The sequence below is a fragment of the Giraffa tippelskirchi genome, chromosome 12, assembly GCF_054371585.1.
Source record: "Giraffa tippelskirchi isolate mGirTip1 chromosome 12, T2T-mGirTip1v1.2.pri, whole genome shotgun sequence".
NCBI classification, from domain to species: Eukaryota; Metazoa; Chordata; class Mammalia; order Artiodactyla; family Giraffidae; genus Giraffa; species Giraffa tippelskirchi.
In genome coordinates this window covers 67,546,796-67,683,020 of record NC_137286.1, presented here as the reverse complement: position 1 = coordinate 67,683,020, position 136,225 = coordinate 67,546,796, and the positions used below count along the sequence as shown (strand labels likewise).

Genomic DNA, 136,225 nt, shown 5'->3' with positions numbered 1-136,225 from the left:
CCCACACCCTTGCATTTCCAGGGACTCCCCTTAGCCAGCTGGGCAGAAAACCCAGCATGGTTCAAACAAGCTGACAGACAAGCGGGAGAGGACTCACGGGCAGACGGCCTCCCTCAGGTCTCGGGTGGAGCTCTGGGACCACAGCAGCAGCGGGCCATCTCAGCCCCTGGGCTCAGCAGCGCCCTCATTCTCAGGCCGGCGGCTCTGCCCTGAGGGGAGCAGGAAGGTCACCAACTGCCGCAGGCGGACCTCAAGCCCCTCCCACTGCTGGAGCCTGACCTCCCCCGGCCCCACCCCTTCCCCTACCCCAGCAGGACGAGAGCTCGTCTTCCCCTGGCTTCCAACGTGAGGCCCGGCCCTGGGCCCCGATTGGGCACTGCCCCAGTCCGGAGCCAATCACAGTGGCCAGGGAGGTGGAACGCACCGATTGGCCAGGGCCAGGTCATGTGACCATACTCCCCAGGAAACTCAAATATTACCAAGATTCCCTAACAAACCAATGAACAAAATTATCCAGTAAAGGCAAACCGTACTTTTTAATGAGGCCAATGTCACAGAAAAAAAAAAAAAATCCTTCACAATGAACTGCTCAAGGAAGCTACTAAATAAGCTTTCAGAAAAGTTAAGACTTTTTTTTTTTTTTTAATAGGGTGACGGAGAGCTATACCTTTCCCATCTATGTGAATTTAGGTTTAAACTAGATTTCCCTCGGCTATTATATAAGACAAAAAACCCCACATCACCCCCTTTCACTCCCCCCACCCCCAAAAAGTGTTTTAGTCTATTGAATTTTTGTGTCCTCAGTTGTGTCTGATTCACGGCAACTCACGAACTCTACACAGCCAGGCTCTTCCGTCCATGGAATTCAGGGCAATTTTTTTCTGTCACAGCAAATGCCCACCCTGGGTGATCCAAAGGCAAGGGCTCAGAGGCTCCTGAGAGACTAACTCCTTTCAGCTGAGCACAGAGCTGGCTCCTCACTGGGATGCCTGTGGCCTGGGGCTCCCAGAGGGGAGAGCAGCACTCGCCCCACCGTGTGGTCACTGCTGGAAGTGCAGGCTGCTCCTCACTCCCCCTTGACAGTGTCCCTGAGGGCAGAACAGTGGGAATCTACTCAAGGTGGAAACGCAAACTCCGATGCAACCAAACTTCCCACAAGGTCTCCAAAACCACTCAGGAACAGGGAATTGGAAACTGCAGGGCATGACATGAATGGAGATGGAGACTTGACACCTTACACCGAGTTCACTTCCAGTTATCCCTAGACAAAGTTTCCATGAAAACTTGTCACAAATCTAGAAGAACAATGAGCAGAAACCGGACACGTGCTTTGAGTCTTCACACACAAAACAAAAAGGCAGCCCACAAAACAACCCAGAGAATACAGTGGACTTTGCAAAATCAAAGATATCTACTGTGGGAAAGACCTCATTACAAAAGCAAAAGACAGGTCATACATCGCGAGACGAATGAGTGGAAACACAAAGCTTCTCAAGGATGTGTCTCCAAACAGACAAAGAACACCAACACGACAAGCCTGTGAAAACTAGGGAAAGGTCTGAAGGGACAGCAGACTGAGGAAGACACACACAGAGTATCCCGGATGATGTCCAGCACTGAGGGCCTGAAGAAACAACAGTCTAGTTGCACTCCCTCAGGCCTGTGTGACCCTGGATGAGGCCTCTGTTTCCCGGTGGCTCTGAGAGATGGACAGGGAGGAAGGGGAAGAGAAATCACTTGCATTTCTAATACTCACAGCAAAGTCTTCCAATGAGAAGGGAATTATCACCCCCACTGACAATGCCATTCACTGAAGTGATACCCACGAGTCCATCTAACCCAGAAGGGAAGGAAGGACCTGTTCTCACAAAACGGCGAGAGATGGAAGAAGGAAGATCAAGCCCACACCAACCACTGGAAAGAGAAGCTGTGCTCAGGGCTTGAAAGAATTCCTATTGGGAAAATGATGTCACAGCCCCACAAGGCAATCCACAGCTTCGATGCTATTCCTCCCAAAATGCCAATGCATTTTCGCACCGAACAAAGAATTGCAAAAGGGGTACGGAAACAGAAAAGAGCCTAAATTGTCAATACAATCCGACCAATTGTCAATACAAGCCCCGATACGGACATCCAAGGTTGTGTGAAAGGAAATTAGACGACCAAACTAGGATCCTCAGGAGAGTATCGGAGAAGGCGATGGCGACCCACTCCAGTACTCTTGCCTGGAAAACGCCCTGGACGGAGGAGCCTGGTAGGCTGCAGGCCATGGGGTCGCGCAGAGTCAGACACGACTGAAGTGACTTAGGCGCAGCGGCAGCAGCAGGACAGTATGCTATTGGGAATACAACAACACACACAGATCCAGATCGATGGAATAAAGTTGAGGGTCCAGAAACAAACCCCGGCATCCATGGTCAACTCATCTCTGACACAAAAGGGGAGAATATCCAAATGGGAACAAGAAAGCCTCTTCAATAAATGTCCATGGGAAAACCAGACAGCTACATCTGAAGAACGCTATTGGTTTTGATCTCACACCACCTCAATATTGGGGAAAAACCTCACCCTAAAGACTGATGTCATGAGATAGCTAGAAAGAAGCGTAGGTCAAAGGCTCCTTAACATCAGAGTCTCCTTGCCATTTGCTGGGCGGAGGTAGAAATGGGTCTCTTCAAGTAAGGGAAAGAGGAAAACGAAGTACGCCAATGGGTTTCCATCCAATGGAACCTCTTCACAACAGAGAAGCTAAGCATTCAGAAATGCAAAAGATAGGAAACGGAACATGAGAGACTCCTTGCAAGTGGTGTATCTGAGAAGGGGTTCATATGGAAAGAGACGAAGAATGCACAGCACTCAGATTCCAAGAAACACCACCACCACCCTTGACCCTTCCCCCATGACCAACTCCGACCTAAAGCCTTTCTCTCCCTCTAACCTATCCCTAAAACATAACCCTCATCTAATCATATACATGTGCATTCCTAGCATCCATCCATCCACACACGAGAGAGAAAGAGGAAGACACAGACTGAATCGAGAAGGGAAAAGAGAGGGACACAGACAGAGAGAGACACGGAACCAAAGAGAGGAAAGGAGTCGATGGTCCAGACTTTTCATCAATCTGTCTCGAAGGTAGAAGCAATGACAGCGCCCATCCACCCCAGAAGGGGGAAAAGGACGGAAGGTTTGGAGAGGAAAAGACAAGAACGCAGGGAGCCATTAGAAGCTCAGCCACCCGCAGAAGCCGAGCTGGGACACTTGAACAGAATCTCAATGGAAACAGAGGACCAGAAAGTTGGCTACTCTTTTCTATAAGAGAGGGAGACCTTCGAGTCTTCCTTTCGCGCCTCCAACTTGGATGCGGGGTCTCAAAACACTCAGGAGGGGGAGTGCCTTTTCCTGGGTACCACGGCGCATCCAGGCCTCGTTCTGCCCCATTCTGTCCTGTGTCAGCCCTGGATGGAGTCTTTCTTTCTGAAGTCTCAGCGCACAAGCTCCACGTGATATCGGCCCCAGGTGGAAAGGCATGGAGCTGCTCGTAGGCCGACAGACCTAGGAAGCAGATGGGAGAATGACCCCCACTCTGCAGATGGAGAGACTGGGGAAACCCTGAGGGGCATACGCTTGTCCAGGGCCACACCACTTATGAGAAGAAGGAGCCTGGTCTGAGAGCAGCGGGGTCCTCGGAGCTCAGGCCCTGGCTGCACCCAGGCCTCCCCAGGGCTGTGGGCTGGGCTGTGTGGCTGTCACTGTGCCTGCACATGGCCTAAGGGGGGTGGTCGAGCAGTCAGAAACCCAGAGATTCCCTTGGGAAGTTTTGGGGAAGGGACCTCAGCACGAACCCCAGGAAATGATGTCACCTGCCGGCAACAGAACCCAACAGAACCCGCAACCCGGGTATCCAGGCCTCCAGAGCGGAGAGGAGCCCCCAGCCAGATCACTTGCTGCCAGGATGTTCTGCTGTTTGCCCCTGCCCAGAGGCCGGGGCCTCAGGAGAGCTCACAGGCAGTGTGCGTGGGCACCCTGTCGACGTTGGCTCAGGGCACCCCCGAGAGGCCTGTGGCCCTTTGCCCGGAGAAACAGAAAGGTAACACGGGGAGCCCCAGGCCGGGCCAGCCCACCTCTCCCATGCCACCCGGAAACACCGGGTCCTTTGCCTGTGTGTGTGGATGCGGGTTTCTCGGGGTGTGTCTCCCTCAAGGAAGCCCAGGCGGATGTGGGGTCAGAAGCCTGTGGGCAAGTTGTGTCCACACCCCAGGGGAGAGCAGGCTGGCTGGGATGGGGAGAGTGCGGGCAGCGCCGGCCGCCCAGGCTGGCCTCACACCCTCAGGTGGGTCTCTTTCCTCCCGGGTGGGGATCTGAGCAGACACACGTCTCTGACCCTTCTGGGAAGAGAAGTTCGAGCAGGCAGAAGCAGCGGCTCCACTGGCCAGGCCCAGCTCGGAAAAGTCCCAGCATGGCTGGCTGACGGTCACTGTCGTTGCAGAGCTTCCCACGTGATGAGGCCGAGGACGGGGATACCCCGTCCACCTCCCGGAGGGAGGGGTCGGAGCACCACCCCCCCGCCCCTGAGGCCCAGTGCAGGCTCCAGGTGAGCGTGCCCACGGAGGCATCAGCCCCACCGGGGGCGAAGCGGAGGCGGGGAAGGCCTGCTGCCGAGACACCACACAGGATACACCCGGCGGCCCAGTCTGAGGCTGCCACGGAGCTCAGCACACCCGGCTCCGACCCAGAGTCCCGAGAACCCCAGCCTCTGAGGCAGCAGGAGGACCTGGAGCCCAGCACGCCAGAGCACAGAGGTGAGGACGCTGGGGCTGGTGCACGGGAGTGTGTGGGGAGGGGGTGCTGAGCTACACAGGGACGAGTCCCCGAAAGATGCTGCTGGGCCTGCAGCAAGCGCTGGCCTCACACCCCCACCCCCATCTTGCACACTTCAGTCCCAAAAGACATCCGACCCTGGGTATTCTTTGGGAATCTCTTGGAAGCTTTCTGTCCCGGGATACGCACATGCCAAGGCTGGCCTGTGGGCAAACTTTGCTTCTCCCCCAGCTCTAGCACTGGCCTCCAACTGGAACCAGGCTCCACTTCCCAGACCTGTCCCTACAGAGGTGGTGGCTCCAGGTGCAGGACCCAGGGATCCACCGAGGGCAGATGGAGAACCGAGACTTGCCCTCGCAGAGACACCAGGCCAGCTGGGTTCTGGCCAGCACACCGGGCAGATCGGATCTCCGTGCCTGCAGGACCCCCAGCCCCAGGCACTGATGTCCCACCCCCTCAGCCAGAACCTCCACCTCCACGTGCACCTGTACCTGCTCGGGCTTTGGCAGGAGAACCCGAGGCAGAGGAGGAGTCACCGCCTCGGCAGGGAGAGCCTGCCCTGGCTCCCGCGCAACACCCAGACGCCGACGATGACTCACCCACCCCTGCAGGAAGAACGAGCCCCCGCTCTGGACAGAGACCCAGAGCCCTTGCCGGAAACACCACGTCCAGGGGAGCGGTCGGCTCTGCCGCCTCCATCCCTGTCGGCTCACCGTGGACGCTGTCAACTCGGTCTGCCCCCAGGGGACATGGAGTTCCTTTCCCCTGAACTGCTTTGCATTTGGTTTGTTTCCACCTTTCTGGTGATGTTTTATTTTTTGTATGGTTTCCTGTATTTTTGTTGGTTAAGTTGGGATTAGTAAACTTTTTCATCATTGTTGCAATTTGGGAACACTGTTGTGTAACTGGTGATACTGTGTTACCATCACCACTTTGTGGTTTCAGACCCGTTTGATCTTTATGCCCCACCCCCCAACAAAGCCTGGATTCAAGGCAAGCACGCCCTGTTCATCCCTCCCCCCGATCCTGAACACAATTTCATCTTTTCTTTCTGCATTCCTTCCTATATTCTTGGTGTCCCCAGTCAATGACTCTCAGTGAAATGACTGAAGGAGTTTCTTTCGGACTCTCCACCTACTGTAAGACTCCATTGGAGAGTTCTCATTTTTATGTCATTTGAACTAGCCTTTGATAGCTGACAGGACGGTGTACGTCCTTTCAAGATATCATGTGCCAAACGAAGCCCTTTTGGCAAATGCCATCATTATCTCCAGGCAGGCATTGCTGTTTGAAGGGTGACATCTCAGCCAGAAGGCAGAGGCTGAGCTCCTCTTGTTGCACCAGCTCCCAAAAGAAGCCAAGAAAGGGAGCTGGAACAACAAACCACCCCAACGCCCAGGAAAGCGTTCTTCACGACAGAAGGCTAGAAAATGACCCAACAACCTTGTGGCCCAGAACCCCTCTAGAAAAATCACTGTTCCATAAAAAAGAGAAACACGTGGGAAGTTCCAAGGAGAGGCAATGCCCATGGCCAGTGTACTTTAGAGACGGCCTGACCGCTCCGGGGAAGACACGCACCGACGGAACCCCTTGGGAAACAGCAGTGAGAGTCCTCACCGTCGTAAGGGTTTCCTCTGGGGACAACCTGCCCTGGGCACCACATGAGGGAGCAGACCGGCTTCTCTTCCTCTGCCCCCACAGCATTCACTCATGAAGGCAGCTCAGGTGTTCTCATGCCCTGCCTGCCTGCCTGCCTGCCTGGCTCATCCGTGAGCTGTGACCACCTCCAGGGCAGGACTCCACCTTCTCCTCTCTGTGTACCGTGAATCTGCACACAGTGGGCTTTCAGAACCTTAGGAGACTTGAGCCATTCCCACTCGAGCCAGAACCCTCCCCAGGAAGGAAAACGGCTGTGGGGTCATTTTGGCCCCAGCACTGGTTCCGAAAGCCTGGCGGCTCCTACAGCCTCTACGGTGTGAAGAGGGAGGTCCCTTTTGACAGAGCTTTCCGGCTGTCAGATCTAAGCTGTTGTTTCACTGTCAGCTGTGTCTCTTCCGTTGCAGCCAGGTGGGCCACGCTGCTCCAAAGGGGCTCACAAGCTGAGTGGCAAGGGAGGTATTGAGAGGACAGGGATGGCTACAACGTGCTGCAAACTGAGTGAGGGTCCCCACAATCCTCAGCAAAGGTCTGTGGTGTGCAAGTGGGGAGTAGAGGGCCCCCAAGTTCCAAAGGAAGGGAGGTACTCGGGAGCTAAAGCCCTTGGCTGCTGTGGTAGCAGCTGCAGATGGCAGCTCGTCCACAGTGCACTTCGAATGAGGTCATATGAGCGGGACTCTGGAAATGGCTCCGAAATCAAGAGAAAGGGGTCAGGGTATGTGGGAATCCGGCGGGGGTGGGGGGTGGATGAAGGAAGGTGTCCTTCCTCTCTCCAGTGCAATTTGGTTTGGTGAGTCTCAAAGCTACCAGATGGCACTTCCCAAGTCAGGCCCCCGCAGGAATCAGGGTGGGCTGCGTGCCTCGGCCCCTGCCACAGGGACAAGCCACACCAGTGGCCTCCCTGAGCTCCAATGGCCGATCTGGGGGTTCTGTCTGGGTGCACACCTCCTTGCTCTGGCCAAGTTCCCCCCTTCTCTGAGCACCAGCTTCATCCTCTCGAATGAGGACATCGATTGCTACCTTGGCACGTTACTCTCTTCATCCTGTGAAGACTCATTAGGCTTATCCTACAATTACTAGCTGGCCCGAAGAGATATCTCCTGAATCCAGATTAAGCTGGAGTCTCCCAGGCTCATCTGGCATGTCTTCCCTGAAGTCTGCCAAAACCCACACCCTTGCATTTCCAGGGACTCCCCTTAGCCAGCTGGGCAGAAAACCCAGCATGGTTCAAACAAGCTGACAGACAAGCGGGAGAGGACTCACGGGCAGACGGCCTCCCTCAGGTCTCGGGTGGAGCTCTGGGACCACAGCAGCAGCGGGCCATCTCAGCCCCTGGGCTCAGCAGCGCCCTCATTCTCAGGCCGGCGGCTCTGCCCTGAGGGGAGCAGGAAGGTCACCAACTGCCGCAGGCGGACCTCAAGCCCCTCCCACTGCTGGAGCCTGACCTCCCCCGGCCCCACCCCTTCCCCTACCCCAGCAGGACGAGAGCTCGTCTTCCCCTGGCTTCCAACGTGAGGCCCGGCCCTGGGCCCCGATTGGGCACTGCCCCAGTCCGGAGCCAATCACAGTGGCCAGGGAGGTGGAACGCACCGATTGGCCAGGGCCAGGTCATGTGACCATACTCCCCAGGAAACTCAAATATTACCAAGATTCCCTAACAAACCAATGAACAAAATTATCCAGTAAAGGCAAACCGTACTTTTTAATGAGGCCAATGTCACAGAAAAAAAAAAAAAATCCTTCACAATGAACTGCTCAAGGAAGCTACTAAATAAGCTTTCAGAAAAGTTAAGACTTTTTTTTTTTTTTTAATAGGGTGACGGAGAGCTATACCTTTCCCATCTATGTGAATTTAGGTTTAAACTAGATTTCCCTCGGCTATTATATAAGACAAAAAACCCCACATCACCCCCTTTCACTCCCCCCACCCCCAAAAAGTGTTTTAGTCTATTGAATTTTTGTGTCCTCAGTTGTGTCTGATTCACGGCAACTCACGAACTCTACACAGCCAGGCTCTTCCGTCCATGGAATTCAGGGCAATTTTTTTCTGTCACAGCAAATGCCCACCCTGGGTGATCCAAAGGCAAGGGCTCAGAGGCTCCTGAGAGACTAACTCCTTTCAGCTGAGCACAGAGCTGGCTCCTCACTGGGATGCCTGTGGCCTGGGGCTCCCAGAGGGGAGAGCAGCACTCGCCCCACCGTGTGGTCACTGCTGGAAGTGCAGGCTGCTCCTCACTCCCCCTTGACAGTGTCCCTGAGGGCAGAACAGTGGGAATCTACTCAAGGTGGAAACGCAAACTCCGATGCAACCAAACTTCCCACAAGGTCTCCAAAACCACTCAGGAACAGGGAATTGGAAACTGCAGGGCATGACATGAATGGAGATGGAGACTTGACACCTTACACCGAGTTCACTTCCAGTTATCCCTAGACAAAGTTTCCATGAAAACTTGTCACAAATCTAGAAGAACAATGAGCAGAAACCGGACACGTGCTTTGAGTCTTCACACACAAAACAAAAAGGCAGCCCACAAAACAACCCAGAGAATACAGTGGACTTTGCAAAATCAAAGATATCTACTGTGGGAAAGACCTCATTACAAAAGCAAAAGACAGGTCATACATCGCGAGACGAATGAGTGGAAACACAAAGCTTCTCAAGGATGTGTCTCCAAACAGACAAAGAACACCAACACGACAAGCCTGTGAAAACTAGGGAAAGGTCTGAAGGGACAGCAGACTGAGGAAGACACACACAGAGTATCCCGGATGATGTCCAGCACTGAGGGCCTGAAGAAACAACAGTCTAGTTGCACTCCCTCAGGCCTGTGTGACCCTGGATGAGGCCTCTGTTTCCCGGTGGCTCTGAGAGATGGACAGGGAGGAAGGGGAAGAGAAATCACTTGCATTTCTAATACTCACAGCAAAGTCTTCCAATGAGAAGGGAATTATCACCCCCACTGACAATGCCATTCACTGAAGTGATACCCACGAGTCCATCTAACCCAGAAGGGAAGGAAGGACCTGTTCTCACAAAACGGCGAGAGATGGAAGAAGGAAGATCAAGCCCACACCAACCACTGGAAAGAGAAGCTGTGCTCAGGGCTTGAAAGAATTCCTATTGGGAAAATGATGTCACAGCCCCACAAGGCAATCCACAGCTTCGATGCTATTCCTCCCAAAATGCCAATGCATTTTCGCACCGAACAAAGAATTGCAAAAGGGGTACGGAAACAGAAAAGAGCCTAAATTGTCAATACAATCCGACCAATTGTCAATACAAGCCCCGATACGGACATCCAAGGTTGTGTGAAAGGAAATTAGACGACCAAACTAGGATCCTCAGGAGAGTATCGGAGAAGGCGATGGCGACCCACTCCAGTACTCTTGCCTGGAAAACGCCCTGGACGGAGGAGCCTGGTAGGCTGCAGGCCATGGGGTCGCGCAGAGTCAGACACGACTGAAGTGACTTAGGCGCAGCGGCAGCAGCAGGACAGTATGCTATTGGGAATACAACAACACACACAGATCCAGATCGATGGAATAAAGTTGAGGGTCCAGAAACAAACCCCGGCATCCATGGTCAACTCATCTCTGACACAAAAGGGGAGAATATCCAAATGGGAACAAGAAAGCCTCTTCAATAAATGTCCATGGGAAAACCAGACAGCTACATCTGAAGAACGCTATTGGTTTTGATCTCACACCACCTCAATATTGGGGAAAAACCTCACCCTAAAGACTGATGTCATGAGATAGCTAGAAAGAAGCGTAGGTCAAAGGCTCCTTAACATCAGAGTCTCCTTGCCATTTGCTGGGCGGAGGTAGAAATGGGTCTCTTCAAGTAAGGGAAAGAGGAAAACGAAGTACGCCAATGGGTTTCCATCCAATGGAACCTCTTCACAACAGAGAAGCTAAGCATTCAGAAATGCAAAAGATAGGAAACGGAACATGAGAGACTCCTTGCAAGTGGTGTATCTGAGAAGGGGTTCATATGGAAAGAGACGAAGAATGCACAGCACTCAGATTCCAAGAAACACCACCACCACCCTTGACCCTTCCCCCATGACCAACTCCGACCTAAAGCCTTTCTCTCCCTCTAACCTATCCCTAAAACATAACCCTCATCTAATCATATACATGTGCATTCCTAGCATCCATCCATCCACACACGAGAGAGAAAGAGGAAGACACAGACTGAATCGAGAAGGGAAAAGAGAGGGACACAGACAGAGAGAGACACGGAACCAAAGAGAGGAAAGGAGTCGATGGTCCAGACTTTTCATCAATCTGTCTCGAAGGTAGAAGCAATGACAGCGCCCATCCACCCCAGAAGGGGGAAAAGGACGGAAGGTTTGGAGAGGAAAAGACAAGAACGCAGGGAGCCATTAGAAGCTCAGCCACCCGCAGAAGCCGAGCTGGGACACTTGAACAGAATCTCAATGGAAACAGAGGACCAGAAAGTTGGCTACTCTTTTCTATAAGAGAGGGAGACCTTCGAGTCTTCCTTTCGCGCCTCCAACTTGGATGCGGGGTCTCAAAACACTCAGGAGGGGGAGTGCCTTTTCCTGGGTACCACGGCGCATCCAGGCCTCGTTCTGCCCCATTCTGTCCTGTGTCAGCCCTGGATGGAGTCTTTCTTTCTGAAGTCTCAGCGCACAAGCTCCACGTGATATCGGCCCCAGGTGGAAAGGCATGGAGCTGCTCGTAGGCCGACAGACCTAGGAAGCAGATGGGAGAATGACCCCCACTCTGCAGATGGAGAGACTGGGGAAACCCTGAGGGGCATACGCTTGTCCAGGGCCACACCACTTATGAGAAGAAGGAGCCTGGTCTGAGAGCAGCGGGGTCCTCGGAGCTCAGGCCCTGGCTGCACCCAGGCCTCCCCAGGGCTGTGGGCTGGGCTGTGTGGCTGTCACTGTGCCTGCACATGGCCTAAGGGGGGTGGTCGAGCAGTCAGAAACCCAGAGATTCCCTTGGGAAGTTTTTGGGAACGGACCTCAGCACGAACCCCAGGAAATGATGTCACCTGCCGGCAACAGAACCCAACAGAACCCGCAACCCGGGTATCCAGGCCTCCAGAGCGGAGAGGAGCCCCCAGCCAGATCACTTGCTGCCAGGATGTTCTGCTGTTTGCCCCTGCCCAGAGGCCGGGGCCTCAGGAGAGCTCACAGGCAGTGTGCGTGGGCACCCTGTCGACGTTGGCTCAGGGCACCCCCGAGAGGCCTGTGGCCCTTTGCCCGGAGAAACAGAAAGGTAACACGGGGAGCCCCAGGCCGGGCCAGCCCACCTCTCCCATGCCACCCGGAAACACCGGGTCCTTTGCCTGTGTGTGTGGATGCGGGTTTCTCGGGGTGTGTCTCCCTCAAGGAAGCCCAGGCGGATGTGGGGTCAGAAGCCTGCGGGCAAGTTGTGTCCACACCCCAGGGGAGAGCAGGCTGGCTGGGATGGGGAGAGTGCGGGCAGCGCCGGCCGCCCAGGCTGGCCTCACACCCTCAGGTGGGTCTCTTTCCTCCCGGGTGGGGATCTGAGCAGACACACGTCTCTGACCCTTCTGGGAAGAGAAGTTCGAGCAGGCAGAAGCAGCGGCTCCACTGGCCAGGCCCAGCTCGGAAAAGTCCCAGCATGGCTGGCTGACGGTCACTGTCGTTGCAGAGCTTCCCACGTGATGAGGCCGAGGACGGGGATACCCCGTCCACCTCCCGGAGGGAGGGGTCGGAGCACCACCCCCCCGCCCCTGAGGCCCAGTGCAGGCTCCAGGTGAGCGTGCCCACGGAGGCATCAGCCCCACCGGGGGCGAAGCGGAGGCGGGGAAGGCCTGCTGCCGAGACACCACACAGGATACACCCGGCGGCCCAGTCTGAGGCTGCCACGGAGCTCAGCACACCCGGCTCCGACCCAGAGTCCCGAGAACCCCAGCCTCTGAGGCAGCAGGAGGACCTGGAGCCCAGCACGCCAGAGCACAGAGGTGAGGACGCTGGGGCTGGTGCACGGGAGTGTGTGGGGAGGGGGTGCTGAGCTACACAGGGACGAGTCCCCGAAAGATGCTGCTGGGCCTGCAGCAAGCGCTGGCCTCACACCCCCACCCCCATCTTGCACACTTCAGTCCCAAAAGACATCCGACCCTGGGTATTCTTTGGGAATCTCTTGGAAGCTTTCTGTCCCGGGATACGCACATGCCAAGGCTGGCCTGTGGGCAAACTTTGCTTCTCCCCCAGCTCTAGCACTGGCCTCCAACTGGAACCAGGCTCCACTTCCCAGACCTGTCCCTACAGAGGTGGTGGCTCCAGGTGCAGGACCCAGGGATCCACCGAGGGCAGATGGAGAACCGAGACTTGCCCTCGCAGAGACACCAGGCCAGCTGGGTTCTGGCCAGCACACCGGGCAGATCGGATCTCCGTGCCTGCAGGACCCCCAGCCCCAGGCACTGATGTCCCACCCCCTCAGCCAGAACCTCCACCTCCACGTGCACCTGTACCTGCTCGGGCTTTGGCAGGAGAACCCGAGGCAGAGGAGGAGTCACCGCCTCGGCAGGGAGAGCCTGCCCTGGCTCCCGCGCAACACCCAGACGCCGACGATGACTCACCCACCCCTGCAGGAAGAACGAGCCCCCGCTCTGGACAGAGACCCAGAGCCCTTGCCGGAAACACCACGTCCAGGGGAGCGGTCGGCTCTGCCGCCTCCATCCCTGTCGGCTCACCGTGGACGCTGTCAACTCGGTCTGCCCCCAGGGGACATGGAGTTCCTTTCCCCTGAACTGCTTTGCATTTGGTTTGTTTCCACCTTTCTGGTGATGTTTTATTTTTTGTATGGTTTCCTGTATTTTTGTTGGTTAAGTTGGGATTAGTAAACTTTTTCATCATTGTTGCAATTTGGGAACACTGTTGTGTAACTGGTGATACTGTGTTACCATCACCACTTTGTGGTTTCAGACCCGTTTGATCTTTATGCCCCACCCCCCAACAAAGCCTGGATTCAAGGCAAGCACGCCCTGTTCATCCCTCCCCCCGATCCTGAACACAATTTCATCTTTTCTTTCTGCATTCCTTCCTATATTCTTGGTGTCCCCAGTCAATGACTCTCAGTGAAATGACTGAAGGAGTTTCTTTCGGACTCTCCACCTACTGTAAGACTCCATTGGAGAGTTCTCATTTTTATGTCATTTGAACTAGCCTTTGATAGCTGACAGGACGGTGTACGTCCTTTCAAGATATCATGTGCCAAACGAAGCCCTTTTGGCAAATGCCATCATTATCTCCAGGCAGGCATTGCTGTTTGAAGGGTGACATCTCAGCCAGAAGGCAGAGGCTGAGCTCCTCTTGTTGCACCAGCTCCCAAAAGAAGCCAAGAAAGGGAGCTGGAACAACAAACCACCCCAACGCCCAGGAAAGCGTTCTTCACGACAGAAGGCTAGAAAATGACCCAACAACCTTGTGGCCCAGAACCCCTCTAGAAAAATCACTGTTCCATAAAAAAGAGAAACACGTGGGAAGTTCCAAGGAGAGGCAATGCCCATGGCCAGTGTACTTTAGAGACGGCCTGACCGCTCCGGGGAAGACACGCACCGACGGAACCCCTTGGGAAACAGCAGTGAGAGTCCTCACCGTCGTAAGGGTTTCCTCTGGGGACAACCTGCCCTGGGCACCACATGAGGGAGCAGACCGGCTTCTCTTCCTCTGCCCCCACAGCATTCACTCATGAAGGCAGCTCAGGTGTTCTCATGCCCTGCCTGCCTGCCTGCCTGCCTGGCTCATCCGTGAGCTGTGACCACCTCCAGGGCAGGACTCCACCTTCTCCTCTCTGTGTACCGTGAATCTGCACACAGTGGGCTTTCAGAACCTTAGGAGACTTGAGCCATTCCCACTCGAGCCAGAACCCTCCCCAGGAAGGAAAACGGCTGTGGGGTCATTTTGGCCCCAGCACTGGTTCCGAAAGCCTGGCGGCTCCTACAGCCTCTACGGTGTGAAGAGGGAGGTCCCTTTTGACAGAGCTTTCCGGCTGTCAGATCTAAGCTGTTGTTTCACTGTCAGCTGTGTCTCTTCCGTTGCAGCCAGGTGGGCCACGCTGCTCCAAAGGGGCTCACAAGCTGAGTGGCAAGGGAGGTATTGAGAGGACAGGGATGGCTACAACGTGCTGCAAACTGAGTGAGGGTCCCCACAATCCTCAGCAAAGGTCTGTGGTGTGCAAGTGGGGAGTAGAGGGCCCCCAAGTTCCAAAGGAAGGGAGGTACTCGGGAGCTAAAGCCCTTGGCTGCTGTGGTAGCAGCTGCAGATGGCAGCTCGTCCACAGTGCACTTCGAATGAGGTCATATGAGCGGGACTCTGGAAATGGCTCCGAAATCAAGAGAAAGGGGTCAGGGTATGTGGGAATCCGGCGGGGGTGGGGGGTGGATGAAGGAAGGTGTCCTTCCTCTCTCCAGTGCAATTTGGTTTGGTGAGTCTCAAAGCTACCAGATGGCACTTCCCAAGTCAGGCCCCCGCAGGAATCAGGGTGGGCTGCGTGCCTCGGCCCCTGCCACAGGGACAAGCCACACCAGTGGCCTCCCTGAGCTCCAATGGCCGGATCTGGGGGTTCTGTCTGGGTGCACACCTCCTTGCTCTGGCCAAGTTCCCCCCTTCTCTGAGCACCAGCTTCATCCTCTCGAATGAGGACATCGATTGCTACCTTGGCACGTTACTCTCTTCATCCTGTGAAGACTCATTAGGCTTATCCTACAATTACTAGCTGGCCCGAAGAGATATCTCCTGAATCCAGATTAAGCTGGAGTCTCCCAGGCTCATCTGGCATGTCTTCCCTGAAGTCTGCCAAAACCCACACCCTTGCATTTCCAGGGACTCCCCTTAGCCAGCTGGGCAGAAAACCCAGCATGGTTCAAACAAGCTGACAGACAAGCGGGAGAGGACTCACGGGCAGACGGCCTCCCTCAGGTCTCGGGTGGAGCTCTGGGACCACAGCAGCAGCGGGCCATCTCAGCCCCTGGGCTCAGCAGCGCCCTCATTCTCAGGCCGGCGGCTCTGCCCTGAGGGGAGCAGGAAGGTCACCAACTGCCGCAGGCGGACCTCAAGCCCCTCCCACTGCTGGAGCCTGACCTCCCCCGGCCCCACCCCTTCCCCTACCCCAGCAGGACGAGAGCTCGTCTTCCCCTGGCTTCCAACGTGAGGCCCGGCCCTGGGCCCCGATTGGGCACTGCCCCAGTCCGGAGCCAATCACAGTGGCCAGGGAGGTGGAACGCACCGATTGGCCAGGGCCAGGTCATGTGACCATACTCCCCAGGAAACTCAAATATTACCAAGATTCCCTAACAAACCAATGAACAAAATTATCCAGTAAAGGCAAACCGTACTTTTTAATGAGGCCAATGTCACAGAAAAAAAAAAAAAATCCTTCACAATGAACTGCTCAAGGAAGCTACTAAATAAGCTTTCAGAAAAGTTAAGACTTTTTTTTTTTTTTTAATAGGGTGACGGAGAGCTATACCTTTCCCATCTATGTGAATTTAGGTTTAAACTAGATTTCCCTCGGCTATTATATAAGACAAAAAACCCCACATCACCCCCTTTCACTCCCCCCACCCCCAAAAAGTGTTTTAGTCTATTGAATTTTTGTGTCCTCAGTTGTGTCTGATTCACGGCAACTCACGAACTCTACACAGCCAGGCTCTTCCGTCCATGGAATTCAGGGCAATTTTTTTCTGTCACAGCAAATGCCCACCCTGGGTGATCCAAAGGCAAGGGCTCAGAGGCTCCTGAGAGACTAACTCCTTTCAGCTGAGCACAGAGCTGGCTCCTCACTGGGATGCCTGTGGCCTGGGGCTCCCAGAGGGGAGAGCAGCACTCGCCCCACCGTGTGGTCACTGCTGGAAGTGCAGGCTGCTCCTCACTCCCCCTTGACAGTGTCCCTGAGGGCAGAACAGTGGGAATCTACTCAAGGTGGAAACGCAAACTCCGATGCAACCAAACTTCCCACAAGGTCTCCAAAACCACTCAGGAACAGGGAATTGGAAACTGCAGGGCATGACATGAATGGAGATGGAGACTTGACACCTTACACCGAGTTCACTTCCAGTTATCCCTAGACAAAGTTTCCATGAAAACTTGTCACAAATCTAGAAGAACAATGAGCAGAAACCGGACACGTGCTTTGAGTCTTCACACACAAAACAAAAAGGCAGCCCACAAAACAACCCAGAGAATACAGTGGACTTTGCAAAATCAAAGATATCTACTGTGGGAAAGACCTCATTACAAAAGCAAAAGACAGGTCATACATCGCGAGACGAATGAGTGGAAACACAAAGCTTCTCAAGGATGTGTCTCCAAACAGACAAAGAACACCAACACGACAAGCCTGTGAAAACTAGGGAAAGGTCTGAAGGGACAGCAGACTGAGGAAGACACACACAGAGTATCCCGGATGATGTCCAGCACTGAGGGCCTGAAGAAACAACAGTCTAGTTGCACTCCCTCAGGCCTGTGTGACCCTGGATGAGGCCTCTGTTTCCCGGTGGCTCTGAGAGATGGACAGGGAGGAAGGGGAAGAGAAATCACTTGCATTTCTAATACTCACAGCAAAGTCTTCCAATGAGAAGGGAATTATCACCCCCACTGACAATGCCATTCACTGAAGTGATACCCACGAGTCCATCTAACCCAGAAGGGAAGGAAGGACCTGTTCTCACAAAACGGCGAGAGATGGAAGAAGGAAGATCAAGCCCACACCAACCACTGGAAAGAGAAGCTGTGCTCAGGGCTTGAAAGAATTCCTATTGGGAAAATGATGTCACAGCCCCACAAGGCAATCCACAGCTTCGATGCTATTCCTCCCAAAATGCCAATGCATTTTCGCACCGAACAAAGAATTGCAAAAGGGGTACGGAAACAGAAAAGAGCCTAAATTGTCAATACAATCCGACCAATTGTCAATACAAGCCCCGATACGGACATCCAAGGTTGTGTGAAAGGAAATTAGACGACCAAACTAGGATCCTCAGGAGAGTATCGGAGAAGGCGATGGCGACCCACTCCAGTACTCTTGCCTGGAAAACGCCCTGGACGGAGGAGCCTGGTAGGCTGCAGGCCATGGGGTCGCGCAGAGTCAGACACGACTGAAGTGACTTAGGCGCAGCGGCAGCAGCAGGACAGTATGCTATTGGGAATACAACAACACACACAGATCCAGATCGATGGAATAAAGTTGAGGGTCCAGAAACAAACCCCGGCATCCATGGTCAACTCATCTCTGACACAAAAGGGGAGAATATCCAAATGGGAACAAGAAAGCCTCTTCAATAAATGTCCATGGGAAAACCAGACAGCTACATCTGAAGAACGCTATTGGTTTTGATCTCACACCACCTCAATATTGGGGAAAAACCTCACCCTAAAGACTGATGTCATGAGATAGCTAGAAAGAAGCGTAGGTCAAAGGCTCCTTAACATCAGAGTCTCCTTGCCATTTGCTGGGCGGAGGTAGAAATGGGTCTCTTCAAGTAAGGGAAAGAGGAAAACGAAGTACGCCAATGGGTTTCCATCCAATGGAACCTCTTCACAACAGAGAAGCTAAGCATTCAGAAATGCAAAAGATAGGAAACGGAACATGAGAGACTCCTTGCAAGTGGTGTATCTGAGAAGGGGTTCATATGGAAAGAGACGAAGAATGCACAGCACTCAGATTCCAAGAAACACCACCACCACCCTTGACCCTTCCCCCATGACCAACTCCGACCTAAAGCCTTTCTCTCCCTCTAACCTATCCCTAAAACATAACCCTCATCTAATCATATACATGTGCATTCCTAGCATCCATCCATCCACACACGAGAGAGAAAGAGGAAGACACAGACTGAATCGAGAAGGGAAAAGAGAGGGACACAGACAGAGAGAGACACGGAACCAAAGAGAGGAAAGGAGTCGATGGTCCAGACTTTTCATCAATCTGTCTCGAAGGTAGAAGCAATGACAGCGCCCATCCACCCCAGAAGGGGGAAAAGGACGGAAGGTTTGGAGAGGAAAAGACAAGAACGCAGGGAGCCATTAGAAGCTCAGCCACCCGCAGAAGCCGAGCTGGGACACTTGAACAGAATCTCAATGGAAACAGAGGACCAGAAAGTTGGCTACTCTTTTCTATAAGAGAGGGAGACCTTCGAGTCTTCCTTTCGCGCCTCCAACTTGGATGCGGGGTCTCAAAACACTCAGGAGGGGGAGTGCCTTTTCCTGGGTACCACGGCGCATCCAGGCCTCGTTCTGCCCCATTCTGTCCTGTGTCAGCCCTGGATGGAGTCTTTCTTTCTGAAGTCTCAGCGCACAAGCTCCACGTGATATCGGCCCCAGGTGGAAAGGCATGGAGCTGCTCGTAGGCCGACAGACCTAGGAAGCAGATGGGAGAATGACCCCCACTCTGCAGATGGAGAGACTGGGGAAACCCTGAGGGGCATACGCTTGTCCAGGGCCACACCACTTATGAGAAGAAGGAGCCTGGTCTGAGAGCAGCGGGGTCCTCGGAGCTCAGGCCCTGGCTGCACCCAGGCCTCCCCAGGGCTGTGGGCTGGGCTGTGTGGCTGTCACTGTGCCTGCACATGGCCTAAGGGGGGTGGTCGAGCAGTCAGAAACCCAGAGATTCCCTTGGGAAGTTTTGGGGAAGGGACCTCAGCACGAACCCCAGGAAATGATGTCACCTGCCGGCAACAGAACCCAACAGAACCCGCAACCCGGGTATCCAGGCCTCCAGAGCGGAGAGGAGCCCCCAGCCAGATCACTTGCTGCCAGGATGTTCTGCTGTTTGCCCCTGCCCAGAGGCCGGGGCCTCAGGAGAGCTCACAGGCAGTGTGCGTGGGCACCCTGTCGACGTTGGCTCAGGGCACCCCCGAGAGGCCTGTGGCCCTTTGCCCGGAGAAACAGAAAGGTAACACGGGGAGCCCCAGGCCGGGCCAGCCCACCTCTCCCATGCCACCCGGAAACACCGGGTCCTTTGCCTGTGTGTGTGGATGCGGGTTTCTCGGGGTGTGTCTCCCTCAAGGAAGCCCAGGCGGATGTGGGGTCAGAAGCCTGCGGGCAAGTTGTGTCCACACCCCAGGGGAGAGCAGGCTGGCTGGGATGGGGAGAGTGCGGGCAGCGCCGGCCGCCCAGGCTGGCCTCACACCCTCAGGTGGGTCTCTTTCCTCCCGGGTGGGGATCTGAGCAGACACACGTCTCTGACCCTTCTGGGAAGAGAAGTTCGAGCAGGCAGAAGCAGCGGCTCCACTGGCCAGGCCCAGCTCGGAAAAGTCCCAGCATGGCTGGCTGACGGTCACTGTCGTTGCAGAGCTTCCCACGTGATGAGGCCGAGGACGGGGATACCCCGTCCACCTCCCGGAGGGAGGGGTCGGAGCACCACCCCCCCGCCCCTGAGGCCCAGTGCAGGCTCCAGGTGAGCGTGCCCACGGAGGCATCAGCCCCACCGGGGGCGAAGCGGAGGCGGGGAAGGCCTGCTGCCGAGACACCACACAGGATACACCCGGCGGCCCAGTCTGAGGCTGCCACGGAGCTCAGCACACCCGGCTCCGACCCAGAGTCCCGAGAACCCCAGCCTCTGAGGCAGCAGGAGGACCTGGAGCCCAGCACGCCAGAGCACAGAGGTGAGGACGCTGGGGCTGGTGCACGGGAGTGTGTGGGGAGGGGGTGCTGAGCTACACAGGGACGAGTCCCCGAAAGATGCTGCTGGGCCTGCAGCAAGCGCTGGCCTCACACCCCCACCCCCATCTTGCACACTTCAGTCCCAAAAGACATCCGACCCTGGGTATTCTTTGGGAATCTCTTGGAAGCTTTCTGTCCCGGGATACGCACATGCCAAGGCTGGCCTGTGGGCAAACTTTGCTTCTCCCCCAGCTCTAGCACTGGCCTCCAACTGGAACCAGGCTCCACTTCCCAGACCTGTCCCTACAGAGGTGGTGGCTCCAGGTGCAGGACCCAGGGATCCACCGAGGGCAGATGGAGAACCGAGACTTGCCCTCGCAGAGACACCAGGCCAGCTGGGTTCTGGCCAGCACACCGGGCAGATCGGATCTCCGTGCCTGCAGGACCCCCAGCCCCAGGCACTGATGTCCCACCCCCTCAGCCAGAACCTCCACCTCCACGTGCACCTGTACCTGCTCGGGCTTTGGCAGGAGAACCCGAGGCAGAGGAGGAGTCACCGCCTCGGCAGGGAGAGCCTGCCCTGGCTCCCGCGCAACACCCAGACGCCGACGATGACTCACCCACCCCTGCAGGAAGAACGAGCCCCCGCTCTGGACAGAGACCCAGAGCCCTTGCCGGAAACACCACGTCCAGGGGAGCGGTCGGCTCTGCCGCCTCCATCCCTGTCGGCTCACCGTGGACGCTGTCAACTCGGTCTGCCCCCAGGGGACATGGAGTTCCTTTCCCCTGAACTGCTTTGCATTTGGTTTGTTTCCACCTTTCTGGTGATGTTTTATTTTTTGTATGGTTTCCTGTATTTTTGTTGGTTAAGTTGGGATTAGTAAACTTTTTCATCATTGTTGCAATTTGGGAACACTGTTGTGTAACTGGTGATACTGTGTTACCATCACCACTTTGTGGTTTCAGACCCGTTTGATCTTTATGCCCCACCCCCCAACAAAGCCTGGATTCAAGGCAAGCACGCCCTGTTCATCCCTCCCCCCGATCCTGAACACAATTTCATCTTTTCTTTCTGCATTCCTTCCTATATTCTTGGTGTCCCCAGTCAATGACTCTCAGTGAAATGACTGAAGGAGTTTCTTTCGGACTCTCCACCTACTGTAAGACTCCATTGGAGAGTTCTCATTTTTATGTCATTTGAACTAGCCTTTGATAGCTGACAGGACGGTGTACGTCCTTTCAAGATATCATGTGCCAAACGAAGCCCTTTTGGCAAATGCCATCATTATCTCCAGGCAGGCATTGCTGTTTGAAGGGTGACATCTCAGCCAGAAGGCAGAGGCTGAGCTCCTCTTGTTGCACCAGCTCCCAAAAGAAGCCAAGAAAGGGAGCTGGAACAACAAACCACCCCAACGCCCAGGAAAGCGTTCTTCACGACAGAAGGCTAGAAAATGACCCAACAACCTTGTGGCCCAGAACCCCTCTAGAAAAATCACTGTTCCATAAAAAAGAGAAACACGTGGGAAGTTCCAAGGAGAGGCAATGCCCATGGCCAGTGTACTTTAGAGACGGCCTGACCGCTCCGGGGAAGACACGCACCGACGGAACCCCTTGGGAAACAGCAGTGAGAGTCCTCACCGTCGTAAGGGTTTCCTCTGGGGACAACCTGCCCTGGGCACCACATGAGGGAGCAGACCGGCTTCTCTTCCTCTGCCCCCACAGCATTCACTCATGAAGGCAGCTCAGGTGTTCTCATGCCCTGCCTGCCTGCCTGCCTGCCTGGCTCATCCGTGAGCTGTGACCACCTCCAGGGCAGGACTCCACCTTCTCCTCTCTGTGTACCGTGAATCTGCACACAGTGGGCTTTCAGAACCTTAGGAGACTTGAGCCATTCCCACTCGAGCCAGAACCCTCCCCAGGAAGGAAAACGGCTGTGGGGTCATTTTGGCCCCAGCACTGGTTCCGAAAGCCTGGCGGCTCCTACAGCCTCTACGGTGTGAAGAGGGAGGTCCCTTTTGACAGAGCTTTCCGGCTGTCAGATCTAAGCTGTTGTTTCACTGTCAGCTGTGTCTCTTCCGTTGCAGCCAGGTGGGCCACGCTGCTCCAAAGGGGCTCACAAGCTGAGTGGCAAGGGAGGTATTGAGAGGACAGGGATGGCTACAACGTGCTGCAAACTGAGTGAGGGTCCCCACAATCCTCAGCAAAGGTCTGTGGTGTGCAAGTGGGGAGTAGAGGGCCCCCAAGTTCCAAAGGAAGGGAGGTACTCGGGAGCTAAAGCCCTTGGCTGCTGTGGTAGCAGCTGCAGATGGCAGCTCGTCCACAGTGCACTTCGAATGAGGTCATATGAGCGGGACTCTGGAAATGGCTCCGAAATCAAGAGAAAGGGGTCAGGGTATGTGGGAATCCGGCGGGGGTGGGGGGTGGATGAAGGAAGGTGTCCTTCCTCTCTCCAGTGCAATTTGGTTTGGTGAGTCTCAAAGCTACCAGATGGCACTTCCCAAGTCAGGCCCCCGCAGGAATCAGGGTGGGCTGCGTGCCTCGGCCCCTGCCACAGGGACAAGCCACACCAGTGGCCTCCCTGAGCTCCAATGGCCGGATCTGGGGGTTCTGTCTGGGTGCACACCTCCTTGCTCTGGCCAAGTTCCCCCCTTCTCTGAGCACCAGCTTCATCCTCTCGAATGAGGACATCGATTGCTACCTTGGCACGTTACTCTCTTCATCCTGTGAAGACTCATTAGGCTTATCCTACAATTACTAGCTGGCCCGAAGAGATATCTCCTGAATCCAGATTAAGCTGGAGTCTCCCAGGCTCATCTGGCATGTCTTCCCTGAAGTCTGCCAAAACCCACACCCTTGCATTTCCAGGGACTCCCCTTAGCCAGCTGGGCAGAAAACCCAGCATGGTTCAAACAAGCTGACAGACAAGCGGGAGAGGACTCACGGGCAGACGGCCTCCCTCAGGTCTCGGGTGGAGCTCTGGGACCACAGCAGCAGCGGGCCATCTCAGCCCCTGGGCTCAGCAGCGCCCTCATTCTCAGGCCGGCGGCTCTGCCCTGAGGGGAGCAGGAAGGTCACCAACTGCCGCAGGCGGACCTCAAGCCCCTCCCACTGCTGGAGCCTGACCTCCCCCGGCCCCACCCCTTCCCCTACCCCAGCAGGACGAGAGCTCGTCTTCCCCTGGCTTCCAACGTGAGGCACGGCCCTGGGCCCCGATTGGGCACTGCCCCAGTCCGGAGCCAATCACAGTGGCCAGGGAGGTGGAACACACCGATTGGCCAGGGCCAGGTCATGTGACCATACTCCCCAGGAAACTCAAATATTACCAAGATTCCCTAACAAACCAATGAACAAAATTATCCAGTAAAGGCAAACCGTACTTTTTAATGAGGCCAATGTCACAGAAAAAAAAAAAATCCTTCACAATGAACTGCTCAAGGAAGCTACTAAATAAGCTTTCAGAAAAGTTAAGACGTTTTTTTTTTTTTTTAATAGGGTGACGGAGAGCTATACCTTTCCCATCTATGTGAATTTAGGTTTAAACTAGATTTCCCTCGGCTATTATATAAGACAAAAAACCCCACATCACCCCCTTTCACTCCCCCCACCCCCAAAAAGTGTTTTAGTCTATTGAATTTTTGTGTCCTCAGTTGTGTCTGATTCACGGCAACTCACGAACTCTACACAGCCAGGCTCTTCCGTCCATGGAATTCAGGGCAATTTTTTCTGTCACAGCAAATGCCCACCCTGGGTGATCCAAAGGCAAGGGCTCAGAGGCTCCTGAGAGACTAACTCCTTTCAGCTGAGCACAGAGCTGGCTCCTCACTGGGATGCCTGTGGCCTGGGGCTCCCAGAGGGGAGAGCAGCACTCGCCCCACCGTGTGGTCACTGCTGGAAGTGCAGGCTGCTCCTCACTCCCCCTTGACAGTGTCCCTGAGGGCAGAACAGTGGGAATCTACTCAAGGTGGAAACGCAAACTCCGATGCAACCAAACTTCCCACAAGGTCTCCAAAACCTCTCAGGAACAGGGAATTGGAAACTGCAGGGCATGACATGAATGGAGATGGAGACTTGACACCTTACACCGAGTTCACTTCCAGTTATCCCTAGACAAAGTTTCCATGAAAACTTGTCACAAATCTAGAAGAACAATGAGCAGAAACCGGACACGTGCTTTGAGTCTTCACACACAAAACAAAAAGGCAGCCCACAAAACAACCCAGAGAATACAGTGGACTTTGCAAAATCAAAGATATCTACTGTGGGAAAGACCTCATTACAAAAGCAAAAGACAGGTCATACATCGCGAGACGAATGAGTGGAAACACAAAGCTTCTCAAGGATGTGTCTCCAAACAGACAAAGAACACCAACACGACAAGCCTGTGAAAACTAGGGAAAGGTCTGAAGGGACAGCAGACTGAGGAAGACACACACAGAGTATCCCGGATGATGTCCAGCACTGAGGGCCTGAAGAAACAACAGTCTAGTTGCACTCCCTCAGGCCTGTGTGACCCTGGATGAGGCCTCTGTTTCCCGGTGGCTCTGAGAGATGGACAGGGAGGAAGGGGAAGAGAAATCACTTGCATTTCTAATACTCACAGCAAAGTCTTCCAATGAGAAGGGAATTATCACCCCCACTGACAATGCCATTCACTGAAGTGATACCCACGAGTCCATCTAACCCAGAAGGGAAGGAAGGACCTGTTCTCACAAAACGGCGAGAGATGGAAGAAGGAAGATCAAGCCCACACCAACCACTGGAAAGAGAAGCTGTGCTCAGGGCTTGAAAGAATTCCTATTGGGAAAATGATGTCACAGCCCCACAAGGCAATCCACAGCTTCGATGCTATTCCTCCCAAAATGCCAATGCATTTTCGCACCGAACAAAGAATTGCAAAAGGGGTACGGAAACAGAAAAGAGCCTAAATTGTCAATACAATCCGACCAATTGTCAATACAAGCCCCGATACGGACATCCAAGGTTGTGTGAAAGGAAATTAGACGACCAAACTAGGATCCTCAGGAGAGTATCGGAGAAGGCGATGGCGACCCACTCCAGTACTCTTGCCTGGAAAACGCCCTGGACGGAGGAGCCTGGTAGGCTGCAGGCCATGGGGTCGCGCAGAGTCAGACACGACTGAAGTGACTTAGGCGCAGCGGCAGCAGCAGGACAGTATGCTATTGGGAATACAACAACACACACAGATCCAGATCGATGGAATAAAGTTGAGGGTCCAGAAACAAACCCCGGCATCCATGGTCAACTCATCTCTGACACAAAAGGGGAGAATATCCAAATGGGAACAAGAAAGCCTCTTCAATAAATGTCCATGGGAAAACCAGACAGCTACATCTGAAGAACGCTATTGGTTTTGATCTCACACCACCTCAATATTGGGGAAAAACCTCACCCTAAAGACTGATGTCATGAGATAGCTAGAAAGAAGCGTAGGTCAAAGGCTCCTTAACATCAGAGTCTCCTTGCCATTTGCTGGGCGGAGGTAGAAATGGGTCTCTTCAAGTAAGGGAAAGAGGAAAACGAAGTACGCCAATGGGTTTCCATCCAATGGAACCTCTTCACAACAGAGAAGCTAAGCATTCAGAAATGCAAAAGATAGGAAACGGAACATGAGAGACTCCTTGCAAGTGGTGTATCTGAGAAGGGGTTCATATGGAAAGAGACGAAGAATGCACAGCACTCAGATTCCAAGAAACACCACCACCACCCTTGACCCTTCCCCCATGACCAACTCCGACCTAAAGCCTTTCTCTCCCTCTAACCTATCCCTAAAACATAACCCTCATCTAATCATATACATATGCATTCCTAGCATCCATCCATCCACACACGAGAGAGAAAGAGGAAGACACAGACTGAATCGAGAAGGGAAAAGAGAGGGACACAGACAGAGAGAGACACGGAACCAAAGAGAGGAAAGGAGTCGATGGTCCAGACTTTTCATCAATCTGTCTCGAAGGTAGAAGCAATGACAGCGCCCATCCACCCCAGAAGGGGGAAAAGGACGGAAGGTTTGGAGAGGAAAAGACAAGAACGCAGGGAGCCATTAGAAGCTCAGCCACCCGCAGAAGCCGAGCTGGGACACTTGAACAGAATCTCAATGGAAACAGAGGACCAGAAAGTTGGCTACTCTTTTCTATAAGAGAGGGAGACCTTCGAGTCTTCCTTTCGCGCCTCCAACTTGGATGCGGGGTCTCAAAACACTCAGGAGGGGGAGTGCCTTTTCCTGGGTACCACGGCGCATCCAGGCCTCGTTCTGCCCCATTCTGTCCTGTGTCAGCCCTGGATGGAGTCTTTCTTTCTGAAGTCTCAGCGCACAAGCTCCACGTGATATCGGCCCCAGGTGGAAAGGCATGGAGCTGCTCGTAGGCCGACAGACCTAGGAAGCAGATGGGAGAATGACCCCCACTCTGCAGATGGAGAGACTGGGGAAACCCTGAGGGGCATACGCTTGTCCAGGGCCACACCACTTATGAGAAGAAGGAGCCTGGTCTGAGAGCAGCGGGGTCCTCGGAGCTCAGGCCCTGGCTGCACCCAGGCCTCCCCAGGGCTGTGGGCTGGGCTGTGTGGCTGTCACTGTGCCTGCACATGGCCTAAGGGGGGTGGTCGAGCAGTCAGAAACCCAGAGATTCCCTTGGGAAGTTTTGGGGAAGGGACCTCAGCACGAACCCCAGGAAATGATGTCACCTGCCGGCAACAGAACCCAACAGAACCCGCAACCCGGGTATCCAGGCCTCCAGAGCGGAGAGGAGCCCCCAGCCAGATCACTTGCTGCCAGGATGTTCTGCTGTTTGCCCCTGCCCAGAGGCCGGGGCCTCAGGAGAGCTCACAGGCAGTGTGCGTGGGCACCCTGTCGACGTTGGCTCAGGGCACCCCCGAGAGGCCTGTGGCCCTTTGCCCGGAGAAACAGAAAGGTAACACGGGGAGCCCCAGGCCGGGCCAGCCCACCTCTCCCATGCCACCCGGAAACACCGGGTCCTTTGCCTGTGTGTGTGGATGCGGGTTTCTCGGGGTGTGTCTCCCTCAAGGAAGCCCAGGCGGATGTGGGGTCAGAAGCCTGCGGGCAAGTTGTGTCCACACCCCAGGGGAGAGCAGGCTGGCTGGGATGGGGAGAGTGCGGGCAGCGCCGGCCGCCCAGGCTGGCCTCACACCCTCAGGTGGGTCTCTTTCGTCCCGGGTGGGGATCTGAGCAGACACACGTCTCTGACCCTTCTGGGAAGAGAAGTTCGAGCAGGCAGAAGCAGCGGCTCCACTGGCCAGGCCCAGCTCGGAAAAGTCCCAGCATGGCTGGCTGACGGTCACTGTCGTTGCAGAGCTTCCCACGTGATGAGGCCGAGGACGGGGACACCCCGTCCACCTCCCGGAGGGAGGGGTCGGAGCACCACCACCCCGCCCCTGAGGCCCAGTGCAGGCTCCAGGTGAGCGTGCCCACGGAGGCATCAGCCCCACCGGGGGCGAAGCGGAGGCGGGGAAGGCCTGCTGCCGAGACACCACACAGGATACACCCGGCGGCCCAGTCTGAGGCTGCCACGGAGCTCAGCACACCCGGCTCCGACCCAGAGTCCCGAGAACCCCAGCCTCTGAGGCAGCAGGAGGACCTGGAGCCCAGCACGCCAGAGCACAGAGGTGAGGACGCTGGGGCTGGTGCACGGGAGTGTGTGGGGAGGGGGTGCTGAGCTACACAGGGACGAGTCCCCGAAAGATGCTGCTGGGCCTGCAGCAAGCGCTGGCCTCACACCCCCACCCCCATCTTGCACACTTCAGTCCCAAAAGACATCCGACCCTGGGTATTCTTTGGGAATCTCTTGGAAGCTTTCTGTCCCGGGATACGCACATGCCAAGGCTGGCCTGTGGGCAAACTTTGCTTCTCCCCCAGCTCTAGCACTGGCCTCCAACTGGAACCAGGCTCCACTTCCCAGACCTGTCCCTACAGAGGTGGTGGCTCCAGGTGCAGGACCCAGGGATCCACCGAGGGCAGATGGAGAACCGAGACTTGCCCTCGCAGAGACACCAGGCCAGCTGGGTTCTGGCCAGCACACCGGGCAGATCGGATCTCCGTGCCTGCAGGACCCCCAGCCCCAGGCACTGATGTCCCACCCCCTCAGCCAGAACCTCCACCTCCACGTGCACCTGTACCTGCTCGGGCTTTGGCAGGAGAACCCGAGGCAGAGGAGGAGTCACCGCCTCGGCAGGGAGAGCCTGCCCTGGCTCCCGCGCAACACCCAGACGCCGACGATGACTCACCCACCCCTGCAGGAAGAACGAGCCCCCGCTCTGGACAGAGACCCAGAGCCCTTGCCGGAAACACCACGTCCAGGGGAGCGGTCGGCTCTGCCGCCTCCATCCCTGTCGGCTCACCGTGGACGCTGTCAACTCGGTCTGCCCCCAGGGGACATGGAGTTCCTTTCCCCTGAACTGCTTTGCATTTGGTTTGTTTCCACCTTTCTGGTGATGTTTTATTTTTTGTATGGTTTCCTGTATTTTTGTTGGTTAAGTTGGGATTAGTAAACTTTTTCATCATTGTTGCAATTTGGGAACACTGTTGTGTAACTGGTGATACTGTGTTACCATCACCACTTTGTGGTTTCAGACCCGTTTGATCTTTATGCCCCACCCCCCAACAAAGCCTGGATTCAAGGCAAGCACGCCCTGTTCATCCCTCCCCCCGATCCTGAACACAATTTCATCTTTTCTTTCTGCATTCCTTCCTATATTCTTGGTGTCCCCAGTCAATGACTCTCAGTGAAATGACTGAAGGAGTTTCTTTCGGACTCTCCACCTACTGTAAGACTCCATTGGAGAGTTCTCATTTTTATGTCATTTGAACTAGCCTTTGATAGCTGACAGGACGGTGTACGTCCTTTCAAGATATCATGTGCCAAACGAAGCCCTTTTGGCAAATGCCATCATTATCTCCAGGCAGGCATTGCTGTTTGAAGGGTGACATCTCAGCCAGAAGGCAGAGGCTGAGCTCCTCTTGTTGCACCAGCTCCCAAAAGAAGCCAAGAAAGGGAGCTGGAACAACAAACCACCCCAACGCCCAGGAAAGCGTTCTTCACGACAGAAGGCTAGAAAATGACCCAACAACCTTGTGGCCCAGAACCCCTCTAGAAAAATCACTGTTCCATAAAAAAGAGAAACACGTGGGAAGTTCCAAGGAGAGGCAATGCCCATGGCCAGTGTACTTTAGAGACGGCCTGACCGCTCCGGGGAAGACACGCACCGACGGAACCCCTTGGGAAACAGCAGTGAGAGTCCTCACCGTCGTAAGGGTTTCCTCTGGGGACAACCTGCCCTGGGCACCACATGAGGGAGCAGACCGGCTTCTCTTCCTCTGCCCCCACAGCATTCACTCATGAAGGCAGCTCAGGTGTTCTCATGCCCTGCCTGCCTGCCTGCCTGCCTGGCTCATCCGTGAGCTGTGACCACCTCCAGGGCAGGACTCCACCTTCTCCTCTCTGTGTACCGTGAATCTGCACACAGTGGGCTTTCAGAACCTTAGGAGACTTGAGCCATTCCCACTCGAGCCAGAACCCTCCCCAGGAAGGAAAACGGCTGTGGGGTCATTTTGGCCCCAGCACTGGTTCCGAAAGCCTGGCGGCTCCTACAGCCTCTACGGTGTGAAGAGGGAGGTCCCTTTTGACAGAGCTTTCCGGCTGTCAGATCTAAGCTGTTGTTTCACTGTCAGCTGTGTCTCTTCCGTTGCAGCCAGGTGGGCCACGCTGCTCCAAAGGGGCTCACAAGCTGAGTGGCAAGGGAGGTATTGAGAGGACAGGGATGGCTACAACGTGCTGCAAACTGAGTGAGGGTCCCCACAATCCTCAGCAAAGGTCTGTGGTGTGCAAGTGGGGAGTAGAGGGCCCCCAAGTTCCAAAGGAAGGGAGGTACTCGGGAGCTAAAGCCCTTGGCTGCTGTGGTAGCAGCTGCAGATGGCAGCTCGTCCACAGTGCACTTCGAATGAGGTCATATGAGCGGGACTCTGGAAATGGCTCCGAAATCAAGAGAAAGGGGTCAGGGTATGTGGGAATCCGGCGGGGGTGGGGGGTGGATGAAGGAAGGTGTCCTTCCTCTCTCCAGTGCAATTTGGTTTGGTGAGTCTCAAAGCTACCAGATGGCACTTCCCAAGTCAGGCCCCCGCAGGAATCAGGGTGGGCTGCGTGCCTCGGCCCCTGCCACAGGGACAAGCCACACCAGTGGCCTCCCTGAGCTCCAATGGCCGGATCTGGGGGTTCTGTCTGGGTGCACACCTCCTTGCTCTGGCCAAGTTCCCCCCTTCTCTGAGCACCAGCTTCATCCTCTCGAATGAGGACATCGATTGCTACCTTGGCACGTTACTCTCTTCATCCTGTGAAGACTCATTAGGCTTATCCTACAATTACTAGCTGGCCCGAAGAGATATCTCCTGAATCCAGATTAAGCTGGAGTCTCCCAGGCTCATCTGGCATGTCTTCCCTGAAGTCTGCCAAAACCCACACCCTTGCATTTCCAGGGACTCCCCTTAGCCAGCTGGGCAGAAAACCCAGCATGGTTCAAACAAGCTGACAGACAAGCGGGAGAGGACTCACGGGCAGACGGCCTCCCTCAGGTCTCGGGTGGAGCTCTGGGACCACAGCAGCAGCGGGCCATCTCAGCCCCTGGGCTCAGCAGCGCCCTCATTCTCAGGCCGGCGGCTCTGCCCTGAGGGGAGCAGGAAGGTCACCAACTGCCGCAGGCGGACCTCAAGCCCCTCCCACTGCTGGAGCCTGACCTCCCCCGGCCCCACCCCTTCCCCTACCCCAGCAGGACGAGAGCTCGTCTTCCCCTGGCTTCCAACGTGAGGCACGGCCCTGGGCCCCGATTGGGCACTGCCCCAGTCCGGAGCCAATCACAGTGGCCAGGGAGGTGGAACACACCGATTGGCCAGGGCCAGGTCATGTGACCATACTCCCCAGGAAACTCAAATATTACCAAGATTCCCTAACAAACCAATGAACAAAATTATCCAGTAAAGGCAAACCGTACTTTTTAATGAGGCCAATGTCACAGAAAAAAAAAAAAATCCTTCACAATGAACTGCTCAAGGAAGCTACTAAATAAGCTTTCAGAAAAGTTAAGACGTTTTTTTTTTTTTTTAATAGGGTGACGGAGAGCTATACCTTTCCCATCTATGTGAATTTAGGTTTAAACTAGATTTCCCTCGGCTATTATATAAGACAAAAAACCCCACATCACCCCCTTTCACTCCCCCCACCCCCAAAAAGTGTTTTAGTCTATTGAATTTTTGTGTCCTCAGTTGTGTCTGATTCACGGCAACTCACGAACTCTACACAGCCAGGCTCTTCCGTCCATGGAATTCAGGGCAATTTTTTCTGTCACAGCAAATGCCCACCCTGGGTGATCCAAAGGCAAGGGCTCAGAGGCTCCTGAGAGACTAACTCCTTTCAGCTGAGCACAGAGCTGGCTCCTCACTGGGATGCCTGTGGCCTGGGGCTCCCAGAGGGGAGAGCAGCACTCGCCCCACCGTGTGGTCACTGCTGGAAGTGCAGGCTGCTCCTCACTCCCCCTTGACAGTGTCCCTGAGGGCAGAACAGTGGGAATCTACTCAAGGTGGAAACGCAAACTCCGATGCAACCAAACTTCCCACAAGGTCTCCAAAACCTCTCAGGAACAGGGAATTGGAAACTGCAGGGCATGACATGAATGGAGATGGAGACTTGACACCTTACACCGAGTTCACTTCCAGTTATCCCTAGACAAAGTTTCCATGAAAACTTGTCACAAATCTAGAAGAACAATGAGCAGAAACCGGACACGTGCTTTGAGTCTTCACACACAAAACAAAAAGGCAGCCCACAAAACAACCCAGAGAATACAGTGGACTTTGCAAAATCAAAGATATCTACTGTGGGAAAGACCTCATTACAAAAGCAAAAGACAGGTCATACATCGCGAGACGAATGAGTGGAAACACAAAGCTTCTCAAGGATGTGTCTCCAAACAGACAAAGAACACCAACACGACAAGCCTGTGAAAACTAGGGAAAGGTCTGAAGGGACAGCAGACTGAGGAAGACACACACAGAGTATCCCGGATGATGTCCAGCACTGAGGGCCTGAAGAAACAACAGTCTAGTTGCACTCCCTCAGGCCTGTGTGACCCTGGATGAGGCCTCTGTTTCCCGGTGGCTCTGAGAGATGGACAGGGAGGAAGGGGAAGAGAAATCACTTGCATTTCTAATACTCACAGCAAAGTCTTCCAATGAGAAGGGAATTATCACCCCCACTGACAATGCCATTCACTGAAGTGATACCCACGAGTCCATCTAACCCAGAAGGGAAGGAAGGACCTGTTCTCACAAAACGGCGAGAGATGGAAGAAGGAAGATCAAGCCCACACCAACCACTGGAAAGAGAAGCTGTGCTCAGGGCTTGAAAGAATTCCTATTGGGAAAATGATGTCACAGCCCCACAAGGCAATCCACAGCTTCGATGCTATTCCTCCCAAAATGCCAATGCATTTTCGCACCGAACAAAGAATTGCAAAAGGGGTACGGAAACAGAAAAGAGCCTAAATTGTCAATACAATCCGACCAATTGTCAATACAAGCCCCGATACGGACATCCAAGGTTGTGTGAAAGGAAATTAGACGACCAAACTAGGATCCTCAGGAGAGTATCGGAGAAGGCGATGGCGACCCACTCCAGTACTCTTGCCTGGAAAACGCCCTGGACGGAGGAGCCTGGTAGGCTGCAGGCCATGGGGTCGCGCAGAGTCAGACACGACTGAAGTGACTTAGGCGCAGCGGCAGCAGCAGGACAGTATGCTATTGGGAATACAACAACACACACAGATCCAGATCGATGGAATAAAGTTGAGGGTCCAGAAACAAACCCCGGCATCCATGGTCAACTCATCTCTGACACAAAAGGGGAGAATATCCAAATGGGAACAAGAAAGCCTCTTCAATAAATGTCCATGGGAAAACCAGACAGCTACATCTGAAGAACGCTATTGGTTTTGATCTCACACCACCTCAATATTGGGGAAAAACCTCACCCTAAAGACTGATGTCATGAGATAGCTAGAAAGAAGCGTAGGTCAAAGGCTCCTTAACATCAGAGTCTCCTTGCCATTTGCTGGGCGGAGGTAGAAATGGGTCTCTTCAAGTAAGGGAAAGAGGAAAACGAAGTACGCCAATGGGTTTCCATCCAATGGAACCTCTTCACAACAGAGAAGCTAAGCATTCAGAAATGCAAAAGATAGGAAACGGAACATGAGAGACTCCTTGCAAGTGGTGTATCTGAGAAGGGGTTCATATGGAAAGAGACGAAGAATGCACAGCACTCAGATTCCAAGAAACACCACCACCACCCTTGACCCTTCCCCCATGACCAACTCCGACCTAAAGCCTTTCTCTCCCTCTAACCTATCCCTAAAACATAACCCTCATCTAATCATATACATGTGCATTCCTAGCATCCATCCATCCACACACGAGAGAGAAAGAGGAAGACACAGACTGAATCGAGAAGGGAAAAGAGAGGGACACAGACAGAGAGAGACACGGAACCAAAGAGAGGAAAGGAGTCGATGGTCCAGACTTTTCATCAATCTGTCTCGAAGGTAGAAGCAATGACAGCGCCCATCCACCCCAGAAGGGGGAAAAGGACGGAAGGTTTGGAGAGGAAAAGACAAGAACGCAGGGAGCCATTAGAAGCTCAGCCACCCGCAGAAGCCGAGCTGGGACACTTGAACAGAATCTCAATGGAAACAGAGGACCAGAAAGTTGGCTACTCTTTTCTATAAGAGAGGGAGACCTTCGAGTCTTCCTTTCGCGCCTCCAACTTGGATGCGGGGTCTCAAAACACTCAGGAGGGGGAGTGCCTTTTCCTGGGTACCACGGCGCATCCAGGCCTCGTTCTGCCCCATTCTGTCCTGTGTCAGCCCTGGATGGAGTCTTTCTTTCTGAAGTCTCAGCGCACAAGCTCCACGTGATATCGGCCCCAGGTGGAAAGGCATGGAGCTGCTCGTAGGCCGACAGACCTAGGAAGCAGATGGGAGAATGACCCCCACTCTGCAGATGGAGAGACTGGGGAAACCCTGAGGGGCATACGCTTGTCCAGGGCCACACCACTTATGAGAAGAAGGAGCCTGGTCTGAGAGCAGCGGGGTCCTCGGAGCTCAGGCCCTGGCTGCACCCAGGCCTCCCCAGGGCTGTGGGCTGGGCTGTGTGGCTGTCACTGTGCCTGCACATGGCCTAAGGGGGGTGGTCGAGCAGTCAGAAACCCAGAGATTCCCTTGGGAAGTTTTGGGGAAGGGACCTCAGCACGAACCCCAGGAAATGATGTCACCTGCCGGCAACAGAACCCAACAGAACCCGCAACCCGGGTATCCAGGCCTCCAGAGCGGAGAGGAGCCCCCAGCCAGATCACTTGCTGCCAGGATGTTCTGCTGTTTGCCCCTGCCCAGAGGCCGGGGCCTCAGGAGAGCTCACAGGCAGTGTGCGTGGGCACCCTGTCGACGTTGGCTCAGGGCACCCCCGAGAGGCCTGTGGCCCTTTGCCCGGAGAAACAGAAAGGTAACACGGGGAGCCCCAGGCCGGGCCAGCCCACCTCTCCCATGCCACCCGGAAACACCGGGTCCTTTGCCTGTGTGTGTGGATGCGGGTTTCTCGGGGTGTGTCTCCCTCAAGGAAGCCCAGGCGGATGTGGGGTCAGAAGCCTGCGGGCAAGTTGTGTCCACACCCCAGGGGAGAGCAGGCTGGCTGGGATGGGGAGAGTGCGGGCAGCGCCGGCCGCCCAGGCTGGCCTCACACCCTCAGGTGGGTCTCTTTCCTCCCGGGTGGGGATCTGAGCAGACACACGTCTCTGACCCTTCTGGGAAGAGAAGTTCGAGCAGGCAGAAGCAGCGGCTCCACTGGCCAGGCCCAGCTCGGAAAAGTCCCAGCATGGCTGGCTGACGGTCACTGTCGTTGCAGAGCTTCCCACGTGATGAGGCCGAGGACGGGGATACCCCGTCCACCTCCCGGAGGGAGGGGTCGGAGCACCACCCCCCCGCCCCTGAGGCCCAGTGCAGGCTCCAGGTGAGCGTGCCCACGGAGGCATCAGCCCCACCGGGGGCGAAGCGGAGGCGGGGAAGGCCTGCTGCCGAGACACCACACAGGATACACCCGGCGGCCCAGTCTGAGGCTGCCACGGAGCTCAGCACACCCGGCTCCGACCCAGAGTCCCGAGAACCCCAGCCTCTGAGGCAGCAGGAGGACCTGGAGCCCAGCACGCCAGAGCACAGAGGTGAGGACGCTGGGGCTGGTGCACGGGAGTGTGTGGGGAGGGGGTGCTGAGCTACACAGGGACGAGTCCCCGAAAGATGCTGCTGGGCCTGCAGCAAGCGCTGGCCTCACACCCCCACCCCCATCTTGCACACTTCAGTCCCAAAAGACATCCGACCCTGGGTATTCTTTGGGAATCTCTTGGAAGCTTTCTGTCCCGGGATACGCACATGCCAAGGCTGGCCTGTGGGCAAACTTTGCTTCTCCCCCAGCTCTAGCACTGGCCTCCAACTGGAACCAGGCTCCACTTCCCAGACCTGTCCCTACAGAGGTGGTGGCTCCAGGTGCAGGACCCAGGGATCCACCGAGGGCAGATGGAGAACCGAGACTTGCCCTCGCAGAGACACCAGGCCAGCTGGGTTCTGGCCAGCACACCGGGCAGATCGGATCTCCGTGCCTGCAGGACCCCCAGCCCCAGGCACTGATGTCCCACCCCCTCAGCCAGAACCTCCACCTCCACGTGCACCTGTACCTGCTCGGGCTTTGGCAGGAGAACCCGAGGCAGAGGAGGAGTCACCGCCTCGGCAGGGAGAGCCTGCCCTGGCTCCCGCGCAACACCCAGACGCCGACGATGACTCACCCACCCCTGCAGGAAGAACGAGCCCCCGCTCTGGACAGAGACCCAGAGCCCTTGCCGGAAACACCACGTCCAGGGGAGCGGTCGGCTCTGCCGCCTCCATCCCTGTCGGCTCACCGTGGACGCTGTCAACTCGGTCTGCCCCCAGGGGACATGGAGTTCCTTTCCCCTGAACTGCTTTGCATTTGGTTTGTTTCCACCTTTCTGGTGATGTTTTATTTTTTGTATGGTTTCCTGTATTTTTGTTGGTTAAGTTGGGATTAGTAAACTTTTTCATCATTGTTGCAATTTGGGAACACTGTTGTGTAACTGGTGATACTGTGTTACCATCACCACTTTGTGGTTTCAGACCCGTTTGATCTTTATGCCCCACCCCCCAACAAAGCCTGGATTCAAGGCAAGCACGCCCTGTTCATCCCTCCCCCCGATCCTGAACACAATTTCATCTTTTCTTTCTGCATTCCTTCCTATATTCTTGGTGTCCCCAGTCAATGACTCTCAGTGAAATGACTGAAGGAGTTTCTTTCGGACTCTCCACCTACTGTAAGACTCCATTGGAGAGTTCTCATTTTTATGTCATTTGAACTAGCCTTTGATAGCTGACAGGACGGTGTACGTCCTTTCAAGATATCATGTGCCAAACGAAGCCCTTTTGGCAAATGCCATCATTATCTCCAGGCAGGCATTGCTGTTTGAAGGGTGACATCTCAGCCAGAAGGCAGAGGCTGAGCTCCTCTTGTTGCACCAGCTCCCAAAAGAAGCCAAGAAAGGGAGCTGGAACAACAAACCACCCCAACGCCCAGGAAAGCGTTCTTCACGACAGAAGGCTAGAAAATGACCCAACAACCTTGTGGCCCAGAACCCCTCTAGAAAAATCACTGTTCCATAAAAAAGAGAAACACGTGGGAAGTTCCAAGGAGAGGCAATGCCCATGGCCAGTGTACTTTAGAGACGGCCTGACCGCTCCGGGGAAGACACGCACCGACGGAACCCCTTGGGAAACAGCAGTGAGAGTCCTCACCGTCGTAAGGGTTTCCTCTGGGGACAACCTGCCCTGGGCACCACATGAGGGAGCAGACCGGCTTCTCTTCCTCTGCCCCCACAGCATTCACTCATGAAGGCAGCTCAGGTGTTCTCATGCCCTGCCTGCCTGCCTGCCTGCCTGGCTCATCCGTGAGCTGTGACCACCTCCAGGGCAGGACTCCACCTTCTCCTCTCTGTGTACCGTGAATCTGCACACAGTGGGCTTTCAGAACCTTAGGAGACTTGAGCCATTCCCACTCGAGCCAGAACCCTCCCCAGGAAGGAAAACGGCTGTGGGGTCATTTTGGCCCCAGCACTGGTTCCGAAAGCCTGGCGGCTCCTACAGCCTCTACGGTGTGAAGAGGGAGGTCCCTTTTGACAGAGCTTTCCGGCTGTCAGATCTAAGCTGTTGTTTCACTGTCAGCTGTGTCTCTTCCGTTGCAGCCAGGTGGGCCACGCTGCTCCAAAGGGGCTCACAAGCTGAGTGGCAAGGGAGGTATTGAGAGGACAGGGATGGCTACAACGTGCTGCAAACTGAGTGAGGGTCCCCACAATCCTCAGCAAAGGTCTGTGGTGTGCAAGTGGGGAGTAGAGGGCCCCCAAGTTCCAAAGGAAGGGAGGTACTCGGGAGCTAAAGCCCTTGGCTGCTGTGGTAGCAGCTGCAGATGGCAGCTCGTCCACAGTGCACTTCGAATGAGGTCATATGAGCGGGACTCTGGAAATGGCTCCGAAATCAAGAGAAAGGGGTCAGGGTATGTGGGAATCCGGCGGGGGTGGGGGGTGGATGAAGGAAGGTGTCCTTCCTCTCTCCAGTGCAATTTGGTTTGGTGAGTCTCAAAGCTACCAGATGGCACTTCCCAAGTCAGGCCCCCGCAGGAATCAGGGTGGGCTGCGTGCCTCGGCCCCTGCCACAGGGACAAGCCACACCAGTGGCCTCCCTGAGCTCCAATGGCCGGATCTGGGGGTTCTGTCTGGGTGCACACCTCCTTGCTCTGGCCAAGTTCCCCCCTTCTCTGAGCACCAGCTTCATCCTCTCGAATGAGGACATCGATTGCTACCTTGGCACGTTACTCTCTTCATCCTGTGAAGACTCATTAGGCTTATCCTACAATTACTAGCTGGCCCGAAGAGATATCTCCTGAATCCAGATTAAGCTGGAGTCTCCCAGGCTCATCTGGCATGTCTTCCCTGAAGTCTGCCAAAACCCACACCCTTGCATTTCCAGGGACTCCCCTTAGCCAGCTGGGCAGAAAACCCAGCATGGTTCAAACAAGCTGACAGACAAGCGGGAGAGGACTCACGGGCAGACGGCCTCCCTCAGGTCTCGGGTGGAGCTCTGGGACCACAGCAGCAGCGGGCCATCTCAGCCCCTGGGCTCAGCAGCGCCCTCATTCTCAGGCCGGCGGCTCTGCCCTGAGGGGAGCAGGAAGGTCACCAACTGCCGCAGGCGGACCTCAAGCCCCTCCCACTGCTGGAGCCTGACCTCCCCCGGCCCCACCCCTTCCCCTACCCCAGCAGGACGAGAGCTCGTCTTCCCCTGGCTTCCAACGTGAGGCACGGCCCTGGGCCCCGATTGGGCACTGCCCCAGTCCGGAGCCAATCACAGTGGCCAGGGAGGTGGAACACACCGATTGGCCAGGGCCAGGTCATGTGACCATACTCCCCAGGAAACTCAAATATTACCAAGATTCCCTAACAAACCAATGAACAAAATTATCCAGTAAAGGCAAACCGTACTTTTTAATGAGGCCAATGTCACAGAAAAAAAAAAAAATCCTTCACAATGAACTGCTCAAGGAAGCTACTAAATAAGCTTTCAGAAAAGTTAAGACGTTTTTTTTTTTTTTTAATAGGGTGACGGAGAGCTATACCTTTCCCATCTATGTGAATTTAGGTTTAAACTAGATTTCCCTCGGCTATTATATAAGACAAAAAACCCCACATCACCCCCTTTCACTCCCCCCACCCCCAAAAAGTGTTTTAGTCTATTGAATTTTTGTGTCCTCAGTTGTGTCTGATTCACGGCAACTCACGAACTCTACACAGCCAGGCTCTTCCGTCCATGGAATTCAGGGCAATTTTTTCTGTCACAGCAAATGCCCACCCTGGGTGATCCAAAGGCAAGGGCTCAGAGGCTCCTGAGAGACTAACTCCTTTCAGCTGAGCACAGAGCTGGCTCCTCACTGGGATGCCTGTGGCCTGGGGCTCCCAGAGGGGAGAGCAGCACTCGCCCCACCGTGTGGTCACTGCTGGAAGTGCAGGCTGCTCCTCACTCCCCCTTGACAGTGTCCCTGAGGGCAGAACAGTGGGAATCTACTCAAGGTGGAAACGCAAACTCCGATGCAACCAAACTTCCCACAAGGTCTCCAAAACCTCTCAGGAACAGGGAATTGGAAACTGCAGGGCATGACATGAATGGAGATGGAGACTTGACACCTTACACCGAGTTCACTTCCAGTTATCCCTAGACAAAGTTTCCATGAAAACTTGTCACAAATCTAGAAGAACAATGAGCAGAAACCGGACACGTGCTTTGAGTCTTCACACACAAAACAAAAAGGCAGCCCACAAAACAACCCAGAGAATACAGTGGACTTTGCAAAATCAAAGATATCTACTGTGGGAAAGACCTCATTACAAAAGCAAAAGACAGGTCATACATCGCGAGACGAATGAGTGGAAACACAAAGCTTCTCAAGGATGTGTCTCCAAACAGACAAAGAACACCAACACGACAAGCCTGTGAAAACTAGGGAAAGGTCTGAAGGGACAGCAGACTGAGGAAGACACACACAGAGTATCCCGGATGATGTCCAGCACTGAGGGCCTGAAGAAACAACAGTCTAGTTGCACTCCCTCAGGCCTGTGTGACCCTGGATGAGGCCTCTGTTTCCCGGTGGCTCTGAGAGATGGACAGGGAGGAAGGGGAAGAGAAATCACTTGCATTTCTAATACTCACAGCAAAGTCTTCCAATGAGAAGGGAATTATCACCCCCACTGACAATGCCATTCACTGAAGTGATACCCACGAGTCCATCTAACCCAGAAGGGAAGGAAGGACCTGTTCTCACAAAACGGCGAGAGATGGAAGAAGGAAGATCAAGCCCACACCAACCACTGGAAAGAGAAGCTGTGCTCAGGGCTTGAAAGAATTCCTATTGGGAAAATGATGTCACAGCCCCACAAGGCAATCCACAGCTTCGATGCTATTCCTCCCAAAATGCCAATGCATTTTCGCACCGAACAAAGAATTGCAAAAGGGGTACGGAAACAGAAAAGAGCCTAAATTGTCAATACAATCCGACCAATTGTCAATACAAGCCCCGATACGGACATCCAAGGTTGTGTGAAAGGAAATTAGACGACCAAACTAGGATCCTCAGGAGAGTATCGGAGAAGGCGATGGCGACCCACTCCAGTACTCTTGCCTGGAAAACGCCCTGGACGGAGGAGCCTGGTAGGCTGCAGGCCATGGGGTCGCGCAGAGTCAGACACGACTGAAGTGACTTAGGCGCAGCGGCAGCAGCAGGACAGTATGCTATTGGGAATACAACAACACACACAGATCCAGATCGATGGAATAAAGTTGAGGGTCCAGAAACAAACCCCGGCATCCATGGTCAACTCATCTCTGACACAAAAGGGGAGAATATCCAAATGGGAACAAGAAAGCCTCTTCAATAAATGTCCATGGGAAAACCAGACAGCTACATCTGAAGAACGCTATTGGTTTTGATCTCACACCACCTCAATATTGGGGAAAAACCTCACCCTAAAGACTGATGTCATGAGATAGCTAGAAAGAAGCGTAGGTCAAAGGCTCCTTAACATCAGAGTCTCCTTGCCATTTGCTGGGCGGAGGTAGAAATGGGTCTCTTCAAGTAAGGGAAAGAGGAAAACGAAGTACGCCAATGGGTTTCCATCCAATGGAACCTCTTCACAACAGAGAAGCTAAGCATTCAGAAATGCAAAAGATAGGAAACGGAACATGAGAGACTCCTTGCAAGTGGTGTATCTGAGAAGGGGTTCATATGGAAAGAGACGAAGAATGCACAGCACTCAGATTCCAAGAAACACCACCACCACCCTTGACCCTTCCCCCATGACCAACTCCGACCTAAAGCCTTTCTCTCCCTCTAACCTATCCCTAAAACATAACCCTCATCTAATCATATACATATGCATTCCTAGCATCCATCCATCCACACACGAGAGAGAAAGAGGAAGACACAGACTGAATCGAGAAGGGAAAAGAGAGGGACACAGACAGAGAGAGACACGGAACCAAAGAGAGGAAAGGAGTCGATGGTCCAGACTTTTCATCAATCTGTCTCGAAGGTAGAAGCAATGACAGCGCCCATCCACCCCAGAAGGGGGAAAAGGACGGAAGGTTTGGAGAGGAAAAGACAAGAACGCAGGGAGCCATTAGAAGCTCAGCCACCCGCAGAAGCCGAGCTGGGACACTTGAACAGAATCTCAATGGAAACAGAGGACCAGAAAGTTGGCTACTCTTTTCTATAAGAGAGGGAGACCTTCGAGTCTTCCTTTCGCGCCTCCAACTTGGATGCGGGGTCTCAAAACACTCAGGAGGGGGAGTGCCTTTTCCTGGGTACCACGGCGCATCCAGGCCTCGTTCTGCCCCATTCTGTCCTGTGTCAGCCCTGGATGGAGTCTTTCTTTCTGAAGTCTCAGCGCACAAGCTCCACGTGATATCGGCCCCAGGTGGAAAGGCATGGAGCTGCTCGTAGGCCGACAGACCTAGGAAGCAGATGGGAGAATGACCCCCACTCTGCAGATGGAGAGACTGGGGAAACCCTGAGGGGCATACGCTTGTCCAGGGCCACACCACTTATGAGAAGAAGGAGCCTGGTCTGAGAGCAGCGGGGTCCTCGGAGCTCAGGCCCTGGCTGCACCCAGGCCTCCCCAGGGCTGTGGGCTGGGCTGTGTGGCTGTCACTGTGCCTGCACATGGCCTAAGGGGGGTGGTCGAGCAGTCAGAAACCCAGAGATTCCCTTGGGAAGTTTTGGGGAAGGGACCTCAGCACGAACCCCAGGAAATGATGTCACCTGCCGGCAACAGAACCCAACAGAACCCGCAACCCGGGTATCCAGGCCTCCAGAGCGGAGAGGAGCCCCCAGCCAGATCACTTGCTGCCAGGATGTTCTGCTGTTTGCCCCTGCCCAGAGGCCGGGGCCTCAGGAGAGCTCACAGGCAGTGTGCGTGGGCACCCTGTCGACGTTGGCTCAGGGCACCCCCGAGAGGCCTGTGGCCCTTTGCCCGGAGAAACAGAAAGGTAACACGGGGAGCCCCAGGCCGGGCCAGCCCACCTCTCCCATGCCACCCGGAAACACCGGGTCCTTTGCCTGTGTGTGTGGATGCGGGTTTCTCGGGGTGTGTCTCCCTCAAGGAAGCCCAGGCGGATGTGGGGTCAGAAGCCTGCGGGCAAGTTGTGTCCACACCCCAGGGGAGAGCAGGCTGGCTGGGATGGGGAGAGTGCGGGCAGCGCCGGCCGCCCAGGCTGGCCTCACACCCTCAGGTGGGTCTCTTTCCTCCCGGGTGGGGATCTGAGCAGACACACGTCTCTGACCCTTCTGGGAAGAGAAGTTCGAGCAGGCAGAAGCAGCGGCTCCACTGGCCAGGCCCAGCTCGGAAAAGTCCCAGCATGGCTGGCTGACGGTCACTGTCGTTGCAGAGCTTCCCACGTGATGAGGCCGAGGACGGGGACACCCCGTCCACCTCCCGGAGGGAGGGGTCGGAGCACCACCACCCCGCCCCTGAGGCCCAGTGCAGGCTCCAGGTGAGCGTGCCCACGGAGGCATCAGCCCCACCGGGGGCGAAGCGGAGGCGGGGAAGGCCTGCTGCCGAGACACCACACAGGATACACCCGGCGGCCCAGTCTGAGGCTGCCACGGAGCTCAGCACACCCGGCTCCGACCCAGAGTCCCGAGAACCCCAGCCTCTGAGGCAGCAGGAGGACCTGGAGCCCAGCACGCCAGAGCACAGAGGTGAGGACGCTGGGGCTGGTGCACGGGAGTGTGTGGGGAGGGGGTGCTGAGCTACACAGGGACGAGTCCCCGAAAGATGCTGCTGGGCCTGCAGCAAGCGCTGGCCTCACACCCCCACCCCCATCTTGCACACTTCAGTCCCAAAAGACATCCGACCCTGGGTATTCTTTGGGAATCTCTTGGAAGCTTTCTGTCCCGGGATACGCACATGCCAAGGCTGGCCTGTGGGCAAACTTTGCTTCTCCCCCAGCTCTAGCACTGGCCTCCAACTGGAACCAGGCTCCACTTCCCAGACCTGTCCCTACAGAGGTGGTGGCTCCAGGTGCAGGACCCAGGGATCCACCGAGGGCAGATGGAGAACCGAGACTTGCCCTCGCAGAGACACCAGGCCAGCTGGGTTCTGGCCAGCACACCGGGCAGATCGGATCTCCGTGCCTGCAGGACCCCCAGCCCCAGGCACTGATGTCCCACCCCCTCAGCCAGAACCTCCACCTCCACGTGCACCTGTACCTGCTCGGGCTTTGGCAGGAGAACCCGAGGCAGAGGAGGAGTCACCGCCTCGGCAGGGAGAGCCTGCCCTGGCTCCCGCGCAACACCCAGACGCCGACGATGACTCACCCACCCCTGCAGGAAGAACGAGCCCCCGCTCTGGACAGAGACCCAGAGCCCTTGCCGGAAACACCACGTCCAGGGGAGCGGTCGGCTCTGCCGCCTCCATCCCTGTCGGCTCACCGTGGACGCTGTCAACTCGGTCTGCCCCCAGGGGACATGGAGTTCCTTTCCCCTGAACTGCTTTGCATTTGGTTTGTTTCCACCTTTCTGGTGATGTTTTATTTTTTGTATGGTTTCCTGTATTTTTGTTGGTTAAGTTGGGATTAGTAAACTTTTTCATCATTGTTGCAATTTGGGAACACTGTTGTGTAACTGGTGATACTGTGTTACCATCACCACTTTGTGGTTTCAGACCCGTTTGATCTTTATGCCCCACCCCCCAACAAAGCCTGGATTCAAGGCAAGCACGCCCTGTTCATCCCTCCCCCCGATCCTGAACACAATTTCATCTTTTCTTTCTGCATTCCTTCCTATATTCTTGGTGTCCCCAGTCAATGACTCTCAGTGAAATGACTGAAGGAGTTTCTTTCGGACTCTCCACCTACTGTAAGACTCCATTGGAGAGTTCTCATTTTTATGTCATTTGAACTAGCCTTTGATAGCTGACAGGACGGTGTACGTCCTTTCAAGATATCATGTGCCAAACGAAGCCCTTTTGGCAAATGCCATCATTATCTCCAGGCAGGCATTGCTGTTTGAAGGGTGACATCTCAGCCAGAAGGCAGAGGCTGAGCTCCTCTTGTTGCACCAGCTCCCAAAAGAAGCCAAGAAAGGGAGCTGGAACAACAAACCACCCCAACGCCCAGGAAAGCGTTCTTCACGACAGAAGGCTAGAAAATGACCCAACAACCTTGTGGCCCAGAACCCCTCTAGAAAAATCACTGTTCCATAAAAAAGAGAAACACGTGGGAAGTTCCAAGGAGAGGCGATGCCCATGGCCAGTGTACTTTAGAGACGGCCTGACCGCTCCGGGGAAGACACGCACCGACGGAACCCCTTGGGAAACAGCAGTGAGAGTCCTCACCGTCGTAAGGGTTTCCTCTGGGGACAACCTGCCCTGGGCACCACATGAGGGAGCAGACCGGCTTCTCTTCCTCTGCCCCCACAGCATTCACTCATGAAGGCAGCTCAGGTGTTCTCATGCCCTGCCTGCCTGCCTGCCTGCCTGGCTCATCCGTGAGCTGTGACCACCTCCAGGGCAGGACTCCACCTTCTCCTCTCTGTGTACCGTGAATCTGCACACAGTGGGCTTTCAGAACCTTAGGAGACTTGAGCCATTCCCACTCGAGCCAGAACCCTCCCCAGGAAGGAAAACGGCTGTGGGGTCATTTTGGCCCCAGCACTGGTTCCGAAAGCCTGGCGGCTCCTACAGCCTCTACGGTGTGAAGAGGGAGGTCCCTTTTGACAGAGCTTTCCGGCTGTCAGATCTAAGCTGTTGTTTCACTGTCAGCTGTGTCTCTTCCGTTGCAGCCAGGTGGGCCACGCTGCTCCAAAGGGGCTCACAAGCTGAGTGGCAAGGGAGGTATTGAGAGGACAGGGATGGCTACAACGTGCTGCAAACTGAGTGAGGGTCCCCACAATCCTCAGCAAAGGTCTGTGGTGTGCAAGTGGGGAGTAGAGGGCCCCCAAGTTCCAAAGGAAGGGAGGTACTCGGGAGCTAAAGCCCTTGGCTGCTGTGGTAGCAGCTGCAGATGGCAGCTCGTCCACAGTGCACTTCGAATGAGGTCATATGAGCGGGACTCTGGAAATGGCTCCGAAATCAAGAGAAAGGGGTCAGGGTATGTGGGAATCCGGCGGGGGTGGGGGGTGGATGAAGGAAGGTGTCCTTCCTCTCTCCAGTGCAATTTGGTTTGGTGAGTCTCAAAGCTACCAGATGGCACTTCCCAAGTCAGGCCCCCGCAGGAATCAGGGTGGGCTGCGTGCCTCGGCCCCTGCCACAGGGACAAGCCACACCAGTGGCCTCCCTGAGCTCCAATGGCCGGATCTGGGGGTTCTGTCTGGGTGCACACCTCCTTGCTCTGGCCAAGTTCCCCCCTTCTCTGAGCACCAGCTTCATCCTCTCGAATGAGGACATCGATTGCTACCTTGGCACGTTACTCTCTTCATCCTGTGAAGACTCATTAGGCTTATCCTACAATTACTAGCTGGCCCGAAGAGATATCTCCTGAATCCAGATTAAGCTGGAGTCTCCCAGGCTCATCTGGCATGTCTTCCCTGAAGTCTGCCAAAACCCACACCCTTGCATTTCCAGGGACTCCCCTTAGCCAGCTGGGCAGAAAACCCAGCATGGTTCAAACAAGCTGACAGACAAGCGGGAGAGGACTCACGGGCAGACGGCCTCCCTCAGGTCTCGGGTGGAGCTCTGGGACCACAGCAGCAGCGGGCCATCTCAGCCCCTGGGCTCAGCAGCGCCCTCATTCTCAGGCCGGCGGCTCTGCCCTGAGGGGAGCAGGAAGGTCACCAACTGCCGCAGGCGGACCTCAAGCCCCTCCCACTGCTGGAGCCTGACCTCCCCCGGCCCCACCCCTTCCCCTACCCCAGCAGGACGAGAGCTCGTCTTCCCCTGGCTTCCAACGTGAGGCACGGCCCTGGGCCCCGATTGGGCACTGCCCCAGTCCGGAGCCAATCACAGTGGCCAGGGAGGTGGAACACACCGATTGGCCAGGGCCAGGTCATGTGACCATACTCCCCAGGAAACTCAAATATTACCAAGATTCCCTAACAAACCAATGAACAAAATTATCCAGTAAAGGCAAACCGTACTTTTTAATGAGGCCAATGTCACAGAAAAAAAAAAAAATCCTTCACAATGAACTGCTCAAGGAAGCTACTAAATAAGCTTTCAGAAAAGTTAAGACGTTTTTTTTTTTTTTTAATAGGGTGACGGAGAGCTATACCTTTCCCATCTATGTGAATTTAGGTTTAAACTAGATTTCCCTCGGCTATTATATAAGACAAAAAACCCCACATCACCCCCTTTCACTCCCCCCACCCCCAAAAAGTGTTTTAGTCTATTGAATTTTTGTGTCCTCAGTTGTGTCTGATTCACGGCAACTCACGAACTCTACACAGCCAGGCTCTTCCGTCCATGGAATTCAGGGCAATTTTTTCTGTCACAGCAAATGCCCACCCTGGGTGATCCAAAGGCAAGGGCTCAGAGGCTCCTGAGAGACTAACTCCTTTCAGCTGAGCACAGAGCTGGCTCCTCACTGGGATGCCTGTGGCCTGGGGCTCCCAGAGGGGAGAGCAGCACTCGCCCCACCGTGTGGTCACTGCTGGAAGTGCAGGCTGCTCCTCACTCCCCCTTGACAGTGTCCCTGAGGGCAGAACAGTGGGAATCTACTCAAGGTGGAAACGCAAACTCCGATGCAACCAAACTTCCCACAAGGTCTCCAAAACCTCTCAGGAACAGGGAATTGGAAACTGCAGGGCATGACATGAATGGAGATGGAGACTTGACACCTTACACCGAGTTCACTTCCAGTTATCCCTAGACAAAGTTTCCATGAAAACTTGTCACAAATCTAGAAGAACAATGAGCAGAAACCGGACACGTGCTTTGAGTCTTCACACACAAAACAAAAAGGCAGCCCACAAAACAACCCAGAGAATACAGTGGACTTTGCAAAATCAAAGATATCTACTGTGGGAAAGACCTCATTACAAAAGCAAAAGACAGGTCATACATCGCGAGACGAATGAGTGGAAACACAAAGCTTCTCAAGGATGTGTCTCCAAACAGACAAAGAACACCAACACGACAAGCCTGTGAAAACTAGGGAAAGGTCTGAAGGGACAGCAGACTGAGGAAGACACACACAGAGTATCCCGGATGATGTCCAGCACTGAGGGCCTGAAGAAACAACAGTCTAGTTGCACTCCCTCAGGCCTGTGTGACCCTGGATGAGGCCTCTGTTTCCCGGTGGCTCTGAGAGATGGACAGGGAGGAAGGGGAAGAGAAATCACTTGCATTTCTAATACTCACAGCAAAGTCTTCCAATGAGAAGGGAATTATCACCCCCACTGACAATGCCATTCACTGAAGTGATACCCACGAGTCCATCTAACCCAGAAGGGAAGGAAGGACCTGTTCTCACAAAACGGCGAGAGATGGAAGAAGGAAGATCAAGCCCACACCAACCACTGGAAAGAGAAGCTGTGCTCAGGGCTTGAAAGAATTCCTATTGGGAAAATGATGTCACAGCCCCACAAGGCAATCCACAGCTTCGATGCTATTCCTCCCAAAATGCCAATGCATTTTCGCACCGAACAAAGAATTGCAAAAGGGGTACGGAAACAGAAAAGAGCCTAAATTGTCAATACAATCCGACCAATTGTCAATACAAGCCCCGATACGGACATCCAAGGTTGTGTGAAAGGAAATTAGACGACCAAACTAGGATCCTCAGGAGAGTATCGGAGAAGGCGATGGCGACCCACTCCAGTACTCTTGCCTGGAAAACGCCCTGGACGGAGGAGCCTGGTAGGCTGCAGGCCATGGGGTCGCGCAGAGTCAGACACGACTGAAGTGACTTAGGCGCAGCGGCAGCAGCAGGACAGTATGCTATTGGGAATACAACAACACACACAGATCCAGATCGATGGAATAAAGTTGAGGGTCCAGAAACAAACCCCGGCATCCATGGTCAACTCATCTCTGACACAAAAGGGGAGAATATCCAAATGGGAACAAGAAAGCCTCTTCAATAAATGTCCATGGGAAAACCAGACAGCTACATCTGAAGAACGCTATTGGTTTTGATCTCACACCACCTCAATATTGGGGAAAAACCTCACCCTAAAGACTGATGTCATGAGATAGCTAGAAAGAAGCGTAGGTCAAAGGCTCCTTAACATCAGAGTCTCCTTGCCATTTGCTGGGCGGAGGTAGAAATGGGTCTCTTCAAGTAAGGGAAAGAGGAAAACGAAGTACGCCAATGGGTTTCCATCCAATGGAACCTCTTCACAACAGAGAAGCTAAGCATTCAGAAATGCAAAAGATAGGAAACGGAACATGAGAGACTCCTTGCAAGTGGTGTATCTGAGAAGGGGTTCATATGGAAAGAGACGAAGAATGCACAGCACTCAGATTCCAAGAAACACCACCACCACCCTTGACCCTTCCCCCATGACCAACTCCGACCTAAAGCCTTTCTCTCCCTCTAACCTATCCCTAAAACATAACCCTCATCTAATCATATACATGTGCATTCCTAGCATCCATCCATCCACACACGAGAGAGAAAGAGGAAGACACAGACTGAATCGAGAAGGGAAAAGAGAGGGACACAGCCAGAGAGAGACACGGAACCAAAGAGAGGAAAGGAGTCGATGGTCCAGACTTTTCATCAATCTGTCTCGAAGGTAGAAGCAATGACAGCGCCCATCCACCCCAGAAGGGGGAAAAGGACGGAAGGTTTGGAGAGGAAAAGACAAGAACGCAGGGAGCCATTAGAAGCTCAGCCACCCGCAGAAGCCGAGCTGGGACACTTGAACAGAATCTCAATGGAAACAGAGGACCAGAAAGTTGGCTACTCTTTTCTATAAGAGAGGGAGACCTTCGAGTCTTCCTTTCGCGCCTCCAACTTGGATGCGGGGTCTCAAAACACTCAGGAGGGGGAGTGCCTTTTCCTGGGTACCACGGCGCATCCAGGCCTCGTTCTGCCCCATTCTGTCCTGTGTCAGCCCTGGATGGAGTCTTTCTTTCTGAAGTCTCAGCGCACAAGCTCCACGTGATATCGGCCCCAGGTGGAAAGGCATGGAGCTGCTCGTAGGCCGACAGACCTAGGAAGCAGATGGGAGAATGACCCCCACTCTGCAGATGGAGAGACTGGGGAAACCCTGAGGGGCATACGCTTGTCCAGGGCCACACCACTTATGAGAAGAAGGAGCCTGGTCTGAGAGCAGCGGGGTCCTCGGAGCTCAGGCCCTGGCTGCACCCAGGCCTCCCCAGGGCTGTGGGCTGGGCTGTGTGGCTGTCACTGTGCCTGCACATGGCCTAAGGGGGGTGGTCGAGCAGTCAGAAACCCAGAGATTCCCTTGGGAAGTTTTGGGGAAGGGACCTCAGCACGAACCCCAGGAAATGATGTCACCTGCCGGCAACAGAACCCAACAGAACCCGCAACCCGGGTATCCAGGCCTCCAGAGCGGAGAGGAGCCCCCAGCCAGATCACTTGCTGCCAGGATGTTCTGCTGTTTGCCCCTGCCCAGAGGCCGGGGCCTCAGGAGAGCTCACAGGCAGTGTGCGTGGGCACCCTGTCGACGTTGGCTCAGGGCACCCCCGAGAGGCCTGTGGCCCTTTGCCCGGAGAAACAGAAAGGTAACACGGGGAGCCCCAGGCCGGGCCAGCCCACCTCTCCCATGCCACCCGGAAACACCGGGTCCTTTGCCTGTGTGTGTGGATGCGGGTTTCTCGGGGTGTGTCTCCCTCAAGGAAGCCCAGGCGGATGTGGGGTCAGAAGCCTGCGGGCAAGTTGTGTCCACACCCCAGGGGAGAGCAGGCTGGCTGGGATGGGGAGAGTGCGGGCAGCGCCGGCCGCCCAGGCTGGCCTCACACCCTCAGGTGGGTCTCTTTCCTCCCGGGTGGGGATCTGAGCAGACACACGTCTCTGACCCTTCTGGGAAGAGAAGTTCGAGCAGGCAGAAGCAGCGGCTCCACTGGCCAGGCCCAGCTCGGAAAAGTCCCAGCATGGCTGGCTGACGGTCACTGTCGTTGCAGAGCTTCCCACGTGATGAGGCCGAGGACGGGGACACCCCGTCCACCTCCCGGAGGGAGGGGTCGGAGCACCACCCCCCCGCCCCTGAGGCCCAGTGCAGGCTCCAGGTGAGCGTGCCCACGGAGGCATCAGCCCCACCGGGGGCGAAGCGGAGGCGGGGAAGGCCTGCTGCCGAGACACCACACAGGATACACCCGGCGGCCCAGTCTGAGGCTGCCACGGAGCTCAGCACACCCGGCTCCGACCCAGAGTCCCGAGAACCCCAGCCTCTGAGGCAGCAGGAGGACCTGGAGCCCAGCACGCCAGAGCACAGAGGTGAGGACGCTGGGGCTGGTGCACGGGAGTGTGTGGGGAGGGGGTGCTGAGCTACACAGGGACGAGTCCCCGAAAGATGCTGCTGGGCCTGCAGCAAGCGCTGGCCTCACACCCCCACCCCCATCTTGCACACTTCAGTCCCAAAAGACATCCGACCCTGGGTATTCTTTGGGAATCTCTTGGAAGCTTTCTGTCCCGGGATACGCACATGCCAAGGCTGGCCTGTGGGCAAACTTTGCTTCTCCCCCAGCTCTAGCACTGGCCTCCAACTGGAACCAGGCTCCACTTCCCAGACCTGTCCCTACAGAGGTGGTGGCTCCAGGTGCAGGACCCAGGGATCCACCGAGGGCAGATGGAGAACCGAGACTTGCCCTCGCAGAGACACCAGGCCAGCTGGGTTCTGGCCAGCACACCGGGCAGATCGGATCTCCGTGCCTGCAGGACCCCCAGCCCCAGGCACTGATGTCCCACCCCCTCAGCCAGAACCTCCACCTCCACGTGCACCTGTACCTGCTCGGGCTTTGGCAGGAGAACCCGAGGCAGAGGAGGAGTCACCGCCTCGGCAGGGAGAGCCTGCCCTGGCTCCCGCGCAACACCCAGACGCCGACGATGACTCACCCACCCCTGCAGGAAGAACGAGCCCCCGCTCTGGACAGAGACCCAGAGCCCTTGCCGGAAACACCACGTCCAGGGGAGCGGTCGGCTCTGCCGCCTCCATCCCTGTCGGCTCACCGTGGACGCTGTCAACTCGGTCTGCCCCCAGGGGACATGGAGTTCCTTTCCCCTGAACTGCTTTGCATTTGGTTTGTTTCCACCTTTCTGGTGATGTTTTATTTTTTGTATGGTTTCCTGTATTTTTGTTGGTTAAGTTGGGATTAGTAAACTTTTTCATCATTGTTGCAATTTGGGAACACTGTTGTGTAACTGGTGATACTGTGTTACCATCACCACTTTGTGGTTTCAGACCCGTTTGATCTTTATGCCCCACCCCCCAACAAAGCCTGGATTCAAGGCAAGCACGCCCTGTTCATCCCTCCCCCCGATCCTGAACACAATTTCATCTTTTCTTTCTGCATTCCTTCCTATATTCTTGGTGTCCCCAGTCAATGACTCTCAGTGAAATGACTGAAGGAGTTTCTTTCGGACTCTCCACCTACTGTAAGACTCCATTGGAGAGTTCTCATTTTTATGTCATTTGAACTAGCCTTTGATAGCTGACAGGACGGTGTACGTCCTTTCAAGATATCATGTGCCAAACGAAGCCCTTTTGGCAAATGCCATCATTATCTCCAGGCAGGCATTGCTGTTTGAAGGGTGACATCTCAGCCAGAAGGCAGAGGCTGAGCTCCTCTTGTTGCACCAGCTCCCAAAAGAAGCCAAGAAAGGGAGCTGGAACAACAAACCACCCCAACGCCCAGGAAAGCGTTCTTCACGACAGAAGGCTAGAAAATGACCCAACAACCTTGTGGCCCAGAACCCCTCTAGAAAAATCACTGTTCCATAAAAAAGAGAAACACGTGGGAAGTTCCAAGGAGAGGCAATGCCCATGGCCAGTGTACTTTAGAGACGGCCTGACCGCTCCGGGGAAGACACGCACCGACGGAACCCCTTGGGAAACAGCAGTGAGAGTCCTCACCGTCGTAAGGGTTTCCTCTGGGGACAACCTGCCCTGGGCACCACATGAGGGAGCAGACCGGCTTCTCTTCCTCTGCCCCCACAGCATTCACTCATGAAGGCAGCTCAGGTGTTCTCATGCCCTGCCTGCCTGCCTGCCTGCCTGGCTCATCCGTGAGCTGTGACCACCTCCAGGGCAGGACTCCACCTTCTCCTCTCTGTGTACCGTGAATCTGCACACAGTGGGCTTTCAGAACCTTAGGAGACTTGAGCCATTCCCACTCGAGCCAGAACCCTCCCCAGGAAGGAAAACGGCTGTGGGGTCATTTTGGCCCCAGCACTGGTTCCGAAAGCCTGGCGGCTCCTACAGCCTCTACGGTGTGAAGAGGGAGGTCCCTTTTGACAGAGCTTTCCGGCTGTCAGATCTAAGCTGTTGTTTCACTGTCAGCTGTGTCTCTTCCGTTGCAGCCAGGTGGGCCACGCTGCTCCAAAGGGGCTCACAAGCTGAGTGGCAAGGGAGGTATTGAGAGGACAGGGATGGCTACAACGTGCTGCAAACTGAGTGAGGGTCCCCACAATCCTCAGCAAAGGTCTGTGGTGTGCAAGTGGGGAGTAGAGGGCCCCCAAGTTCCAAAGGAAGGGAGGTACTCGGGAGCTAAAGCCCTTGGCTGCTGTGGTAGCAGCTGCAGATGGCAGCTCGTCCACAGTGCACTTCGAATGAGGTCATATGAGCGGGACTCTGGAAATGGCTCCGAAATCAAGAGAAAGGGGTCAGGGTATGTGGGAATCCGGCGGGGGTGGGGGGTGGATGAAGGAAGGTGTCCTTCCTCTCTCCAGTGCAATTTGGTTTGGTGAGTCTCAAAGCTACCAGATGGCACTTCCCAAGTCAGGCCCCCGCAGGAATCAGGGTGGGCTGCGTGCCTCGGCCCCTGCCACAGGGACAAGCCACACCAGTGGCCTCCCTGAGCTCCAATGGCCGGATCTGGGGGTTCTGTCTGGGTGCACACCTCCTTGCTCTGGCCAAGTTCCCCCCTTCTCTGAGCACCAGCTTCATCCTCTCGAATGAGGACATCGATTGCTACCTTGGCACGTTACTCTCTTCATCCTGTGAAGACTCATTAGGCTTATCCTGCAATTACTAGCTGGCCCGAAGAGATATCTCCTGAATCCAGATTAAGCTGGAGTCTCCCAGGCTCATCTGGCATGTCTTCCCTGAAGTCTGCCAAAACCCACACCCTTGCATTTCCAGGGACTCCCCTTAGCCAGCTGGGCAGAAAACCCAGCATGGTTCAAACAAGCTGACAGACAAGCGGGAGAGGACTCACGGGCAGACGGCCTCCCTCAGGTCTCGGGTGGAGCTCTGGGACCACAGCAGCAGCGGGCCACCTCAGCCCCTGGGCTCAGCAGCGCCCTCATTCTCAGGCCGGCGGCTCTGCCCTGAGGGGAGCAGGAAGGTCACCAACTGCCGCAGGCGGACCTCAAGCCCCTCCCACTGCTGGAGCCTGACCTCCCCCGGCCCCACCCCTTCCCCTACCCCAGCAGGACGAGAGCTCGTCTTCCCCTGGCTTCCAACGTGAGGCCCGGCCCTGGGCCCCGATTGGGCACTGCCCCAGTCCGGAGCCAATCACAGTGGCCAGGGAGGTGGAACGCACCGATTGGCCAGGGCCAGGTCATGTGACCATACTCCCCAGGAAACTCAAATATTACCAAGATTCCCTAACAAACCAATGAACAAAATTATCCAGTAAAGGCAAACCGTACTTTTTAATGAGGCCAATGTCACAGAAAAAAAAAAAAAATCCTTCACAATGAACTGCTCAAGGAAGCTACTAAATAAGCTTTCAGAAAAGTTAAGACTTTTTTTTTTTTTTTAATAGGGTGACGGAGAGCTATACCTTTCCCATCTATGTGAATTTAGGTTTAAACTAGATTTCCCTCGGCTATTATATAAGACAAAAAACCCCACATCACCCCCTTTCACTCCCCCAACCCCCAAAAAGTGTTTTAGTCTATTGAATTTTTGTGTCCTCAGTTGTGTCTGATTCACGGCAACTCACGAACTCTACACAGCCAGGCTCTTCCGTCCATGGAATTCAGGGCAATTTTTTCTGTCACAGCAAATGCCCACCCTGGGTGATCCAAAGGCAAGGGCTCAGAGGCTCCTGAGAGACTAACTCCTTTCAGCTGAGCACAGAGCTGGCTCCTCACTGGGATGCCTGTGGCCTGGGGCTCCCAGAGGGGAGAGCAGCACTCGCCCCACCGTGTGGTCACTGCTGGAAGTGCAGGCTGCTCCTCACTCCCCCTTGACAGTGTCCCTGAGGGCAGAACAGTGGGAATCTACTCAAGGTGGAAACGCAAACTCCGATGCAACCAAACTTCCCACAAGGTCTCCAAAACCACTCAGGAACAGGGAATTGGAAACTGCAGGGCATGACATGAATGGAGATGGAGACTTGACACCTTACACCGAGTTCACTTCCAGTTATCCCTAGACAAAGTTTCCATGAAAACTTGTCACAAATCTAGAAGAACAATGAGCAGAAACCGGACACGTGCTTTGAGTCTTCACACACAAAACAAAAAGGCAGCCCACAAAACAACCCAGAGAATACAGTGGACTTTGCAAAATCAAAGATATCTACTGTGGGAAAGACCTCATTACAAAAGCAAAAGACAGGTCATACATCGCGAGACGAATGAGTGGAAACACAAAGCTTCTCAAGGATGTGTCTCCAAACAGACAAAGAACACCAACACGACAAGCCTGTGAAAACTAGGGAAAGGTCTGAAGGGACAGCAGACTGAGGAAGACACACACAGAGTATCCCGGATGATGTCCAGCACTGAGGGCCTGAAGAAACAACAGTCTAGTTGCACTCCCTCAGGCCTGTGTGACCCTGGATGAGGCCTCTGTTTCCCGGTGGCTCTGAGAGATGGACAGGGAGGAAGGGGAAGAGAAATCACTTGCATTTCTAATACTCACAGCAAAGTCTTCCAATGAGAAGGGAATTATCACCCCCACTGACAATGCCATTCACTGAAGTGATACCCACGAGTCCATCTAACCCAGAAGGGAAGGAAGGACCTGTTCTCACAAAACGGCGAGAGATGGAAGAAGGAAGATCAAGCCCACACCAACCACTGGAAAGAGAAGCTGTGCTCAGGGCTTGAAAGAATTCCTATTGGGAAAATGATGTCACAGCCCCACAAGGCAATCCACAGCTTCGATGCTATTCCTCCCAAAATGCCAATGCATTTTCGCACCGAACAAAGAATTGCAAAAGGGGTACGGAAACAGAAAAGAGCCTAAATTGTCAATACAATCCGACAAATTGTCAATACAAGCCCCGATACGGACATCCAAGGTTGTGTGAAAGGAAATTAGACGACCAAACTAGGATCCTCAGGAGAGTATCGGAGAAGGCGATGGCGACCCACTCCAGTACTCTTGCCTGGAAAACGCCCTGGACGGAGGAGCCTGGTAGGCTGCAGGCCATGGGGTCGCGCAGAGTCAGACACGACTGAAGTGACTTAGGCGCAGCGGCAGCAGCAGGACAGTATGCTATTGGGAATACAACAACACACACAGATCCAGATCGATGGAATAAAGTTGAGGGTCCAGAAACAAACCCCGGCATCCATGGTCAACTCATCTCTGACACAAAAGGGGAGAATATCCAAATGGGAACAAGAAAGCCTCTTCAATAAATGTCCATGGGAAAACCAGACAGCTACATCTGAAGAACGCTATTGGTTTTGATCTCACACCACCTCAATATTGGGGAAAAACCTCACCCTAAAGACTGATGTCATGAGATAGCTAGAAAGAAGCGTAGGTCAAAGGCTCCTTAACATCAGAGTCTCCTTGCCATTTGCTGGGCGGAGGTAGAAATGGGTCTCTTCAAGTAAGGGAAAGAGGAAAACGAAGTACGCCAATGGGTTTCCATCCAATGGAACCTCTTCACAACAGAGAAGCTAAGCATTCAGAAATGCAAAAGATAGGAAACGGAACATGAGAGACTCCTTGCAAGTGGTGTATCTGAGAAGGGGTTCATATGGAAAGAGACGAAGAATGCACAGCACTCAGATTCCAAGAAACACCACCACCACCCTTGACCCTTCCCCCATGACCAACTCCGACCTAAAGCCTTTCTCTCCCTCTAACCTATCCCTAAAACATAACCCTCATCTAATCATATACATGTGCATTCCTAGCATCCATCCATCCACACACGAGAGAGAAAGAGGAAGACACAGACTGAATCGAGAAGGGAAAAGAGAGGGACACAGACAGAGAGAGACACGGAACCAAAGAGAGGAAAGGAGTCGATGGTCCAGACTTTTCATCAATCTGTCTCGAAGGTAGAAGCAATGACAGCGCCCATCCACCCCAGAAGGGGGAAAAGGACGGAAGGTTTGGAGAGGAAAAGACAAGAACGCAGGGAGCCATTAGAAGCTCAGCCACCCGCAGAAGCCGAGCTGGGACACTTGAACAGAATCTCAATGGAAACAGAGGACCAGAAAGTTGGCTACTCTTTTCTATAAGAGAGGGAGACCTTCAAGTCTTCCTTTCGGTCCTCCAACTTGGATGCGGGGTCTCAAAACACTCAGGAGGGGGAGTGCCTTTTCCTGGGTACCACGGCGCATCCAGGCCTCGTTCTGCCCCATTCTGTGCTGTGTCAGCCCTGGATGGAGTCTTTCTTTCTGAAGTCTCAGCGCACAAGCTCCACGTGATATCGGCCCCAGGTGGAAAGGCATGGAGCTGCTCGTAGGCCGACAGACCTAGGAAGCAGATGGGAGAATGACCCCCACTCTGCAGATGGAGAGACTGGGGAAACCCTGAGGGGCATACGCTTGTCCAGGGCCACACCACTTATGAGAAGAAGGAGCCTGGTCTGAGAGCAGTGGGGTCCTCGGAGCTCAGGCCCTGGCTGCACCCAGGCCTCCCCAGGGCTGTGGGCTGGGCTGTGTGGCTGTCACTGTGCCTGCACATGGCCTAAGGGGGGTGGTCGAGCAGTCAGAAACCCAGAGATTCCCTTGGGAAGTTTTGGGGAAGGGACCTCAGCACGAACCCCAGGAAATGATGTCACCTGCCGGCAACAGAACCCAACAGAACCCGCAACCCGTGTATCCAGGCCTCCAGAGCGGAGAGGAGCCCCCAGCCAGATCACTTGCTGCCAGGATGTTCTGCTGTTTGCCCCTGCCCAGAGGCCGGGGCCTCAGGAGAGCTCACAGGCAGTGTGCGTGGGCACCCTGTCGACGTTGGCTCAGGGCACCCCCGAGAGGCCTCTGGCCCTTTGCCCGGAGAAACAGAAAGGTAACACGGGGAGCCCCAGGCAGGGCCAGCCCACCTCTCCCATGCCACCCGGAAACACCGGGTCCTTTGCCTGTGTGTGTGGATGCGGGTTTCTCGGGGTGTGTCTCCCTCAAGGAAGCCCAGGCGGATGTGGGGTCAGAAGCCTGTGGGCAAGTTGTGTCCACACCCCAGGGGAGAGCAGGCTGGCTGGGATGGGGAGAGTGCGGGCAGCGCCGGCCGCCCAGGCTGGCCTCACACCCTCAGGTGGGTCTCTTTCCTCCCGGGTGGGGATCTGAGCAGACACACGTCTCTGACCCTTCTGGGAAGAGAAGTTCGAGCAGGCAGAAGCAGCGGCTCCACTGGCCAGGCCCAGCTCGGAAAAGTCCCAGCATGGCTGGCTGACGGTCACTGTCGTTGCAGAGCTTCCCACGTGATGAGGCCGAGGACGGGGACACCCCGTCCACCTCCCGGAGGGAGGGGTCGGAGCACCACCCCCCCGCCCCTGAGGCCCAGTGCAGGCTCCAGGTGAGCGTGCCCACGGAGGCATCAGCCCCACCGGGGGCGAAGCGGAGGCGGGGAAGGCCTGCTGCCGAGACACCACACAGGATACACCCGGCGGCCCAGTCTGAGGCTGCCACGGAGCTCAGCACACCTGGCTCCGACCCAGAGTCCCGAGAACCCCAACCTCTGAGGCAGCAGGAGGACCTGGAGCCCAGCACGCCAGAGCACAGAGGTGAGGACGCTGGGGCTGGTGCACGGGAGTGTGTGGGGAGGGGGTGCTGAGCTACACAGGGACGAGTCCCCGAAAGATGCTGCTGGGCCTGCAGCAAGCGCTGGCCTCACACCCCCACCCCCATCTTGCACACTTCAGTCCCAAAAGACATCCGACCCTGGGTATTCTTTGGGAATCTCTTGGAAGCTTTCTGTCCCGGGATACGCACATGCCAAGGCTGGCCTGTGGGCAAACTTTGCTTCTCCCCCAGCTCTAGCACTGGCCTCCAACTGGAACCAGGCTCCACTTCCCAGACCTGTCCCTACAGAGGTGGTGGCTCCAGGTGCAGGACCCAGGGATCCACCGAGGGCAGATGGAGAACCGAGACTTGCCCTCGCAGAGACACCAGGCCAGCTGGGTTCTGGCCAGCACACCGGGCAGATCGGATCTCCGTGCCTGCAGGACCCCCAGCCCCAGGCACTGATGTCCCACCCCCTCAGCCAGAACCTCCACCTCCACGTGCACCTGTACCTGCTCGGGCTTTGGCAGGAGAACCCGAGGCAGAGGAGGAGTCACCGCCTCGGCAGGGAGAGCCTGCCCTGGCTCCCGCGCAACACCCAGACGCCGACGATGACTCACCCACCCCTGCAGGAAGAACGAGCCCCCGCTCTGGACAGAGACCCAGAGCCCTTGCCGGAAACACCACGTCCAGGGGAGCGGTCGGCTCTGCCGCCTCCATCCCTGTCGGCTCACCGTGGACGCTGTCAACTCGGTCTGCCCCCAGGGGACATGGAGTTCCTTTCCCCTGAACTGCTTTGCATTTGGTTTGTTTCCACCTTTCTGGTGATGTTTTATTTTTTGTATGGTTTCCTGTATTTTTGTTGGTTAAGTTGGGATTAGTAAACTTTTTCATCATTGTTGCAATTTGGGAACACTGTTGTGTAACTGGTGATACTGTGTTACCATCACCACTTTGTGGTTTCAGACCCGTTTGATCTTTATGCCCCACCCCCCAACAAAGCCTGGATTCAAGGCAAGCACGCCCTGTTCATCCCTCCCCCCGATCCTGAACACAATTTCATCTTTTCTTTCTGCATTCCTTCCTATATTCTTGGTGTCCCCAATCAATGACTCTCAGTGAAATGACTGAAGGAGTTTCTTTCGGACTCTCCACCTACTGTAAGACTCCATTGGAGAGTTCTCATTTTTATGTCATTTGAACTAGCCTTTGATAGCTGACAGGACGGTGTACGTCCTTTCAAGATATCATGTGCCAAACGAAGCCCTTTTGGCAAATGCCATCATTATCTCCAGGCAGGCATTGCTGTTTGAAGGGTGACATCTCAGCCAGAAGGCAGAGGCTGAGCTCCTCTTGTTGCACCAGCTCCCAAAAGAAGCCAAGAAAGGGAGCTGGAACAACAAACCACCCCAACGCCCAGGAAAGCGTTCTTCACGACAGAAGGCTAGAAAATGACCCAACAACCTTGTGGCCCAGAACCCCTCTAGAAAAATCACTGTTCCATAAAAAAGAGAAACACGTGGGAAGTTCCAAGGAGAGGCAATGCCCATGGCCAGTGTACTTTAGAGACGGCCTGACCGCTCCGGGGAAGACACGCACCGACGGAACCCCTTGGGAAACAGCAGTGAGAGTCCTCACCGTCGTAAGGGTTTCCTCTGGGGACAACCTGCCCTGGGCACCACATGAGGGAGCAGACCGGCTTCTCTTCCTCTGCCCCCACACCATTCACTCATGAAGGCAGCTCAGGTGTTCTCATGCCCTGCCTGCCTGCCTGCCTGGCTGGCTCATCCGTGAGCTGTGACCACCTCCAGGGCAGGACTCCACCTTCTCCTCTCTGTGTACCGTGAATCTGCACACAGTGGGCTTTCAGAACCTTAGGAGACTTGAGCCATTCCCACTCGAGCCAGAACCCTCCCCAGGAAGGAAAACGGCTGTGGAGTCATTTTGGCCCCAGCACTGGTTCCGAAAGCCTGGCGGCTCCTACAGCCTCTACGGTGTGAAGAGGGAGGTCCCTTTTGACAGAGCTTTCCGGCTGTCAGATCTAAGCTGTTGTTTCACTGTCAGCTGTGTCTCTTCCGTTGCAGCCAGGTGGGCCACGCTGCTCCAAAGGGGCTCACAAGCTGAGTGGCAAGGGAGGTATTGAGAGGACAGGGATGGCTACAACGTGCTGCAAACTGAGTGAGGGTCCCCACAATCCTCAGCAAAGGTCTGTGGTGTGCAAGTGGGGAGTAGAGGGCCCCAAAGTTCCAAAGGAAGGGAGGTACTCTGGAGCTAAAGCCCTTGGCTGCTGTGGTAGCAGCTGCAGATGGCAGCTCGTCCACAGTGCACTTCGAATGAGGTCATATGAGCGGGACTCTGGAAATGGCTCCGAAATCAAGAGAAAGGGGTCAGGGTATGTGGGAATCCGGCGGGGGTGGGGGGTGGATGAAGGAAGGTGTCCTTCCTCTCTCCAGTGCAATTTGGTTTGGTGAGTCTCAAAGCTACCAGATGGCACTTCCCAAGTCAGGCCCCCGCAGGAATCAGGGTGGGCTGCGTGCCTCGGCCCCTGCCACAGGGACAAGCCACACCAGTGGCCTCCCTGAGCTCCAATGGCCGGATCTGGGGGTTCTGTCTGGGTGCACACCTCCTTGCTCTGGCCAAGTTCCCCCCTTCTCTGAGCACCAGCTTCATCCTCTCGAATGAGGACATCGATTGCTACCTTGGCACGTTACTCTCTTCATCCTGTGAAGACTCATTAGGCTTATCCTACAATTACTAGCTGGCCCGAAGAGATATCTCCTGAATCCAGATTAAGCTGGAGTCTCCCAGGCTCATCTGGCATGTCTTCCCTGAAGTCTGCCAAAACCCACACCCTTGCATTTCCAGGGACTCCCCTTAGCCAGCTGGGCAGAAATCCCAGCATGGTTCAAACAAGCTGACAGACAAGCGGGAGAGGACTCACGGGCAGACGGCCTCCCTCAGGTCTCGGGTGGAGCTCTGGGACCACAGCAGCAGCGGGCCATCTCAGCCCCTGGGCTCAGCAGCGCCCTCATTCTCAGGCCGGCGGCTCTGCCCTGAGGGGAGCAGGAAGGTCACCAACTGCCGCAGGCGGACCTCAAGCCCCTCCCACTGCTGGAGCCTGACCTCCCCCGGCCCCACCCCTTCCCCTACCCCAGCAGGACGAGAGCTCGTCTTCCCCTGGCTTCCAACGTGAGGCCCGACCCCGGGCCCCGATTGGGCACTGCCCCAGTCCGTAGCCAATCACAGTGGCCAGGGAGGTGGAACGCACCGATTGGCCAGGGCCAGGTCATGTGACCATACTCCCCAGGAAACTCAAATATTACCAAGATTCCCTAACAAACCAATGAACAAAATTATCCAGTAAAGGCAAACCGTACTTTTTAATGAGGCCAATGTCACAGAAAAAAAAAAAAATCCTTCACAATGAACTGCTGAAGGAAGCTACTAAATAAGCTTTCAGAAAAGTTAAGACTTTTTTTTTTTTTCTAATAGGGTGACGGAGAGCTATACCTTTCCCATCTATGTGAATTTAGGTTTAAACTAGATTTCCCTCGGCTATTATATAAGACAAAAAACCCCACATCACCCCCTTTCACTCCCCCCACCCCCAAAAAGTGTTTTAGTCTATTGAATTTTTGTGTCCTCAGTTGTGTCTGATTCACGGCAACTCACCAACTCTACACAGCCAGGCTCTTCCGTCCATGGAATTCAGGGCAATTTTTTTCTGTCACAGCAAATGCCCACCCTGGGTGATCCAAAGGCAAGGGCTCAGAGGCTCCTGAGAGACTAACTCCTTTCAGCTGAGCACAGAGCTGGCTCCTCACTGGGATGCCTGTGGCCTGGGGCTCCCAGAGGGGAGAGCAGCACTCGCCCCACCGTGTGGTCACTGCTGGAAGTGCAGGCTGCTCCTCACTCCCCCTTGACAGTGTCCCTGAGGGCAGAACAGTGGGAATCTACTCAAGGTGGAAACGCAAACTCCGATGCAACCAAACTTCCCACAAGGTCTCCAAAACCACTCAGGAACAGGGAATTGGAAACTGCAGGGCATGACATGAATGGAGATGGAGACTTGACACCTTACACCGAGTTCACTTCCAGTTATCCCTAGACAAAGTTTCCATGAAAACTTGTCACAAATCTAGAAGAACAATGAGCAGAAACCGGACACGTGCTTTGAGTCTTCACACACAAAACAAAAAGGCAGCCCACAAAACAACCCAGAGAATACAGTGGACTTTGCAAAATCAAAGATATCTACTGTGGGAAAGACCTCATTACAAAAGCAAAAGACAGGTCATACATCGCGAGACGAATGAGTGGAAACACAAAGCTTCTCAAGGATGTGTCTCCAAACAGACAAAGAACACCAACACGACAAGCCTGTGAAAACTAGGGAAAGGTCTGAAGGGACAGCAGACTGAGGAAGACACACACAGAGTATCCCGGATGATGTCCAGCACTGAGGGCCTGAAGAAACAACAGTCTAGTTGCACTCCCTCAGGCCTGTGTGACCCTGGATGAGGCCTCTGTTTCCCGGTGGCTCTGAGAGATGGACAGGGAGGAAGGGGAAGAGAAATCACTTGCATTTCTAATACTCACAGCAAAGTCTTCCAATGAGAAGGGAATTATCACCCCCACTGACAATGCCATTCACTGAAGTGATACCCACGAGTCCATCTAACCCAGAAGGGAAGGAAGGACCTGTTCTCACAAAACGGCGAGAGATGGAAGAAGGAAGATCAAGCCCACACCAACCACTGGAAAGAGAAGCTGTGCTCAGGGCTTGAAAGAATTCCTATTGGGAAAATGATGTCACAGCCCCACAAGGCAATCCACAGCTTCGATGCTATTCCTCCCAAAATGCCAATGCATTTTCGCACCGAACAAAGAATTGCAAAAGGGGTACGGAAACAGAAAAGAGCCTAAATTGTCAATACAATCCGACGAAAAAGCCCCGATACGGACATCCAAGGTTGTGTGAAAGGAAATTAGACGACCAAACTAGGATCCTCAGGAGAGTATCGGAGAAGGCGATGGCGACCCACTCCAGTACTCTTGCCTGGAAAACGCCCTGGACGGAGGAGCCTGGTAGGCTGCAGGCCATGGGGTCGCGCAGAGTCAGACACGACTGAAGTGACTTAGGCGCAGCGGCAGCAGCAGGACAGTATGCTATTGGGAATACAACAACACACACAGATCCAGATCGATGGAATAAAGTTGAGGGTCCAGAAACAAACCCCGGCATCCATGGTCAACTCATCTCTGACACAAAAGGGGAGAATATCCAAATGGGAACAAGAAAGCCTCTTCAATAAATGTCCATGGGAAAACCAGACAGCTACATCTGAAGAACGCTATTGGTTTTGATCTCACACCACCTCAATATCGGGGAAAAACCTCACCCTAAAGACTGATGTCATGAGACAGCTAGAAAGAAGCGTAGGTCAAAGGCTCCTTAACATCAGAGTCTCCTTGCCATTTGCTGGGCGGAGGTAGAAATGGGTCTCTTCAAGTAAGGGAAAGAGGAAAACGAAGTACGCCAATGGGTTTCCATCCAATGGAACCTCTTCACAACAGAGAAGCTAAGCATTCAGAAATGCAAAAGATGGGAAACGGAACATGAGAGACTCCTTGCAAGTGGTGTATCTGAGAAGGGGTTCATATGGAAAGAGACGAAGAATGCACAGCACTCAGATTCCAAGAAACACCACCACCACCCTTGACCCTTCCCCCATGACCAACTCCGACCTAAAGCCTTTCTCTCCCTCTAACCTATCCCTAAATCATAACCCTCATCTAATCATATACATGTGCATCCCTAGCATCCATCCATCCACACACGAGAGAGAAAGAGGAAGACACAGACTGAATCGAGAAGGGAAAAGAGAGGGACACAGACAGAGAGAGACACGGAACCAAAGAGAGGAAAGGAGTCGACGGTCCAGACTTTTCATCAATCTGTCTCGAAGGTAGAAGCAATGACAGCGCCCATCCACCCCAGAAGGGGGAAAAGGACGGAAGGTTTGGAGAGGAAAAGACAAGAACGCAGGGAGCCATTAGAAGCTCAGCCACCCGCAGAAGCCGAGCTGGGACACTTGAACAGAATCTCAATGGAAACAGAGGACCAGAAAGTTGGCTACTCTTTTCTATAAGAGAGGGAGACCTTCGAGTCTTCCTTTCGCGCCTCCAACTTGGATGCGGGGTCTCAAAACAGTCAGGAGGGGGAGTGCCTTTTCCTGGGTACCACGGCGCATCCAGGCCTCGTTCTGCCCCATTCTGTGCTGTGTCAGCCCTGGATGGAGTCTTTCTTTCTGAATTCTCAGCGCACAAGCTCCACGTGATATCGGCCCCAGGTGGAAAGGCATGGAGCTGCTCGTAGGCCGACAGACCTAGGAAGCAGATGGGAGAATGACCCCCACTCTGCAGATGGAGAGACTGGGGAAACCCTGAGGGGCATACGCTTGTCCAGGGCCACACCACTTATGAGAAGAAGGAGCCTGGTCTGAGAGCAGCGGGGTCCTCGGAGCTCAGGCCCTGGCTGCACCCAGGCCTCCCCAGGGCTGTGGGCTGGGCTGTGTGGCTGTCACTGTGCCTGCACATGGCCTAAGGGGGGTGGTCGAGCAGTCAGAAACCCAGAGATTCCCTTGGGAAGTTTTGGGGAAGGGACTTCAGCACGAACCCCAGGAAATGATGTCACCTGCCGGCAACAGAACCCAACAGAACCCGCAACCCGGGTATCCAGGCCTCCAGAGCGGAGAGGAGCCCCCAGCCAGATCACTTGCTGCCAGGATGTTCTGCTGTTTGCCCCTGCCCAGAGGCCGGGGCCTCAGGAGAGCTCACAGGCAGTGTGCGTGGGCACCCTGTCGACGTTGGCTCAGGGCACCCCCGAGAGGCCTGTGGCCCTTTGCCCGGAGAAACAGAAAGGTAACACGGGGAGCCCCAGGCCGGGCCAGCCCACCTCTCCCATGCCACCCGGAAACACCGGGTCCTTTGCCTGTGTGTGTGGATGCGGGTTTCTCGGGGTGTGTCTCCCTCAAGGAAGCCCAGGCGGATGTGGGGTCAGAAGCCTGCGGGCAAGTTGTGTCCACACCCCAGGGGAGAGCAGGCTGGCTGGGATGGGGAGAGTGCGGGCAGCGCCGGCCGCCCAGGCTGGCCTCACACCCTCAGGTGGGTCTCTTTCGTCCCGGGTGGGGATCTGAGCAGACACACGTCTCTGACCCTTCTGGGAAGAGAAGTTCGAGCAGGCAGAAGCAGCGGCTCCACTGGCCAGGCCCAGCTCGGAAAAGTCCCAGCATGGCTGGCTGACGGTCACTGTCGTTGCAGAGCTTCCCACGTGATGAGGCCGAGGACGGGGACACCCCGTCCACCTCCCGGAGGGAGGGGTCGGAGCACCACCCCCCCGCCCCTGAGGCCCAGTGCAGGCTCCAGGTGAGCGTGCCCACGGAGGCATCAGCCCCACCGGGGGCGAAGCGGAGGCGGGGAAGGCCTGCTGCCGAGACACCACACAGGATACACCCGGCGGCCCAGTCTGAGGCTGCCACGGAGCTCAGCACACCCGGCTCCGACCCAGAGTCCCGAGAACCCCAGCCTCTGAGGCAGCAGGAGGACCTGGAGCCCAGCACGCCAGAGCACAGAGGTGAGGACGCTGGGGCTGGTGCACGGGAGTGTGTGGGGAGGGGGTGCTGAGCTACACAGGGACGAGTCCCCGAAAGATGCTGCTGGGCCTGCAGCAAGCGCTGGCCTCACACCCCCACCCCCATCTTGCACACTTCAGTCCCAAAAGACATCCGACCCTGGGTATTCTTTGGGAATCTCTTGGAAGCTTTCTGTCCCGGGATACGCACATGCCAAGGCTGGCCTGTGGGCAAACTTTGCTTCTCCCCCAGCTCTAGCACTGGCCTCCAACTGGAACCAGGCTCCACTTCCCAGACCTGTCCCTACAGAGGTGGTGGCTCCAGGTGCAGGACCCAGGGATCCACCGAGGGCAGATGGAGAACCGAGACTTGCCCTCGCAGAGACACCAGGCCAGCTGGGTTCTGGCCAGCACACCGGGCAGATCGGATCTCCGTGCCTGCAGGACCCCCAGCCCCAGGCACTGATGTCCCACCCCCTCAGCCAGAACCTCCACCTCCACGTGCACCTGTACCTGCTCGGGCTTTGGCAGGAGAACCCGAGGCAGAGGAGGAGTCACCGCCTCGGCAGGGAGAGCCTGCCCTGGCTCCCGCGCAACACCCAGACGCAGACGATGACTCACCCACCCCTGCAGGAAGAACGAGCCCCCGCTCTGGACAGAGACCCAGAGCCCTTGCCGGAAACACCACGTCCAGGGGAGCGGTCGGCTCTGCCGCCTCCATCCCTGTCAGCTCACCGTGGACGCTGTCAACTCGGTCTGCCCCCAGGGGACATGGAGTTCCTTTCCCCTGAACTGCTTTGCATTTGGTTTGTTTCCACCTTTCTGGTGATGTTTTATTTTTTGTATGGTTTCCTGTATTTTTGTTGGTTAAGTTGGGAACTTGTTGGTTAAGTTAGTAAACTTTTTCATCATTGTTGCAATTTGGGAACACTGTTGTGTAACTGGTGATACTGTGTTACCATCACCACTTTGTGGTTTCAGACCCGTTTGATCTTTATGCCCCACCCCCCAACAAAGCCTGGATTCAAGGCAAGCACGCCCTGTTCATCCCTCCCCCCGATCCTGAACACAATTTCATCTTTTCTTTCTGCATTCCTTCCTATATTCTTGGTGTCCCCAATCAATGACTCTCAGTGAAATGACTGAAGGAGTTTCTTTCGGACTCTCCACCTACTGTAAGACTCCATTGGAGAGTTCTCATTTTTATGTCATTTGAACTAGCCTTTGATAGCTGACAGGACGGTGTACGTCCTTTCAAGATATCATGTGCCAAACGAAGCCCTTTTGGCAAATGCCATCATTATCTCCAGGCAGGCATTGCTGTTTGAAGGGTGACATCTCAGCCAGAAGGCAGAGGCTGAGCTCCTCTTGTTGCACCAGCTCCCAAAAGAAGCCAAGAAAGGGAGCTGGAACAACAAACCACCCCAACGCCCAGGAAAGCGTTCTTCACGACAGAAGGCTAGAAAATGACCCAACAACCTTGTGGCCCAGAACCCCTCTAGAAAAATCACTGTTCCATAAAAAAGAGAAACACGTGGGAAGTTCCAAGGAGAGGCAATGCCCATGGCCAGTGTACTTTAGAGACGGCCTGACCGCTCCGGGGAAGACACGCACCGATGGAACCCCTTCGGAAACAGCAGTGAGAGTCCTCACCGTCGTAAGGGTCTCCTCTGGGGACAACCTGCACTGGGCACCACATGGGGGAGCAGACCGGCTTCTCTTCCTCTGCCCCCACACCATTCACTCATGAAGGCAGCTCAGGTGTTCTCATGCCCTGCCTGCCTGCCTGCCTGCCTGGCTCATCCGTGAGCTGTGACCACCTCCAGGGCAGGACTCCACCTTCTCCTCTCTGTGTACCGTGAATCTGCACACAGTGGGCTTTCAGAACCTTAGGAGACTTGAGCCATTCCCACTCGAGCCAGAACCCTCCCCAGGAAGGAAAACGGCTGTGGAGTCATTTTGGCCCCTGCACTGCTTCCGAAAGCCTGGCGGCTCCTACAGCCTCTACGGTGTGAAGAGGGAGGTCCCTTTTGACAGAGCTTTCCGGCTGTCAGATCTAAGCTGTTGTTTCACTGTCAGCTGTGTCTCTTCCGTTGCAGCCAGGTGGGCCACGCTGCTCCAAAGGGGCTCACAAGCTGAGTGGCAAGGGAGGTATTGAGAGGACAGGGATGGCTACAACGTGATGCAAACTGAGTGAGCGTCCCCACAATCCTCAGCAAAGGTCTGTGGTGTGCAAGTGGGGAGTAGAGGGCCCCCAAGTTCCAAAGGAAGGGAGGTACTCAGGAGCTAAAGCCCTTGGCTGCTGTGGTAGCAGCTGCAGATGGCAGCTCGTCCACAGTGCACTTCGAATGAGGTCATATGAGCGGGACTCTGGAAATGGCTCCGAAATCAAGAGAAAGGGGTCAGGGTATGTGGGAATCCGGCGGGGGTGGGGGGTGGGTGAAGGAAGGTGTCCTTCCTCTCTCCAGTGCAATTTGGTTTGGTGAGTCTCAAAGCTACCAGATGGCACTTCCCAAGTCAGGCCCCCGCAGGAAACAGGGTGGGCTGCGTGCCTCGGCCCCTGCCACAGGGACAAGCCACACCAGTGGCCTCCCTGAGCTCCAATGGCCGGATCTGGGGGTTCTGTCTGGGTGCACACCTCCTTGCTCTGGCCAAGTTCCCCCCTTCTCTGAGCACCAGCTTCATCCTCTCGAATGAGGACATCGATTGCTACCTTGGCACGTTACTCTCTTCATCCTGTGAAGACTCATTAGGCTTATCCTACAATTACTAGCTGGCCCGAAGAGATATCTCCTGAATCCAGATTAAGCTGGAGTCTCCCAGGCTCATCTGGCATGTCTTCCCTGAAGTCTGCCAAAACCCACACCCTTGCATTTCCAGGGACTCCCCTTAGCCAGCTGGGCAGAAATCCCAGCATGGTTCAAACAAGCTGACAGACAAGCGGGAGAGGACTCACGGGCAGACGGCCTCCCTCAGGTCTCGGGTGGAGCTCTGGGACCACAGCAGCAGCGGGCCATCTCAGCCCCTGGGCTCAGCAGCGCCCTCATTCTCAGGCCGGCGGCTCTGCCCTGAGGGGAGCAGGAAGGTCACCAACTGCCGCAGGCGGACCTCAAGCCCCTCCCACTGCTGGAGCCTGACCTCCCCCGGCCCCACCCCTTCCCCTACCCCAGCAGGACGAGAGCTCGTCTTCCCCTGGCTTCCAACGTGAGGCCCGACCCCGGGCCCCGATTGGGCACTGCCCCAGTCCGTAGCCAATCACAGTGGCCAGGGAGGTGGAACGCACCGATTGGCCAGGGCCAGGTCATGTGACCATACTCCCCAGGAAACTCAAATATTACCAAGATTCCCTAACAAACCAATGAACAAAATTATCCAGTAAAGGCAAACCGTACTTTTTAATGAGGCCAATGTCACAGAAAAAAAAAAAATCCTTCACAATGAACTGCTCAAGGAAGCTACTAAATAAGCTTTCAGAAAAGTTAAGACTTTTTTTTTTTTTCTAATAGGGTGACGGAGAGCTATACCTTTCCCATCTATGTGAATTTAGGTTTAAACTAGATTTCCCTCGGCTATTATATAAGACAAAAAACCCCACATCACCCCCTTTCACTCCCCCCACCCCCAAAAAGTGTTTTAGTCTATTGAATTTTTGTGTCCTCAGTTGTGTCTGATTCACGGCAACTCACCAACTCTACACAGCCAGGCTCTTCCGTCCATGGAATTCAGGGCAATTTTTTTCTGTCACAGCAAATGCCCACCCTGGGTGATCCAAAGGCAAGGGCTCAGAGGCTCCTGAGAGACTAACTCCTTTCAGCTGAGCACAGAGCTGGCTCCTCACTGGGATGCCTGTGGCCTGGGGCTCCCAGAGGGGAGAGCAGCACTCGCCCCACCGTGTGGTCACTGCTGGAAGTGCAGGCTGCTCCTCACTCCCCCTTGACAGTGTCCCTGAGGGCAGAACAGTGGGAATCTACTCAAGGTGGAAACGCAAACTCCGATGCAACCAAACTTCCCACAAGGTCTCCAAAACCACTCAGGAACAGGGAATTGGAAACTGCAGGGCATGACATGAATGGAGATGGAGACTTGACACCTTACACCGAGTTCACTTCCAGTTATCCCTAGACAAAGTTTCCATGAAAACTTGTCACAAATCTAGAAGAACAATGAGCAGAAACCGGACACGTGCTTTGAGTCTTCACACACAAAACAAAAAGGCAGCCCACAAAACAACCCAGAGAATACAGTGGACTTTGCAAAATCAAAGATATCTACTGTGGGAAAGACCTCATTACAAAAGCAAAAGACAGGTCATACATCGCGAGACGAATGAGTGGAAACACAAAGCTTCTCAAGGATGTGTCTCCAAACAGACAAAGAACACCAACACGACAAGCCTGTGAAAACTAGGGAAAGGTCTGAAGGGACAGCAGACTGAGGAAGACACACACAGAGTATCCCGGATGATGTCCAGCACTGAGGGCCTGAAGAAACAACAGTCTAGTTGCACTCCCTCAGGCCTGTGTGACCCTGGATGAGGCCTCTGTTTCCCGGTGGCTCTGAGAGATGGACAGGGAGGAAGGGGAAGAGAAATCACTTGCATTTCTAATACTCACAGCAAAGTCTTCCAATGAGAAGGGAATTATCACCCCCACTGACAATGCCATTCACTGAAGTGATACCCACGAGTCCATCTAACCCAGAAGGGAAGGAAGGACCTGTTCTCACAAAACGGCGAGAGATGGAAGAAGGAAGATCAAGCCCACACCAACCACTGGAAAGAGAAGCTGTGCTCAGGGCTTGAAAGAATTCCTATTGGGAAAATGATGTCACAGCCCCACAAGGCAATCCACAGCTTCGATGCTATTCCTCCCAAAATGCCAATGCATTTTCGCACCGAACAAAGAATTGCAAAAGGGGTACGGAAACAGAAAAGAGCCTAAATTGTCAATACAATCCGACGAAAAAGCCCCGATACGGACATCCAAGGTTGTGTGAAAGGAAATTAGACGACCAAACTAGGATCCTCAGGAGAGTATCGGAGAAGGCGATGGCGACCCACTCCAGTACTCTTGCCTGGAAAACGCCCTGGACGGAGGAGCCTGGTAGGCTGCAGGCCATGGGGTCGCGCAGAGTCAGACACGACTGAAGTGACTTAGGCGCAGCGGCAGCAGCAGGACAGTATGCTATTGGGAATACAACAACACACACAGATCCAGATCGATGGAATAAAGTTGAGGGTCCAGAAACAAACCCCGGCATCCATGGTCAACTCATCTCTGACACAAAAGGGGAGAATATCCAAATGGGAACAAGAAAGCCTCTTCAATAAATGTCCATGGGAAAACCAGACAGCTACATCTGAAGAACGCTATTGGTTTTGATCTCACACCACCTCAATATCGGGGAAAAACCTCACCCTAAAGACTGATGTCATGAGACAGCTAGAAAGAAGCGTAGGTCAAAGGCTCCTTAACATCAGAGTCTCCTTGCCATTTGCTGGGCGGAGGTAGAAATGGGTCTCTTCAAGTAAGGGAAAGAGGAAAACGAAGTACGCCAATGGGTTTCCATCCAATGGAACCTCTTCACAACAGAGAAGCTAAGCATTCAGAAATGCAAAAGATGGGAAACGGAACATGAGAGACTCCTTGCAAGTGGTGTATCTGAGAAGGGGTTCATATGGAAAGAGACGAAGAATGCACAGCACTCAGATTCCAAGAAACACCACCACCACCCTTGACCCTTCCCCCATGACCAACTCCGACCTAAAGCCTTTCTCTCCCTCTAACCTATCCCTAAATCATAACCCTCATCTAATCATATACATGTGCATCCCTAGCATCCATCCATCCACACACGAGAGAGAAAGAGGAAGACACAGACTGAATCGAGAAGGGAAAAGAGAGGGACACAGACAGAGAGAGACACGGAACCAAAGAGAGGAAAGGAGTCGACGGTCCAGACTTTTCATCAATCTGTCTCGAAGGTAGAAGCAATGACAGCGCCCATCCACCCCAGAAGGGGGAAAAGGACGGAAGGTTTGGAGAGGAAAAGACAAGAACGCAGGGAGCCATTAGAAGCTCAGCCACCCGCAGAAGCCGAGCTGGGACACTTGAACAGAATCTCAATGGAAACAGAGGACCAGAAAGTTGGCTACTCTTTTCTATAAGAGAGGGAGACCTTCGAGTCTTCCTTTCGCGCCTCCAACTTGGATGCGGGGTCTCAAAACAGTCAGGAGGGGGAGTGCCTTTTCCTGGGTACCACGGCGCATCCAGGCCTCGTTCTGCCCCATTCTGTGCTGTGTCAGCCCTGGATGGAGTCTTTCTTTCTGAATTCTCAGCGCACAAGCTCCACGTGATATCGGCCCCAGGTGGAAAGGCATGGAGCTGCTCGTAGGCCGACAGACCTAGGAAGCAGATGGGAGAATGACCCCCACTCTGCAGATGGAGAGACTGGGGAAACCCTGAGGGGCATACGCTTGTCCAGGGCCACACCACTTATGAGAAGAAGGAGCCTGGTCTGAGAGCAGCGGGGTCCTCGGAGCTCAGGCCCTGGCTGCACCCAGGCCTCCCCAGGGCTGTGGGCTGGGCTGTGTGGCTGTCACTGTGCCTGCACATGGCCTAAGGGGGGTGGTCGAGCAGTCAGAAACCCAGAGATTCCCTTGGGAAGTTTTGGGGAAGGGACTTCAGCACGAACCCCAGGAAATGATGTCACCTGCCGGCAACAGAACCCAACAGAACCCGCAACCCGGGTATCCAGGCCTCCAGAGCGGAGAGGAGCCCCCAGCCAGATCACTTGCTGCCAGGATGTTCTGCTGTTTGCCCCTGCCCAGAGGCCGGGGCCTCAGGAGAGCTCACAGGCAGTGTGCGTGGGCACCCTGTCGACGTTGGCTCAGGGCACCCCCGAGAGGCCTGTGGCCCTTTGCCCGGAGAAACAGAAAGGTAACACGGGGAGCCCCAGGCCGGGCCAGCCCACCTCTCCCATGCCACCCGGAAACACCGGGTCCTTTGCCTGTGTGTGTGGATGCGGGTTTCTCGGGGTGTGTCTCCCTCAAGGAAGCCCAGGCGGATGTGGGGTCAGAAGCCTGCGGGCAAGTTGTGTCCACACCCCAGGGGAGAGCAGGCTGGCTGGGATGGGGAGAGTGCGGGCAGCGCCGGCCGCCCAGGCTGGCCTCACACCCTCAGGTGGGTCTCTTTCCTCCCGGGTGGGGATCTGAGCAGACACACGTCTCTGACCCTTCTGGGAAGAGAAGTTCGAGCAGGCAGAAGCAGCGGCTCCACTGGCCAGGCCCAGCTCGGAAAAGTCCCAGCATGGCTGGCTGACGGTCACTGTCGTTGCAGAGCTTCCCACGTGATGAGGCCGAGGACGGGGACACCCCGTCCACCTCCCGGAGGGAGGGGTCGGAGCACCACCCCCCCGCCCCTGAGGCCCAGTGCAGGCTCCAGGTGAGCGTGCCCACGGAGGCATCAGCCCCACCGGGGGCGAAGCGGAGGCGGGGAAGGCCTGCTGCCGAGACACCACACAGGATACACCCGGCGGCCCAGTCTGAGGCTGCCACGGAGCTCAGCACACCCGGCTCCGACCCAGAGTCCCGAGAACCCCAGCCTCTGAGGCAGCAGGAGGACCTGGAGCCCAGCACGCCAGAGCACAGAGGTGAGGACGCTGGGGCTGGTGCACGGGAGTGTGTGGGGAGGGGGTGCTGAGCTACACAGGGACGAGTCCCCGAAAGATGCTGCTGGGCCTGCAGCAAGCGCTGGCCTCACACCCCCACCCCCATCTTGCACACTTCAGTCCCAAAAGACATCCGACCCTGGGTATTCTTTGGGAATCTCTTGGAAGCTTTCTGTCCCGGGATACGCACATGCCAAGGCTGGCCTGTGGGCAAACTTTGCTTCTCCCCCAGCTCTAGCACTGGCCTCCAACTGGAACCAGGCTCCACTTCCCAGACCTGTCCCTACAGAGGTGGTGGCTCCAGGTGCAGGACCCAGGGATCCACCGAGGGCAGATGGAGAACCGAGACTTGCCCTCGCAGAGACACCAGGCCAGCTGGGTTCTGGCCAGCACACCGGGCAGATCGGATCTCCGTGCCTGCAGGACCCCCAGCCCCAGGCACTGATGTCCCACCCCCTCAGCCAGAACCTCCACCTCCACGTGCACCTGTACCTGCTCGGGCTTTGGCAGGAGAACCCGAGGCAGAGGAGGAGTCACCGCCTCGGCAGGGAGAGCCTGCCCTGGCTCCCGCGCAACACCCAGACGCAGACGATGACTCACCCACCCCTGCAGGAAGAACGAGCCCCCGCTCTGGACAGAGACCCAGAGCCCTTGCCGGAAACACCACGTCCAGGGGAGCGGTCGGCTCTGCCGCCTCCATCCCTGTCAGCTCACCGTGGACGCTGTCAACTCGGTCTGCCCCCAGGGGACATGGAGTTCCTTTCCCCTGAACTGCTTTGCATTTGGTTTGTTTCCACCTTTCTGGTGATGTTTTATTTTTTGTATGGTTTCCTGTATTTTTGTTGGTTAAGTTGGGAACTTGTTGGTTAAGTTAGTAAACTTTTTCATCATTGTTGCAATTTGGGAACACTGTTGTGTAACTCTGCTGATACTGTGTTACCATCACCACTTTGTGGTTTCAGACCCGTTTGATCTTTATGCCCCACCCCCCAACAAAGCCTGGATTCAAGGCAAGCACGCCCTGTTCATCCCTCCCCCCGATCCTGAACACAATTTCATCTTTTCTTTCTGCATTCCTTCCTATATTCTTGGTGTCCCCAATCAATGACTCTCAGTGAAATGACTGAAGGAGTTTCTTTCGGACTCTCCACCTACTGTAAGACTCCATTGGAGAGTTCTCATTTTTATGTCATTTGAACTAGCCTTTGATAGCTGACAGGACGGTGTACGTCCTTTCAAGATATCATGTGCCAAACGAAGCCCTTTTGGCAAATGCCATCATTATCTCCAGGCAGGCATTGCTGTTTGAAGGGTGACATCTCAGCCAGAAGGCAGAGGCTGAGCTCCTCTTGTTGCACCAGCTCCCAAAAGAAGCCAAGAAAGGGAGCTGGAACAACAAACCACCCCAACGCCCAGGAAAGCGTTCTTCACGACAGAAGGCTAGAAAATGACCCAACAACCTTGTGGCCCAGAACCCCTCTAGAAAAATCACTGTTCCATAAAAAGAGAAACACGTGGGAAGTTCCAAGGAGAGGCAATGCCCATGGCCAGTGTACTTTAGAGACGGCCTGACCGCTCCGGGGAAGACACGCACCGACGGAACCCCTTGGGAAACAGCAGTGAGAGTCCTCACCGTCGTAAGGGTTTCCTCTGGGGACAACCTGCCCTGGGCACCACATGAGGGAGCAGACCGGCTTCTCTTCCTCTGCCCCCACAGCATTCACTCATGAAGGCAGCTCAGGTGTTCTCATGCCCTGCCTGCCTGCCTGCCTGCCTGGCTCATCCGTGAGCTGTGACCACCTCCAGGGCAGGACTCCACCTTCTCCTCTCTGTGTACCGTGAATCTGCACACAGTGGGCTTTCAGAACCTTAGGAGACTTGAGCCATTCCCACTCGAGCCAGAACCCTCCCCAGGAAGGAAAACGGCTGTGGAGTCATTTTGGCCCCAGCACTGGTTCCGAAAGCCTGGCGGCTCCTACAGCCTCTACGGTGTGAAGAGGGAGGTCCCTTTTGACAGAGCTTTCCGGCTGTCAGATCTAAGCTGTTGTTTCACTGTCAGCTGTGTCTCTTCCGTTGCAGCCAGGTGGGCCACGCTGCTCCAAAGGGGCTCACAAGCTGAGTGGCAAGGGAGGTATTGAGAGGACAGGGATGGCTACAACGTGCTGCAAACTGAGTGAGGGTCCCCACAATCCTCAGCAAAGGTCTGTGGTGTGCAAGTGGGGAGTAGAGGGCCCCAAAGTTCCAAAGGAAGGGAGGTACTCGGGAGCTGAAGCCCTTGGCTGCTGTGGTAGCAGCTGCAGATGGCAGCTCGTCCCCAGTGCACTTCGAATGAGGTCATATGAGCGGGACTCTGGAAATGGCTCCGAAATCAAGAGAAAGGGGTCAGGGTATGTGGGAATCCGGTGGGGGTGGGGGGTGGATGAAGGAAGGTGTCCTTCCTCTCTCCAGTGCAATTTGGTTTGGTGAGTCTCAAAGCTACCAGATGGCACTTCCCAAGTCAGGCCCCCACAGGAATCAGGGTGGGCTGCGTGCCTCGGCCCCTGCCACAGGGACAAGCCACACCAGTGGCCTCCCTGAGCTCCAATGGCCGGATCTGGGGGTTCTGTCTGGGTGCACACCTCCTTGCTCTGGCCAAGTTCCCCCCTTCTCTGAGCACCAGCTTCATCCTCTCGAATGAGGACATCGATTGCTACCTTGGCACGTTACTCTCTTCATCCTGTGAAGACTCATTAGGCTTATCCTACAATTACTAGCTGGCCCGAAGAGATATCTCCTGAATCCAGATTAAGCTGGAGTCTCCCAGGCTCATCTGGCATGTCTTCCCTGAAGTCTGCCAAAACCCACACCCTTGCATTTCCAGGGACTCCCCTTAGCCAGCTGGGCAGAAAACCCAGCATGGTTCAAACAAGCTGACAGACAAGCGGGAGAGGACTCACGGGCAGACGGCCTCCCTCAGGTCTCGGGTGGAGCTCTGGGACCACAGCAGCAGCGGGCCATCTCAGCCCCTGGGCTCAGCAGCGCCCTCATTCTCAGGCCGGCGGCTCTGCCCTGAGGGGAGCAGGAAGGTCACCAACTGCCGCAGGCGGACCTCAAGCCCCTCCCACTGCTGGAGCCTGACCTCCCCCGGCCCCACCCCTTCCCCTACCCCAGCAGGACGAGAGCTCGTCTTCCCCTGGCTTCCAACGTGAGGCCCGACCCCGGGCCCCGATTGGGCACTGCCCCAGTCCGTAGCCAATCACAGTGGCCAGGGAGGTGGAACGCACCGATTGGCCAGGGCCAGGTCATGTGACCATACTCCCCAGGAAACTCAAATATTACCAAGATTCCCTAACAAACCAATGAACAAAATTATCCAGTAAAGGCAAACCGTACTTTTTAATGAGGCCAATGTCACAGAAAAAAAAAAAATCCTTCACAATGAACTGCTCAAGGAAGCTACTAAATAAGCTTTCAGAAAAGTTAAGACTTTTTTTTTTTTTCTAATAGGGTGACGGAGAGCTATACCTTTCCCATCTATGTGAATTTAGGTTTAAACTAGATTTCCCTCGGCTATTATATAAGACAAAAAACCCCACATCACCCCCTTTCACTCCCCCCACCCCCAAAAAGTGTTTTAGTCTATTGAATTTTTGTGTCCTCAGTTGTGTCTGATTCACGGCAACTCACCAACTCTACACAGCCAGGCTCTTCCGTCCATGGAATTCAGGGCAATTTTTTTCTGTCACAGCAAATGCCCACCCTGGGTGATCCAAAGGCAAGGGCTCAGAGGCTCCTGAGAGACTAACTCCTTTCAGCTGAGCACAGAGCTGGCTCCTCACTGGGATGCCTGTGGCCTGGGGCTCCCAGAGGGGAGAGCAGCACTCGCCCCACCGTGTGGTCACTGCTGGAAGTGCAGGCTGCTCCTCACTCCCCCTTGACAGTGTCCCTGAGGGCAGAACAGTGGGAATCTACTCAAGGTGGAAACGCAAACTCCGATGCAACCAAACTTCCCACAAGGTCTCCAAAACCACTCAGGAACAGGGAATTGGAAACTGCAGGGCATGACATGAATGGAGATGGAGACTTGACACCTTACACCGAGTTCACTTCCAGTTATCCCTAGACAAAGTTTCCATGAAAACTTGTCACAAATCTAGAAGAACAATGAGCAGAAACCGGACACGTGCTTTGAGTCTTCACACACAAAACAAAAAGGCAGCCCACAAAACAACCCAGAGAATACAGTGGACTTTGCAAAATCAAAGATATCTACTGTGGGAAAGACCTCATTACAAAAGCAAAAGACAGGTCATACATCGCGAGACGAATGAGTGGAAACACAAAGCTTCTCAAGGATGTGTCTCCAAACAGACAAAGAACACCAACACGACAAGCCTGTGAAAACTAGGGAAAGGTCTGAAGGGACAGCAGACTGAGGAAGACACACACAGAGTATCCCGGATGATGTTCAGCACTGAGGGCCTGAAGAAACAACAGTCTAGTTGCACTCCCTCAGGCCTGTGTGACCCTGGATGAGGCCTCTGTTTCCCGGTGGCTCTGAGAGATGGACAGGGAGGAAGGGGAAGAGAAATCACTTGCATTTCTAATACTCACAGCAAAGTCTTCCAATGAGAAGGGAATTATCACCCCCACTGACAATGCCATTCACTGAAGTGATACCCACGAGTCCATCTAACCCAGAAGGGAAGGAAGGACCTGTTCTCACAAAACGGCGAGAGATGGAAGAAGGAAGATCAAGCCCACACCAACCACTGGAAAGAGAAGCTGTGCTCAGGGCTTGAAAGAATTCCTATTGGGAAAATGATGTCACGGCCCCACAAGGCAATCCACAGCTTCGATGCTATTCCTCCCAAAATGCCAATGCATTTTCGCACCGAACAAAGAATTGCAAAAGGGGTACGGAAACAGAAAAGAGCCTAAATTGTCAATACAATCCGACCAATTGTCAATACAAGCCCCGATACGGACATCCAAGGTTGTGTGAAAGGAAATTAGACGACCAAACTAGGATCCTCAGGAGAGTATCGGAGAAGGCGATGGCGACCCACTCCAGTACTCTTGCCTGGAAAACGCCCTGGACGGAGGAGCCTGGTAGGCTGCAGGCCATGGGGTCGCGCAGAGTCAGACACGACTGAAGTGACTTAGGCGCAGCGGCAGCAGCAGGACAGTATGCTATTGGGAATACAACAACACACACAGATCCAGATCGATGGAATAAAGTTGAGGGTCCAGAAACAAACCCCGGCATCCATGGTCAACTCATCTCTGACACAAAAGGGGAGAATATCCAAATGGGAACAAGAAAGCCTCTTCAATAAATGTCCATGGGAAAACCAGACAGCTACATCTGAAGAACGCTATTGGTTTTGATCTCACACCACCTCAATATCGGGGAAAAACCTCACCCTAAAGACTGATGTCATGAGACAGCTAGAAAGAAGCGTAGGTCAAAGGCTCCTTAACATCAGAGTCTCCTTGCCATTTGCTGGGCGGAGGTAGAAATGGGTCTCTTCAAGTAAGGGAAAGAGGAAAACGAAGTACGCCAATGGGTTTCCATCCAATGGAACCTCTTCACAACAGAGAAGCTAAGCATTCAGAAATGCAAAAGATGGGAAACGGAACATGAGAGACTCCTTGCAAGTGGTGTATCTGAGAAGGGGTTCATATGGAAAGAGACGAAGAATGCACAGCACTCAGATTCCAAGAAACACCACCACCACCCTTGACCCTTCCCCCATGACCAACTCCGACCTAAAGCCTTTCTCTCCCTCTAACCTATCCCTAAATCATAACCCTCATCTAATCATATACATGTGCATCCCTAGCATCCATCCATCCACACACGAGAGAGAAAGAGGAAGACACAGACTGAATCGAGAAGGGAAAAGAGAGGGACACAGACAGAGAGAGACACGGAACCAAAGAGAGGAAAGGAGTCGACGGTCCAGACTTTTCATCAATCTGTCTCGAAGGTAGAAGCAATGACAGCGCCCATCCACCCCAGAAGGGGGAAAAGGACGGAAGGTTTGGAGAGGAAAAGACAAGAACGCAGGGAGCCATTAGAAGCTCAGCCACCCGCAGAAGCCGAGCTGGGACACTTGAACAGAATCTCAATGGAAACAGAGGACCAGAAAGTTGGCTACTCTTTTCTATAAGAGAGGGAGACCTTCGAGTCTTCCTTTCGCGCCTCCAACTTGGATGCGGGGTCTCAAAACAGTCAGGAGGGGGAGTGCCTTTTCCTGGGTACCACGGCGCATCCAGGCCTCGTTCTGCCCCATTCTGTGCTGTGTCAGCCCTGGATGGAGTCTTTCTTTCTGAATTCTCAGCGCACAAGCTCCACGTGATATCGGCCCCAGGTGGAAAGGCATGGAGCTGCTCGTAGGCCGACAGACCTAGGAAGCAGATGGGAGAATGACCCCCACTCTGCAGATGGAGAGACTGGGGAAACCCTGAGGGGCATACGCTTGTCCAGGGCCACACCACTTATGAGAAGAAGGAGCCTGGTCTGAGAGCAGCGGGGTCCTCGGAGCTCAGGCCCTGGCTGCACCCAGGCCTCCCCAGGGCTGTGGGCTGGGCTGTGTGGCTGTCACTGTGCCTGCACATGGCCTAAGGGGGGTGGTCGAGCAGTCAGAAACCCAGAGATTCCCTTGGGAAGTTTTGGGGAAGGGACTTCAGCACGAACCCCAGGAAATGATGTCACCTGCCGGCAACAGAACCCAACAGAACCCGCAACCCGGGTATCCAGGCCTCCAGAGCGGAGAGGAGCCCCCAGCCAGATCACTTGCTGCCAGGATGTTCTGCTGTTTGCCCCTGCCCAGAGGCCGGGGCCTCAGGAGAGCTCACAGGCAGTGTGCGTGGGCACCCTGTCGACGTTGGCTCAGGGCACCCCCGAGAGGCCTGTGGCCCTTTGCCCGGAGAAACAGAAAGGTAACACGGGGAGCCCCAGGCCGGGCCAGCCCACCTCTCCCATGCCACCCGGAAACACCGGGTCCTTTGCCTGTGTGTGTGGATGCGGGTTTCTCGGGGTGTGTCTCCCTCAAGGAAGCCCAGGCAGATGTGGGGTCAGAAGCCTGCGGGCAAGTTGTGTCCACACCCCAGGGGAGAGCAGGCTGGCTGGGATGGGGAGAGTGCGGGCAGCGCCGGCCGCCCAGGCTGGCCTCACACCCTCAGGTGGGTCTCTTTCCTCCCGGGTGGGGATCTGAGCAGACACACGTCTCTGACCCTTCTGGGAAGAGAAGTTCGAGCAGGCAGAAGCAGCGGCTCCACTGGCCAGGCCCAGCTCGGAAAAGTCCCAGCATGGCTGGCTGACGGTCACTGTCGTTGCAGAGCTTCCCACGTGATGAGGCCGAGGACGGGGACACCCCGTCCACCTCCCGGAGGGAGGGGTCGGAGCACCACCCCCCCGCCCCTGAGGCCCAGTGCAGGCTCCAGGTGAGCGTGCCCACGGAGACATCAGCCCCACCGGGGGCGAAGCGGAGGCGGGGAAGGCCTGCTGCCGAGACACCACACAGGATACACCCGGCGGCCCAGTCTGAGGCTGCCACGGAGCTCAGCACACCCGGCTCCGACCCAGAGTCCCGAGAACCCCAGCCTCTGAGGCAGCAGGAGGACCTGGAGCCCAGCACGCCAGAGCACAGAGGTGAGGACGCTGGGGCTGGTGCACGGGAGTGTGTGGGGAGGGGGTGCTGAGCTACACAGGGACGAGTCCCCGAAAGATGCTGCTGGGCCTGCAGCAAGCGCTGGCCTCACACCCCCACCCCCATCTTGCACACTTCAGTCCCAAAAGACATCCGACCCTGGGTATTCTTTGGGAATCTCTTGGAAGCTTTCTGTCCCGGGATACGCACATGCCAAGGCTGGCCTGTGGGCAAACTTTGCTTCTCCCCCAGCTCTAGCACTGGCCTCCAACTGGAACCAGGCTCCACTTCCCAGACCTGTCCCTACAGAGGTGGTGGCTCCAGGTGCAGGACCCAGGGATCCACCGAGGGCAGATGGAGAACCGAGACTTGCCCTCGCAGAGACACCAGGCCAGCTGGGTTCTGGCCAGCACACCGGGCAGATCGGATCTCCGTGCCTGCAGGACCCCCAGCCCCAGGCACTGATGTCCCACCCCCTCAGCCAGAACCTCCACCTCCACGTGCACCTGTACCTGCTCGGGCTTTGGCAGGAGAACCCGAGGCAGAGGAGGAGTCACCGCCTCGGCAGGGAGAGCCTGCCCTGGCTCCCGCGCAACACCCAGACGCCGACGATGACTCACCCACCCCTGCAGGAAGAACGAGCCCCCGCTCTGGACAGAGACCCAGAGCCCTTGCCGGAAACACCACGTCCAGGGGAGCGGTCGGCTCTGCCGCCTCCATCCCTGTCAGCTCACCGTGGACGCTGTCAACTCGGTCTGCCCCCAGGGGACATGGAGTTCCTTTCCCCTGAACTGCTTTGCATTTGGTTTGTTTCCACCTTTCTGGTGATGTTTTATTTTTTGTATGGTTTCCTGTATTTTTGTTGGTTAAGTTGGGAACTTGTTGGTTAAGTTAGGAAACTTTTTCATCATTGTTGCAATTTGGGAACACTGTTGTGTAACTCTGCTGATACTGTGTTACCATCACCACTTTGTGGTTTCAGACCCGTTTGATCTTTATGCCCCACCCCCCAACAAAGCCTGGATTCAAGGCAAGCACGCCCTGTTCATCCCTCCCCCCGATCCTGAACACAATTTCATCTTTTCTTTCTGCATTCCTTCCTATATTCTTGGTGTCCCCAATCAATGACTCTCAGTGAAATGACTGAAGGAGTTTCTTTCGGACTCTCCACCTACTGTAAGACTCCATTGGAGAGTTCTCATTTTTATGTCATTTGAACTAGCCTTTGATAGCTGACAGGACGGTGTACGTCCTTTCAAGATATCATGTGCCAAACGAAGCCCTTTTGGCAAATGCCATCATTATCTCCAGGCAGGCATTGCTGTTTGAAGGGTGACATCTCAGCCAGAAGGCAGAGGCTGAGCTCCTCTTGTTGCACCAGCTCCCAAAAGAAGCCAAGAAAGGGAGCTGGAACAACAAACCACCCCAACGCCCAGGAAAGCGTTCTTCACGACAGAAGGCTAGAAAATGACCCAACAACCTTGTGGCCCAGAACCCCTCTAGAAAAATCACTGTTCCATAAAAAAGAGAAACACGTGGGAAGTTCCAAGGAGAGGCAATGCCCATGGCCAGTGTACTTTAGAGACGGCCTGACCGCTCCGGGGAAGACACGCACCGACGGAACCCCTTGGGAAACAGCAGTGAGAGTCCTCACCGTCGTAAGGGTTTCCTCTGGGGACAACCTGCCCTGGGCACCACATGAGGGAGCAGACCGGCTTCTCTTCCTCTGCCCCCACAGCATTCACTCATGAAGGCAGCTCAGGTGTTCTCATGCCCTGCCTGCCTGCCTGCCTGCCTGGCTCATCCGTGAGCTGTGACCACCTCCAGGGCAGGACTCCACCTTCTCCTCTCTGTGTACCGTGAATCTGCACACAGTGGGCTTTCAGAACCTTAGGAGACTTGAGCCATTCCCACTCGAGCCAGAACCCTCCCCAGGAAGGAAAACGGCTGTGGAGTCATTTTGGCCCCAGCACTGGTTCCGAAAGCCTGGCGGCTCCTACAGCCTCTACGGTGTGAAGAGGGAGGTCCCTTTTGACAGAGCTTTCCGGCTGTCAGATCTAAGCTGTTGTTTCACTGTCAGCTGTGTCTCTTCCGTTGCAGCCAGGTGGGCCACGCTGCTCCAAAGGGGCTCACAAGCTGAGTGGCAAGGGAGGTATTGAGAGGACAGGGATGGCTACAACGTGCTGCAAACTGAGTGAGGGTCCCCACAATCCTCAGCAAAGGTCTGTGGTGTGCAAGTGGGGAGTAGAGGGCCCCCAAGTTCCAAAGGAAGGGAGGTACTCGGGAGCTAAAGCCCTTGGCTGCTGTGGTAGCAGCTGCAGATGGCAGCTCGTCCACAGTGCACTTCGAATGAGGTCATATGAGCGGGACTCTGGAAATGGCTCCGAAATCAAGAGAAACGGGTCAGGGTATGTGGGAATCCGGCGGGGGTGGGGGGTGGATGAAGGAAGGTGTCCTTCCTCTCTCCAGTGCAATTTGGTTTGGTGAGTCTCAAAGCTACCAGATGGCACTTCCCAAGTCAGGCCCCCGCAGGAATCAGGGTGGGCTGCGTGCCTCGGCCCCTGCCACAGGGACAAGCCACACCAGTGGCCTCCCTGAGCTCCAATGGCCGGATCTGGGGGTTCTGTCTGGGTGCACACCTCCTTGCTCTGGCCAAGTTCCCCCCTTCTCTGAGCACCAGCTTCATCCTCTCGAATGAGGACATCGATTGCTACCTTGGCACGTTACTCTCTTCATCCTGTGAAGACTCATTAGGCTTATCCTACAATTACTAGCTGGCCCGAAGAGATATCTCCTGAATCCAGATTAAGCTGGAGTCTCCCAGGCTCATCTGGCATGTCTTCCCTGAAGTCTGCCAAAACCCACACCCTTGCATTTCCAGGGACTCCCCTTAGCCAGCTGGGCAGAAAACCCAGCATGGTTCAAACAAGCTGACAGACAAGCGGGAGAGGACTCACGGGCAGACGGCCTCCCTCAGGTCTCAGGTGGAGCTCTGGGACCACAGCAGCAGCGGGCCATCTCAGCCCCTGGGCTCAGCAGCGCCCTCATTCTCAGGCCGGCGGCTCTGCCCTGAGGGGAGCAGGAAGGTCACCAACTGCCGCAGGCGGACCTCAAGCCCCTCCCACTGCTGGAGCCTGACCTCCCCCGGCCCCACCCCTTCCCCTACCCCAGCAGGACGAGAGCTCGTCTTCCCCTGGCTTCCAACGTGAGGCCCGGCCCTGGGCCCCGATTGGGCACTGCCCCAGTCCGGAGCCAATCACAGTGGCCAGGGAGGTGGAACGCACCGATTGGCCAGGGCCAGGTCATGTGACCATACTCCCCAGGAAACTCAAATATTACCAAGATTCCCTAACAAACCAATGAACAAAATTATCCAGTAAAGGCAAACCGTACTTTTTAATGAGGCCAATGTCACAGAAAAAAAAAAAATCCTTCACAATGAACTGCTCAAGGAAGCTACTAAATAAGCTTTCAGAAAAGTTAAGACGTTTTTTTTTTTTTTTTAATAGGGTGACGGAGAGCTATACCTTTCCCATCTATGTGAATTTAGGTTTAAACTAGATTTCCCTCGGCTATTATATAAGACAAAAAACCCCACATCACCCCCTTTCACTCCCCCCACCCCCAAAAAGTGTTTTAGTCTATTGAATTTTTGTGTCCTCAGTTGTGTCTGATTCACGGCAACTCACGAACTCTACACAGCCAGGCTCTTCCGTCCATGGAATTCAGGGCAATTTTTTTCTGTCACAGCAAATGCCCACCCTGGGTGATCCAAAGGCAAGGGCTCAGAGGCTCCTGAGAGACTAACTCCTTTCAGCTGAGCACAGAGCTGGCTCCTCACTGGGATGCCTGTGGCCTGGGGCTCCCAGAGGGGAGAGCAGCACTCGCCCCACCGTGTGGTCACTGCTGGAAGTGCAGGCTGCTCCTCACTCCCCCTTGACAGTGTCCCTGAGGGCAGAACAGTGGGAATCTACTCAAGGTGGAAACGCAAACTCCGATGCAACCAAACTTCCCACAAGGTCTCCAAAACCACTCAGGAACAGGGAATTGGAAACTGCAGGGCATGACATGAATGGAGATGGAGACTTGACACCTTACACCGAGTTCACTTCCAGTTATCCCTAGACAAAGTTTCCATGAAAACTTGTCACAAATCTAGAAGAACAATGAGCAGAAACCGGACACGTGCTTTGAGTCTTCACACACAAAACAAAAAGGCAGCCCACAAAACAACCCAGAGAATACAGTGGACTTTGCAAAATCAAAGATATCTACTGTGGGAAAGACCTCATTACAAAAGCAAAAGACAGGTCATACATCGCGAGACGAATGAGTGGAAACACAAAGCTTCTCAAGGATGTGTCTCCAAACAGACAAAGAACACCAACACGACAAGCCTGTGAAAACTAGGGAAAGGTCTGAAGGGACAGCAGACTGAGGAAGACACACACAGAGTATCCCGGATGATGTCCAGCACTGAGGGCCTGAAGAAACAACAGTCTAGTTGCACTCCCTCAGGCCTGTGTGACCCTGGATGAGGCCTCTGTTTCCCGGTGGCTCTGAGAGATGGACAGGGAGGAAGGGGAAGAGAAATCACTTGCATTTCTAATACTCACAGCAAAGTCTTCCAATGAGAAGGGAATTATCACCCCCACTGACAATGCCATTCACTGAAGTGATACCCACGAGTCCATCTAACCCAGAAGGGAAGGAAGGACCTGTTCTCACAAAACGGCGAGAGATGGAAGAAGGAAGATCAAGCCCACACCAACCACTGGAAAGAGAAGCTGTGCTCAGGGCTTGAAAGAATTCCTATTGGGAAAATGATGTCACAGCCCCACAAGGCAATCCACAGCTTCGATGCTATTCCTCCCAAAATGCCAATGCATTTTCGCACCGAACAAAGAATTGCAAAAGGGGTACGGAAACAGAAAAGAGCCTAAATTGTCAATACAATCCGACCAATTGTCAATACAAGCCCCGATACGGACATCCAAGGTTGTGTGAAAGGAAATTAGATGACCAAACTAGGATCCTCAGGAGAGTATCGGAGAAGGCGATGGCGACCCACTCCAGTACTCTTGCCTGGAAAACGCCCTGGACGGAGGAGCCTGGTAGGCTGCAGGCCATGGGGTCGCGCAGAGTCAGACACGACTGAAGTGACTTAGGCGCAGCGGCAGCAGCAGGACAGTATGCTATTGGGAATACAACAACACACACAGATCCAGATCGATGGAATAAAGTTGAGGGTCCAGAAACAAACCCCGGCATCCATGGTCAACTCATCTCTGACACAAAAGGGGAGAATATCCAAATGGGAACAAGAAAGCCTCTTCAATAAATGTCCATGGGAAAACCAGACAGCTACATCTGAAGAAAGCTATTGGTTTTGATCTCACACCACCTCAATATTGGGGAAAAACCTCACCCTAAAGACTGATGTCATGAGATAGCTAGAAAGAAGCGTAGGTCAAAGGCTCCTTAACATCAGAGTCTCCTTGCCATTTGCTGGGCGGAGGTAGAAATGGGTCTCTTCAAGTAAGGGAAAGAGGAAAACGAAGTACGCCAATGGGTTTCCATCCAATGGAACCTCTTCACAACAGAGAAGCTAAGCATTCAGAAATGCAAAAGATAGGAAACGGAACATGAGAGACTCCTTGCAAGTGGTGTATCTGAGAAGGGGTTCATATGGAAAGAGACGAAGAATGCACAGCACTCAGATTCCAAGAAACACCACCACCACCCTTGACCCTTCCCCCATGACCAACTCCGACCTAAAGCCTTTCTCTCCCTCTAACCTATCCCTAAAACATAACCCTCATCTAATCATATACATGTGCATTCCTAGCATCCATCCATCCACACACGAGAGAGAAAGAGGAAGACACAGACTGAATCGAGAAGGGCAAAGAGAGGGACACAGACAGAGAGAGACACGGAACCAAAGAGAGGAAAGGAGTCGACGGTCCAGACTTTTCATCAATCTGTCTCGAAGGTAGAAGCAATGACAGCGCCCATCCACCCCAGAAGGGGGAAAAGGACGGAAGGTTTGGAGAGGAAAAGACAAGAACGCAGGGAGCCATTAGAAGCTCAGCCACCCGCAGAAGCCGAGCTGGGACACTTGAACAGAATCTCAATGGAAACAGAGGACCAGAAAGTTGGCTACTCTTTTCTATAAGAGAGGGAGACCTTCGAGTCTTCCTTTCGCGCCTCCAACTTGGATGCGGGGTCTCAAAACACTCAGGAGGGGGAGTGCCTTTTCCTGGGTACCACGGCACATCCAGGCCTCGTTCTTCCCCATTCTGTGCTGTGTCAGCCCTGGATGGAGTCTTTCTTTCTGAAGTCTCAGCGCACAAGCTCCACGTGATATCGGCCCCAGGTGGAAAGGCATGGAGCTGCTCGTAGGCCGACAGACCTAGGAAGCAGATGGGAGAATGACCCCCACTCTGCAGATGGAGAGACTGGGGAAACCCTGAGGGGCATACGCTTGTCCAGGGCCACACCACTTATGAGAAGAAGGAGCCTGGTCTGAGAGCAGCGGGGTCCTCGGAGCTCAGGCCCTGGCTGCACCCAGGCCTCCCCAGGGCTGTGGGCTGGGCTGTGTGGCTGTCACTGTGCCTGCACATGGCCTAAGTGGGGTGGTCGAGCAGTCAGAAACCCAGAGATTCCCTTGGGAAGTTTTGGGGAAGGGACCTCAGCACGAACCCCAGGAAATGATGTCACCTGCCGGCAACAGAACCCAACAGAACCCGCAACCCGGGTATCCAGGCCTCCAGAGCGGAGAGGAGCCCCCAGCCAGATCACTTGCTGCCAGGATGTTCTGCTGTTTGCCCCTGCCCAGAGGCCGGGGCCTCAGGAGAGCTCACAGGCAGTGTGCGTGGGCACCCTGTCGACGTTGTCTCAGGGCACCCCCGAGAGGCCTCTGGCCCTTTGCCCGGAGAAACAGAAAGGTAACACGGGGAGCCCCAGGCCGGGCCAGCCCACCTCTCCCATGCCACCCGGAAACACCGGGTCCTTTGCCTGTGTGTGTGGATGCGGGTTTCTCGGGGTGTGTCTCCCTCAAGGAAGCCCAGGCGGATGTGGGGTCAGAAGCCTGCGGGCAAGTTGTGTCCACACCCCAGGGGAGAGCAGGCTGGCTGGGATGGGGAGAGTGCGGGCAGCGCCGGCCGCCCAGGCTGGCCTCACACCCTCAGGTGGGTCTCTTTCCTCCCGGGTGGGGATCTGAGCAGACACACGTCTCTGACCCTTCTGGGAAGAGAAGTTCGAGCAGGCAGAAGCAGCGGCTCCACTGGCCAGGCCCAGCTCGGAAAAGTCCCAGCACGGCTGGCTGACGGTCACTGTCGTTGCAGAGCTTCCCACGTGATGAGGCCGAGGACGGGGACACCCCGTCCACCTCCCGGAGGGAGGGGTCGGAGCACCACCCCCCCGCCCCTGAGGCCCAGTGCAGGCTCCAGGTGAGCGTGCCCACGGAGGCATCAGCCCCACCGGGGGCGAAGCGGAGGCGGGGAAGGCCTGCTGCCGAGACACCACACAGGATACACCCGGCGGCCCAGTCTGAGGCTGCCACGGAGCTCAGCACACCCGGCTCCGACCCAGAGTCCCGAGAACCCCAGCCTCTGAGGCAGCAGGAGGACCTGGAGCCCAGCACGCCAGAGCACAGAGGTGAGGACGCTGGGGCTGGTGCACGGGAGTGTGTGGGGAGGGGGTGCTGAGCTACACAGGGACGAGTCCCCGAAAGATGCTGCTGGGCCTGCAGCAAGCGCTGGCCTCACACCCCCACCCCCTTCTTGCTCACTTCAGTCCCAAAAGACATCCGACCCTGGGTATTCTTTGGGAATCTCTTGGAAGCTTTCTGTCCCGGGATACGCACATGCCAAGGCTGGCCTGTGGGCAAACTTTGCTTCTCCCCCAGCTCTAGCACTGGCCTCCAACTGGAACCAGGCTCCACTTCCCAGACCTGTCCCTACAGAGGTGGTGGCTCCAGGTGCAGGACCCAGGGATCCACCGAGGGCAGATGGAGAACCGAGACTTGCCCTCGCAGAGACACCAGGCCAGCTGGGTTCTGGCCAGCACACCGGGCAGATCGGATCTCCGTGCCTGCAGGACCCCCAGCCCCAGGCACTGATGTCCCACCCCCTCAGCCAGAACCTCCACCTCCACGTGCACCTGTACCTGCTCGGGCTTTGGCAGGAGAACCCGAGGCAGAGGAGGAGTCACCGCCTCGGCAGGGAGAGCCTGCCCTGGCTCCCGCGCAACACCCAGACGCCGACGATGACTCACCCACCCCTGCAGGAAGAACGAGCCCCCGCTCTGGACAGAGACCCAGAGCCCTTGCCGGAAACACCACGTCCAGGGGAGCGGTCGGCTCTGCCGCCTCCATCCCTGTCGGCTCACCGTGGACGCTGTCAACTCGGTCTGCCCCCAGGGGACATGGAGTTCCTTTCCCCTGAACTGCTTTGCATTTGGTTTGTTTCCACCTTTCTGGTGATGTTTTATTTTTTGTATGGTTTCCTGTATTTTTGTTGGTTAAGTTGGGATTAGTAAACTTTTTCATCATTGTTGCAATTTGGGAACACTGTTGTGTAACTGGTGATACTGTGTTACCATCACCACTTTGTGGTTTCAGACCCGTTTGATCTTTATGCCCCATCCCCCAACAAAGACTGGATTCAAGGCAAGCACGCCCTGTTCATCCCTCCCCCCGATCCTGAACACAATTTCATCTTTTCTTTCTGCATTCCTTCCTATATTCTTGGTGTCCCCAATCAATGACTCTCAGTGAAATGACTGAAGGAGTTTCTTTCGGACTCTCCACCTACTGTAAGACTCCATTGGAGAGTTCTCATTTTTATGTCATTTGAACTAGCCTTTGATAGCTGACAGGACGGTGTACGTCCTTTCAAGATATCATGTGCCAAACGAAGCCCTTTTGGCAAATGCCATCATTATCTCCAGGCAGGCATTGCTGTTTGAAGTGTGACATCTCAGCCAGAAGGCAGAGGCTGAGCTCCTCTTGTTGCACCAGCTCCCAAAAGAAGCCAAGAAAGGGAGCTGGAACAACAAACCACCCCAACGCCCAGGAAAGCGTTCTTTACGACAGAAGGCTAGAAAATGACCCAACAACCTTGTGGCCCAGAACCCCTCTAGAAAAATCACTGTTCCATAAAAAAGAGAAACACGTGGGAAGTTCCAAGGAGAGGCAATGCCCATGGCCAGTGTACTTTAGAGACGGCCTGACCGCTCCGGGGAAGACACGCACCGACGGAACCCCTTGGGAAACAGCAGTGAGAGTCCTCACCGTCGTAAGGGTTTCCTCTGGGGACAACCTGCCCTGGGCACCACATGAGGGAGCAGACCGGCTTCTCTTCCTCTGCCCCCACAGCATTCACTCATGAAGGCAGCTCAGGTGTTCTCATGCCCTGCCTGCCTGCCTGCCTGCCTGGCTCATCCGTGAGCTGTGACCACCTCCAGGGCAGGACTCCACCTTCTCCTCTCTGTGTACCGTGAATCTGCACACAGTGGGCTTTCAGAACCTTAGGAGACTTGAGCCATTCCCACTCGAGCCAGAACCCTCCCCAGGAAGGAAAACGGCTGTGGAGTCATTTTGGCCCCAGCACTGGTTCCGAAAGCCTGGCGGCTCCTACAGCCTCTACGGTGTGAAGAGGGAGGTCCCTTTTGACAGAGCTTTCCGGCTGTCAGATCTAAGCTGTTGTTTCACTGTCAGCTGTGTCTCTTCCGTTGCAGCCAGGTGGGCCACGCTGCTCCAAAGGGGCTCACAAGCTGAGTGGCAAGGGAGGTATTGAGAGGACAGGGATGGCTACAACGTGCTGCAAACTGAGTGAGGGTCCCCACAATCCTCAGCAAAGGTCTGTGGTGTGCAAGTGGGGAGTAGAGGGCCCCCAAGTTCCAAAGGAAGGGAGGTACTCGGGAGCTAAAGCCCTTGGCTGCTGTGGTAGCAGCTGCAGATGGCAGCTCGTCCACAGTGCACTTCGAATGAGGTCATATGAGCGGGACTCTGGAAATGGCTCCGAAATCAAGAGAAACGGGTCAGGGTATGTGGGAATCCGGTGGGGGTGGGGGGTGGATGAAGGAAGGTGTCCTTCCTCTCTCCAGTGCAATTTGGTTTGGTGAGTCTCAAAGCTACCAGATGGCACTTCCCAAGTCAGGCCCCCGCAGGAATCAGGGTGGGCTGCGTGCCTCGGCCCCTGCCACAGGGACAAGCCACACCAGTGGCCTCCCTGAGCTCCAATGGCCGGATCTGGGGGTTCTGTCTGGGTGCACACCTCCTTGCTCTGGCCAAGTTCCCCCCTTCTCTGAGCACCAGCTTCATCCTCTCGAATGAGGACATCGATTGCTACCTTGGCACGTTACTCTCTTCATCCTGTGAAGACTCATTAGGCTTATCCTACAATTACTAGCTGGCCCGAAGAGATATCTCCTGAATCCAGATTAAGCTGGAGTCTCCCAGGCTCATCTGGCATGTCTTCCCTGAAGTCTGCCAAAACCCACACCCTTGCATTTCCAGGGACTCCCCTTAGCCAGCTGGGCAGAAAACCCAGCATGGTTCAAACAAGCTGACAGACAAGCGGGAGAGGACTCACGGGCAGACGGCCTCCCTCAGGTCTCAGGTGGAGCTCTGGGACCACAGCAGCAGCGGGCCATCTCAGCCCCTGGGCTCAGCAGCGCCCTCATTCTCAGGCCGGCGGCTCTGCCCTGAGGGGAGCAGGAAGGTCACCAACTGCCGCAGGCGGACCTCAAGCCCCTCCCACTGCTGGAGCCTGACCTCCCCCGGCCCCACCCCTTCCCCTACCCCAGCAGGACGAGAGCTCGTCTTCCCCTGGCTTCCAACGTGAGGCCCGGCCCTGGGCCCCGATTGGGCACTGCCCCAGTCCGGAGCCAATCACAGTGGCCAGGGAGGTGGAACGCACCGATTGGCCAGGGCCAGGTCATGTGACCATACTCCCCAGGAAACTCAAATATTACCAAGATTCCCTAACAAACCAATGAACAAAATTATCCAGTAAAGGCAAACCGTACTTTTTAATGAGGCCAATGTCACAGAAAAAAAAAAAAAATCCTTCACAATGAACTGCTCAAGGAAGCTACTAAATAAGCTTTCAGAAAAGTCAAGACGTTTTTTTTTTTTTTTTAATAGGGTGACGGAGAGCTATACCTTTCCCATCTATGTGAATTTAGGTTTAAACTAGATTTCCCTCGGCTATTATATAAGACAAAAAACCCCACATCACCCCCTTTCACTCCCCCCACCCCCAAAAAGTGTTTTAGTCTATTGAATTTTTGTGTCCTCAGTTGTGTCTGATTCACGGCAACTCACGAACTCTACACAGCCAGGCTCTTCCGTCCATGGAATTCAGGGCAATTTTTTTCTGTCACAGCAAATGCCCACCCTGGGTGATCCAAAGGCAAGGGCTCAGAGGCTCCTGAGAGACTAACTCCTTTCAGCTGAGCACAGAGCTGGCTCCTCACTGGGATGCCTGTGGCCTGGGGCTCCCAGAGGGGAGAGCAGCACTCGCCCCACCGTGTGGTCACTGCTGGAAGTGCAGGCTGCTCCTCACTCCCCCTTGACAGTGTCCCTGAGGGCAGAACAGTGGGAATCTACTCAAGGTGGAAACGCAAACTCCGATGCAACCAAACTTCCCACAAGGTCTCCAAAACCACTCAGGAACAGGGAATTGGAAACTGCAGGGCATGACATGAATGGAGATGGAGACTTGACACCTTACAGCGAGTTCACTTCCAGTTATCCCTAGACAAAGTTTCCATGAAAACTTGTCACAAATCTAGAAGAACAATGAGCAGAAACCGGACACGTGCTTTGAGTCTTCACACACAAAACAAAAAGGCAGCCCACAAAACAACCCAGAGAATACAGTGGACTTTGCAAAATCAAAGATATCTACTGTGGGAAAGACCTCATTACAAAAGCAAAAGACAGGTCATACATCGCGAGACGAATGAGTGGAAACACAAAGCTTCTCAAGGATGTGTCTCCAAACAGACAAAGAACACCAACACGACAAGCCTGTGAAAACTAGGGAAAGGTCTGAAGGGACAGCAGACTGAGGAAGACACACACAGAGTATCCCGGATGATGTCCAGCACTGAGGGCCTGAAGAAACAACAGTCTAGTTGCACTCCCTCAGGCCTGTGTGACCCTGGATGAGGCCTCTGTTTCCCGGTGGCTCTGAGAGATGGACAGGGAGGAAGGGGAAGAGAAATCACTTGCATTTCTAATACTCACAGCAAAGTCTTCCAATGAGAAGGGAATTATCACCCCCACTGACAATGCCATTCACTGAAGTGATACCCACGAGTCCATCTAACCCAGAAGGGAAGGAAGGACCTGTTCTCACAAAACGGCGAGAGATGGAAGAAGGAAGATCAAGCCCACACCAACCACTGGAAAGAGAAGCTGTGCTCAGGGCTTGAAAGAATTCCTATTGGGAAAATGATGTCACAGCCCCACAAGGCAATCCACAGCTTCGATGCTATTCCTCCCAAAATGCCAATGCATTTTCGCACCGAACAAAGAATTGCAAAAGGGGTACGGAAACAGAAAAGAGCCTAAATTGTCAATACAATCCGACGAAAAAGCCCCGATACGGACATCCAAGGTTGTGTGAAAGGAAATTAGACGACCAAACTAGGATCCTCAGGAGAGTATCGGAGAAGGCGATGGCGACCCACTCCAGTACTCTTGCCTGGAAAACGCCCTGGACGGAGGAGCCTGGTAGGCTGCAGGCCATGGGGTCGCGCAGAGTCAGACACGACTGAAGTGACTTAGGCGCAGCGGCAGCAGCAGGACAGTATGCTATTGGGAATACAACAACACACACAGATCCAGATCGATGGAATAAAGTTGAGGGTCCAGAAACAAACCCCAGCATCCATGGTCAACTCATCTCTGACACAAAAGGGGAGAATATCCAAATGGGAACAAGAAAGCCTCTTCAATAAATGTCCATGGGAAAACCAGACAGCTACATCTGAAGAACGCTATTGGTTTTGATCTCACACCACCTCAATATCGGGGAAAAACCTCACCCTAAAGACTGATGTCATGAGACAGCTAGAAAGAAGCGTAGGTCAAAGGCTCCTTAACATCAGAGTCTCCTTGCCATTTGCTGGGCGGAGGTAGAAATGGGTCTCTTCAAGTAAGGGAAAGAGGAAAACGAAGTACGCCAATGGGTTTCCATCCAATGGAACCTCTTCACAACAGAGAAGCTAAGCATTCAGAAATGCAAAAGATGGGAAACGGAACATGAGAGACTCCTTGCAAGTGGTGTATCTGAGAAGGGGTTCATATGGAAAGAGACGAAGAATGCACAGCACTCAGATTCCAAGAAACACCACCACCACCCTTGACCCTTCCCCCATGACCAACTCCGACCTAAAGCCTTTCTCTCCCTCTAACCTATCCCTAAATCATAACCCTCATCTAATCATATACATGTGCATCCCTAGCATCCATCCATCCACACACGAGAGAGAAAGAGGAAGACACAGACTGAATCGAGAAGGGAAAAGAGAGGGACACAGACAGAGAGAGACACGGAACCAAAGAGAGGAAAGGAGTCGACGGTCCAGACTTTTCATCAATCTGTCTCGAAGGTAGAAGCAATGACAGCGCCCATCCACCCCAGAAGGGGGAAAAGGACGGAAGGTTTGGAGAGGAAAAGACAAGAACGCAGGGAGCCATTAGAAGCTCAGCCACCCGCAGAAGCCGAGCTGGGACACTTGAACAGAATCTCAATGGAAACAGAGGACCAGAAAGTTGGCTACTCTTTTCTATAAGAGAGGGAGACCTTCGAGTCTTCCTTTCGCGCCTCCAACTTGGATGCGGGGTCTCAAAACAGTCAGGAGGGGGAGTGCCTTTTCCTGGGTACCACGGCGCATCCAGGCCTCGTTCTGCCCCATTCTGTGCTGTGTCAGCCCTGGATGGAGTCTTTCTTTCTGAATTCTCAGCGCACAAGCTCCACGTGATATCGGCCCCAGGTGGAAAGGCATGGAGCTGCTCGTAGGCCGACAGACCTAGGAAGCAGATGGGAGAATGACCCCCACTCTGCAGATGGAGAGACTGGGGAAACCCTGAGGGGCATACGCTTGTCCAGGGCCACACCACTTATGAGAAGAAGGAGCCTGGTCTGAGAGCAGCGGGGTCCTCGGAGCTCAGGCCCTGGCTGCACCCAGGCCTCCCCAGGGCTGTGGGCTGGGCTGTGTGGCTGTCACTGTGCCTGCACATGGCCTAAGGGGGGTGGTCGAGCAGTCAGAAACCCAGAGATTCCCTTGGGAAGTTTTGGGGAAGGGACCTCAGCACGAACCCCAGGAAATGATGTCACCTGCCGGCAACAGAACCCAACAGAACCCGCAACCCGGGTATCCAGGCCTCCAGAGCGGAGAGGAGCCCCCAGCCAGATCACTTGCTGCCAGGATGTTCTGCTGTTTGCCCCTGCCCAGAGGCCGGGGCCTCAGGAGAGCTCACAGGCAGTGTGCGTGGGCACCCTGTCGACGTTGGCTCAGGTCACCCCCGAGAGGCCTGTGGCCCTTTGCCCGGAGAAACAGAAAGGTAACACGGGGAGCCCCAGGCCGGGCCAGCCCACCTCTCCCATGCCACCCGGAAACACCGGGTCCTTTGCCTGTGTGTGTGGATGCGGGTTTCTCGGGGTGTGTCTCCCTCAAGGAAGCCCAGGCGGATGTGGGGTCAGAAGCCTGCGGGCAAGTTGTGTCCACACCCCAGGGGAGAGCAGGCTGGCTGGGATGGGGAGAGTGCGGGCAGCGCCGGCCGCCCAGGCTGGCCTCACACCCTCAGGTGGGTCTCTTTCGTCCCGGGTGGGGATCTGAGCAGACACACGTCTCTGACCCTTCTGGGAAGAGAAGTTCGAGCAGGCAGAAGCAGCGGCTCCACTGGCCAGGCCCAGCTCGGAAAAGTCCCAGCATGGCTGGCTGACGGTCACTGTCGTTGCAGAGCTTCCCACGTGATGAGGCCGAGGACGGGGACACCCCGTCCACCTCCCGGAGGGAGGGGTCGGAGCACCACCCCCCCGCCCCTGAGGCCCAGTGCAGGCTCCAGGTGAGCGTGCCCACGGAGGCATCAGCCCCACCGGGGGCGAAGCGGAGGCGGGGAAGGCCTGCTGCCGAGACACCACACAGGATACACCCGGCGGCCCAGTCTGAGGCTGCCACGGAGCTCAGCACACCCGGCTCCGACCCAGAGTCCCGAGAACCCCAGCCTCTGAGGCAGCAGGAGGACCTGGAGCCCAGCACGCCAGAGCACAGAGGTGAGGACGCTGGGGCTGGTGCACGGGAGTGTGTGGGGAGGGGGTGCTGAGCTACACAGGGACGAGTCCCCGAAAGATGCTGCTGGGCCTGCAGCAAGCGCTGGCCTCACACCCCCACCCCCATCTTGCACACTTCAGTCCCAAAAGACATCCGACCCTGGGTATTCTTTGGGAATCTCTTGGAAGCTTTCTGTCCCGGGATACGCACATGCCAAGGCTGGCCTGTGGGCAAACTTTGCTTCTCCCCCAGCTCTAGCACTGGCCTCCAACTGGAACCAGGCTCCACTTCCCAGACCTGTCCCTACAGAGGTGGTGGCTCCAGGTGCAGGACCCAGGGATCCACCGAGGGCAGATGGAGAACCGAGACTTGCCCTCGCAGAGACACCAGGCCAGCTGGGTTCTGGCCAGCACACCGGGCAGATCGGATCTCCGTGCCTGCAGGACCCCCAGCCCCAGGCACTGATGTCCCACCCCCTCAGCCAGAACCTCCACCTCCACGTGCACCTGTACCTGCTCGGGCTTTGGCAGGAGAACCCGAGGCAGAGGAGGAGTCACCGCCTCGGCAGGGAGAGCCTGCCCTGGCTCCCGCGCAACACCCAGACGCAGACGATGACTCACCCACCCCTGCAGGAAGAACGAGCCCCCGCTCTGGACAGAGACCCAGAGCCCTTGCCGGAAACACCACGTCCAGGGGAGCGGTCGGCTCTGCCGCCTCCATCCCTGTCAGCTCACCGTGGACGCTGTCAACTCGGTCTGCCCCCAGGGGACATGGAGTTCCTTTCCCCTGAACTGCTTTGCATTTGGTTTGTTTCCACCTTTCTGGTGATGTTTTATTTTTTGTATGGTTTCCTGTATTTTTGTTGGTTAAGTTGGGAACTTGTTGGTTAAGTTAGTAAACTTTTTCATCATTGTTGCAATTTGGGAACACTGTTGTGTAACTCTGCTGATACTGTGTTACCATCACCACTTTGTGGTTTCAGACCCGTTTGATCTTTATGCCCCACCCCCCAACAAAGCCTGGATTCAAGGCAAGCACGCCCTGTTCATCCCTCCCCCCGATCCTGAACACAATTTCATCTTTTCTTTCTGCATTCCTTCCTATATTCTTGGTGTCCCCAATCAATGACTCTCAGTGAAATGACTGAAGGAGTTTCTTTCGGACTCTCCACCTACTGTAAGACTCCATTGGAGAGTTCTCATTTTTATGTCATTTGAACTAGCCTTTGATAGCTGACAGGACGGTGTACGTCCTTTCAAGATATCATGTGCCAAACGAAGCCCTTTTGGCAAATGCCATCATTATCTCCAGGCAGGCATTGCTGTTTGAAGGGTGACATCTCAGCCAGAAGGCAGAGGCTGAGCTCCTCTTGTTGCACCAGCTCCCAAAAGAAGCCAAGAAAGGGAGCTGGAACAACAAACCACCCCAACGCCCAGGAAAGCGTTCTTCACGACAGAAGGCTAGAAAATGACCCAACAACCTTGTGGCCCAGAACCCCTCTAGAAAAATCACTGTTCCATAAAAAAGAGAAACACGTGGGAAGTTCCAAGGAGAGGCAATGCCCATGGCCAGTGTACTTTAGAGACGGCCTGACCGCTCCGGGGAAGACACGCACCGACGGAACCCCTTGGGAAACAGCAGTGAGAGTCCTCACCGTCGTAAGGGTTTCCTCTGGGGACAACCTGCCCTGGGCACCACATGAGGGAGCAGACCGGCTTCTCTTCCTCTGCCCCCACAGCATTCACTCATGAAGGCAGCTCAGGTGTTCTCATGCCCTGCCTGCCTGCCTGCCTGCCTGGCTCATCCGTGAGCTGTGACCACCTCCAGGGCAGGACTCCACCTTCTCCTCTCTGTGTACCGTGAATCTGCACACAGTGGGCTTTCAGAACCTTAGGAGACTTGAGCCATTCCCACTCGAGCCAGAACCCTCCCCAGGAAGGAAAACGGCTGTGGAGTCATTTTGGCCCCAGCACTGGTTCCGAAAGCCTGGCGGCTCCTACAGCCTCTACGGTGTGAAGAGGGAGGTCCCTTTTGACAGAGCTTTCCGGCTGTCAGATCTAAGCTGTTGTTTCACTGTCAGCTGTGTCTCTTCCGTTGCAGCCAGGTGGGCCACGCTGCTCCAAAGGGGCTCACAAGCTGAGTGGCAAGGGAGGTATTGAGAGGACAGGGATGGCTACAACGTGCTGCAAACTGAGTGAGGGTCCCCACAATCCTCAGCAAAGGTCTGTGGTGTGCAAGTGGGGAGTAGAGGGCCCCCAAGTTCCAAAGGAAGGGAGGTACTCGGGAGCTAAAGCCCTTGGCTGCTGTGGTAGCAGCTGCAGATGGCAGCTCGTCCACAGTGCACTTCGAATGAGGTCATATGAGCGGGACTCTGGAAATGGCTCCGAAATCAAGAGAAAGGGGTCAGGGTATGTGGGAATCCGGCGGGGGTGGGGGGTGGATGAAGGAAGGTGTCCTTCCTCTCTCCAGTGCAATTTGGTTTGGTGAGTCTCAAAGCTACCAGATGGCACTTCCCAAGTCAGGCCCCCGCAGGAATCAGGGTGGGCTGCGTGCCTCGGCCCCTGCCACAGGGACAAGCCACACCAGTGGCCTCCCTGAGCTCCAATGGCCGGATCTGGGGGTTCTGTCTGGGTGCACACCTCCTTGCTCTGGCCAAGTTCCCCCCTTCTCTGAGCACCAGCTTCATCCTCTCGAATGAGGACATCGATTGCTACCTTGGCACGTTACTCTCTTCATCCTGTGAAGACTCATTAGGCTTATCCTACAATTACTAGCTGGCCCGAAGAGATATCTCCTGAATCCAGATTAAGCTGGAGTCTCCCAGGCTCATCTGGCATGTCTTCCCTGAAGTCTGCCAAAACCCACACCCTTGCATTTCCAGGGACTCCCCTTAGCCAGCTGGGCAGAAAACCCAGCATGGTTCAAACAAGCTGACAGACAAGCGGGAGAGGACTCACGGGCAGACGGCCTCCCTCAGGTCTCGGGTGGACCTCTGGGACCACAGCAGCAGCGGGCCACCTCAGCCCCTGGGCTCAGCAGCGCCCTCATTCTCAGGCCGGCGGCTCTGCCCTGAGGGGAGCAGGAAGGTCACCAACTGCCGCAGGCGGACCTCAAGCCCCTCCCACTGCTGGAGCCTGACCTCCCCTGGCCCCACCCCTTCCCCTACCCCAGCAGGACGAGAGCTCGTCTTCCCCTGGCTTCCAACGTGAGGCCCGGCCCTGGGCCCCGATTGGGCACTGCCCCAGTCCGGAGCCAATCACAGTGGCCAGGGAGGTGGAACGCACCGATTGGCCAGGGCCAGGTCATGTGACCATACTCCCCAGGAAACTCAAATATTACCAAGATTCCCTAACAAACCAATGAACAAAATTATCCAGTAAAGGCAAACCGTACTTTTTAATGAGGCCAATGTCACAGAAAAAAAAAAAATCCTTCACAATGAATTGCTCAAGGAAGCTACTAAATAAGCTTTCAGAAAAGTCAAGACGTTTTTTTTTTTTTTTTAATAGGGTGACGGAGAGCTATACCTTTCCCATCTATGTGAATTTAGGTTTAAACTAGATTTCCCTCGGCTATTATATAAGACAAAAAACCCCACATCACCCCCTTTCACTCCCCCCACCCCCAAAAAGTGTTTTAGTCTATTGAATTTTTGTGTCCTCAGTTGTGTCTGATTCACGGCAACTCACGAACTCTACACAGCCAGGCTCTTCCGTCCATGGAATTCAGGGCAATTTTTTCTGTCACAGCAAATGCCCACCCTGGGTGATCCAAAGGCAAGGGCTCAGAGGCTCCTGAGAGACTAACTCCTTTCAGCTGAGCACAGAGCTGGCTCCTCACTGGGATGCCTGTGGCCTGGGGCTCCCAGAGGGGAGAGCAGCACTCGCCCCACCGTGTGGTCACTGCTGGAAGTGCAGGCTGCTCCTCACTCCCCCTTGACAGTGTCCCTGAGGGCAGAACAGTGGGAATCTACTCAAGGTGGAAACGCAAACTCCGATGCAACCAAACTTCCCACAAGGTCTCCAAAACCACTCAGGAACAGGGAATTGGAAACTGCAGGGCATGACATGAATGGAGATGGAGACTTGACACCTTACACCGAGTTCACTTCCAGTTATGCCTAGACAAAGTTTCCATGAAAACTTGTCACAAATCTAGAACAATGAGCAGAAACCGGACACGTGCTTTGAGTCTTCACACACAAAACAAAAAGGCAGCCCACAAAACAGCCCAGAGAATACAGTGGACTTTGCAAAATCAAAGATATCTACTGTGGGAAAGACCTCATTACAAAAGCAAAAGACAGGTCATACATCGCGAGACGAATGAGTGGAAACACAAAGCTTCTCAAGGATGTGTCTCCAAACAGACAAAGAACACCAACACGACAAGCCTGTGAAAACTAGGGAAAGGTCTGAAGGGACAGCAGACTGAGGAAGACACACACAGAGTATCCCGGATGATGTCCAGCACTGAGGGCCTGAAGAAACAACAGTCTAGTTGCACTCCCTCAGGCCTGTGTGACCCTGGATGAGGCCTCTGTTTCCCGGTGGCTCTGAGAGATGGACAGGGAGGAAGGGGAAGAGAAATCACTTGCATTTCTAATACTCACAGCAAAGTCTTCCAATGAGAAGGGAATTATCACCCCCACTGACAATGCCATTCACTGAAGTGATACCCACGAGTCCATCTAACCCAGAAGGGAAGGAAGGACCTGTTCTCACAAAACGGCGAGAGATGGAAGAAGGAAGATCAAGCCCACACCAACCACTGGAAAGAGAAGCTGTGCTCAGGGCTTGAAAGAATTCCTATTGGGAAAATGATGTCACAGCCCCACAAGGCAATCCACAGCTTCGATGCTATTCCTCCCAAAATGCCAATGCATTTTCGCACCGAACAAAGAATTGCAAAAGGGGTACGGAAACAGAAAAGAGCCTAAATTGTCAATACAATCCGACCAATTGTCAATACAAGCCCCAATACGGACATCCAAGGTTGTGTGAAAGGAAATTAGACGACCAAACTAGGATCCTCAGGAGAGTATCGGAGAAGGCGATGGCGACCCACTACAGTACTCTTGCCTGGAAAACGCCCTGGACGGAGGAGCCTGGTAGGCTGCAGGCCATGGGGTCGCGCAGAGTCAGACACGACTGAAGTGACTTAGGCGCAGCGGCAGCAGCAGGACAGTATGCTATTGGGAATACAACAACACACACAGATCCAGATCGATGGAATAAAGTTGAGGGTCCAGAAGCAAACCCCGGCATCCATGGTCAACTCATCTCTGACACAAAAGGGGAGAATATCCAAATGGGAACAAGAAAGCCTCTTCAATAAATGTCCATGGGAAAACCAGACAGCTACATCTGAAGAACGCTATTGGTTTTGATCTCACACCACCTCAATATTGGGGAAAAACCTCACCCTAAAGACTGATGTCATGAGATAGCTAGAAAGAAGCGTAGGTCAAAGGCTCCTTAACATCAGAGTCTCCTTGCCATTTGCTGGGCGGAGGTAGAAATGGGTCTCTTCAAGTAAGGGAAAGAGGAAAACGAAGTACGCCAATGGGTTTCCATCCAATGGAACCTCTTCACAACAGAGAAGCTAAGCATTCAGAAATGCAAAAGATGGGAAACGGAACATGAGAGACTCCTTGCAAGTGGTGTATCTGAGAAGGGGTTCATATGGAAAGAGACGAAGAATGCACAGCACTCAGATTCCAAGAAACACCACCACCACCCTTGACCCTTCCCCCATGACCAACTCCGACCTAAAGCCTTTCTCTCCCTCTAACCTATCCCTAAAACATAACCCTCATCTAATCATATACATGTGCATTCCTAGCATCCATCCATCCACACACGAGAGAGAAAGAGGAAGACACAGACTGAATCGAGAAGGGAAAAGAGAGGGACACAGACAGAGAGAGACACGGAACCAAAGAGAGGAAAGGAGTCGATGGTCCAGACTTTTCATCAATCTGTCTCGAAGGTAGAAGCAATGACAGCGCCCATCCACCCCAGAAGGGGGAAAAGGACGGAAGGTTTGGAGAGGAAAAGACAAGAACGCAGGGAGCCATTAGAAGCTCAGCCACCCGCAGAAGCCGAGCTGGGACACTTGAACAGAATCTCAATGGAAACAGAGGACCAGAAAGTTGGCTACTCTTTTCTATAAGAGAGGGAGACCTTCGAGTCTTCCTTTCGGTCCTCCAACTTGGATGCGGGGTCTCAAAACACTCAGGAGGGGGAGTGCCTTTTCCTGGGTACCACGGCGCATCCAGGCCTCGTTCTGCCCCATTCTGTGCTGTGTCAGCCCTGGATGGAGTCTTTCTTTCTTAAGTCTCAGCGCACAAGCTCCACGTGATATCGGCCCCAGGTGGAAAGGCATGGAGCTGCTCGTAGGCCGACAGACCTAGGAAGCAGATGGGAGAATGACCCCCACTCTGCAGATGGAGAGACTGGGGAAACTCTGAGGGGCATACGCTTGTCCAGGGCCACACCACTTATGAGAAGAAGGAGCCTGGTCTGAGAGCAGCGGGGTCCTCGGAGCTCAGGCCCTGGCTGCACCCAGGCCTCCCCAGGGCTGTGGGCTGGGCTGTGTGGCTGTCACTGTGCCTGCACATGGCCTAAGGGGGGTGGTCGAGCAGTCAGAAACCCAGAGATTCCCTTGGGAAGTTTTGGGGAAGGGACCTCAGCACGAACCCCAGGAAATGATGTCACCTGCCGGCAACAGAACCCAACAGAACCCGCAACCCGGGTATCCAGGCCTCCAGAGCGGAGAGGAGCCCCCAGCCAGATCACTTGCTGCCAGGATGTTCTGCTGTTTGCCCCTGCCCAGAGGCCGGGGCCTCAGGAGAGCTCACAGGCAGTGTGCGTGGGCACCCTGTCGACGTTGGCTCAGGGCACCCCCGAGAGGCCTGTGGCCCTTTGCCCGGAGAAACAGAAAGGTAACACGGGGAGCCCCAGGCCGGGCCAGCCCACCTCTCCCATGCCACCCGGAAACACCGGGTCCTTTGCCTGTGTGTGTGGATGCGGGTTTCTCGGGGTGTGTCTCCCTCAAGGAAGCCCAGGCGGATGTGGGGTCAGAAGCCTGCGGGCAAGTTGTGTCCACACCCCAGGGGAGAGCAGGCTGGCTGGGATGGGGAGAGTGCGGGCAGCGCCGGCCGCCCAGGCTGGCCTCACACCCTCAGGTGGGTCTCTTTCCTCCCGGGTGGGGATCTGAGCAGACACACGTCTCTGACCCTTCTGGGAAGAGAAGTTCGAGCAGGCAGAAGCAGCGGCTCCACTGGCCAGGCCCAGCTCGGAAAAGTCCCAGCATGGCTGGCTGACGGTCACTGTCGTTGCAGAGCTTCCCACGTGATGAGGCCGAGGACGGGGACACCCCGTCCACCTCCCGGAGGGAGGGGTCGGAGCACCACCCCCCCGCCCCTGAGGCCCAGTGCAGGCTCCAGGTGAGCGTGCCCACGGAGGCATCAGCCCCACCGGGGGCGAAGCGGAGGCGGGGAAGGCCTGCTGCCGAGACACCACACAGGATACACCCGGCGGCCCAGTCTGAGGCTGCCACGGAGCTCAGCACACCCGGCTCCGACCCAGAGTCCCGAGAACCCCAGCCTCTGAGGCAGCAGGAGGACCTGGAGCCCAGCACGCCAGAGCACAGAGGTGAGGACGCTGGGGCTGGTGCACGGGAGTGTGTGGGGAGGGGGTGCTGAGCTACACAGGGACGAGTCCCCGAAAGATGCTGCTGGGCCTGCAGCAAGCGCTGGCCTCACACCCCCACCCCCATCTTGCACACTTCAGTCCCAAAAGACATCCGACCCTGGGTATTCTTTGGGAATCTCTTGGAAGCTTTCTGTCCCGGGATACGCACATGCCAAGGCTGGCCTGTGGGCAAACTTTGCTTCTCCCCCAGCTCTAGCACTGGCCTCCAACTGGAACCAGGCTCCACTTCCCAGACCTGTCCCTACAGAGGTGGTGGCTCCAGGTGCAGGACCCAGGGATCCACCGAGGGCAGATGGAGAACCGAGACTTGCCCTCGCAGAGACACCAGGCCAGCTGGGTTCTGGCCAGCACACCGGGCAGATCGGATCTCCGTGCCTGCAGGACCCCCAGCCCCAGGCACTGATGTCCCACCCCCTCAGCCAGAACCTCCACCTCCACGTGCACCTGTACCTGCTCGGGCTTTGGCAGGAGAACCCGAGGCAGAGGAGGAGTCACCGCCTCGGCAGGGAGAGCCTGCCCTGGCTCCCGCGCAACACCCAGACGCCGACGATGACTCACCCACCCCTGCAGGAAGAACGAGCCCCCGCTCTGGACAGAGACCCAGAGCCCTTGCCGGAAACACCACGTCCAGGGGAGCGGTCGGCTCTGCCGCCTCCATCCCTGTCGGCTCACCGTGGACGCTGTCAACTCGGTCTGCCCCCAGGGGACATGGAGTTCCTTTCCCCTGAACTGCTTTGCATTTGGTTTGTTTCCACCTTTCTGGTGATGTTTTATTTTTTGTATGGTTTCCTGTATTTTTGTTGGTTAAGTTGGGATTAGTAAACTTTTTCATCATTGTTGCAATTTGGGAACACTGTTGTGTAACTGGTGATACTGTGTTACCATCACCACTTTGTGGTTTCAGACCCGTTTGATCTTTATGCCCCACCCCCCAACAAAGCCTGGATTCAAGGCAAGCACGCCCTGTTCATCCCTCCCCCCGATCCTGAACACAATTTCATCTTTTCTTTCTGCATTCCTTCCTATATTCTTGGTGTCCCCAGTCAATGACTCTCAGTGAAATGACTGAAGGAGTTTCTTTCGGACTCTCCACCTACTGTAAGACTCCATTGGAGAGTTCTCATTTTTATGTCATTTGAACTAGCCTTTGATAGCTGACAGGACGGTGTACGTCCTTTCAAGATATCATGTGCCAAACGAAGCCCTTTTGGCAAATGCCATCATTATCTCCAGGCAGGCATTGCTGTTTGAAGGGTGACATCTCAGCCAGAAGGCAGAGGCTGAGCTCCTCTTGTTGCACCAGCTCCCAAAAGAAGCCAAGAAAGGGAGCTGGAACAACAAACCACCCCAACGCCCAGGAAAGCGTTCTTCACGACAGAAGGCTAGAAAATGACCCAACAACCTTGTGGCCCAGAACCCCTCTAGAAAAATCACTGTTCCATAAAAAAGAGAAACACGTGGGAAGTTCCAAGGAGAGGCAATGCCCATGGCCAGTGTACTTTAGAGACGGCCTGACCGCTCCGGGGAAGACACGCACCGACGGAACCCCTTGGGAAACAGCAGTGAGAGTCCTCACCGTCGTAAGGGTTTCCTCTGGGGACAACCTGCCCTGGGCACCACATGAGGGAGCAGACCGGCTTCTCTTCCTCTGCCCCCACAGCATTCACTCATGAAGGCAGCTCAGGTGTTCTCATGCCCTGCCTGCCTGCCTGCCTGCCTGGCTCATCCGTGAGCTGTGACCACCTCCAGGGCAGGACTCCACCTTCTCCTCTCTGTGTACCGTGAATCTGCACACAGTGGGCTTTCAGAACCTTAGGAGACTTGAGCCATTCCCACTCGAGCCAGAACCCTCCCCAGGAAGGAAAACGGCTGTGGAGTCATTTTGGCCCCAGCACTGGTTCCGAAAGCCTGGCGGCTCCTACAGCCTCTACGGTGTGAAGAGGGAGGTCCCTTTTGACAGAGCTTTCCGGCTGTCAGATCTAAGCTGTTGTTTCACTGTCAGCTGTGTCTCTTCCGTTGCAGCCAGGTGGGCCACGCTGCTCCAAAGGGGCTCACAAGCTGAGTGGCAAGGGAGGTATTGAGAGGACAGGGATGGCTACAACGTGCTGCAAACTGAGTGAGGGTCCCCACAATCCTCAGCAAAGGTCTGTGGTGTGCAAGTGGGGAGTAGAGGGCCCCCAAGTTCCAAAGGAAGGGAGGTACTCGGGAGCTAAAGCCCTTGGCTGCTGTGGTAGCAGCTGCAGATGGCAGCTCGTCCACAGTGCACTTCGAATGAGGTCATATGAGCGGGACTCTGGAAATGGCTCCGAAATCAAGAGAAAGGGGTCAGGGTATGTGGGAATCCGGCGGGGGTGGGGGGTGGATGAAGGAAGGTGTCCTTCCTCTCTCCAGTGCAATTTGGTTTGGTGAGTCTCAAAGCTACCAGATGGCACTTCCCAAGTCAGGCCCCCGCAGGAATCAGGGTGGGCTGCGTGCCTCGGCCCCTGCCACAGGGACAAGCCACACCAGTGGCCTCCCTGAGCTCCAATGGCCGGATCTGGGGGTTCTGTCTGGGTGCACACCTCCTTGCTCTGGCCAAGTTCCCCCCTTCTCTGAGCACCAGCTTCATCCTCTCGAATGAGGACATCGATTGCTACCTTGGCACGTTACTCTCTTCATCCTGTGAAGACTCATTAGGCTTATCCTACAATTACTAGCTGGCCCGAAGAGATATCTCCTGAATCCAGATTAAGCTGGAGTCTCCCAGGCTCATCTGGCATGTCTTCCCTGAAGTCTGCCAAAACCCACACCCTTGCATTTCCAGGGACTCCCCTTAGCCAGCTGGGCAGAAAACCCAGCATGGTTCAAACAAGCTGACAGACAAGCGGGAGAGGACTCACGGGCAGACGGCCTCCCTCAGGTCTCGGGTGGAGCTCTGGGACCACAGCAGCAGCGGGCCACCTCAGCCCCTGGGCTCAGCAGCGCCCTCATTCTCAGGCCGGCGGCTCTGCCCTGAGGGGAGCAGGAAGGTCACCAACTGCCGCAGGCGGACCTCAAGCCCCTCCCACTGCTGGAGCCTGACCTCCCCTGGCCCCACCCCTTCCCCTACCCCAGCAGGACGAGAGCTCGTCTTCCCCTGGCTTCCAACGTGAGGCCCGGCCCTGGGCCCCGATTGGGCACTGCCCCAGTCCGGAGCCAATCACAGTGGCCAGGGAGGTGGAACGCACCGATTGGCCAGGGCCAGGTCATGTGACCATACTCCCCAGGAAACTCAAATATTACCAAGATTCCCTAACAAACCAATGAACAAAATTATCCAGTAAAGGCAAACCGTACTTTTTAATGAGGCCAATGTCACAGAAAAAAAAAAAATCCTTCACAATGAATTGCTCAAGGAAGCTACTAAATAAGCTTTCAGAAAAGTCAAGACGTTTTTTTTTTTTTTTTTAATAGGGTGACGGAGAGCTATACCTTTCCCATCTATGTGAATTTAGGTTTAAACTAGATTTCCCTCGGCTATTATATAAGACAAAAAACCCCACATCACCCCCTTTCACTCCCCCCACCCCCAAAAAGTGTTTTAGTCTATTGAATTTTTGTGTCCTCAGTTGTGTCTGATTCACGGCAACTCACGAACTCTACACAGCCAGGCTCTTCCGTCCATGGAATTCAGGGCAATTTTTTCTGTCACAGCAAATGCCCACCCTGGGTGATCCAAAGGCAAGGGCTCAGAGGCTCCTGAGAGACTAACTCCTTTCAGCTGAGCACAGAGCTGGCTCCTCACTGGGATGCCTGTGGCCTGGGGCTCCCAGAGGGGAGAGCAGCACTCGCCCCACCGTGTGGTCACTGCTGGAAGTGCAGGCTGCTCCTCACTCCCCCTTGACAGTGTCCCTGAGGGCAGAACAGTGGGAATCTACTCAAGGTGGAAACGCAAACTCCGATGCAACCAAACTTCCCACAAGGTCTCCAAAACCACTCAGGAACAGGGAATTGGAAACTGCAGGGCATGACATGAATGGAGATGGAGACTTGACACCTTACACCGAGTTCACTTCCAGTTATGCCTAGACAAAGTTTCCATGAAAACTTGTCACAAATCTAGAACAATGAGCAGAAACCGGACACGTGCTTTGAGTCTTCACACACAAAACAAAAAGGCAGCCCACAAAACAGCCCAGAGAATACAGTGGACTTTGCAAAATCAAAGATATCTACTGTGGGAAAGACCTCATTACAAAAGCAAAAGACAGGTCATACATCGCGAGACGAATGAGTGGAAACACAAAGCTTCTCAAGGATGTGTCTCCAAACAGACAAAGAACACCAACACGACAAGCCTGTGAAAACTAGGGAAAGGTCTGAAGGGACACCAGACTGAGGAAGACACACACAGAGTATCCCGGATGATGTCCAGCACTGAGGGCCTGAAGAAACAACAGTCTAGTTGCACTCCCTCAGGCCTGTGTGACCCTGGATGAGGCCTCTGTTTCCCGGTGGCTCTGAGAGATGGACAGGGAGGAAGGGGAAGAGAAATCACTTGCATTTCTAATACTCACAGCAAAGTCTTCCAATGAGAAGGGAATTATCACCCCCACTGACAATGCCATTCACTGAAGTGATACCCACGAGTCCATCTAACCCAGAAGGGAAGGAAGGACCTGTTCTCACAAAACGGCGAGAGATGGAAGAAGGAAGATCAAGCCCACACCAACCACTGGAAAGAGAAGCTGTGCTCAGGGCTTGAAAGAATTCCTATTGGGAAAATGATGTCACAGCCCCACAAGGCAATCCACAGCTTCGATGCTATTCCTCCCAAAATGCCAATGCATTTTCGCACCGAACAAAGAATTGCAAAAGGGGTACGGAAACAGAAAAGAGCCTAAATTGTCAATACAATCCGACCAATTGTCAATACAAGCCCCGATACGGACATCCAAGGTTGTGTGAAAGGAAATTAGACGACCAAACTAGGATCCTCAGGAGAGTATCGGAGAAGGCGATGGCGACCCACTCCAGTACTCTTGCCTGGAAAACGCCCTGGACGGAGGAGCCTGGTAGGCTGCAGGCCATGGGGTCGCGCAGAGTCAGACACGACTGAAGTGACTTAGGCGCAGCGGCAGCAGCAGGACAGTATGCTATTGGGAATACAACAACACACACAGATCCAGATCGATGGAATAAAGTTGAGGGTCCAGAAGCAAACCCCGGCATCCATGGTCAACTCATCTCTGACACAAAAGGGGAGAATATCCAAATGGGAACAAGAAAGCCTCTTCAATAAATGTCCATGGGAAAACCAGACAGCTACATCTGAAGAACGCTATTGGTTTTGATCTCACACCACCTCAATATTGGGGAAAAACCTCACCCTAAAGACTGATGTCATGAGATAGCTAGAAAGAAGCGTAGGTCAAAGGCTCCTTAACATCAGAGTCTCCTTGCCATTTGCTGGGCGGAGGTAGAAATGGGTCTCTTCAAGTAAGGGAAAGAGGAAAACGAAGTACGCCAATGGGTTTCCATCCAATGGAACCTCTTCACAACAGAGAAGCTAAGCATTCAGAAATGCAAAAGATGGGAAACGGAACATGAGAGACTCCTTGCAAGTGGTGTATCTGAGAAGGGGTTCATATGGAAAGAGACGAAGAATGCACAGCACTCAGATTCCAAGAAACACCACCACCACCCTTGACCCTTCCCCCATGACCAACTCCGACCTAAAGCCTTTCTCTCCCTCTAACCTATCCCTAAAACATAACCCTCATCTAATCATATACATGTGCATTCCTAGCATCCATCCATCCACACACGAGAGAGAAAGAGGAAGACACAGACTGAATCGAGAAGGGAAAAGAGAGGGACACAGACAGAGAGAGACACGGAACCAAAGAGAGGAAAGGAGTCGATGGTCCAGACTTTTCATCAATCTGTCTCGAAGGTAGAAGCAATGACAGCGCCCATCCACCCCAGAAGGGGGAAAAGGACGGAAGGTTTGGAGAGGAAAAGACAAGAACGCAGGGAGCCATTAGAAGCTCAGCCACCCGCAGAAGCCGAGCTGGGACACTTGAACAGAATCTCAATGGAAACAGAGGACCAGAAAGTTGGCTACTCTTTTCTATAAGAGAGGGAGACCTTCGAGTCTTCCTTTCGGTCCTCCAACTTGGATGCGGGGTCTCAAAACACTCAGGAGGGGGAGTGCCTTTTCCTGGGTACCACGGCGCATCCAGGCCTCGTTCTGCCCCATTCTGTGCTGTGTCAGCCCTGGATGGAGTCTTTCTTTCTTAAGTCTCAGCGCACAAGCTCCACGTGATATCGGCCCCAGGTGGAAAGGCATGGAGCTGCTCGTAGGCCGACAGACCTAGGAAGCAGATGGGAGAATGACCCCCACTCTGCAGATGGAGAGACTGGGGAAACTCTGAGGGGCATACGCTTGTCCAGGGCCACACCACTTATGAGAAGAAGGAGCCTGGTCTGAGAGCAGCGGGGTCCTCGGAGCTCAGGCCCTGGCTGCACCCAGGCCTCCCCAGGGCTGTGGGCTGGGCTGTGTGGCTGTCACTGTGCCTGCACATGGCCTAAGGGGGGTGGTCGAGCAGTCAGAAACCCAGAGATTCCCTTGGGAAGTTTTGGGGAAGGGACCTCAGCACGAACCCCAGGAAATGATGTCACCTGCCGGCAACAGAACCCAACAGAACCCGCAACCCGGGTATCCAGGCCTCCAGAGCGGAGAGGAGCCCCCAGCCAGATCACTTGCTGCCAGGATGTTCTGCTGTTTGCCCCTGCCCAGAGGCCGGGGCCTCAGGAGAGCTCACAGGCAGTGTGCGTGGGCACCCTGTCGACGTTGGCTCAGGGCACCCCCGAGAGGCCTGTGGCCCTTTGCCCGGAGAAACAGAAAGGTAACACGGGGAGCCCCAGGCCGGGCCAGCCCACCTCTCCCATGCCACCCGGAAACACCGGGTCCTTTGCCTGTGTGTGTGGATGCGGGTTTCTCGGGGTGTGTCTCCCTCAAGGAAGCCCAGGCGGATGTGGGGTCAGAAGCCTGCGGGCAAGTTGTGTCCACACCCCAGGGGAGAGCAGGCTGGCTGGGATGGGGAGAGTGCGGGCAGCGCCGGCCGCCCAGGCTGGCCTCACACCCTCAGGTGGGTCTCTTTCCTCCCGGGTGGGGATCTGAGCAGACACACGTCTCTGACCCTTCTGGGAAGAGAAGTTCGAGCAGGCAGAAGCAGCGGCTCCACTGGCCAGGCCCAGCTCGGAAAAGTCCCAGCATGGCTGGCTGACGGTCACTGTCGTTGCAGAGCTTCCCACGTGATGAGGCCGAGGACGGGGACACCCCGTCCACCTCCCGGAGGGAGGGGTCGGAGCACCACCCCCCCGCCCCTGAGGCCCAGTGCAGGCTCCAGGTGAGCGTGCCCACGGAGGCATCAGCCCCACCGGGGGCGAAGCGGAGGCGGGGAAGGCCTGCTGCCGAGACACCACACAGGATACACCCGGCGGCCCAGTCTGAGGCTGCCACGGAGCTCAGCACACCCGGCTCCGACCCAGAGTCCCGAGAACCCCAGCCTCTGAGGCAGCAGGAGGACCTGGAGCCCAGCACGCCAGAGCACAGAGGTGAGGACGCTGGGGCTGGTGCACGGGAGTGTGTGGGGAGGGGGTGCTGAGCTACACAGGGACGAGTCCCCGAAAGATGCTGCTGGGCCTGCAGCAAGCGCTGGCCTCACACCCCCACCCCCATCTTGCACACTTCAGTCCCAAAAGACATCCGACCCTGGGTATTCTTTGGGAATCTCTTGGAAGCTTTCTGTCCCGGGATACGCACATGCCAAGGCTGGCCTGTGGGCAAACTTTGCTTCTCCCCCAGCTCTAGCACTGGCCTCCAACTGGAACCAGGCTCCACTTCCCAGACCTGTCCCTACAGAGGTGGTGGCTCCAGGTGCAGGACCCAGGGATCCACCGAGGGCAGATGGAGAACCGAGACTTGCCCTCGCAGAGACACCAGGCCAGCTGGGTTCTGGCCAGCACACCGGGCAGATCGGATCTCCGTGCCTGCAGGACCCCCAGCCCCAGGCACTGATGTCCCACCCCCTCAGCCAGAACCTCCACCTCCACGTGCACCTGTACCTGCTCGGGCTTTGGCAGGAGAACCCGAGGCAGAGGAGGAGTCACCGCCTCGGCAGGGAGAGCCTGCCCTGGCTCCCGCGCAACACCCAGACGCCGACGATGACTCACCCACCCCTGCAGGAAGAACGAGCCCCCGCTCTGGACAGAGACCCAGAGCCCTTGCCGGAAACACCACGTCCAGGGGAGCGGTCGGCTCTGCCGCCTCCATCCCTGTCGGCTCACCGTGGACGCTGTCAACTCGGTCTGCCCCCAGGGGACATGGAGTTCCTTTCCCCTGAACTGCTTTGCATTTGGTTTGTTTCCACCTTTCTGGTGATGTTTTATTTTTTGTATGGTTTCCTGTATTTTTGTTGGTTAAGTTGGGATTAGTAAACTTTTTCATCATTGTTGCAATTTGGGAACACTGTTGTGTAACTGGTGATACTGTGTTACCATCACCACTTTGTGGTTTCAGACCCGTTTGATCTTTATGCCCCACCCCCCAACAAAGCCTGGATTCAAGGCAAGCACGCCCTGTTCATCCCTCCCCCCGATCCTGAACACAATTTCATCTTTTCTTTCTGCATTCCTTCCTATATTCTTGGTGTCCCCAGTCAATGACTCTCAGTGAAATGACTGAAGGAGTTTCTTTCGGACTCTCCACCTACTGTAAGACTCCATTGGAGAGTTCTCATTTTTATGTCATTTGAACTAGCCTTTGATAGCTGACAGGACGGTGTACGTCCTTTCAAGATATCATGTGCCAAACGAAGCCCTTTTGGCAAATGCCATCATTATCTCCAGGCAGGCATTGCTGTTTGAAGGGTGACATCTCAGCCAGAAGGCAGAGGCTGAGCTCCTCTTGTTGCACCAGCTCCCAAAAGAAGCCAAGAAAGGGAGCTGGAACAACAAACCACCCCAACGCCCAGGAAAGCGTTCTTCACGACAGAAGGCTAGAAAATGACCCAACAACCTTGTGGCCCAGAACCCCTCTAGAAAAATCACTGTTCCATAAAAAAGAGAAACACGTGGGAAGTTCCAAGGAGAGGCAATGCCCATGGCCAGTGTACTTTAGAGACGGCCTGACCGCTCCGGGGAAGACACGCACCGACGGAACCCCTTGGGAAACAGCAGTGAGAGTCCTCACCGTCGTAAGGGTTTCCTCTGGGGACAACCTGCCCTGGGCACCACATGAGGGAGCAGACCGGCTTCTCTTCCTCTGCCCCCACAGCATTCACTCATGAAGGCAGCTCAGGTGTTCTCATGCCCTGCCTGCCTGCCTGCCTGCCTGGCTCATCCGTGAGCTGTGACCACCTCCAGGGCAGGACTCCACCTTCTCCTCTCTGTGTACCGTGAATCTGCACACAGTGGGCTTTCAGAACCTTAGGAGACTTGAGCCATTCCCACTCGAGCCAGAACCCTCCCCAGGAAGGAAAACGGCTGTGGAGTCATTTTGGCCCCAGCACTGGTTCCGAAAGCCTGGCGGCTCCTACAGCCTCTACGGTGTGAAGAGGGAGGTCCCTTTTGACAGAGCTTTCCGGCTGTCAGATCTAAGCTGTTGTTTCACTGTCAGCTGTGTCTCTTCCGTTGCAGCCAGGTGGGCCACGCTGCTCCAAAGGGGCTCACAAGCTGAGTGGCAAGGGAGGTATTGAGAGGACAGGGATGGCTACAACGTGCTGCAAACTGAGTGAGGGTCCCCACAATCCTCAGCAAAGGTCTGTGGTGTGCAAGTGGGGAGTAGAGGGCCCCCAAGTTCCAAAGGAAGGGAGGTACTCGGGAGCTAAAGCCCTTGGCTGCTGTGGTAGCAGCTGCAGATGGCAGCTCGTCCACAGTGCACTTCGAATGAGGTCATATGAGCGGGACTCTGGAAATGGCTCCGAAATCAAGAGAAACGGGTCAGGGTATGTGGGAATCCGGTGGGGGTGGGGGGTGGATGAAGGAAGGTGTCCTTCCTCTCTCCAGTGCAATTTGGTTTGGTGAGTCTCAAAGCTACCAGATGGCACTTCCCAAGTCAGGCCCCCGCAGGAATCAGGGTGGGCTGCGTGCCTCGGCCCCTGCCACAGGGACAAGCCACACCAGTGGCCTCCCTGAGCTCCAATGGCCGGATCTGGGGGTTCTGTCTGGGTGCACACCTCCTTGCTCTGGCCAAGTTCCCCCCTTCTCTGAGCACCAGCTTCATCCTCTCGAATGAGGACATCGATTGCTACCTTGGCACGTTACTCTCTTCATCCTGTGAAGACTCATTAGGCTTATCCTACAATTACTAGCTGGCCCGAAGAGATATCTCCTGAATCCAGATTAAGCTGGAGTCTCCCAGGCTCATCTGGCATGTCTTCCCTGAAGTCTGCCAAAACCCACACCCTTGCATTTCCAGGGACTCCCCTTAGCCAGCTGGGCAGAAAACCCAGCATGGTTCAAACAAGCTGACAGACAAGCGGGAGAGGACTCACGGGCAGACGGCCTCCCTCAGGTCTCAGGTGGAGCTCTGGGACCACAGCAGCAGCGGGCCATCTCAGCCCCTGGGCTCAGCAGCGCCCTCATTCTCAGGCCGGCGGCTCTGCCCTGAGGGGAGCAGGAAGGTCACCAACTGCCGCAGGCGGACCTCAAGCCCCTCCCACTGCTGGAGCCTGACCTCCCCCGGCCCCACCCCTTCCCCTACCCCAGCAGGACGAGAGCTCGTCTTCCCCTGGCTTCCAACGTGAGGCCCGGCCCTGGGCCCCGATTGGGCACTGCCCCAGTCCGGAGCCAATCACAGTGGCCAGGGAGGTGGAACGCACCGATTGGCCAGGGCCAGGTCATGTGACCATACTCCCCAGGAAACTCAAATATTACCAAGATTCCCTAACAAACCAATGAACAAAATTATCCAGTAAAGGCAAACCGTACTTTTTAATGAGGCCAATGTCACAGAAAAAAAAAAAAAATCCTTCACAATGAACTGCTCAAGGAAGCTACTAAATAAGCTTTCAGAAAAGTTAAGACGTTTTTTTTTTTTTTTTAATAGGGTGACGGAGAGCTATACCTTTCCCATCTATGTGAATTTAGGTTTAAACTAGATTTCCCTCGGCTATTATATAAGACAAAAAACCCCACATCACCCCCTTTCACTCCCCCCACCCCCAAAAAGTGTTTTAGTCTATTGAATTTTTGTGTCCTCAGTTGTGTCTGATTCACGGCAACTCACGAACTCTACACAGCCAGGCTCTTCCGTCCATGGAATTCAGGGCAATTTTTTTCTGTCACAGCAAATGCCCACCCTGGGTGATCCAAAGGCAAGGGCTCAGAGGCTCCTGAGAGACTAACTCCTTTCAGCTGAGCACAGAGCTGGCTCCTCACTGGGATGCCTGTGGCCTGGGGCTCCCAGAGGGGAGAGCAGCACTCGCCCCACCGTGTGGTCACTGCTGGAAGTGCAGGCTGCTCCTCACTCCCCCTTGACAGTGTCCCTGAGGGCAGAACAGTGGGAATCTACTCAAGGTGGAAACGCAAACTCCGATGCAACCAAACTTCCCACAAGGTCTCCAAAACCACTCAGGAACAGGGAATTGGAAACTGCAGGGCATGACATGAATGGAGATGGAGACTTGACACCTTACAGCGAGTTCACTTCCAGTTATCCCTAGACAAAGTTTCCATGAAAACTTGTCACAAATCTAGAAGAACAATGAGCAGAAACCGGACACGTGCTTTGAGTCTTCACACACAAAACAAAAAGGCAGCCCACAAAACAACCCAGAGAATACAGTGGACTTTGCAAAATCAAAGATATCTACTGTGGGAAAGACCTCATTACAAAAGCAAAAGACAGGTCATACATCGCGAGACGAATGAGTGGAAACACAAAGCTTCTCAAGGATGTGTCTCCAAACAGACAAAGAACACCAACACGACAAGCCTGTGAAAACTAGGGAAAGGTCTGAAGGGACAGCAGACTGAGGAAGACACACACAGAGTATCCCGGATGATGTCCAGCACTGAGGGCCTGAAGAAACAACAGTCTAGTTGCACTCCCTCAGGCCTGTGTGACCCTGGATGAGGCCTCTGTTTCCCGGTGGCTCTGAGAGATGGACAGGGAGGAAGGGGAAGAGAAATCACTTGCATTTCTAATACTCACAGCAAAGTCTTCCAATGAGAAGGGAATTATCACCCCCACTGACAATGCCATTCACTGAAGTGATACCCACGAGTCCATCTAACCCAGAAGGGAAGGAAGGACCTGTTCTCACAAAACGGCGAGAGATGGAAGAAGGAAGATCAAGCCCACACCAACCACTGGAAAGAGAAGCTGTGCTCAGGGCTTGAAAGAATTCCTATTGGGAAAATGATGTCACAGCCCCACAAGGCAATCCACAGCTTCGATGCTATTCCTCCCAAAATGCCAATGCATTTTCGCACCGAACAAAGAATTGCAAAAGGGGTACGGAAACAGAAAAGAGCCTAAATTGTCAATACAATCCGACGAAAAAGCCCCGATACGGACATCCAAGGTTGTGTGAAAGGAAATTAGACGACCAAACTAGGATCCTCAGGAGAGTATCGGAGAAGGCGATGGCGACCCACTCCAGTACTCTTGCCTGGAAAACGCCCTGGACGGAGGAGCCTGGTAGGCTGCAGGCCATGGGGTCGCGCAGAGTCAGACACGACTGAAGTGACTTAGGCGCAGCGGCAGCAGCAGGACAGTATGCTATTGGGAATACAACAACACACACAGATCCAGATCGATGGAATAAAGTTGAGGGTCCAGAAACAAACCCCAGCATCCATGGTCAACTCATCTCTGACACAAAAGGGGAGAATATCCAAATGGGAACAAGAAAGCCTCTTCAATAAATGTCCATGGGAAAACCAGACAGCTACATCTGAAGAACGCTATTGGTTTTGATCTCACACCACCTCAATATCGGGGAAAAACCTCACCCTAAAGACTGATGTCATGAGACAGCTAGAAAGAAGCGTAGGTCAAAGGCTCCTTAACATCAGAGTCTCCTTGCCATTTGCTGGGCGGAGGTAGAAATGGGTCTCTTCAAGTAAGGGAAAGAGGAAAACGAAGTACGCCAATGGGTTTCCATCCAATGGAACCTCTTCACAACAGAGAAGCTAAGCATTCAGAAATGCAAAAGATGGGAAACGGAACATGAGAGACTCCTTGCAAGTGGTGTATCTGAGAAGGGGTTCATATGGAAAGAGACGAAGAATGCACAGCACTCAGATTCCAAGAAACACCACCACCACCCTTGACCCTTCCCCCATGACCAACTCCGACCTAAAGCCTTTCTCTCCCTCTAACCTATCCCTAAATCATAACCCTCATCTAATCATATACATGTGCATCCCTAGCATCCATCCATCCACACACGAGAGAGAAAGAGGAAGACACAGACTGAATCGAGAAGGGAAAAGAGAGGGACACAGACAGAGAGAGACACGGAACCAAAGAGAGGAAAGGAGTCGACGGTCCAGACTTTTCATCAATCTGTCTCGAAGGTAGAAGCAATGACAGCGCCCATCCACCCCAGAAGGGGGAAAAGGACGGAAGGTTTGGAGAGGAAAAGACAAGAACGCAGGGAGCCATTAGAAGCTCAGCCACCCGCAGAAGCCGAGCTGGGACACTTGAACAGAATCTCAATGGAAACAGAGGACCAGAAAGTTGGCTACTCTTTTCTATAAGAGAGGGAGACCTTCGAGTCTTCCTTTCGCGCCTCCAACTTGGATGCGGGGTCTCAAAACACTCAGGAGGGGGAGTGCCTTTTCCTGGGTACCACGGCGCATCCAGGCCTCGTTCTGCCCCATTCTGTGCTGTGTCAGCCCTGGATGGAGTCTTTCTTTCTGAATTCTCAGCGCACAAGCTCCACGTGATATCGGCCCCAGGTGGAAAGGCATGGAGCTGCTCGTAGGCCGACAGACCTAGGAAGCAGATGGGAGAATGACCCCCACTCTGCAGATGGAGAGACTGGGGAAACCCTGAGGGGCATACGCTTGTCCAGGGCCACACCACTTATGAGAAGAAGGAGCCTGGTCTGAGAGCAGCGGGGTCCTCGGAGCTCAGGCCCTGGCTGCACCCAGGCCTCCCCAGGGCTGTGGGCTGGGCTGTGTGGCTGTCACTGTGCCTGCACATGGCCTAAGGGGGGTGGTCGAGCAGTCAGAAACCCAGAGATTCCCTTGGGAAGTTTTGGGGAAGGGACCTCAGCACGAACCCCAGGAAATGATGTCACCTGCCGGCAACAGAACCCAACAGAACCCGCAACCCGGGTATCCAGGCCTCCAGAGCGGAGAGGAGCCCCCAGCCAGATCACTTGCTGCCAGGATGTTCTGCTGTTTGCCCCTGCCCAGAGGCCGGGGCCTCAGGAGAGCTCACAGGCAGTGTGCGTGGGCACCCTGTCGACGTTGGCTCAGGGCACCCCCGAGAGGCCTCTGGCCCTTTGCCCGGAGAAACAGAAAGGTAACACGGGGAGCCCCAGGCCGGGCCAGCCCACCTCTCCCATGCCACCCGGAAACACCGGGTCCTTTGCCTGTGTGTGTGGATGCGGGTTTCTCGGGGTGTGTCTCCCTCAAGGAAGCCCAGGCGGATGTGGGGTCAGAAGCCTGCGGGCAAGTTGTGTCCACACCCCAGGGGAGAGCAGCCTGGCTGGGATGGGGAGAGTGCGGGCAGCGCCGGCCGCCCAGGCTGGCCTCACACCCTCAGGTGGGTCTCTTTCGTCCCGGGTGGGGATCTGAGCAGACACACGTCTCTGACCCTTCTGGGAAGAGAAGTTCGAGCAGGCAGAAGCAGCGGCTCCACTGGCCAGGCCCAGCTCGGAAAAGTCCCAGCATGGCTGGCTGACGGTCACTGTCGTTGCAGAGCTTCCCACGTGATGAGGCCGAGGACGGGGACACCCCGTCCACCTCCCGGAGGGAGGGGTCGGAGCACCACCCCCCCGCCCCTGAGGCCCAGTGCAGGCTCCAGGTGAGCGTGCCCACGGAGGCATCAGCCCCACCGGGGGCGAAGCGGAGGCGGGGAAGGCCTGCTGCCGAGACACCACACAGGATACACCCGGCGGCCCAGTCTGAGGCTGCCACGGAGCTCAGCACACCCGGCTCCGACCCAGAGTCCCGAGAACCCCAGCCTCTGAGGCAGCAGGAGGACCTGGAGCCCAGCACGCCAGAGCACAGAGGTGAGGACGCTGGGGCTGGTGCACGGGAGTGTGTGGGGAGGGGGTGCTGAGCTACACAGGGACGAGTCCCCGAAAGATGCTGCTGGGCCTGCAGCAAGCGCTGGCCTCACACCCCCACCCCCATCTTGCACACTTCAGTCCCAAAAGACATCCGACCCTGGGTATTCTTTGGGAATCTCTTGGAAGCTTTCTGTCCCGGGATACGCACATGCCAAGGCTGGCCTGTGGGCAAACTTTGCTTCTCCCCCAGCTCTAGCACTGGCCTCCAACTGGAACCAGGCTCCACTTCCCAGACCTGTCCCTACAGAGGTGGTGGCTCCAGGTGCAGGACCCAGGGATCCACCGAGGGCAGATGGAGAACCGAGACTTGCCCTCGCAGAGACACCAGGCCAGCTGGGTTCTGGCCAGCACACCGGGCAGATCGGATCTCCGTGCCTGCAGGACCCCCAGCCCCAGGCACTGATGTCCCACCCCCTCAGCCAGAACCTCCACCTCCACGTGCACCTGTACCTGCTCGGGCTTTGGCAGGAGAACCCGAGGCAGAGGAGGAGTCACCGCCTCGGCAGGGAGAGCCTGCCCTGGCTCCCGCGCAACACCCAGACGCAGACGATGACTCACCCACCCCTGCAGGAAGAACGAGCCCCCGCTCTGGACAGAGACCCAGAGCCCTTGCCGGAAACACCACGTCCAGGGGAGCGGTCGGCTCTGCCGCCTCCATCCCTGTCAGCTCACCGTGGACGCTGTCAACTCGGTCTGCCCCCAGGGGACATGGAGTTCCTTTCCCCTGAACTGCTTTGCATTTGGTTTGTTTCCACCTTTCTGGTGATGTTTTATTTTTTGTATGGTTTCCTGTATTTTTGTTGGTTAAGTTGGGATTAGTAAACTTTTTCATCATTGTTGCAATTTGGGAACACTGTTGTGTAACTGGTGATACTGTGTTACCATCACCACTTTGTGGTTTCAGACCCGTTTGATCTTTATGCCCCACCCCCCAACAAAGCCTGGATTCAAGGCAAGCACGCCCTGTTCATCCCTCCCCCCGATCCTGAACACAATTTCATCTTTTCTTTCTGCATTCCTTCCTATATTCTTGGTGTCCCCAGTCAATGACTCTCAGTGAAATGACTGAAGGAGTTTCTTTCGGACTCTCCACCTACTGTAAGACTCCATTGGAGAGTTCTCATTTTTATGTCATTTGAACTAGCCTTTGATAGCTGACAGGACGGTGTACGTCCTTTCAAGATATCATGTGCCAAACGAAGCCCTTTTGGCAAATGCCATCATTATCTCCAGGCAGGCATTGCTGTTTGAAGGGTGACATCTCAGCCAGAAGGCAGAGGCTGAGCTCCTCTTGTTGCACCAGCTCCCAAAAGAAGCCAAGAAAGGGAGCTGGAACAACAAACCACCCCAACGCCCAGGAAAGCGTTCTTCACGACAGAAGGCTAGAAAATGACCCAACAACCTTGTGGCCCAGAACCCCTCTAGAAAAATCACTGTTCCATAAAAAAGAGAAACACGTGGGAAGTTCCAAGGAGAGGCAATGCCCATGGCCAGTGTACTTTAGAGACGGCCTGACCGCTCCGGGGAAGACACGCACCGACGGAACCCCTTGGGAAACAGCAGTGAGAGTCCTCACCGTCGTAAGGGTTTCCTCTGGGGACAACCTGCCCTGGGCACCACATGAGGGAGCAGACCGGCTTCTCTTCCTCTGCCCCCACAGCATTCACTCATGAAGGCAGCTCAGGTGTTCTCATGCCCTGCCTGCCTGCCTGCCTGCCTGGCTCATCCGTGAGCTGTGACCACCTCCAGGGCAGGACTCCACCTTCTCCTCTCTGTGTACCGTGAATCTGCACACAGTGGGCTTTCAGAACCTTAGGAGACTTGAGCCATTCCCACTCGAGCCAGAACCCTCCCCAGGAAGGAAAACGGCTGTGGAGTCATTTTGGCCCCAGCACTGGTTCCGAAAGCCTGGCGGCTCCTACAGCCTCTACGGTGTGAAGAGGGAGGTCCCTTTTGACAGAGCTTTCCGGCTGTCAGATCTAAGCTGTTGTTTCACTGTCAGCTGTGTCTCTTCCGTTGCAGCCAGGTGGGCCACGCTGCTCCAAAGGGGCTCACAAGCTGAGTGGCAAGGGAGGTATTGAGAGGACAGGGATGGCTACAACGTGCTGCAAACTGAGTGAGGGTCCCCACAATCCTCAGCAAAGGTCTGTGGTGTGCAAGTGGGGAGTAGAGGGCCCCCAAGTTCCAAAGGAAGGGAGGTACTCGGGAGCTAAAGCCCTTGGCTGCTGTGGTAGCAGCTGCAGATGGCAGCTCGTCCACAGTGCACTTCGAATGAGGTCATATGAGCGGGACTCTGGAAATGGCTCCGAAATCAAGAGAAAGGGGTCAGGGTATGTGGGAATCCGGCGGGGGTGGGGGGTGGATGAAGGAAGGTGTCCTTCCTCTCTCCAGTGCAATTTGGTTTGGTGAGTCTCAAAGCTACCAGATGGCACTTCCCAAGTCAGGCCCCCGCAGGAATCAGGGTGGGCTGCGTGCCTCGGCCCCTGCCACAGGGACAAGCCACACCAGTGGCCTCCCTGAGCTCCAATGGCCGGATCTGGGGGTTCTGTCTGGGTGCACACCTCCTTGCTCTGGCCAAGTTCCCCCCTTCTCTGAGCACCAGCTTCATCCTCTCGAATGAGGACATCGATTGCTACCTTGGCACGTTACTCTCTTCATCCTGTGAAGACTCATTAGGCTTATCCTACAATTACTAGCTGGCCCGAAGAGATATCTCCTGAATCCAGATTAAGCTGGAGTCTCCCAGGCTCATCTGGCATGTCTTCCCTGAAGTCTGCCAAAACCCACACCCTTGCATTTCCAGGGACTCCCCTTAGCCAGCTGGGCAGAAAACCCAGCATGGTTCAAACAAGCTGACAGACAAGCGGGAGAGGACTCACGGGCAGACGGCCTCCCTCAGGTCTCGGGTGGACCTCTGGGACCACAGCAGCAGCGGGCCACCTCAGCCCCTGGGCTCAGCAGCGCCCTCATTCTCAGGCCGGCGGCTCTGCCCTGAGGGGAGCAGGAAGGTCACCAACTGCCGCAGGCGGACCTCAAGCCCCTCCCACTGCTGGAGCCTGACCTCCCCTGGCCCCACCCCTTCCCCTACCCCAGCAGGACGAGAGCTCGTCTTCCCCTGGCTTCCAACGTGAGGCCCGGCCCTGGGCCCCGATTGGGCACTGCCCCAGTCCGGAGCCAATCACAGTGGCCAGGGAGGTGGAACGCACCGATTGGCCAGGGCCAGGTCATGTGACCATACTCCCCAGGAAACTCAAATATTACCAAGATTCCCTAACAAACCAATGAACAAAATTATCCAGTAAAGGCAAACCGTACTTTTTAATGAGGCCAATGTCACAGAAAAAAAAAAAATCCTTCACAATGAATTGCTCAAGGAAGCTACTAAATAAGCTTTCAGAAAAGTCAAGACGTTTTTTTTTTTTTTTAATAGGGTGACGGAGAGCTATACCTTTCCCATCTATGTGAATTTAGGTTTAAACTAGATTTCCCTCGGCTATTATATAAGACAAAAAACCCCACATCACCCCCTTTCACTCCCCCCACCCCCAAAAAGTGTTTTAGTCTATTGAATTTTTGTGTCCTCAGTTGTGTCTGATTCACGGCAACTCACGAACTCTACACAGCCAGGCTCTTCCGTCCATGGAATTCAGGGCAATTTTTTCTGTCACAGCAAATGCCCACCCTGGGTGATCCAAAGGCAAGGGCTCAGAGGCTCCTGAGAGACTAACTCCTTTCAGCTGAGCACAGAGCTGGCTCCTCACTGGGATGCCTGTGGCCTGGGGCTCCCAGAGGGGAGAGCAGCACTCGCCCCACCGTGTGGTCACTGCTGGAAGTGCAGGCTGCTCCTCACTCCCCCTTGACAGTGTCCCTGAGGGCAGAACAGTGGGAATCTACTCAAGGTGGAAACGCAAACTCCGATGCAACCAAACTTCCCACAAGGTCTCCAAAACCACTCAGGAACAGGGAATTGGAAACTGCAGGGCATGACATGAATGGAGATGGAGACTTGACACCTTACACCGAGTTCACTTCCAGTTATGCCTAGACAAAGTTTCCATGAAAACTTGTCACAAATCTAGAACAATGAGCAGAAACCGGACACGTGCTTTGAGTCTTCACACACAAAACAAAAAGGCAGCCCACAAAACAGCCCAGAGAATACAGTGGACTTTGCAAAATCAAAGATATCTACTGTGGGAAAGACCTCATTACAAAAGCAAAAGACAGGTCATACATCGCGAGACGAATGAGTGGAAACACAAAGCTTCTCAAGGATGTGTCTCCAAACAGACAAAGAACACCAACACGACAAGCCTGTGAAAACTAGGGAAAGGTCTGAAGGGACAGCAGACTGAGGAAGACACACACAGAGTATCCCGGATGATGTCCAGCACTGAGGGCCTGAAGAAACAACAGTCTAGTTGCACTCCCTCAGGCCTGTGTGACCCTGGATGAGGCCTCTGTTTCCCGGTGGCTCTGAGAGATGGACAGGGAGGAAGGGGAAGAGAAATCACTTGCATTTCTAATACTCACAGCAAAGTCTTCCAATGAGAAGGGAATTATCACCCCCACTGACAATGCCATTCACTGAAGTGATACCCACGAGTCCATCTAACCCAGAAGGGAAGGAAGGACCTGTTCTCACAAAACGGCGAGAGATGGAAGAAGGAAGATCAAGCCCACACCAACCACTGGAAAGAGAAGCTGTGCTCAGGGCTTGAAAGAATTCCTATTGGGAAAATGATGTCACAGCCCCACAAGGCAATCCACAGCTTCGATGCTATTCCTCCCAAAATGCCAATGCATTTTCGCACCGAACAAAGAATTGCAAAAGGGGTACGGAAACAGAAAAGAGCCTAAATTGTCAATACAATCCGACCAATTGTCAATACAAGCCCCGATACGGACATCCAAGGTTGTGTGAAAGGAAATTAGACGACCAAACTAGGATCCTCAGGAGAGTATCGGAGAAGGCGATGGCGACCCACTACAGTACTCTTGCCTGGAAAACGCCCTGGACGGAGGAGCCTGGTAGGCTGCAGGCCATGGGGTCGCGCAGAGTCAGACACGACTGAAGTGACTTAGGCGCAGCGGCAGCAGCAGGACAGTATGCTATTGGGAATACAACAACACACACAGATCCAGATCGATGGAATAAAGTTGAGGGTCCAGAAACAAACCCCAGCATCCATGGTCAACTCATCTCTGACACAAAAGGGGAGAATATCCAAATGGGAACAAGAAAGCCTCTTCAATAAATGTCCATGGGAAAACCAGACAGCTACATCTGAAGAACGCTATTGGTTTTGATCTCACACCACCTCAATATCGGGGAAAAACCTCACCCTAAAGACTGATGTCATGAGACAGCTAGAAAGAAGCGTAGGTCAAAGGCTCCTTAACATCAGAGTCTCCTTGCCATTTGCTGGGCGGAGGTAGAAATGGGTCTCTTCAAGTAAGGGAAAGAGGAAAACGAAGTACGCCAATGGGTTTCCATCCAATGGAACCTCTTCACAACAGAGAAGCTAAGCATTCAGAAATGCAAAAGTTGGGAAACGGAACATGAGAGACTCCTTGCAAGTGGTGTATCTGAGAAGGGGTTCATATGGAAAGAGACGAAGAATGCACAGCACTCAGATTCCAAGAAACACCACCACCACCCTTGACCCTTCCCCCATGACCAACTCCGACCTAAAGCCTTTCTCTCCCTCTAACCTATCCCTAAATCATAACCCTCATCTAATCATATACATGTGCATCCCTAGCATCCATCCATCCACACACGAGAGAGAAAGAGGAAGACACAGACTGAATCGAGAAGGGAAAAGAGAGGGACACAGACAGAGAGAGACACGGAACCAAAGAGAGGAAAGGAGTCGACGGTCCAGACTTTTCATCAATCTGTCTCGAAGGTAGAAGCAATGACAGCGCCCATCCACCCCAGAAGGGGGAAAAGGACGGAAGGTTTGGAGAGGAAAAGACAAGAACGCAGGGAGCCATTAGAAGCTCAGCCACCCGCAGAAGCCGAGCTGGGACACTTGAACAGAATCTCAATGGAAACAGAGGACCAGAAAGTTGGCTACTCTTTTCTATAAGAGAGGGAGACCTTCGAGTCTTCCTTTCGCGCCTCCAACTTGGATGCGGGGTCTCAAAACAGTCAGGAGGGGGAGTGCCTTTTCCTGGGTACCACGGCGCATCCAGGCCTCGTTCTGCCCCATTCTGTGCTGTGTCAGCCCTGGATGGAGTCTTTCTTTCTGAATTCTCAGCGCACAAGCTCCACGTGATATCGGCCCCAGGTGGAAAGGCATGGAGCTGCTCGTAGGCCGACAGACCTAGGAAGCAGATGGGAGAATGACCCCCACTCTGCAGATGGAGAGACTGGGGAAACCCTGAGGGGCATACGCTTGTCCAGGGCCACACCACTTATGAGAAGAAGGAGCCTGGTCTGAGAGCAGCGGGGTCCTCGGAGCTCAGGCCCTGGCTGCACCCAGGCCTCCCCAGGGCTGTGGGCTGGGCTGTGTGGCTGTCACTGTGCCTGCACATGGCCTAAGGGGGGTGGTCGAGCAGTCAGAAACCCAGAGATTCCCTTGGGAAGTTTTGGGGAAGGGACCTCAGCACGAACCCCAGGAAATGATGTCACCTGCCGGCAACAGAACCCAACAGAACCCGCAACCCGGGTATCCAGGCCTCCAGAGCGGAGAGGAGCCCCCAGCCAGATCACTTGCTGCCAGGATGTTCTGCTGTTTGCCCCTGCCCAGAGGCCGGGGCCTCAGGAGAGCTCACAGGCAGTGTGCGTGGGCACCCTGTCGACGTTGGCTCAGGTCACCCCCGAGAGGCCTGTGGCCCTTTGCCCGGAGAAACAGAAAGGTAACACGGGGAGCCCCAGGCCGGGCCAGCCCACCTCTCCCATGCCACCCGGAAACACCGGGTCCTTTGCCTGTGTGTGTGGATGCGGGTTTCTCGGGGTGTGTCTCCCTCAAGGAAGCCCAGGCGGATGTGGGGTCAGAAGCCTGCGGGCAAGTTGTGTCCACACCCCAGGGGAGAGCAGGCTGGCTGGGATGGGGAGAGTGCGGGCAGCGCCGGCCGCCCAGGCTGGCCTCACACCCTCAGGTGGGTCTCTTTCGTCCCGGGTGGGGATCTGAGCAGACACACGTCTCTGACCCTTCTGGGAAGAGAAGTTCGAGCAGGCAGAAGCAGCGGCTCCACTGGCCAGGCCCAGCTCGGAAAAGTCCCAGCATGGCTGGCTGACGGTCACTGTCGTTGCAGAGCTTCCCACGTGATGAGGCCGAGGACGGGGACACCCCGTCCACCTCCCGGAGGGAGGGGTCGGAGCACCACCCCCCCGCCCCTGAGGCCCAGTGCAGGCTCCAGGTGAGCGTGCCCACGGAGGCATCAGCCCCACCGGGGGCGAAGCGGAGGCGGGGAAGGCCTGCTGCCGAGACACCACACAGGATACACCCGGCGGCCCAGTCTGAGGCTGCCACGGAGCTCAGCACACCCGGCTCCGACCCAGAGTCCCGAGAACCCCAGCCTCTGAGGCAGCAGGAGGACCTGGAGCCCAGCACGCCAGAGCACAGAGGTGAGGACGCTGGGGCTGGTGCACGGGAGTGTGTGGGGAGGGGGTGCTGAGCTACACAGGGACGAGTCCCCGAAAGATGCTGCTGGGCCTGCAGCAAGCGCTGGCCTCACACCCCCACCCCCATCTTGCACACTTCAGTCCCAAAAGACATCCGACCCTGGGTATTCTTTGGGAATCTCTTGGAAGCTTTCTGTCCCGGGATACGCACATGCCAAGGCTGGCCTGTGGGCAAACTTTGCTTCTCCCCCAGCTCTAGCACTGGCCTCCAACTGGAACCAGGCTCCACTTCCCAGACCTGTCCCTACAGAGGTGGTGGCTCCAGGTGCAGGACCCAGGGATCCACCGAGGGCAGATGGAGAACCGAGACTTGCCCTCGCAGAGACACCAGGCCAGCTGGGTTCTGGCCAGCACACCGGGCAGATCGGATCTCCGTGCCTGCAGGACCCCCAGCCCCAGGCACTGATGTCCCACCCCCTCAGCCAGAACCTCCACCTCCACGTGCACCTGTACCTGCTCGGGCTTTGGCAGGAGAACCCGAGGCAGAGGAGGAGTCACCGCCTCGGCAGGGAGAGCCTGCCCTGGCTCCCGCGCAACACCCAGACGCAGACGATGACTCACCCACCCCTGCAGGAAGAACGAGCCCCCGCTCTGGACAGAGACCCAGAGCCCTTGCCGGAAACACCACGTCCAGGGGAGCGGTCGGCTCTGCCGCCTCCATCCCTGTCAGCTCACCGTGGACGCTGTCAACTCGGTCTGCCCCCAGGGGACATGGAGTTCCTTTCCCCTGAACTGCTTTGCATTTGGTTTGTTTCCACCTTTCTGGTGATGTTTTATTTTTTGTATGGTTTCCTGTATTTTTGTTGGTTAAGTTGGGAACTTGTTGGTTAAGTTAGTAAACTTTTTCATCATTGTTGCAATTTGGGAACACTGTTGTGTAACTCTGCTGATACTGTGTTACCATCACCACTTTGTGGTTTCAGACCCGTTTGATCTTTATGCCCCACCCCCCAACAAAGCCTGGATTCAAGGCAAGCACGCCCTGTTCATCCCTCCCCCCGATCCTGAACACAATTTCATCTTTTCTTTCTGCATTCCTTCCTATATTCTTGGTGTCCCCAATCAATGACTCTCAGTGAAATGACTGAAGGAGTTTCTTTCGGACTCTCCACCTACTGTAAGACTCCATTGGAGAGTTCTCATTTTTATGTCATTTGAACTAGCCTTTGATAGCTGACAGGACGGTGTACGTCCTTTCAAGATATCATGTGCCAAACGAAGCCCTTTTGGCAAATGCCATCATTATCTCCAGGCAGGCATTGCTGTTTGAAGGGTGACATCTCAGCCAGAAGGCAGAGGCTGAGCTCCTCTTGTTGCACCAGCTCCCAAAAGAAGCCAAGAAAGGGAGCTGGAACAACAAACCACCCCAACGCCCAGGAAAGCGTTCTTCACGACAGAAGGCTAGAAAATGACCCAACAACCTTGTGGCCCAGAACCCCTCTAGAAAAATCACTGTTCCATAAAAAAGAGAAACACGTGGGAAGTTCCAAGGAGAGGCAATGCCCATGGCCAGTGTACTTTAGAGACGGCCTGACCGCTCTGGGGAAGACACGCACCGACGGAACCCCTTGGGAAACAGCAGTGAGAGTCCTCACCGTCGTAAGGGTTTCCTCTGGGGACAACCTGCCCTGGGCACCACATGAGGGAGCAGACCGGCTTCTCTTCCTCTGCCCCCACAGCATTCACTCATGAAGGCAGCTCAGGTGTTCTCATGCCCTGCCTGCCTGCCTGCCTGCCTGGCTCATCCGTGAGCTGTGACCACCTCCAGGGCAGGACTCCACCTTCTCCTCTCTGTGTACCGTGAATCTGCACACAGTGGGCTTTCAGAACCTTAGGAGACTTGAGCCATTCCCACTCGAACCAGAACCCTCCCCAGGAAGGAAAACGGCTGTGGAGTCATTTTGGCCCCAGCACTGGTTCCGAAAGCCTGGCGGCTCCTACAGCCTCTACGGTGTGAAGAGGGAGGTCCCTTTTGACAGAGCTTTCCGGCTGTCAGATCTAAGCTGTTGTTTCACTGTCAGCTGTGTCTCTTCCGTTGCAGCCAGGTGGGCCACGCTGCTCCAAAGGGGCTCACAAGCTGAGTGGCAAGGGAGGTATTGAGAGGACAGGGATGGCTACAACGTGCTGCAAACTGAGTGAGGGTCCCCACAATCCTCAGCAAAGGTCTGTGGTGTGCAAGTGGGGAGTAGAGGGCCCCCAAGTTCCAAAGGAAGGGAGGTACTCGGGAGCTAAAGCCCTTGGCTGCTGTGGTAGCAGCTGCAGATGGCAGCTCGTCCACAGTGCACTTCGAATGAGGTCATATGAGCGGGACTCTGGAAATGGCTCCGAAATCAAGAGAAAGGGGTCAGGGTATGTGGGAATCCGGCGGGGGTGGGGGGTGGATGAAGGAAGGTGTCCTTCCTCTCTCCAGTGCAATTTGGTTTGGTGAGTCTCAAAGCTACCAGATGGCACTTCCCAAGTCAGGCCCCCGCAGGAATCAGGGTGGGCTGCGTGCCTCGGCCCCTGCCACAGGGACAAGCCACACCAGTGGCCTCCCTGAGCTCCAATGGCCGGATCTGGGGGTTCTGTCTGGGTGCACACCTCCTTGCTCTGGCCAAGTTCCCCCCTTCTCTGAGCACCAGCTTCATCCTCTCGAATGAGGACATCGATTGCTACCTTGGCACGTTACTCTCTTCATCCTGTGAAGACTCATTAGGCTTATCCTACAATTACTAGCTGGCCCGAAGAGATATCTCCTGAATCCAGATTAAGCTGGAGTCTCCCAGGCTCATCTGGCATGTCTTCCCTGAAGTCTGCCAAAACCCACACCCTTGCATTTCCAGGGACTCCCCTTAGCCAGCTGGGCAGAAAACCCAGCATGGTTCAAACAAGCTGACAGACAAGCGGGAGAGGACTCACGGGCAGACGGCCTCCCTCAGGTCTCGGGTGGAGCTCTGGGACCACAGCAGCAGCGGGCCATCTCAGCCCCTGGGCTCAGCAGCGCCCTCATTCTCAGGCCGGCGGCTCTGCCCTGAGGGGAGCAGGAAGGTCACCAACTGCCGCAGGCGGACCTCAAGCCCCTCCCACTGCTGGAGCCTGACCTCCCCCGGCCCCACCGCTTCCCCTACCCCAGCAGGACGAGAGCTCGTCTTCCCCTGGCTTCCAACGTGAGGCCCGGCCCTGGGCCCCGATTGGGCACTGCCCCAGTCCGGAGCCAATCACAGTGGCCAGGGAGGTGGAACGCACCGATTGGCCAGGGCCAGGTCATGTGACCATACTCCCCAGGAAACTCAAATATTACCAAGATTCCCTAACAAACCAATGAACAAAATTATCCAGTAAAGGCAAACCGTACTTTTTAATGAGGCCAATGTCACAGAAAAAAAAAAAATCCTTCACAATGAATTGCTCAAGGAAGCTACTAAATAAGCTTTCAGAAAAGTCAAGACGTTTTTTTTTTTTTTTTAATAGGGTGACGGAGAGCTATACCTTTCCCATCTATGTGAATTTAGGTTTAAACTAGATTTCCCTCGGCTATTATATAAGACAAAAAACCCCACATCACCCCCTTTCACTCCCCCCACCCCCAAAAAGTGTTTTAGTCTATTGAATTTTTGTGTCCTCAGTTGTGTCTGATTCACGGCAACTCACGAACTCTACACAGCCAGGCTCTTCCGTCCATGGAATTCAGGGCAATTTTTTCTGTCACAGCAAATGCCCACCCTGGGTGATCCAAAGGCAAGGGCTCAGAGGCTCCTGAGAGACTAACTCCTTTCAGCTGAGCACAGAGCTGGCTCCTCACTGGGATGCCTGTGGCCTGGGGCTCCCAGAGGGGAGAGCAGCACTCGCCCCACCGTGTGGTCACTGCTGGAAGTGCAGGCTGCTCCTCACTCCCCCTTGACAGTGTCCCTGAGGGCAGAACAGTGGGAATCTACTCAAGGTGGAAACGCAAACTCCGATGCAACCAAACTTCCCACAAGGTCTCCAAAACCACTCAGGAACAGGGAATTGGAAACTGCAGGGCATGACATGAATGGAGATGGAGACTTGACACCTTACACCGAGTTCACTTCCAGTTATGCCTAGACAAAGTTTCCATGAAAACTTGTCACAAATCTAGAACAATGAGCAGAAACCGGACACGTGCTTTGAGTCTTCACACACAAAACAAAAAGGCAGCCCACAAAACAGCCCAGAGAATACAGTGGACTTTGCAAAATCAAAGATATCTACTGTGGGAAAGACCTCATTACAAAAGCAAAAGACAGGTCATACATCGCGAGACGAATGAGTGGAAACACAAAGCTTCTCAAGGATGTGTCTCCAAACAGACAAAGAACACCAACACGACAAGCCTGTGAAAACTAGGGAAAGGTCTGAAGGGACAGCAGACTGAGGAAGACACACACAGAGTATCCCGGATGATGTCCAGCACTGAGGGCCTGAAGAAACAACAGTCTAGTTGCACTCCCTCAGGCCTGTGTGACCCTGGATGAGGCCTCTGTTTCCCGGTGGCTCTGAGAGATGGACAGGGAGGAAGGGGAAGAGAAATCACTTGCATTTCTAATACTCACAGCAAAGTCTTCCAATGAGAAGGGAATTATCACCCCCACTGACAATGCCATTCACTGAAGTGATACCCACGAGTCCATCTAACCCAGAAGGGAAGGAAGGACCTGTTCTCACAAAACGGCGAGAGATGGAAGAAGGAAGATCAAGCCCACACCAACCACTGGAAAGAGAAGCTGTGCTCAGGGCTTGAAAGAATTCCTATTGGGAAAATGATGTCACAGCCCCACAAGGCAATCCACAGCTTCGATGCTATTCCTCCCAAAATGCCAATGCATTTTCGCACCGAACAAAGAATTGCAAAAGGGGTACGGAAACAGAAAAGAGCCTAAATTGTCAATACAATCCGACCAATTGTCAATACAAGCCCCGATACGGACATCCAAGGTTGTGTGAAAGGAAATTAGACGACCAAACTAGGATCCTCAGGAGAGTATCGGAGAAGGCGATGGCGACCCACTACAGTACTCTTGCCTGGAAAACGCCCTGGACGGAGGAGCCTGGTAGGCTGCAGGCCATGGGGTCGCGCAGAGTCAGACACGACTGAAGTGACTTAGGCGCAGCGGCAGCAGCAGGACAGTATGCTATTGGGAATACAACAACACACACAGATCCAGATCGATGGAATAAAGTTGAGGGTCCAGAAGCAAACCCCGGCATCCATGGTCAACTCATCTCTGACACAAAAGGGGAGAATATCCAAATGGGAACAAGAAAGCCTCTTCAATAAATGTCCATGGGAAAACCAGACAGCTACATCTGAAGAACGCTATTGGTTTTGATCTCACACCACCTCAATATTGGGGAAAAACCTCACCCTAAAGACTGATGTCATGAGATAGCTAGAAAGAAGCGTAGGTCAAAGGCTCCTTAACATCAGAGTCTCCTTGCCATTTGCTGGGCGGAGGTAGAAATGGGTCTCTTCAAGTAAGGGAAAGAGGAAAACGAAGTACGCCAATGGGTTTCCATCCAATGGAACCTCTTCACAACAGAGAAGCTAAGCATTCAGAAATGCAAAAGATGGGAAACGGAACATGAGAGACTCCTTGCAAGTGGTGTATCTGAGAAGGGGTTCATATGGAAAGAGACGAAGAATGCACAGCACTCAGATTCCAAGAAACACCACCACCACCCTTGACCCTTCCCCCATGACCAACTCCGACCTAAAGCCTTTCTCTCCCTCTAACCTATCCCTAAAACATAACCCTCATCTAATCATATACATGTGCATTCCTAGCATCCATCCATCCACACACGAGAGAGAAAGAGGAAGACACAGACTGAATCGAGAAGGGAAAAGAGAGGGACACAGACAGAGAGAGACACGGAACCAAAGAGAGGAAAGGAGTCGATGGTCCAGACTTTTCATCAATCTGTCTCGAAGGTAGAAGCAATGACAGCGCCCATCCACCCCAGAAGGGGGAAAAGGACGGAAGGTTTGGAGAGGAAAAGACAAGAACGCAGGGAGCCATTAGAAGCTCAGCCACCCGCAGAAGCCGAGCTGGGACACTTGAACAGAATCTCAATGGAAACAGAGGACCAGAAAGTTGGCTACTCTTTTCTATAAGAGAGGGAGACCTTCGAGTCTTCCTTTCGGTCCTCCAACTTGGATGCGGGGTCTCAAAACACTCAGGAGGGGGAGTGCCTTTTCCTGGGTACCACGGCGCATCCAGGCCTCGTTCTGCCCCATTCTGTGCTGTGTCAGCCCTGGATGGAGTCTTTCTTTCTTAAGTCTCAGCGCAGAAGCTCCACGTGATATCGGCCCCAGGTGGAAAGGCATGGAGCTTCTCGTAGGCCGACAGACCTAGGAAGCAGATGGGAGAATGACCCCCACTCTGCAGATGGAGAGACTGGGGAAACTCTGAGGGGCATACGCTTGTCCAGGGCCACACCACTTATGAGAAGAAGGAGCCTGGTCTGAGAGCAGCGGGGTCCTCGGAGCTCAGGCCCTGGCTGCACCCAGGCCTCCCCAGGGCTGTGGGCTGGGCTGTGTGGCTGTCACTGTGCCTGCACATGGCCTAAGGGGGGTGGTCGAGCAGTCAGAAACCCAGAGATTCCCTTGGGAAGTTTTGGGGAAGGGACCTCAGCACGAACCCCAGGAAATGATGTCACCTGCCGGCAACAGAACCCAACAGAACCCGCAACCCGGGTATCCAGGCCTCCAGAGCGGAGAGGAGCCCCCAGCCAGATCACTTGCTGCCAGGATGTTCTGCTGTTTGCCCCTGCCCAGAGGCCGGGGCCTCAGGAGAGCTCACAGGCAGTGTGCGTGGGCACCCTGTCGACGTTGGCTCAGGGCACCCCCGAGAGGCCTGTGGCCCTTTGCCCGGAGAAACAGAAAGGTAACACGGGGAGCCCCAGGCCGGGCCAGCCCACCTCTCCCATGCCACCCGGAAACACCGGGTCCTTTGCCTGTGTGTGTGGATGCGGGTTTCTCGGGGTGTGTCTCCCTCAAGGAAGCCCAGGCGGATGTGGGGTCAGAAGCCTGCGGGCAAGTTGTGTCCACACCCCAGGGGAGAGCAGGCTGGCTGGGATGGGGAGAGTGCGGGCAGCGCCGGCCGCCCAGGCTGGCCTCACACCCTCAGGTGGGTCTCTTTCCTCCCGGGTGGGGATCTGAGCAGACACACGTCTCTGACCCTTCTGGGAAGAGAAGTTCGAGCAGGCAGAAGCAGCGGCTCCACTGGCCAGGCCCAGCTCGGAAAAGTCCCAGCATGGCTGGCTGACGGTCACTGTCGTTGCAGAGCTTCCCACGTGATGAGGCCGAGGACGGGGACACCCCGTCCACCTCCCGGAGGGAGGGGTCGGAGCACCACCCCCCCGCCCCTGAGGCCCAGTGCAGGCTCCAGGTGAGCGTGCCCACGGAGGCATCAGCCCCACCGGGGGCGAAGCGGAGGCGGGGAAGGCCTGCTGCCGAGACACCACACAGGATACACCCGGCGGCCCAGTCTGAGGCTGCCACGGAGCTCAGCACACCCGGCTCCGACCCAGAGTCCCGAGAACCCCAGCCTCTGAGGCAGCAGGAGGACCTGGAGCCCAGCACGCCAGAGCACAGAGGTGAGGACGCTGGGGCTGGTGCACGGGAGTGTGTGGGGAGGGGGTGCTGAGCTACACAGGGACGAGTCCCCGAAAGATGCTGCTGGGCCTGCAGCAAGCGCTGGCCTCACACCCCCACCCCCATCTTGCACACTTCAGTCCCAAAAGACATCCGACCCTGGGTATTCTTTGGGAATCTCTTGGAAGCTTTCTGTCCCGGGATACGCACATGCCAAGGCTGGCCTGTGGGCAAACTTTGCTTCTCCCCCAGCTCTAGCACTGGCCTCCAACTGGAACCAGGCTCCACTTCCCAGACCTGTCCCTACAGAGGTGGTGGCTCCAGGTGCAGGACCCAGGGATCCACCGAGGGCAGATGGAGAACCGAGACTTGCCCTCGCAGAGACACCAGGCCAGCTGGGTTCTGGCCAGCACACCGGGCAGATCGGATCTCCGTGCCTGCAGGACCCCCAGCCCCAGGCACTGATGTCCCACCCCCTCAGCCAGAACCTCCACCTCCACGTGCACCTGTACCTGCTCGGGCTTTGGCAGGAGAACCCGAGGCAGAGGAGGAGTCACCGCCTCGGCAGGGAGAGCCTGCCCTGGCTCCCGCGCAACACCCAGACGCCGACGATGACTCACCCACCCCTGCAGGAAGAACGAGCCCCCGCTCTGGACAGAGACCCAGAGCCCTTGCCGGAAACACCACGTCCAGGGGAGCGGTCGGCTCTGCCGCCTCCATCCCTGTCGGCTCACCGTGGACGCTGTCAACTCGGTCTGCCCCCAGGGGACATGGAGTTCCTTTCCCCTGAACTGCTTTGCATTTGGTTTGTTTCCACCTTTCTGGTGATGTTTTATTTTTTGTATGGTTTCCTGTATTTTTGTTGGTTAAGTTGGGATTAGTAAACTTTTTCATCATTGTTGCAATTTGGGAACACTGTTGTGTAACTGGTGATACTGTGTTACCATCACCACTTTGTGGTTTCAGACCCGTTTGATCTTTATGCCCCACCCCCCAACAAAGCCTGGATTCAAGGCAAGCACGCCCTGTTCATCCCTCCCCCCGATCCTGAACACAATTTCATCTTTTCTTTCTGCATTCCTTCCTATATTCTTGGTGTCCCCAGTCAATGACTCTCAGTGAAATGACTGAAGGAGTTTCTTTCGGACTCTCCACCTACTGTAAGACTCCATTGGAGAGTTCTCATTTTTATGTCATTTGAACTAGCCTTTGATAGCTGACAGGACGGTGTACGTCCTTTCAAGATATCATGTGCCAAACGAAGCCCTTTTGGCAAATGCCATCATTATCTCCAGGCAGGCATTGCTGTTTGAAGGGTGACATCTCAGCCAGAAGGCAGAGGCTGAGCTCCTCTTGTTGCACCAGCTCCTAAAAGAAGCCAAGAAAGGGAGCTGGAACAACAAACCACCCCAACGCCCAGGAAAGCGTTCTTCACGACAGAAGGCTAGAAAATGACCCAA

At 54.9% G+C, this 136,225-nt stretch overlaps 12 protein-coding genes across 12 annotated transcripts; all 12 read left to right on the top strand.

The window, feature by feature from the left end:
- The first annotated feature begins 3,908 nt into the window (after positions 1 to 3,908).
- On the top strand, positions 3,909 to 5,715 carry LOC145529978 (uncharacterized). The gene is made up of 3 exons (XM_081550754.1): positions 3,909 to 4,090; positions 4,490 to 4,802; positions 5,053 to 5,715. The coding sequence occupies exons 1-3, from the start codon at positions 3,956 to 3,958 to the stop codon at positions 5,679 to 5,681; spliced, it is 1,077 nt and encodes a 358-aa protein (XP_081406880.1). The 5' UTR covers positions 3,909 to 3,955; the 3' UTR covers positions 5,682 to 5,715.
- Positions 5,716 to 11,551: 5,836 nt separating this feature from the next.
- Positions 11,552 to 13,358, top strand: LOC145529976 (uncharacterized). Its single transcript, XM_081550752.1, has 3 exons — positions 11,552 to 11,733; positions 12,133 to 12,445; positions 12,696 to 13,358. The coding sequence occupies exons 1-3, from the start codon at positions 11,599 to 11,601 to the stop codon at positions 13,322 to 13,324; spliced, it is 1,077 nt and encodes a 358-aa protein (XP_081406878.1). The 5' UTR covers positions 11,552 to 11,598; the 3' UTR covers positions 13,325 to 13,358.
- A 5,837-nt stretch (positions 13,359 to 19,195) lies between these two features.
- On the top strand, positions 19,196 to 21,002 carry LOC145529974 (uncharacterized). Its single transcript, XM_081550750.1, has 3 exons — positions 19,196 to 19,377; positions 19,777 to 20,089; positions 20,340 to 21,002. The coding sequence occupies exons 1-3, from the start codon at positions 19,243 to 19,245 to the stop codon at positions 20,966 to 20,968; spliced, it is 1,077 nt and encodes a 358-aa protein (XP_081406876.1). The 5' UTR covers positions 19,196 to 19,242; the 3' UTR covers positions 20,969 to 21,002.
- A 10,206-nt stretch (positions 21,003 to 31,208) lies between these two features.
- On the top strand, positions 31,209 to 40,749 carry LOC145529908 (uncharacterized). The gene is made up of 3 exons (XM_081550674.1): positions 31,209 to 34,662; positions 35,062 to 35,374; positions 35,625 to 40,749. The coding sequence occupies exons 1-3, from the start codon at positions 34,426 to 34,428 to the stop codon at positions 36,251 to 36,253; spliced, it is 1,179 nt and encodes a 392-aa protein (XP_081406800.1). The 5' UTR covers positions 31,209 to 34,425; the 3' UTR covers positions 36,254 to 40,749.
- Positions 40,750 to 46,494: 5,745 nt separating this feature from the next.
- On the top strand, positions 46,495 to 51,573 carry LOC145529915 (uncharacterized). Its single transcript, XM_081550682.1, has 3 exons — positions 46,495 to 49,948; positions 50,348 to 50,660; positions 50,911 to 51,573. Exons 1-3 carry the CDS (start codon positions 49,712 to 49,714, stop codon positions 51,537 to 51,539), a joined length of 1,179 nt encoding a protein of 392 aa, XP_081406808.1. The 5' UTR covers positions 46,495 to 49,711; the 3' UTR covers positions 51,540 to 51,573.
- A 13,470-nt stretch (positions 51,574 to 65,043) lies between these two features.
- Positions 65,044 to 68,996, top strand: LOC145529952 (uncharacterized). The gene is made up of 3 exons (XM_081550725.1): positions 65,044 to 65,225; positions 65,625 to 65,937; positions 66,188 to 68,996. Exons 1-3 carry the CDS (start codon positions 65,091 to 65,093, stop codon positions 66,823 to 66,825), a joined length of 1,086 nt encoding a protein of 361 aa, XP_081406851.1. The 5' UTR covers positions 65,044 to 65,090; the 3' UTR covers positions 66,826 to 68,996.
- A 3,694-nt stretch (positions 68,997 to 72,690) lies between these two features.
- LOC145529944 (uncharacterized) lies at positions 72,691 to 76,651 on the top strand. The gene is made up of 3 exons (XM_081550716.1): positions 72,691 to 72,872; positions 73,272 to 73,584; positions 73,835 to 76,651. Exons 1-3 carry the CDS (start codon positions 72,738 to 72,740, stop codon positions 74,470 to 74,472), a joined length of 1,086 nt encoding a protein of 361 aa, XP_081406842.1. The 5' UTR covers positions 72,691 to 72,737; the 3' UTR covers positions 74,473 to 76,651.
- An 8,082-nt stretch (positions 76,652 to 84,733) lies between these two features.
- Positions 84,734 to 92,958, top strand: LOC145529913 (uncharacterized). The gene is made up of 3 exons (XM_081550679.1): positions 84,734 to 88,189; positions 88,589 to 88,901; positions 89,152 to 92,958. The coding sequence occupies exons 1-3, from the start codon at positions 87,953 to 87,955 to the stop codon at positions 89,778 to 89,780; spliced, it is 1,179 nt and encodes a 392-aa protein (XP_081406805.1). The 5' UTR covers positions 84,734 to 87,952; the 3' UTR covers positions 89,781 to 92,958.
- Positions 92,959 to 103,312: 10,354 nt separating this feature from the next.
- LOC145529993 (uncharacterized) lies at positions 103,313 to 105,104 on the top strand. Its single transcript, XM_081550771.1, has 3 exons — positions 103,313 to 103,482; positions 103,882 to 104,194; positions 104,445 to 105,104. Exons 1-3 carry the CDS (start codon positions 103,348 to 103,350, stop codon positions 105,071 to 105,073), a joined length of 1,077 nt encoding a protein of 358 aa, XP_081406897.1. The 5' UTR covers positions 103,313 to 103,347; the 3' UTR covers positions 105,074 to 105,104.
- Positions 105,105 to 110,953: 5,849 nt separating this feature from the next.
- Positions 110,954 to 116,561, top strand: LOC145529980 (uncharacterized). The gene is made up of 3 exons (XM_081550756.1): positions 110,954 to 111,123; positions 111,523 to 111,835; positions 112,086 to 116,561. The coding sequence occupies exons 1-3, from the start codon at positions 110,989 to 110,991 to the stop codon at positions 112,712 to 112,714; spliced, it is 1,077 nt and encodes a 358-aa protein (XP_081406882.1). The 5' UTR covers positions 110,954 to 110,988; the 3' UTR covers positions 112,715 to 116,561.
- Positions 116,562 to 118,590: 2,029 nt separating this feature from the next.
- Positions 118,591 to 120,383, top strand: LOC145529959 (uncharacterized). The gene is made up of 3 exons (XM_081550733.1): positions 118,591 to 118,760; positions 119,160 to 119,472; positions 119,723 to 120,383. The coding sequence occupies exons 1-3, from the start codon at positions 118,626 to 118,628 to the stop codon at positions 120,349 to 120,351; spliced, it is 1,077 nt and encodes a 358-aa protein (XP_081406859.1). The 5' UTR covers positions 118,591 to 118,625; the 3' UTR covers positions 120,352 to 120,383.
- Positions 120,384 to 133,885: 13,502 nt separating this feature from the next.
- On the top strand, positions 133,886 to 135,680 carry LOC145529979 (uncharacterized). The gene is made up of 3 exons (XM_081550755.1): positions 133,886 to 134,055; positions 134,455 to 134,767; positions 135,018 to 135,680. Exons 1-3 carry the CDS (start codon positions 133,921 to 133,923, stop codon positions 135,644 to 135,646), a joined length of 1,077 nt encoding a protein of 358 aa, XP_081406881.1. The 5' UTR covers positions 133,886 to 133,920; the 3' UTR covers positions 135,647 to 135,680.
- Positions 135,681 to 136,225: the final 545 nt, after the last annotated feature.

What these genes read in the sequence shown, in the direction of transcription:
- LOC145529959 (XM_081550733.1), top strand. Translation starts at nt 118,626, where the DNA reads ATGTTCTGCTGTTTGCCCCTGCCCAGAGGCCGGGGCCTCAGGAGAGCT. An exon ending in TTGCCCGGAGAAACAGAAAG is followed by an intron (nt 118,761 to 119,159) that starts GTAACACGGGGA and finishes CTGTCGTTGCAG; the next exon opens with AGCTTCCCACGTGATGAGGC. An exon ending in CAGCACGCCAGAGCACAGAG is followed by an intron (nt 119,473 to 119,722) that starts GTGAGGACGCTG and finishes CTTCTCCCCCAG; the next exon opens with CTCTAGCACTGGCCTCCAAC.
- LOC145529993 (XM_081550771.1), top strand. Translation starts at nt 103,348, where the DNA reads ATGTTCTGCTGTTTGCCCCTGCCCAGAGGCCGGGGCCTCAGGAGAGCT. An exon ending in TTGCCCGGAGAAACAGAAAG is followed by an intron (nt 103,483 to 103,881) that starts GTAACACGGGGA and finishes CTGTCGTTGCAG; the next exon opens with AGCTTCCCACGTGATGAGGC. An exon ending in CAGCACGCCAGAGCACAGAG is followed by an intron (nt 104,195 to 104,444) that starts GTGAGGACGCTG and finishes CTTCTCCCCCAG; the next exon opens with CTCTAGCACTGGCCTCCAAC.
- LOC145529915 (XM_081550682.1), top strand. Translation starts at nt 49,712, where the DNA reads ATGATGTCACCTGCCGGCAACAGAACCCAACAGAACCCGCAACCCGGG. An exon ending in TTGCCCGGAGAAACAGAAAG is followed by an intron (nt 49,949 to 50,347) that starts GTAACACGGGGA and finishes CTGTCGTTGCAG; the next exon opens with AGCTTCCCACGTGATGAGGC. An exon ending in CAGCACGCCAGAGCACAGAG is followed by an intron (nt 50,661 to 50,910) that starts GTGAGGACGCTG and finishes CTTCTCCCCCAG; the next exon opens with CTCTAGCACTGGCCTCCAAC.
- LOC145529980 (XM_081550756.1), top strand. Translation starts at nt 110,989, where the DNA reads ATGTTCTGCTGTTTGCCCCTGCCCAGAGGCCGGGGCCTCAGGAGAGCT. An exon ending in TTGCCCGGAGAAACAGAAAG is followed by an intron (nt 111,124 to 111,522) that starts GTAACACGGGGA and finishes CTGTCGTTGCAG; the next exon opens with AGCTTCCCACGTGATGAGGC. An exon ending in CAGCACGCCAGAGCACAGAG is followed by an intron (nt 111,836 to 112,085) that starts GTGAGGACGCTG and finishes CTTCTCCCCCAG; the next exon opens with CTCTAGCACTGGCCTCCAAC.
- LOC145529913 (XM_081550679.1), top strand. Translation starts at nt 87,953, where the DNA reads ATGATGTCACCTGCCGGCAACAGAACCCAACAGAACCCGCAACCCGGG. An exon ending in TTGCCCGGAGAAACAGAAAG is followed by an intron (nt 88,190 to 88,588) that starts GTAACACGGGGA and finishes CTGTCGTTGCAG; the next exon opens with AGCTTCCCACGTGATGAGGC. An exon ending in CAGCACGCCAGAGCACAGAG is followed by an intron (nt 88,902 to 89,151) that starts GTGAGGACGCTG and finishes CTTCTCCCCCAG; the next exon opens with CTCTAGCACTGGCCTCCAAC.
- LOC145529952 (XM_081550725.1), top strand. Translation starts at nt 65,091, where the DNA reads ATGTTCTGCTGTTTGCCCCTGCCCAGAGGCCGGGGCCTCAGGAGAGCT. An exon ending in TTGCCCGGAGAAACAGAAAG is followed by an intron (nt 65,226 to 65,624) that starts GTAACACGGGGA and finishes CTGTCGTTGCAG; the next exon opens with AGCTTCCCACGTGATGAGGC. An exon ending in CAGCACGCCAGAGCACAGAG is followed by an intron (nt 65,938 to 66,187) that starts GTGAGGACGCTG and finishes CTTCTCCCCCAG; the next exon opens with CTCTAGCACTGGCCTCCAAC.
- LOC145529976 (XM_081550752.1), top strand. Translation starts at nt 11,599, where the DNA reads ATGTTCTGCTGTTTGCCCCTGCCCAGAGGCCGGGGCCTCAGGAGAGCT. An exon ending in TTGCCCGGAGAAACAGAAAG is followed by an intron (nt 11,734 to 12,132) that starts GTAACACGGGGA and finishes CTGTCGTTGCAG; the next exon opens with AGCTTCCCACGTGATGAGGC. An exon ending in CAGCACGCCAGAGCACAGAG is followed by an intron (nt 12,446 to 12,695) that starts GTGAGGACGCTG and finishes CTTCTCCCCCAG; the next exon opens with CTCTAGCACTGGCCTCCAAC.
- LOC145529974 (XM_081550750.1), top strand. Translation starts at nt 19,243, where the DNA reads ATGTTCTGCTGTTTGCCCCTGCCCAGAGGCCGGGGCCTCAGGAGAGCT. An exon ending in TTGCCCGGAGAAACAGAAAG is followed by an intron (nt 19,378 to 19,776) that starts GTAACACGGGGA and finishes CTGTCGTTGCAG; the next exon opens with AGCTTCCCACGTGATGAGGC. An exon ending in CAGCACGCCAGAGCACAGAG is followed by an intron (nt 20,090 to 20,339) that starts GTGAGGACGCTG and finishes CTTCTCCCCCAG; the next exon opens with CTCTAGCACTGGCCTCCAAC.
- LOC145529908 (XM_081550674.1), top strand. Translation starts at nt 34,426, where the DNA reads ATGATGTCACCTGCCGGCAACAGAACCCAACAGAACCCGCAACCCGGG. An exon ending in TTGCCCGGAGAAACAGAAAG is followed by an intron (nt 34,663 to 35,061) that starts GTAACACGGGGA and finishes CTGTCGTTGCAG; the next exon opens with AGCTTCCCACGTGATGAGGC. An exon ending in CAGCACGCCAGAGCACAGAG is followed by an intron (nt 35,375 to 35,624) that starts GTGAGGACGCTG and finishes CTTCTCCCCCAG; the next exon opens with CTCTAGCACTGGCCTCCAAC.
- LOC145529944 (XM_081550716.1), top strand. Translation starts at nt 72,738, where the DNA reads ATGTTCTGCTGTTTGCCCCTGCCCAGAGGCCGGGGCCTCAGGAGAGCT. An exon ending in TTGCCCGGAGAAACAGAAAG is followed by an intron (nt 72,873 to 73,271) that starts GTAACACGGGGA and finishes CTGTCGTTGCAG; the next exon opens with AGCTTCCCACGTGATGAGGC. An exon ending in CAGCACGCCAGAGCACAGAG is followed by an intron (nt 73,585 to 73,834) that starts GTGAGGACGCTG and finishes CTTCTCCCCCAG; the next exon opens with CTCTAGCACTGGCCTCCAAC.
- LOC145529978 (XM_081550754.1), top strand. Translation starts at nt 3,956, where the DNA reads ATGTTCTGCTGTTTGCCCCTGCCCAGAGGCCGGGGCCTCAGGAGAGCT. An exon ending in TTGCCCGGAGAAACAGAAAG is followed by an intron (nt 4,091 to 4,489) that starts GTAACACGGGGA and finishes CTGTCGTTGCAG; the next exon opens with AGCTTCCCACGTGATGAGGC. An exon ending in CAGCACGCCAGAGCACAGAG is followed by an intron (nt 4,803 to 5,052) that starts GTGAGGACGCTG and finishes CTTCTCCCCCAG; the next exon opens with CTCTAGCACTGGCCTCCAAC.
- LOC145529979 (XM_081550755.1), top strand. Translation starts at nt 133,921, where the DNA reads ATGTTCTGCTGTTTGCCCCTGCCCAGAGGCCGGGGCCTCAGGAGAGCT. An exon ending in TTGCCCGGAGAAACAGAAAG is followed by an intron (nt 134,056 to 134,454) that starts GTAACACGGGGA and finishes CTGTCGTTGCAG; the next exon opens with AGCTTCCCACGTGATGAGGC. An exon ending in CAGCACGCCAGAGCACAGAG is followed by an intron (nt 134,768 to 135,017) that starts GTGAGGACGCTG and finishes CTTCTCCCCCAG; the next exon opens with CTCTAGCACTGGCCTCCAAC.